The sequence below is a fragment of the Phocoena phocoena genome, chromosome X (assembly GCF_963924675.1).
Source record: "Phocoena phocoena chromosome X, mPhoPho1.1, whole genome shotgun sequence".
Classification (NCBI taxonomy): domain Eukaryota; kingdom Metazoa; phylum Chordata; class Mammalia; order Artiodactyla; family Phocoenidae; genus Phocoena; species Phocoena phocoena.
The window spans coordinates 41,256,113-41,400,291 of record NC_089240.1 but is presented as its reverse complement, the minus strand read 5'-3'; the positions used below and the strand labels follow the sequence as shown (position 1 = coordinate 41,400,291).

Genomic DNA, 144,179 nt, shown 5'->3' with positions numbered 1-144,179 from the left:
TGTGTATTCTTGGCACCCCTGTTGAAAATTTGTTGACTCTATATGCTTGGATTTATTTCTGGGCTCTCTATTCCATTTCATTTCTCTATGTGCCTGTTTTTATGACAGTACCATACTGTTTTGATTACTATAGATTTGTAATATAATTTGAAATCAGGAAATGTGATGTCTCCAACTTTGTTTTTCTTTTTCAAGATTGCTTTTGGCTGTTCAAATTTGGAATTTTTATAGGGATTGTATTGAATCTGTATATCACAATATTGATTCTTCCAATCCATGAACACAGGATATCCTTCCATTGATTTGTGTCTTCTTTAATTTATTTCATCAATGTTCTATAGTCTTCAGTGTACAAGTCTTTTACCTCCTTGGTTAAATTTATTTCTGAGTATTTTATTTTTTTTGTTGTTGCTATTGTAGATAGGATTGTTTTCCTGATATCATTTTCAGATAGATCATTGTTGGTGTAAAGAAACACTACTGGTTTTTGTATGTAGATTTTGTATACTGCAACTTTACTGAATTCTTTTATTAGTTTTAACAGTTTTTCAGGGAAGTCTTTAGGGCTTTCTACAAGTAGGATCATGTCATCTGCAAACAGAGATATAATTTTACTTCTCTTATTTGTATGCCTTTTCTTTTTCTTGTCTGACTATTCTTGCTAGTACTTCCAGTACTATGTTGAATAGAAGTGGTGAGAGTGGGCATCTTTGCATTGTACTGGATCTTAGAGGAAAAGCTTTCAGATTTTCCCCATTGATTATGATATTAGTTATGAGATTTTTATAAATGGGCTTTATTGTGTTGAGGTAAGTTCCTTCTATACCTATTATGTTGAGAGTTTTAAAAAATTATTATGAATGGATGTTGATCTCTGTCAAATGCTTTTTCTCCTTCTATTGAGATGATCATGTGATTTTTACCTTTCATTTTGTTCATGTGGTATATCACAGTGATTTATTTGCATATATTAAACCAAACTTGCATCCCAGGGATAAATTCCACATGGTCATGTTGTATAATATTCTTGATGTGTTGTTGAATTCAGTTTGATAGTATTTTATATAGGATTTTTGCATCTATGTTCATCAGAGATGACCTTTGGGTAGCAGTTGGGAAAGTCGGGACATTAGATAGCAGTCTATCACCTTTCAGGGAGAAACTAGGAACTGGGTGCTTTTGCCCATTTGCTCTGGGCTGAGCCAGGGGGAGCAGCCATCAGGAGTGCTTGTGCACCCATTTTATTTTATTTTTTTTGATTTTTAGAATTTTATTTTTTTATACAGCAGTTTCTTATTAGTTATCCATTTTATACATATTAGTGTATATATGTCAATCCCAATCTCCCAATTAATAACACAGCCACACACCCTCCCCCCCATGACTTTCCCCCTTGGTGTCCATATGTTTGTTCTCTATATCTGTGTTTCTATTTCTGACCTGCAAACCGGTTCATCTGTACCATTTTTCTAAGTTCCACATACATGCGTTAATATACGATATTTGTTTTTTTCTTCTGACTTACTTCACTCTGTATGACACTCTCTAGATCCATCCACATCTCTAAAAATGACCCAATTTCATTCCTTTTTATGGCTGAGTAATATTCCATTGTATATATGTACCATATCTTTATCCATTCATCTGTCGATGGACACTTAGGTTGATTCCATGTCCTGGCTATTGTAAATAGTGCTGCAATGAACATTAGGGTGCATGTGTCTTTCTGAATTATGCTTTTCTCTGGGTATATGCCCAGTAGTGGGATTGCAGGGTCATATGGTAATTTTATTTTTAGTTTTTTTTTTTTTTGCGGTACACGGGCCTCTCACTGCTGCGGCCTCTCCCGTTGCGGAGCACAGGCTCCGGACACGCAGGCTCAGTGGCCATGGCTCACGGGCCCAGCCGCTCTGCAGCATGTGGGATCCCCCTGGACCGGGGCACGAACCCGCGTCCCCTGCATTGGCAGGCAGACCCTCAACCACTGCGCCACCAGGGAAGCCCTTATTTTTAGTTTTTTAAGGAACCTCTATACTGTTCTCCATAGTGGCTGTATCAATTTACATTCCCACCAACAGTGCAAGAGGGTTCCTTTTCTCTGCACCCTCTCCAGCATTTGTTGTTTGTAGATTTTCTGATGATGCTCATTCTAACTGGTGTGAGGTGATACCTCATTGTAGTTCTGATTTGCATTTCTCTAATAATTACTGATGTTGAGCAGCTTTTAATGGGCTTCTTGGCCATCTGTAGGTCTTCTTTGGAGAAATGTCTATTTAGGTCTTCTGCCCATTTTTGGATTGGATTGTTTATTTTCTTAATATTGAGCTCCATGGGCTGTTTATATATTTTGGGGATTAATCCTTTGTCAGTTGATTCATTTGCAAATATTTCCTCCCATTCTGAGGGTTGTCTTTATGTCTTGTTTGTAGTTTCCTTTGCTTTGCAAAAGTTTTAAAGTTTCATAAGGTCCCACTTGTTTATTTTTGTTTTTATTTCCATTACACTGAGAGGTGGATCAAAAAAGGTCTTGCTGTGATTTATGTCAAAGAGGGTTCTTCCTATGTTTTCCTCTAAGAGTTTTATAGTGTTCGGTCTTACATTTAGGTCTCTAATCCATTTTGAGTTTATTTTTGTGTATGGTGTTAAGGAATGTTCTGATTTCATTCTTTTACATGTAGTTGTCCAGTTTTCCCAGCACCACTTATTGACCATAGCTGCATGGGTTTATCTCTGGGCTTTCTATCCTGTTCCACAGATCTATATTTCTGTTTTTGTGCCAGTACCATATTGTCTTGATCACTGTAGCTTTGTAGTATAGTCTGAGGTCAGGGAGTCTGGTTCCTTCAGCTCCATTTTTTTTCCCTCAAAACTGCTTTGGCTTTTCAGGGTCTTTTGTGTCTCCATACAAATTTTAAGATTTTTGTTCTTGTTCTGTAAAAAATGCCATTGGTAACTTGATAGGGATTGCATTGAATCTGTAGATTGCTTTGGGTAGTATAGTCATTTTCACAATATTGATTCTCCTAATCCAAGAACACGGTATATCTCTCCATCTGTTTTTATCATCTTTAATTTCTTTCATCAGTGTCTTATAGTTTTCTGCATATAGGTCTTTTGTCTCCCAAGGTAGGTTTATTCCTAGGTATTTTATTCTTTTTGTTGCAATGGTAAATGGGAGTGTTTCCTTAATTTCTCTTTCAGATTTTTCATCATTAGTGTATAGGAATGCCAGAGATTTCTGTGTATTACTTTTGTATCCTGCTACTTTACCAAATTCATTGATTTGCTCTAGTAGTTTTCTGGTAGAGTCTTTAGTGTTCTCTATGTATAGTATCATGTCATCTGCAAACAGTGACAGTTTTACTTCTTCTTTTCCAAATTGCATTCCTTTTATTTCTTTTTCTTCTCTGATTGCTGTGGCTAGGACTTCCAAAACTATGTTGAATAATAGTGGCGAGAGTGGACATCCTTGTCTTGTTCCTTATCTTAGAGGAAATGCTTTCAGTTTTTCACCATTGAGAACGATGTTTACTGTGGGTTTGTCATATATGGCTTTTATTATGTTGAGATAGGTTCCCTCTATGCCCACCTTCTGGAGAGTTTTTCTCATAAATGGGTGTTGAATTTTGTCAAAAGCTTTTTCGGCATCTACTGAGATGATCATATGGTTTTCATTCTTCAGTTTGTTAATATGGTTTATCACATTGATTGATTTGCATATACTGAAGAATGCTTGCATCCCTGGGATAAATCCCACTTGATCATGGTGTATGGTCCTTTTTTTTTTTTTTTAAACATCTTTATTGGGGTATAATTGCTTTACAATTGTGTGTTAGTTTCTGCTTTATAACAAAGTGAATCAGCTATACATATACATATGTTCCCATATGTCTTCCCTCTTGCGTCTCCCTCCCTCCCACTCTCCCCATCCCACCCCTCCAGGCCGTCACAAAGCACCGAGCTAATATCCCTGAGCCTTGCGGCTGCTTCCCCCCAGCTAGCTACCTTACTACGTTTGTTAGTGTGTATATGTCCATGACTCTCTCTCGCCCTGTCAAAACTCACCCTTCCCCCTCCCCATATCCTCAAGTCCGTTCTCCAGTAGGTCTGCGTCTTTATTCCTGTCTTACCCCTAGGTTCTTCATGACATTTTTTTCCCTTAAATTCCATATATATGTGTTAGCATACGGTATTTGTCTTTTTCTTTCTGACTTACTTCACTCTGTATGACAGACTCTAGGTCTATCCATCTCATTACAAATAGCTCAATTTCATTTCTTTTTAAGGCTGAGTAATATTCCATTGTGTATATGTGCCACATCTTCTTTATCCATTCATCCGATGATGGGCGCTTAGGTTGTTTCCATCTCCAGGCTATTGTAAATAGAGCTGCAATGAACATTTTGGTACATGACTCTTTTTGAATTTTGGTTTTCTCAGGGTATATGCCCAGTAGTGGGATTGCTGGGTCATATGGTAATTCTATTTGTAGTTTTTTAAGGAACCTCCATACTGTTCTCCATAGTGGCTGAACCAATTCACATTCCCACCAGCAGGGCAAGAGTGTCCCCTTTTCTCCACACCCTCTGCAGCATTTATTGTTTCTAGATTTTTTGATGATGGCCATTCTGACTGGTGTGAGATGATATCTCATTGTAGTTTTGATTTGCATTTCTCTAATGATTAATGATGTTGAGCATTCTTTCATGTGTTTGTTGGCATTCTGTATCTCTTCTTTGGAGAAATGTCTGTTTAGGTCTTCTGCCCATTTTTGGATGGGGTTGTTTGTTTTTTTGTTATTGAGCTGCATGAGCTGTTTGTAAATTTTGGAGATTAATCCTTTGTCAGCTGCTTCATTTGCAAATGTTTTCTCCCATTCTGAGGGTTGTCTTTTGGTCTTGATTATGGTTTCCTTTGCTGTGCAAAAGCTTTGAAGTTTCATTAGGTCCCATTTGTTTATTTTTGTTTTTATTTCCATTACTCTAGGAGGTGGGTCAGAAAGGATCTTGCTGTGATTTATGTCATAGAGTGTTCTTCCTATGTTTTCCTCTAAGAGTTTGATGGTTTCTGGCCTTACATTTAGGTCTTTAATCCATTTTGAGCTTATTTTTGTGTATGGTGTTAGGGAGTGATCTAATCTCATACTTTTACATGTACCTGTCCAGTTTTCCCAGCACCATTTATTGAAGAGGCTGTCCTTTCTCCACTGTATATTCCTGCCTCCTTTATCAAAGATAAGGTGTCCATATGTGCGTGGGTTTATCTCTGGGCTTTCTATCCTGTTCCACTGATCTATCTTTCTGTTTTTGTGCCAGTACCATACTGTCTTGATTACTGTTGCTTTGTAGTATAGTCTGAAGTCAGGGAGCCTGATCCCTCCAGCTCCTTTTTTCGTTCTCAAGATTGCTTTGGCTGTTCGGGGTCTTTTGTGTTTCCATACAAATTGCGAAATTTTTTGTTCTAGTTCTGTGAAAAATGCCAGTGGTAGTTTGATAGGGATTGCATTGAATCTGTAGATTGCTTTGGGTAGTAGAGTCATTTTCACAATGTTGATTCTTGCCATCCAAGAACATGGTATATCTCTCCATCTATTTGTATCATCTTTAATTTCTTTCATCAGTGTCTTATAATTTTCTGCATACAGGTCTTTCGTCTCCTTAGGTAGGTTTATTCCTAGATATTTTATTCTTTTTGTTGCAATGGTAAATGGGAGTGTTTTCTTGATTTCACTTTCAGATTTTTCATCATTAGTATATAGGAATGCCAGAGATTTCTGTGCATTAATTTTGTATCCTGCTACTTTACCAAATTCATTGATTAGCTCTAGTCGTTTTCTGGTAGCATCTTTAGAATTCTCTATGTGTAGTATCATGTCATCTGCAAACAGTAACGGCTTTACTTCTTCTTTTCTGATTTGGATTCCTTTTATTTCCTTTTCTTCTCTGATTGCTGTGGCTAAAACTTCCAAAACTATGTTGAATAAGAGTGGTGAGAGTGGGCAACCTTGTCTTGTTCCTGATCTTAGTGGAAATGCTTTCATGTTTTTCACCATTGAGGATGATGTTTGCTGTGGGCTTGTCATATATGGCCTTTATTATGTTGAGGAAAGTTCCCTCTATGCCTACTTTCTGGAGGGTTTTTATCATAAATGGGTGTTGAATTTTGTCGAAAGCTTTCTCTGCATCTATTGAGATGATCATATGGTTTTTCTCCTTCAGTTTGTTAATATGGTTTATCACATTGATAGATTTGCGTATATTGAAGAATCCTTGCATTCCTGGAATAAACCCCACTTGATCATGGTGCATGATCCTTTTAATGTGCTGTTGGATTCTGTTTGCTAGTATTTTGTTGAGGATTTTTGCATCTATGTTCATCAGTGATATTGGCCTGTAGTTTTCTTTCTTTGTGACATCCTTGTCTGGTTTTGGTATCAAGGTGATGGTGGCCTCTTAGAAGGAATTTGGGAGTGTTCCTCCCTCTGCTATATTTTGGAAGAGTTCGAGAAGGATAGGTGTTAGCTCTTCTCTAAACGTTTGATAGAATTCACCTGTGAAGCCATCTGCTCCTGGGCTTTTGTTTGTTGGAAGATTTTTAATCACAGTTTCAATTTCAGTGCTGGTGATTGGTCTGTTCATATTTTCTATTTCTTCCTGATTCAGTCTTGGCAGGTTGTGCATTTCTAAGAATTTGTCCATTTCTTCCAGGTTGTCCATTTTATTGGCATAGAGTTGCTTGTAGTAATCTCTCATGATTTTTTTTATTTCTGCAGTGTCAGTTGTTACTTCTCCTTTTTCATTTCTAATTCTATTGATTTGAGTCTTCTCCTTTTTTTTCTTGATGAGTCTGGCTAGTGGTTTATCTATTTTGTTTATCTTCTCAAAGAACCAGCTTTTAGTTTTATTGATCTTTGCTATCGTTTCCTTCATTTCTTTTTCATTTATTTCTGATCTGATTTTTATGATTTCTTTCCTTCTGCTAGCTTTGGGGTTTTTTTGTTCTTCTTTCTCTAATTGCTTGAGGTTCAAGGTTAGGTTGTTTATTCGAGATGTTTCCTGCTTCTTAAGGTGGGCTTGTATTGCTATAAACTTCCCCCTTAGAACTGCTTTTGCTGCATCCCATAGGTTTTGGGTCGTTGTGTCTCCATTGTCATTTGTTTCTAGGTATTTTTTTATGTCCTCTTTGATTTCTTCAGTGATCACTTCATTATTAAGTAGTGTATTATTTAGCCTCCATGTGTTTGTATTTTTTACAGATCTTTTCCTGTAATTGATATCTAGTCTCATGGCGTTGTGGTCAGAAAAGATACTTGATACAATTTCAGTTTTCTTAAATTTACCAAGGCTTGATTTGTGACCCAAGATATGATCTATCCTGGAGAATGTTCCATGAGCACTTGAGAAAAATGTGTATTCTGTTGTTTTTGGATGGAGTGTCCTATAAATATCAATTAAGTCCATCTTGTTTAATGTATCATTTAAAGCTTGTGTTTCCTTATTTATTTTCATGTTGGATGATCTGTCCATGGGTGAAAGTGGGGTGTTAAAGTCCCCTACTATGAATGTGTTACTGTCGATCTCCCCTTTTATGGCTGTTAGTATTTGCCTTATGTATTGAGGTGCTCCTATGTTGGGTGCATAAATATTTACAATTGTTATATCTTCTTCTTGGATCGATCCCTTGATCATTATGTAGTGTCCTTCTTTATCCCTTTTAATAGTCCTTATTTTAAAGTCTATTTTGTCTGATATGAGAATTGCTACTCCAGCTTTCTTTTGGTTTCCATTTGCATGGAATATCTTTTTCCATCCCCTTACTTTCAGTCTGTATGTGTCTCTAGGTCTGAAGTGGGTCTCTTGTAGACAGCATATATAAGGGTCTTGTTTTTGTATCCATTCAGCCAATCTGTGTCTTTTGGTGGGAGCATTTAGTCCATTTACATTTAAGGTAATTATCGATATGTATGTTCCTATTCCCATTTTCTATATTGTTTTGGGTTCGTTATCATAGGTCGTTTCCTTCTCTTGCGTTTCTTGTCTAGAGAAGTTCCTTTAGCATTTGTTGTAAAGCTGGTTTGGTGGTGCTGAACTCTCTCAGCTTTTGCTTGTCTGTAAAGGTTTTAATTTCTCCATCAAATGTGAATGAGATCCTTGCTGGGTAGAGTAGTCTTGGTTGCAGGCTTTTCTCCTTCATCACTTTCAGTATGTCCTGCCACTCCCTTCTGGCTTGTAGGGTTTCTGCTGAGAGATCAGCTGTTAACCTTATGGGGATTCCTTTGTGTGTTATTTGTTGTTTTTCCCTTGCTGCTTTTAGTATGCTTTCTTTGTATTTAATTTTTGATAGTTTGATTAATATGTGTCTTGGCGTATTTCTCCTTGTATTTATCTTGTGTGGGACTCTCTGTGCTTCCTGGACTTGATTAACTATTTCCTTTCCCATATTAGGGAAGTTTTCAACTATAATCTCTTCAAATATTTTCTCAGTCCCTTTCTTTTTTTCTTCTTCTTCTGGAACCCCTATAATTCGAATGTTGGTGCGTTTAATGTTGTCCCAGAGGTCTCTGAGACTGTCCTCAGTTCTTTTCATTCTTTTTTCTTTATTCTGCTCTGCAGTAGTTACTTCCACTACTTTATCTTCCAGGTCACTTATCCGTTCTTCTGCCTCAGTTATTCTGCTATTGATCCTATCTAGAGTACTTTTAATTTCATTTATTGCATTGTTCATCGTTGCTTGTTTCATCTTTATGTCTTCTAGGTCCTTGTTAACTGTTTCTTGCATTTTGTCCATTCTACTTCCAAGATTTCGGATCATCCTTACTATCATTATTCTGAATTCTTTTTCAGGTAGATTGCCTATTTCCTCTTCATTTGTTAGGTCTGGTGGGTTTTTATCTTGCTCCTTCATCTGCTGTGTGTTTTTCTGTCTTCTCATTTTGCTTATCTTACTGTGTTTGGGGTCTCCTTTTTGCAGGCTGCACTTTCGTAGTTCCCGTTGTTTTTGATGTCTGTCTCCAGTGGCTAAGGTTGTTTCAATGGGTTGTGTAGGCTTCCTGGTGGAGGGGACTAGTTCCTGTGTTGTGCTGGATGAGGCTGTATCTTGTCTCTCTAGTGGGCAGATTCACGTCTGGTGGTGTGTTTTGGGGTGTCTGTGGCCTTATTAGGATTTTAGGCAGCCTCTCTGCTAATGGGTGGGGTTGTGTTCCTGTTTTGCTAGTTGTTTGGCATAGGTTGTCCAGCACTGTGGCTTGCTGGTCGTTGAGTGAAGCTGGGTGCTGGTGTTAAGATGGAGGTCTCTGGGAGATTTCCACCGTTTAATATTATGTGGAGCTGGGAGGTCTCTTGTTGACCAGTGTCCTGAAGTTGGCTCTCCTACCTCAGAGGCAGAGCCCTGACTCCTGGGCTGGAGCACCAAGAGCCTTTCATCCACACGGCTCTTTTGGGAGCTCTGAGGTCTTCTGCCAGTCTTCAGTAGGTGTTCTGTAGGAGTTGTTCCACGTGTAGATGTATTTCTGTTGTATCCGTGAGGAGGAAGGCAATCTCCACGTCTTACTCTTCCGCCATCTTCCCGATCCCCTGGTCCCTATCTTTGATGGAAGCAGAACCAGAATCATACATTCTTCTCCAATATAACCTCTCAATGTGACTTAGAAGAAATCTAGACAAAACCAAGCAATTTACTTTCAAATAACTTAGAACCTTAAAAAAATCTTAATTGGGGACTTCCCTGGTGGCACAGTGGTTAAGAATCCACCTGCCAACGCAGGGGACATGGGTTCGATCCCTGGTCCGGGAAGATCCCACATAAGTACTTATATGAAAACAAGCTCAGAATTGCACATTCTTCTCCAAAGTAATTTCTCAATACACTAGAATAAATCTAGTGAAACTAAGCAGTTTGTGTGCAAATTATTTATTTAATAAATTTATTTATTTTTGGCTGCGTTGGGTCTTTTTTGCTGTGCGTGGGCTTTCTCTTTTTGCGGCAAGTGGGGGCTACTCTTCGTTTGGGTGTGTGGGCTTCTCATTTTGGTGGCTTTTCTTTGTTGCAGAGCACGGGCCCTCGGCGTGTGGGCTTTGGTAGATGTGGCACAAGGGCTCAGTAGTTGTTGTTCACGGGCTGTATAGTGCAGGCTCAGTAGTTGTGGTGCACGGGCTTAGTTGCTCTGCAGCATGTGGGATCTTCCCAGACCAGGGCTCGAACCCATGTCCCCTGCATTGGCAGGCGGATTCTTAACCACTGTGCCACCAGGAAATTCCCTGCAAATAATTCAGAATCACATATTTCCTGTAAATAAACTCTTTACAGTGAGTTAAAGCAAATCTAGGTGAAACTAAGAGCTTTACTTAATTAATTAATTCATTTATGGCCACACCACCTGGCTTGTGGGATCTAGTTCCCCAACCAGGGACTGAACCCAGGCCCTTGGCAGTGAAAGTGTAGAGTCCTAACCACTGGACCACCAGGGAATTCCCAAGAGCTTTATTTTAAAACATATTCAGAATCACAAATTTTTCACAAAAGTAATATGGATAGAGTACATGAAGATGAAACTAAGCTTTATATGTATAAATAAGCACAGAATCACACATAATTCTAAAAAATAACTCGTGGTGATTTAGTGCAACTTAAATGGATTTAAACAATATAAGTGAAAACAAGCTTAGAATCACACGTTCTTCTTAGAAGTAATTCCCCAAAGCAGGTTAGGGCAAACCTAGATGAAGAGAAGCAGTATGTTTTAAAACAAGCTCAGAACCTCACACTCTTTGCCAAGGAAACCAATTCCTGAAAGAGCAAATTTAGATTAATCTAAGCAGTATAAGTAAAAATGTGCCCAGAATCACACATTCTCCTCCAAAGTAGCTTCTTACTGTAAGTTAGGGTAAATTTAGATGAAACTCAGCAGTATTTGTGGGGACAAGCTCAGTGAAAACAACATCAAAATAACCCAGTTTTCTTAAAAGTAACTTCTTATGGCTAGAGAAAATCTTATTATTATAAACAGTGTATGTAAAAATAAGATTAGAATAACACATTTTCCTACAAAGTCAGCATAAGGTTAGGTTTAGGGTTAATGTTAGTGTCAGGGATATGGCTAGTTTTAGTATCAGGGTAAGGTGCAGGATCAGGGAAACAGTTAATTTCATGATTAGGGTCAGGGTTAGTTTCAGAATCACTATCAGGGTGAGTCAAGTTCATTGTCAGGGTCAGAATTAGGGTTATGTTTAGTATTAACATCAGGGTCAGGGTTAGAGTTAGATGTCGAGTTAGGTCAGGTTCTGTCTGGGTGAGGGTCAGTGTTCTGGTTAGGTTTAAGTCACGGTCGGGTTCATGGTTAGGGATAGGTTTAGTGTAAAGATCAAATTTAGGATTAGGTTAGGGGTTAGGCTTAGAGTCAGGGTCATGATCAGGTAATGTTTAGGATGTAGTTTATGGTTAGCTTTAGGGTTAGGGTTTATAATCAGGTTTAGAACCAGGTTTAGGATTATGATTAATGTAAGGGTTGAGCTCATGGTCAGAATCAGTGTTAGGGTTAAGTTTAGGGTGAGGTCAATGTTCAGTTGTTTGATTTCAGGGTCAGGGTTAGATATGGGTGAGAAAGAGGGCAAAGAAGTTCTTTACTTGAGATTGGTTAGATAGCTGGCTACAATTGGGATTGGGGCGGCACATCTTGGGGATCAGGATCACCCCAGTTCCACAGTAAGCCTCTTCTAAAAAGTCTCTGAGTCCTCTGTGTTGGCCTCCATGGACTTCCCAGAGACAACTCCCACAGTCTCTGCACCCCCTGACAGGTCCTAGAGGCCTCCTGGTGCTAGTCCTTCTCTTCCTTGACCTCCTCAGATTAAGAAGGGGGGTCAGAGGACAACCAGGTCTACGTTAGACAGCTAGCTGTTTACAGGTGAGGGAGCATAGTGTTGGGCTTCAGATGGCTCCTGGTCTGCTGAAATTCCACCTGAAAGTCTTCTTCCTTCACTGCAGGGACTCTGAGGGACTCAAGTCACTTCACATGCTATCTGATTTCTCCTAGCTGATAACCAAGGCCAGGATGTCACTGGCTTGCAGTAGCCTGGTTAACTTGCTGCAGTTGGAGAAGGAGTTTGGTCTGGAGGTAGGGACCAGCCCTGAATGTCAGGACATTCTTCAAAAAGGCCTCTTCTCCCCCTGAAGAGGCCACAGGGGCTCCTGGCACTGGTCCCACTGATTGCAGAGGTAGGAACCCAGGGCCCAGCAAGCCTATCCTCTGTTGAAGCCTTCAAAGGACCAGGGAGCCTGTCCTACTTCTTTCTGACCTCACCTGCTGAGAACTGGGGCTGGGAAGCAACAGGATAGAGGTGGAAGAGTTAACCTCCTGAGGTGTGAGGAGCTTGATCTTGGGCTTTTCCTAGAGCTAAGTGTCTGGAAGGGACCTCCTAAAAGGTCTCTGCACCTTGTGTGGAGGTCCATGGGGGCTGAGCAAGTCAATCTAGCTTCCAGAGTCAAGCTGAGCAAGTCAGTCAACCTTCCAGACCATGGCATCAGAGAGTGACAATGTCAGATCACAAGCTGGCTGAAAAGGGTGGAGCTTAGATGAGGTTTCAGATAGTCCCTGTTCCATAGGAGGTTCCCCTGAAAGATTTTTTTATGCTTCACATTGGTCCCTGGGGTCATTCCATGAGATTCCATTGTTCCCTCACATGATAAACTGGGCCACAGATCCCTGGTAGTTATTGGAAGACCAGCTGGATGCAGAGAGGGGCACTGCTTGGGGCCTCAGATCCATCCAGTTCCTGCATTGCCCCTCCTGAAAGGCCACTCACTGCACCCACCACGGAGAACCCCAGGGTTGACTTGTGCCATTTTCATGAATTCTTTTCTCCCCTGCATAAGAGATGAGGTCACTAAGTGCCCAGGTGCAGGCTGTGTGTCTAGCCAACTCTGTTGCAGGAGCATGTGCTGGTATTTGGTTTTACCTCTTTTTCCCAGTGAGTCCTTCCTAAAAGGCCTCTGTACCCTTGGTGTTGGCCCCTGAGGTTGTTCCCCTGCTCCCCAACCTCCTCTACCCAAGAAATGGGGCTTCTAGGCGCCTGGGTCATTATCGACAGACCAACCAGCCACAGAGGGTAGAAAGGGCCTGCTCAGGGTCTGTTACTGTTCCTGGTTTTCCTAGGATCAGTCCTGAATGGACCCTGTACCTTCTCTGTAAGACGCCAGGGTCTACCTTTGCTGGTCTCTCCCCATTCCTCTCTCCTCTGCATGAGAAATGGTATCATGAAATACTTGGTTGAGGTCAGGTGGCTAGACAGCTTTGGTGACCACTTGTGAAAGTTGGGACATCCTCTGCAGTGAAAATTGGAGACTTCATCTCATGACTAAGAATGAGGACTTAGATTCTGGAGCTGAAATTGGGACTTAGCATCTCAATGGGTACTGAAGGTTTGGTCTCTAGAGGGGAAATTGGGGAACCTAGTTGATCATGGCACAGGTTGGGAGGCAGAGGTCCTGACAATCTCTGGCAGGAGAGGTCAGGACTTGGTCTCTGGAGGGAGAGGTTGGAACCTAGTCTCTGAAGCAAAAGGTAAGAGGTAGGTTCTGGAGCTATTTGTTAGCCTCTGGAGGGGGAATTGGGGCACTAGTAATTGGCAGCAGAGGTTGGAGTTGGTGTCTGGCAGTGGGGAGACAGGACCTAGTGCCTGGTGTGAGGAGCCTGGTGTTACCACCTGGCCTGAGGACATTGGACTCAGTGTCTGATGGGTGCAGGTCAATGTCCAGAAATGTAAAGGGTCTGAGATTTTACCCTACTTGCAAGCTAACAATCTGTCCTGTTTTATGGATACAAGCAGAAGACATGAGACTCCTGGGTCAGAGATAAAGGATTTTACTATTCACAGCAAAAGCAGTAGCCAGAGTGCTAGTGTGTTGTTTGAACTGGTTCTCCAAGGGGGTAATACAGGTGGGCTTAGATGCATGCCTGTGCACATAGTGGGTGGTGTTATAGAAGAGGAACACTGAATGTGGGGGATTAATTGCTCCTATAATGAGCAGCAACAAACCTGCTTTTTGTCTGGAAGAAAATACTACCTCATTTCTCAAGGGAGCTTGCTACAAATACAACTCTGAAACTGTGTAAAGAGTGACTAGGGCCTTGCATTCTTGGCATGCCCAGCAAGAAAGGTGCAGGTACCCTCAGGGATGATGAAAGATTTCCTTTTGTTAAGTCAAGCTGACCACATGACCTGCTTTGGGGTTTGACAAGGTGTTCTGATTTGGGGGTTGATCTTACTTCTGTGTTCGTAAGTTAACCAGATGTCTTGATTCACTGCCAAGTAGACGTCGTTTTAGAAGTTTGGTTGATTAGATGGTCATCTGGACAATTAGCCAGAAGAGACTCAGTGCAAGGGGGTTAATGTTTGTCATGGGGGAGGCTTCCACCACCAGGGGAGGGGGCTAGAGCCTGGGTCCCACTAGGTTGAGTTCCTGGGGCTAGGGGTCCTGGAGAGAGCAGGAGAGCCACTCTGGGGGCTTGGGATCAACTGAAATTCCAGGAGATTTCCTCCTCACAGTCCTCAGAACACCCCACCTTGGTCCCTGGAGCTCCTCAGACATTTCACCTATCTACCTCTCTGACCTACCTCCTCAGCCATTCCACCTCTATCTCTGTTTGGAAGTGAATGGGTTAAGAGGCTAGCCAGTTGTATTGTGGGGAAGGGGAAGGTGCTCTATTTTGTGCTTCAGATCATCCCTGGTCTCTTGATGGCCTACAACAAAGCTTTCTACATCCTTGGAGTGCTGGGAGTCTCCTCGTGCCAGCTCTGTTGCTCTCTGAACTCTGTTGAGAAATGGGGCTGGGAAAGGACAAAGCAGAGATCAGACAGCTAGTGGACTGCAGTGAAGATGGGGGGAGAGGCTGGCTGAAGCTTCAGACCCACATGCTCCCTGGAGATCCTTGATGAAAAGGCCTTTGCAGATTGGGTTTGAGCCGAGGTATTCATAAACAATTTTATGGAGTTGCTTTTCCCAGCTCCTGACCTGCATGTGCATGGATTGGATCCTGATTAATATACCAAAGACTTTGAGAACTGAGCTAGTGCTAGATCCCTTCCCTGGTCCCAGACTGACCACTGGGGGGTACACACATGAGACAGACATGAATAACACTGAAAAGCCTGTGAAAACTGAACTGACACTGGAACCAGACTCACAGAAGACAGGATGGAACTTGTGGACTGAACCTAACCATGCAGATTGTCTGCTAAAACAAATGTATCAACATTCTTCATAGGATTTATTTATTTATTTATTTATTTATTTTTAACATCTTTATTGGAGTATAATTGCTTTACAATGGTGTGTTAGTTTCTGCTTTATAACAAAGTGAATCAGCTATACAAATACATATATCCTCATATCTCTTCCCTCTTGTGTCTCCATCCCTCCCACCCTCCCTATCCCATCCCTCTAGGTGGTCACAAAGCACCGAGCTGATCTCCCTGTGCTATGTGGCTGCTTCCCACTAGCAACCTATTTTACATTTGGTAGTGTATATATGTCCATGCCACTCTCTCACTTTGTCCCAGTTTACCCTTCCCCCTCCCCGTGTCCTCAAGTCCATTCTCTAGTAGGTCTGCGTCTTTATTCCCATCCTGCCCCTAGGTTCTTCATAACCTTTTTTTTTCTTTTTTTAGATTCCATATATATGTGTTAGCATACAGTATTTGTTTTTCTCTTTCTGACTTACTTCACTCTGTATGACAGACTCTAGGTCCATCCACCTCACTACAAATAACTCAATTTCGTTTCTTTTTATGGCTGAGTAATATTCCATTGTGTACATGTGCCACATCTTCTTTATCCATTCATCTGTCGATGGAAACTTAGGTTGCTTCCATCTCCTGGCTGTTGTAAATAGAGCTGCAATGAACACTGTGGTACATGACTCTTTCTGAATTATCTTCATAGGATTTAAATAAGACCTAGAGTTTCATAATGTAATATTCAAAGTGTCCAGGATACAATCCAAAATTACTCAGCATACAAAGAACAATGAAATATTCAATTCAAGTGGGGAATGACAATCAACAGGTGCCAAGAATGAGATAATGCTGATGTTGGAATTATCTGCCAAGCACTTTAAAGAGCTATTATAAAAATGATTGACTGAGCAATCATGAAAATTCTCAAAACAAATATGAAAACAGAAAGTATTGGAATAGAAAAAAGACATAAAGATTAACCAAATGGAAATTTTAGAGCTGAAAAATAAAATAACAACAACAACAAAATCACTCAATGGACTCAACAGCAGAATAGAGATAACAGAGAAAAAAGCCAGTGAACTTGAAGATAGAGCAATAACAATCATCCAACCTGAACAAGAGAGAAAAAATATTGAAAAAAATTACCAGGAACTGTTAATTTCAGGAACCTGTGGCACAACAACAAAAAGTCTAACATTCAAGTAATTGGAGTCCAAGAAAGAAGAATGTGAGGCAGAAAAAAGTATTTTAAGAAATAATGGACCTCCAAACTTCTCAAGTTAGGTAAAAGACATAAGCCTACAGATTCAAGAGGCTGAGCAAACCCCAAACAAGATAAACCCAAAGGAATCCATATCCAGACACATTATAATCAAATTGCTGAAAACTAAAGACAAAATGAATAATCTTGAAATCAGTGAGAGAAAAATGACTCATTACCTGTAGGGGAACAATGATTTCAGCAACTGCAGATTTCTCATCAGAAACCATGAAAACCAGAAGGAAATGGCACAACATTTTAAAACTGCTAAAAGGCTGAAAGAAAAGAACTACCAACCATGAAGTCCATATCCAGTGAAAATAGCCTTCAGGAGTGGAGGTAAAATAAAGACATGGAAAATTAAGAGAATTCATAGCCAGCGTACGTGCTCTAAATGAATTGCTAAAGGAAGTTCTTCACACAATAAAAAGGATGTAGGAAGGAAACTTGGAACATCAGAAATGAAGGAAGAACAACAGAAATGGTAAGTATCTTGGTAAATATAATAGACTATTCTCCTCTTGAGTTCTTTAAAACATGCTTGGGAGTTCCCTGGTAGTCTAGTGGTTAGGATTCCAGGCTTTCACTGCTGTGGCCTGGGTGCAATCCCTGATCACAGAACTGTGACTCCTCAAGCCATGCAGCATGGCCAAAAACAAACAAACAAACAAAAAGAATAAAACATGCTTGACAGTTGAAAGCAAAAAATTTAACATTGATGAATTTTCAGTGTATATAGATACAGTATACAATACACTTATACATGAAGGAGGAAGTGTAAAGGGACCTGTATGGTGGTAAGTTTTATACATACCAATTAAAGTGATTCTAAATAGACTATGAAGAATTAACTATGTGTTTTATAATCCCCAAAGTAGTCATAAAAATTAACGCAAATAGATATAGTCAAAATCACGATGGGTACAAGAATAAGTTCAAATAACCCAAAAGAAGGCAGGGAAGGGCAAACAGAAGAACAATAAACAGGAAAAAGAGAGAGAGCGAGAGCAAATAATAAAATGGCAGACTAAATGCAAACATACCAGAAATTATCCCAAGTGTAAATGGTTTAAACACATCAATTAAAATATGAGATTGTCAGAAGATTAAAAAAATGACCCAGCTTACACCTGAAACTAACACAATATTGTAAATCAACTATACCTCAATTTAAAAAATGACCCAACTATATATGCTATCTAGAAGAAACTCTTCAAATATAATGATATAGGTAGTACTTGAAAAGTAAAAGGTTGGAAAAAGATATACCATGCAAACATGAACTAAAAGAAACTGACAAAGTAGACTTTATTTATTTATTTATTTTTGGCCATGCCATGGGGCATGCAGGATCTTAATTCCCTGACCAGGGATCGAACCCATGCTCCCTGCATTGGGAGCACGGAGTCTTAACCACTGGACCGCCAGGGAAGTCCCTGACAAAGTAGACTTTAGAGCAAAGAAAATTACCAGAGATAAAGAAAGACCTTACATATTAAAGAAGAGTCAGTTTACCAAGAAGACAAACAGTTCTAAAGGTATATGTACCTAACAACAGAGTTCCAAAGTACACAAACCAAAAACTGTCAGAACTGAACAGAGAAATAAACAAATCCAAAATTATAGTTGGAGATTTCAACACTCCTTTCTCATTAATAGAACTAGAAAACAGAAGCTTAAGAAGGATATAAAACTGAATAACACCTGGGGGCTTCCCTGGTGGTCCAGTGGTTGGGAATCCGCCTTCCGATGTGGCTTCGATCCCTGGTCGGGGAACTAAGATCCCACATGCCGAGGGGCAATTAAAACCCACACACCGCAACTAGAGAGAAGCCTGTGTACCACAACTACTGAGCCCATGTGCTCTAGAGCCCACGCACCACAACTAGAGGAGCCCATGTGCCACAACTAGAGAGAAGTCCACAACGAAGAGCCTGCACGCTGCAACGAAGACCCAGCGCAGCCAAAAAAAATAATAAAAATAAAATAAAATAAAATAAAAAATTAAAAAAAATCGAACAACACCATCAACTGAATCTGACAACTGTAGAACACTCCACTCATAACAGCAGAATACACATTTTTCTCAAGTGCACATAGAACACTTAGCAAGATAGACTATAACCTGGGTCATAAATCAAACTTTAATAAATTTCAAAGACTTGAAATTATAGAAAATATGCTCTCTGACCATAATGGAATTAAACCTGAAGTCAATGCCAAAAAGATAACAGTAAACTCTCCAATCATTTGGAAATTAAACAACACACTCAAAAATTCTCCAAGGAAATTAGAAAATATTTTGAACTTAACAAAGATGGAAATACAACATATCAGTCTTTGTGGGCTGCAGAAAAAGAAGTGCTGAGAGGAAAACTTATGCATTAAATGCTTATTTTAGAAAAGAAGAAATGTCTCAAATTCATAATCTAAGATTCCAATTTAAGAAGCTAGAGAAAGAACAACATAAATCAAAATAAAGCAGAAGGAAGAAAATAATGAAGATAGGAGGATAAATCAGTGAAATAAAAAAATCAGTTCTTTTAAAAGATCAATACACTGATAAACCTCTGGCAAGACTGACAAAGAATAGAGAAGACACAAATAACCAGTACCAGGGAGAAAGGGGGATGTTACTACAAACCTCATAGACATTATTAAAAAAAATAAGGAAATACTATGAACAACTCTAAGCACATAAATTTGACAATTTACACGAAAATGAATAGTTCCTTGAAAGCCAGAAACTACCAAACCTCACCAAGATTAAATAGATAACGCGAGTAGTCCTATAATTATTAGGGAAAGTTTTAAAAACCTTCTGAAAAAGAAATCTCCAGGTCCAAATGGCTTCACTGGTGAATTTCGCTAAATGTTTAAAGAATAAATAACCATAAATAGACACTATCTTTTCCAGAGAATAAAAGAAGAGGGACTACTTTCTAACTCATTTTCTGAGGTCAGTCTTACCCTGATATCAACACCAGGCAAAGACACTAGAAATATAGAAAACTAGAGACCAATATCCGTGATGAACATAGATGTAAAAATCCTCAACAAAATTTTAGAAGGTTGAATCCAGTAATATATAAAAAGAATAATATGCCACCACCCAGGGCGGGGTTTATCCCAAGGATGCAAAAATCTATCATATTAATGTCTAAAGAAGAAAAACCATATGATCGCTATCAACAAATGCAGAAAAAAATTGATAAAATACATCCAGAATACTACTACTGGGCTTCCCTGGTGGCGCAGTGGTTAAGAATCCGCCTACCAATGCAGGGGACATGGGTTCGAGCCCTGGTCCAGGAAGATCCCACATGCCGCGGAGCAACTAAGCCCACGCGCCACAACTACTAAGCCTGCGCTCTAGATCACACGAGCCACAACTACTGAGCCCACGCACCACAACTACTGAAGCCCACACGCCTAGAGACTGTGCTCCACAAGAGAAGCCACCACAGTGAGAAGCCCGTGCACCACAATGAAGAGTAGCCCCTGCTCGCCGCAACTAGAGAAAGCCCGTGTGCAGCAAGGAAGACCCAGCGCAGCCAAAAGTAAATAAAAAATAAAATAAAATAAAATAAAAAACCAAAATACTACTACTAATAAAAACTCTCAGCAAACTAGACAAGAGGAGAACTTACTCAACCTAAGAAAGGGCATCTACAAAAAATTCTGCAGCTAACATCATATTTACTGAAGAAAGACTGCATGCTTTTCTCCTAAGATTGGGAACAAGGCAATGATATCCACTCTTACTATTCCTATTCAACGTAATGCCGGCAGTTTTAGTCAGTGCAATAAGGTAAGAAAAAGAAATTAAAATATACATATTGGAAAGGACAAAATAAAACTGTCTACTCACAGAAGACATGATTATATATCCAAAGAATCCCAGAGAAGTTATAGAGATACTCTTAGAACTAATAAGTGAGTTTAGCAAAGTCATTAGATACAAATTCAAGCTACAAACACCAATCATACTTCCATAAATGAGCAATGAACAACTGGAAACAAAAAATTTAAATAATAATAACACAATAGCTCGAGAAAATGAAATACTTGGATATAAACCTAACAAAACATGTACAAGATCTGTATGCTTGGGACTTCCCTGGCGGTCCAGTGGATAAGACTCCACTTTTCCACTGCAGGGAGCGGGGGTTTGATCCCTGGTCGGGGAACTAAGATCCCACATGCTGCATGGTGCGGCCAAAAACAAAAACAGAACAAAACAAAAATCTGTATGCTGAAAACTACAAAATGCTGATGAAAGAAATCAAAGAAGACTTAAATAATTGGAAAGACATGCCATGTTCATGGGTTGGAAGATTCAAAATCGTAAAGATGCCAATCCTCTCCAAATTGTTCTACAGATTTAAAGCGATTCCAATTAAAATTGCCCCTGGATTTTTTTGTAGATATAGTCAAGCTGATTCTAAAATTTATATGGAAGGCCAAAGGAACTAAAAGAGCTAAAACAATTTGGAAAAACAAAGTTGGAGAAATTACAGTACCCAATTTTAAGGCTAATTTATAGTGACAGAAATCAGATCAGTGGTTTCCTGGGGATGGGGGCAGGCATACAGAAGGACCAAAGGGAAGGATTACAAAGGGACACAGGGAAAATCTTGGGGTAGTGGATAGATTCATTATCTTACTTGAGGTGTTGGTTTCATTAATGTGTATATATATGTCAAACTTATCAAATTGTACACTTTAAATATGTGTAGGTCAATTATAACTCAATAAGGCTATTTTTAAAGTATTCTTTCCAAAGTGATACATTACATCTACTAGGTGGCAGTCGGAACCATAGATTTTGCCAAAATGTTTGATTCTTATCCTCCAGCAATATTTTAATTTGTAAAATAACATACAGGAAAAGTAATATGAAGGTAGGTTGGCACTGCAGCATATTTTATAAGATTATGATGAAAATAAAAAGGAACATAATCATAGCAAGTCATTACCAGACTACTATTTATTAATGTTTTAAAGCTTTAGGTATAGTAAGTATCGAATGCAGAGTAAAGAACAAATATGGTTCCTTCCCCCTTCCCCGATTCCACCAGCAATTTGCAAAGAATCAAGAGGCTGGTTGACGGTTGAACACCTCTATATTTCTATAGTACTTTTGCAGAAGGCCTTATAGTATGTTATCAAAACCACCTGTCACCCTTGTTAAAAATGCTCTATGTTTTAAAAATTGTAATTAAAAATTTAATCCTATTAATATCATTACTTCATTTTTTTTTGTAACTAGACTGAAATTTCAGCACCAGAATTTTCTAGTTGTCTTCTAAGTCTCTTCCACTATGAAGGAAGGCCTGTCACTCATCCTGCATAGGGATAGGGAGGAATTCCTTTGACCCCCAGGCCAGTTATCTGTTAAAAAAGAAAAGAGAGAAACTCTGATACAAGGTAATTCACAAGTATTCTCCAAAAACATTTTTATGATCCACAATAATATATTTAGCCACCTATTATCCTTGTTTTGTTTCCTATAATAAAAAGGAACTATTTGATTAGGTATTTATGGTCCAACCCAATTATTCACATAGATAATAATTCAACTAGCAACCATTTACAACTAGGATTGAAAACTGAATTTATTTCTATCTTCTTCCCATCTGTTAAGAAAGGGGTTTGCGCCAGATGATTTCTACATTTCTTTTCAGCTCAAGAGATCTATAACTCTTATCAGTGTTTATTTCACTGCCAAAAAAAGTTAAGAACCTGAAAATATTCTTGCAACATCAAAACAATCAACTAATCTTATAAATGTGTTTCAAACACTGGTTTTCCAAGCCTATTCTACTGATTTATAGAATTTCAAACACCACTGAAGCAAAAAAATATTTTAAAGCACTGTACAAAGTGGGCTAAACACATTGTCCTGGACTTCAGGTCTAGAAAATCTCAATAAAAAGTTTTTAAGTCTAGCATGATGAGCTTAAATGCCAAATACAGTTGTATTTGGGAAGTATGAAAAAGCACCAATCATTCAGTTACTTAACCGAAGATCTCCCACCTCACCCTCAAAATAAAAGATATAGCCAGATCACCTTGAAAATTCCACCAGCTTCAGGTTGCTGCAGTAGACCCTCGGGGTCCATCCCATCCCGGGCACTGGTCACATACATTTCAGAGTAATCCTTCCCTCCGAAGCAGCATGAGGTTATTTTAACAACAGGCAACTTCACAGTTTGGAGTCTTTTCCCTAGGTCACCAAATATTTCATTTAAGTCTAGCTCTAGCAAATTTCCACCCGCACAACTTTTCGGGACCCCTTGTGGAGCAATAGGAAAGTTCAAAGAAGATTTGGAGGTCAGACTTTGCCCAGGCATTTCACCTACCTTCCCTGACAATTTCTTCTGGGCAAAAAAGATTTACCTCTACAGGAAAAAGAGTTCTGACTATAACATTTTGGGCTATATCTTTGGCCTTTATTTCCAAAATCATCCAATTGAGACCTTTGAATATATCTCTATATAACTTTATTAGTAATGAAATTTCTCTGGCCCCTAGTGTCTGGTATTTTCTAGACATGGCGGGGTTTTTCCATTCTGCTGTGGGCCTACCTGTCTCAGGATCCAAACGGATCACTCTTCCTCCATTGTAACAGGCCACCCAGAGCTTCCCCTCAACATCAATACACATTCCATCAGGGATTTGTTCTTCTTTCTCCAGCTTGTAAACACTTCTGCGGTTGGCTATGGTTAAAAAAACAAACAAACAGACAAACCAACCACACACACACACCCCAAAACCACAGGCCACTCAATACTGAGCATCAAACAATGAGCAATCAAGTTGATTATAAATACTGATCGCTTCTGCTTATCCAGTGTCTGGCAAATGGGTACCACAGGCGGGATGATTCAGGAGGATTCCTAACTCTAAAAATGTCTAAAAACATGAGTGGGCACCCCTCAACAAAGGATTTGTACTGTAGGATTTGGGGTGGATTCACTCCCTTTGGTTTGGGTACAGACACAGCTACCTAAGCTTTCAGAGGAGGAGAGAAAAAAGAAAGCAGAATTCTTAATAAAATAACAAAAGATCTTTTTGAGGGACCTGAACTGAAGCCCTGCATGCCCACCTCAGACACACTTCAGTCTGTGGTTAGACCTTTGCTGTTTTACTTCCAAAAATGCCTACTTTGGGGAATTCCCTGGTGGTACAGTGGTTAGGACTCCACGCTCTCACAGCCAAGGGCCCAGGTTCGAGCTGCCAACAGTTCACGCACAAAAACTAACAAGGTGTATGAGTTCTGTTTCTGCCCAACTAAATGCTCCAAAATCACCTTATCTAAATATTAGAAGAGCTTGTTTCTGAAAAGAGGGGTATTCTGAAACCAGCTGGCCAGCCTTCAAGGGAATCATAATATACAAAAAACAAGCATCAAAATCCAGAGGAACATTACACTACAAAATCCAGGTCATTACAGTAATCAGATTGAGGTATAAGGGGAAAAATGTTAAAACCATGTGTAAGTAAAGTGGGTAAAAACAGTCATGAAAAAGAGCACTACATATTTCAAAGCAAAACATCTGTGCTGGAATATTTAGCCTCTGATTAAATCTACATGAGACTCATGATTTTTTTCAAGTCATTTTTATGATTGGTTTTGCTCTTGTGGTCTGGCACCTTTCATGAAAGTTTCAAGCACTCCTTTTTAAATTCTTTCCAATAATTCCTTCCCTCCCAGTTTCCAACTATGGCTCATTTAGATCCGTTGGTGGAGTTGAACAATCTGCAACTACTTTTTTTACTTTTCCATTTTGAAAGGTTGTTAATTTGTCTTTAAGTACTTGCCTATCGTTAGCTAAAGTACAAATAAGAAATATCAACCCCGAACTCTAATTTTCTGTTCTTTTGTCCCGTTCTGCTGTATACTATTTGCCTTTAAGCACCAGCTGGTAGAACAGGATCCGTTTTACAGTGAGCCTCTTTCTAGTGATGGTTGCAAGAAAAAGGATTAAGGATCTAGCCATATTATGCAAACTGTGGCCATATTTAGTTGTGCTGAGAGCCATGGCTTGACTGGCAGCAGAGTCAAGTCTGTGTAATCATTACAATATTGGAATCATAACATTAGGCAGTTCTTTGTTTGAAAAGTAAGGACCTTTTCAAATGGGTTAAGGGCGAGGCAGCCTGCTAGTCATATGCATATGAAAAAAATACCAGCAATATTAAGAAAAATAATGAAAAAATACATACAGATCTTCCCTGTTTGCAGGTCATAGTCAAAAGCATCCACCGAGTAGGACAGGCTATCAATGTAATAGAAGATTTTGTGGTCCAGAGACCAATCCAAACCATTGGAGATGTCCACCTGGTCAAAGTACTTTTCCACATGGTGGTCAGGAAAGAGGGAGTACAGGGACCCTTGGTACCGCTCCAGAACTGCTGGAGCTGTTTCCTCAGCCATGGTACCTACAAAACCCAAAGAGTATGGAGCTCAGCTGCACAGCATCCCGCCCATGCACTGCACCATCTTCTCTCACCAGGACTCCTTCCCTGTGATGAAATCAAGGAAATTATTATACAATCCCAATCTGGGTCCTATGGGTTTTTTTTTTTAAATGACAACTACCTTGCTTATAATGCAAATTAAAACTACCTTGAGAGGTTCTGGTTCCAGACATCTGCACCAACCTCATTTTCTCGCACTGAACACAATTCTAAGACCTGGACAAAATGCATGGCACAGCTATTTGACAACTCTGCAATGTGAATTATCAGGCGGCTCAGAGAAGAACACAGAATTTGAAGTATCACCTAATTGGTGGCGAGTTCTTGAGCTCTCCATTTTATCCTCTAGTATGTCCTGGCCTGAACTCAACCCAGCTTGAAACTTGGAAGTGAGCACCATGGTGCAGGCAGAAAGAGGTCGGAGAGAAACCTTTAGATCTGGTGCAAGGAGCAGAAAACTCTCCTACAGCTCAGAGAGAGTGGAAGAAACCCCCTGCTTATTTTCTACTCCTTTTTCTCCATTTTCTCATGCACCAGCCCCCAGGCAATTCTGCAGTGAGGGTAGCAAAGGCAGAGAGAGGTCAGCAACAGGAAACTACAGGAATCAAAACTCTGAGGGAAGGCGACATTCCTCTGCATTTAGTGAAGCTGCAGGAACAAAAGGGCAGATCAAACACTGTTGCTTTCATGTTCTCTCTCTCTCCCCTGATGCCACTTGGCCCTGGAGGCAGAACAGTCATAGAAGTGGGTGGTTTCTGACTGGAAGAATGAAAAGGAGCTACAGGAAGCTGGAAAGTACTAGAAGAGGGATGATGCTCAGGAATGCAACCCCATAAAGTTGTTTGTGATCTGCTGGGCTCATCTGTTTGTACATGCATGGATCTGATTCTAATTAGCATGCTAAAGATTTGGAGAATGGAGCTAATGGATAGAACACCTTCTAGGTCTCAGACTGACCACTGAGTGGCACACCTAATGGCACCTAATAGAAAGTAGGTTGGAACTTGTGATCTGAACCTAAACATACAGATTGCTTACTGAAACGAATATATCAACATTCTCCATAGGATTTAAACAAGACCCAGCATCTCATAAGGTAATAGTCAAAATGTCCAGGATACAATCCAAAGTTACTTGGCAACACAAAGAAGCATGAAAATCTCAAGTCGTATAGGAAAATGAATCAAGAGGCAGACAGTGAGATGGCACAGATGTTGGAATTACTTGACAAAGACTAAAGCAATTCTTATAAAAATGCTCAAATGAACGATCTGCAAAGTCTTAAAACAAAACTCAAAATAGCAGCAAAGGAGGAGAAATATAAAGAATCCCCAAGTGAAAATTTTAGAACTGAAAAATAAAATTAATGAAATAAAAAACCCACTGGATGGATTCAATAGCAGAATAGAGATGACAGAGGAAAGAGTCAGTGTATCTGATGCTAGATCAAGAAATTATCCAATCTGAACAACAGAGAGAAAAAAGACTGAAAAAAAATAGTGTTAGGGACCTGTGGGACAACAACAAAAGAGCTAACATATGTGTCACTAGATTCCTAGAGAAGAGGACAAAGAATACAGGGCCAAAAAATATTTGAAGAAGTAATGGCTCAAAACTCTCCAAGTTTGGTGAAAAGCATAAAACTATATATTTGAGAAGCTGAGAAAACCCCAAACAGGATAAGCCCAAAGAAACCTATACCCAGACACATCATAATCAAATTTCTAAAAACTTAAGTTAAATAGGGACTTCCCTGGCAGTCCAGTGGTTGGAACTCCATGCTTCCAATGCAGGGGGCATGGGTTTGATCCCTGGTCAAGGAACTAGGATGCCACATGCCATGTGGCATGGCAAAAAAGAAAGAACAAACAAAAACCCAAAAAAACAAACAACCAAACTTAAGTTAAATAGAAATCCTTAAGATTAATGAAAGAAAAATGACATACATACAACATATAGGAGAATAATGATTTCAATGACTGTTGATTTTTCATGAGAAACTGTGGAGGTCAGAAGAAAGTGATACATTTTTAATTTGTTGAAAGAAAAATAATGTGTCAACCTAGAATTTTATATCAAGTGAAAATATCCTTAAAGAATGAAGGTGAAATAAAGACATTCTCCTGTGAAGTAAAACTAAGAGAATTTATAGCCAGCAGACTTGTTCTAAAAGAATTGCTAAAGGAAATTCTTCAGACAGAAGGGAAATACCAAAAGGAACAACAGGAATGAAGAAAGAGCAATAGAAATAGCACGTATATGAGTAAATATAATAGACTATTCTTCCTTTTAGTTCCTTAAAATATTTCTGATGATCGAAAGCAAAAATTACATTTTCTGATGGGATTTTAAATCTATGTATATAAAGACAACTATGACATAAATGGGTGATTGTCAACTGAAGTGGTAAAATATTGGTTCTAGACAGACTGTGAAAAGTTAAGTATACATTTGTAATCCTTCAGGAACCCTTAAAAAACTATACAGAGATATATAGTGAAAAATCACAATAAGTAAATTAAAATTGAATTCTAAAAAATATTCAAATAACCTAAAAGAAGGCAGGAAAGGGGAAACAGAGTAACAAAAACTACAGAGGGAAAGAAGAGAAAACAAATAATAAAATGGTGGATCTAACTCAAAGCATATCAATAATTACATTAAATGTAAATAATCTAAACACATCAATTAAGATAATGTCAGAATAAACTTTTTGAAAATAGAACTATATGCTGTCTATAAGAAACTCACTTCAAATATAAGGATATAGGTAGCTTAAAAGTAAAAGGATGGGAAAAGACCTATCCTATGCAAATATTAATTTAAAAAAACTGTAGAGGCTATGTTAGTATCAGACAAGATATACTTAGAGCAAAGAAAACTACCAGGGATAAATAGGAGTGACTACATATTGTGAAAATAGTCACTTCACTAAGGAGACATAATAATCCTAAATGTGCATGTGCTTAACAACAGACCTTCAAAATACACAAGGCAAAAGTCAGAACTGAAAGGAGAAACACACAAATTCATAATTCCGGTTGGAGATGTCAGCATCCCTTTCTCCATAATAGACTCAAGTAGATAGAAAATCAGCAAAGAAATAGAAGAACTGAATACCATTAACCAAACTGGACTTGAGTGACAATTATAGAGAACACTCCATTCAACAACAGCAGAATACACATTCTTCTCATGTGCTCATGGAATATGCACTTAGACTTGAGTGTGATCTCAGAGGACAGAGCAGAATTTAACATAATGAAGAAATTGGAAAGCTCATTTACTATAACATGCTCTATCTGAAAGAAGAGTGAGTTAGAGGAAAATGGACTGAAACTGGGAAGCCTGAACAGCAAGCCAGACCTCCCTCCTTGTTTTTTTGCTATAGGGCAGTTGGGCTTGTTTCTATTATTTCTATTCCACCCCACCCACCCCCTTCCTCCACTATCTGCCTCACAGAAGGAGATGCCTGGAACATGAATGTGGATCCCCCACTGCTTAGAAAGGGCTCTTCCTTAGTGAGAAAGAAACTGGAGCCCTGGTTTATCATTATCTAGTAGTGAGCCCAGACAGGTGAGACCTTGGGTGTTGGGACACCTTCAGGGTACTACCCACCACTAAGAGACCCCCATCCAGACTATCAGATGACCCCACCCTTTTCTGGGCCAGGGACAGCTCTCCACACCTGCTGAAAGCTATAAACTCTCTCTAGAAAAAGTTTCTCAGGTGCTTCTGACAGATGCACATGACCAGTATGTATGCACACTGATGCCTACAATTTTAAGGGGTCTCCAGAGGGCAAAGGTTAAGAATTGGGGACTCCAGGCTAAGAACTCAGGCCTCTGAGGGCATTTTAATTTTGTCTCACCAAGTGCCACAGAGCTGTAAACTTCTAGCCATAAGGGAGAGAGAAAATCAACTTCAACAGGAGGTAGAGTATCCAATCATATTTCTTCATCCTGCAGAAATTACTGGCAGAAGGGCTTCCAATGGATTCTCATCTTTAATCTTTCAACCTGTCCTGGACTAGATCTGTGGTTGTGTAAAGTCCAGGAAGATGGGAAACAATCCACACCACCTGCTCAGATCTTACTTACCTTCCATGTTGAAAGTGAATGGAGGAACTTCCCTGGAGGTCCAGTGGCTAAGACTCCGTGCTCCCAATGCAGGGGCCCCGGTTTGATCCCTGCTCAGGGAACTAGATCCCACATGCATGCCACAACTAAGAGTTCACATGCTGCAACTAAAAGATCCCGCATGCCACAACTAAAGATCCTGCGTGCTGCAACAAAGACCCAGCACAGTGAAAGAAAGAAGGAGATAGAAAGAGAAAGGAAGAAAGAAAGAGAGAGAATGGAGCCAGGACAGCATGGCTGATGATGTGAGAGGCAGAGTGGGGAGGTGGAAACAGCAGGGATTTAGAATCAACTTTGGCTAACTATAGGGTTGTTAGGATGGGAGCTAAATGAGAACTAAATGTGAAATGCATTATTTAATTTCAAACTTAGAGTTAAAATTCATTTAAATCTGTATATAAGTCATTCTGCAGCCATCATAATAAAGATGGCTTCAAGTGAGAATCATCAAGGAATGTAAAAGCTAAGGAAGATATTTTGATGAGGACCAGGATATTTGCTTGGACTTAAAGTATCTCCCCATGTTGTAGCCAGCCTCTAAGTTGACCCATAATGATCCCTGCCTCCCAGTATTCACACCCTTGTCTAGTCCCCTCCATAATTTTGTGACCAATAGCACATGGCAGAAGTGATGCTATGTCACTTCTGAGATTGGTTATAATAGGACTGTAGCTTCCATCTTGGGCTTTCTCTCTTTCTCTCTCTCTCTGCCCCTCATCACTGGCTCTGGCGGAAGCCATGTCCCAGGCAGTCCTATGGAGAGGCCCACGCAGTAAGGAAATGAAGCCTCCTGCCAACTGCCTGCCATGTAAGTTAGATTTGAAGCAGATCCTCCAGGCCGCTTCAGAGACTCCAGCTCCCTCCAAGGCTGTAGCCCCAGCCAACAGCTTGACTGCAACTTCAGGACATAGCCTTGAACCATCCAGCCAAGCCAGACCCAGGTTCTTGACCTTCAGAAACTATGTGAGATAATATATGTTTGCTATTTTAAGCCACTTAATTTCAGGGTAATTTGTAACACAGCAATAGATCACTAACAGACCCCACAAACTGCTTATAAATTGCAATTTAAAAATAGTAACTACGTAGTAGAGAAATCTAAGACCTCAACTGGGTGATCAAAACTGACATCACCAATGAGGGACAGATGGTATCCAGATGGGATACCCTGAGAAGGACAGAACAGCACCTATGCAGTGATTCCAGCCATGAATATATAACATCAATCTAATCACAAGGAAACATTAGACGCAAAAACATGAGGAATGTTCTGTTAAAAAAGAGGGGAGTTGGGCGAGATTGTAGTCTTCAAAAATGGCAATGTTGAGACGCTGGCAGAGCTCACGCCAAGGAGTACTTCCCAGAACTTCTGCTGCCAGTGTCCTTGTCCCCACGGTGAGCCACAGCCACCCCCTGCCTCTGCAGGAGAACCTCCAACACTAGCAGATACACCAGAAATACATTTACACGTGGAACAACTCCTACAGAACACCTACTGAACGCTGGCAGAAGACCTCAGACCTCCCAAAAGGCAAGAAACTCCCCACGTACCTGGGTAGGGCAAAAGAAAAAAGATAAAAACACAGACAAAACGATAGGGATGGGACCTGCACCAGTGGGAGGGAGCTGTGAAGGAGGAAAGGTTTCCACACACTAGGAAGCCCCCTCACGGGCCGAGACTGCGGGTGGCGGAGGGGGGAGCTTCGGAGCCGGAGGAGAGCGAGCAACAGGGGTGCGGAGGGCAAAGAGGGGATATTCCCGCACAGAGGATCGGTGCCGACTGGCACTCACCAGCCCGAGAGGCTTGTCTGCTCACACGCCGGAGCAGACGGGGCTGGGAGCTGAGGCTCAGGCTTTGGTCAGAGCGCAGGGAGCGGACTGGGGTTGGCGGCGTGAACACAGCCTGCAGGGGGTTAGTGCACCACAGCTAGCCGGGAGGGAGTATGGGGAAAAATCTGGAGCTGCCGAAGAGCCAAGAGACTTTTTCTTCCCTCTTTGTTTCCTGGTGCGCGAGGAGAGGGGATTGAGAACGCTGCTTAAAGGAGCTCCAGAGACGGGCGTGAGCCACGGCTAAAAGCACAGACCCCAGAGACAGGCAGGAGATGCTAAGGCTGCTGCTGCCGCCACCAAGAAGCCTGTGTGTGAGCACAGGTCACTATCCACACCCCCCTTCTGGGGAGCCTGTGCAGCCCGCCATTGCCGGGGTCCTAGGATCCAGGAACAACTTCCCCAGGAGAACGCACGGCGCACCTCAGGCGGGTGCAACGTCATGCCGGCCTCTGCTGCCGCAGGCTCGCCCCGCACTCCGTACCCCTCCCTCCCCTCGGCCTGAGTGAGCCAGAGACCCCGAATCAGCGGCTCCTTTAACCCCGTCCTGTCTGAGCGAAGAACAGACTCCCTCTGGCGACCTACACGCAGAGGCGGGGCCAAATCCAAAGCTGGGCCCCTAGGAGCTGTGAGAACAAAGAAGAGAAAGGGAAATATCTCCCAGCAACTTCAGAAGCAGCGGATTAAAGCTCCACAATCAACTGGATGTACCCTGCATCTGTGGAATACATGAATAGACAACGAATCATCCGAAATTGAGGAGGTGGACTTTGAGAGCAAGACTTATAATTTTTTCCCCTTTTCCTCTTTTTGTGAGTGTGTATGTGTATACTTCTGTGTGACATTTTGTCTGTATAGCTTTGCTTGCACCATTTGTCCTAGGGTTCTATCTGTCCGTTTTTTTTTCTTAATTATTTTTTATTTTAATAACTTTATTATAATTTATCTTACTTTATTTTACTTTATCTTCTTTCCTTCCTTCCCTCCTTCCTTCCTTGCTCCCTCCCTCCTTTCTTTCTTTCTTTCTACTTCTACTAATTCTTTCTTTCTACTTTTTCCCCCTTTTATACTGAGCCGGGTGGATGAAAGGCTCTTGGTGCTCCAGCCAGGAGTCAGTGCTGTGCCTCTGAGGTGGGAGAGCCAACCTCAGGACACTGGTCCACAAGAGACCTCCCAGCTCCACATAATATTAAATGGCGAAAATCTCCCAGAGATCTCCATCCCAACACCAGCATCCGGCTTCACTCAACGACCAGCAAGCTACAGTGCTGGACACCCTATGCCAAACAAAGAGCAAGACAGGAACACTAACCCACCCATTAGCAGAGAGCCTGCCTAAAATCATAATAAGTCCACAGACACCCCAAAACACACCACCAGACGTGGACCTGCCCACCAGAAACACAAGATCCAGCCTCATTCACCAGAACACAGGCACTAGTCCCCTCCACCAGGAAGCCTACACAACGCACTGAACCAACCTTAGTCACTGGGGACAGATACCAAAAACAACGGGAACTACGAACCTGCAGCCTGCAAAAAGGAGACCCCAAACACAGTAAGATAAGCAAAATGAGAAGACAGAAAAACACACGGCAGATGGAGGAGCAAGATAAAAACCGACCAGACCTAACAAATGAAAAGGAAGTAGGCAGTCTACCTGAAAAAGAATTCAGAATAATGATAGTAAAGATGATCCAAAATCTTGGAAATAGAATAGACAAAATGCAAGAAACAGTTAACAAGGACATAGAAGAACTAAAGATGACACAAAAAACGATGAACAACACAATAAATGAAATGAAAAATACTCTAGATGGGATCAATAGCAGAATAACTGAGGCAGAAGAACGGATAAGTGACCTGGAAGATAAAAGAGTGTAAATAACTACTGCAGAGCAAAATAAAGAAAAAAGAATGAAAAGAACTGAGGACAGTCTCAGAGACCTCTGGGACAACATTAAACACACCAACATTCGAATTATAGGGGTTCCAGAAGAAGAAGAGAAAAAGAAAGGGACTGAGAAAATATTTGAAGAGATTATAGTTGAAAACTTCCAAAAAAATGGGAAAGGAAATAGTTAATCAAATCCAGGAAGCACAGAGAGTCCCATACAGGATAAAACCAAGGAGAAATACGCCAAGACACATATTAATCAAACTGTCAAAAATTAAATACAAAGAAAACATATTAAAAGCAGCAAGGGAAAAACAACAAATAACACACAAGGGAATCCCCATGAGGTTAACAGTTGATCTTTCAGCAGAAACTCTGCAAGCCAGAAGGGACTGGCAGGACATATTTAAAGTGATGAAGGACAAAAACCTGCAACCAAGATTACTCTACACAGCAAGGATGTCATTCAGATTTGATGGAGAAATTAAAACCTTTACAGACAAGCAAAAGCTGAGAGGGTACAGCACCACCAAACCAGCTTTACAACAAATGCTAAAGGAACTTCTCTAGGCAAGAAACACAAGAGAAGGAAAAGACCTACAATAATGAAGCCAAAACAATTTAGAAAATGTGAATAGGAACATACATATTGATAATTACGTTAAATGTAAATGGACTGAATACTCCCACCAAAAGACACAGATTGGCTTAATGGATACAAAAACAAGACCCATATATATGCTGTCTGCAAGAGACTCACTTCAGACCTAGAGACACATACAGACTGAAAGTAAGGGGATGGAAAAATATATTCCATGCAAATGGAAACCAAAAGAAAGCTGGAGTAGCAATTCTCATATCAGACAAAATAGACTTTAAAATAAAGACTATTAGAAGAGACAAAGAAGGACACTGCATAATGATCAAGGGATCGATCCAAGAATAAGATATAACAATTGTAAATATTTATGCACCCAACATAGGAGCACTTCAATACATAAGGCAAATACTAACAGCCATAAAAGGGGAAATTGACAGTAACATATTCATATTAGGGGACTTTAACATCCCACTTTCACCCATGGACAGATCATCCAACATGAAAATAAATAAGGAAACACAAGCTTTAAATGATACATTAAACAAGATGGACTTAATTGATATTTATAGTACACGCCATCCAAAAACAACAGAATACACATTTTTCTCAAGTGCTCATGGAACATTATCCAGGATAGAGCATATCTTGGGTCACAAATCAAGCCTTGGTAAGTTTAATAAAATTGAAATCGTATCAAGTATGTTTTCCGACAACAACGCTATGAGACTAGATATCAATTACAGGAAAAGATCTGTAAAAAATACAAAAACAAGGAGGCTAAACAATACACTACTTAATAACGAAGTGATCACTGAAGAAATCAAAGAGGAAATCAAAAAATACCTAGAAACAAATGACAATGGAGACACGATGGCCCAAAACCTATGGGATGCAGCAAAAGCAGTTTTAACAGGGAAGTTTATAGCAATACAATCCTGCCTTAAGAAACAGGAAACATCTCGAATAAACAACCTAACCTTGCACCTAAAGCAATTAGAGAAAGAAGAAAAAAAGAACCCCAAAGTTAGCAGAAGGAAAGAAATCATAAAAATCAGATCAGAAATAAATGAAAAAGAAATGAAGGAAACAATAGCCAAGATCAATAAAACTAAAATTTGGTTCTTTGAGAAGATAAACAAAATTGATAAACCACTAGCCAGACTCATCAAGAAAAAAAGAGAGAAGACTCAAATCAATAGAATTCGAAATGAAAAAGGAGAAGTAACAACTGACACAGCAGAAATAGAAAAGATCATGAGAGATTACTACAAGCAACTCTATGCCAATAAAATGGACAACCTGGAAGAAATGGACAAATTCTTAGAAATGCACAACCTGCCAAGACTGAATCAGGAAGAAATAGAAAATATGAACACACCAACCACAAGCACTGAAATTGAAACTGTGATTAAAAATCTTCCAGCAAACAAAAGCCCAGGACCAGATGGCTTCACAGGCGAATTCTGTCAAACATTTAGAGAAGGCCTAACACCTATCCTTCTTAAACTCTTCCAAAATACAGCAGAGGGAGGAACCCTCCCAAACTCATTCTACGAGGCCACCATCACCTTGATACGAAAACCAGACAAGGATGTCACAAAGAAAGAAAACTACAGGCCAATATCACTGATGAACATCAATGCAAAAATCCTTAACAAAATACTAGCAAACAGAATCCAACAGCACATTAAAAGGATCATACACTATGAACAAGTGGAGTTTATTCCAGGAATGCAAGGATTCTTCAGTATACGCAAATCAATCAATGTGATAAACCATATTAACAAATTGAAGGAGAAAACCATATGATCATCTCAATAGATGCAGAGAAAGCTTTTGACTAATTTCAACACCCATTTATGATAAAAACCCTGCAGAATGTAGGCATAGAGGGAACTTTTCTCAACATAATAAAGGCCATATATGACAAACCCACAGCCAACATTGTCCTCAATGGTGAAAACCTGAAAGTATTTCCACTAAGATCAGCAACAAGGCAAGGTTTTCCACTCTCACCACTCTTATTCAACATAGTTTTGGAAGTTTTAGCCACAGCAATCAGAGAAGAAAAGGAAATAAAACGAATCCAAATCAGAAGAGAAGAAGTAAAGCTGTCACTGTTTGCAGACGACATGATACTATACATACAGAATCCTAAAGATGCTACCAGAAAACTACTAGAGCTAATCAATGAATCTGGTAAAGTTGCAGGATACAAAATTAATGCACAGAAATCTCTGGCATTCCTATACACTAATGATGAAATATCTGAAAGTGAAATCAATGAAACACTCCCATTTACCATTGCAACAAAAAGAACAAAATATCTAGGAACAAACCTACCTAAGGAGACAAAAGACCTTTATGCAGAAAATTGTAAGACACTGTTGAAAGAAATAAAAGATGATACAAATATATGGAGAGATATACCGTGTTCTTGAATTGGAAATATCAACATTTTGAAAATGACTCTACTACCCAAAGAAATCTACAGATTCAATGCAATCCCTCTCAAACTACCACTGGCATTTTTCTCAGAACTAGAACAAAAAATTTCACAATTTGTATGGTAACACAAAAGACCCCGAATAGCCAAAGCAATCTTGAGAATGAAAAGTGGAGCTGAAGGAATCAGGCTCTCTAACTTCAGACTATACTACAAAGCTACAGTAATCAAGACAGTATGGTACGGGCACAAAAACAGAAAGACAGATCAATGGAACAGGATAGAAAGCCTAGAGATAAACCCAGGCACATATGGTCCCTTTATCTTTGATAAAGGAGGCAGGAATGTACAGTGGAGAAAGGACAGCCTCTTCAATAAGTGGTGCTGGGAAAACTGGACAGGTACATGTAGAAGTATGAGATTAGATGACTCCCTAACATCATACACAAAAATAAGCTCAGAATGGATTAAAGACCTAAATGTAAGGCCAGAAACTATCAAACTCTTAGAGGAAAACATAGGCAGAACGCTCTATGACATAAATCACAGCAAGATCCTTTCTGACCCACCTCCTAGAGAAGTGGAAATAAAAACAAAAATAAACAAATGGGACCTAGTGAAACTTCAAAGCTTTTGCACAGCAAAGGAAACCATAAACAAGGACAAAAGACAGCCCTCAGAATGGGAGAAAATATTTGCAAATGAAGCAACTGACAAAGGATTAATATCCAAAATATACAAGCAGCTCATGCAGCTTAACAACAAAAAAACAAACAACCCAATCCAAAAATGGGCAGAAGACCTAAATAGACATTTCTCCAAAGAATATATAGAGACTGCCAACAAACACATGAAAGAATGCTCACCATCATTAATCATTAGGGAAATGCAAATCAAAACTACAATGAGATATCGTCTCCCACCAGTTAGAATGGCCATCATCACAAAACCAAGAAACAATAAATGCTGGAGAGGGTGTGGAGAAAAGGGAACACTCCTGCACTGCTTGTGGGAATGTGAATTGGTACAGCCACTATGGAGAACAGTATGGAGGTTCCTTAAAAAACTACAAATAGAACTACCATATGACCCAGCAATCCCACTACTGGGCATATACTCTGAGAAAACCATAATTCAAAAACCAAAATGTTCATTGCAGCTCTATTTACAATAGCCTGGAGATGGAAACAACCTAAGTGCCCATCATCAGATGAATGGATAAAGAAGATGTGGCACATATATACAATGGAATATTACTCAGCCATAAAAAGAAATGAAATTGAGCTATTTTTGATGAGGTGGATAGACCTAGAGTCTGTCATACAGAGTGAAGTAAGTCAGAAAGAGAAAGACAAATACCGTATGCTAACACATATCTATGGAATTTAAGAAAAAAAAAGTCATGAAGAACCCAGAGGTAAGAGGAATAAAGAACCAGACCTACTTGGGGAACGGACTTGAGGATATGGGGAGGGGCAAGGGTGAGCTCTGACAAAGCGAGAGAGAGGCATGAACATATATACACTACCAAACGTAAGGTAGATAGCTAGTGGGAAGCAGCCGCATAGCACAGGGATATCAGCTCAGTGCTTTGTGACCGCCTGGAGGGGTGGGATAGGGAGGGTGGGAGGGAGGAAGATGCAAGAGGGAAGAGATATGGGAACACATGTATAACTGATTCACTTTGTTATAAAGCAGAAACTAACACACCATTGTAAAGCAATTATACCCCAATAAAGATGTTAAAAAAAAACTCTTTTAAACTACAAAAATACAATACAAATTTTAGTCTGCTAGAGACAACAAGTGAAAGGGATATCTATGAAGTTTTTCTCATGGGATTTTTTTTTTTTTTGGATACAAGTGACTTAAGTAATAATGAAAGAAGAACCCAAGACCCATTATGAACACTTATTTTACTACTGCAGCTGTGAGGCTTTTGTAAGTCACATTCTGGTCTTCCCCAAAGCTCAGTAAGTAGGTGCTAAAGGTAAACCATACCGGCAAAATATCTCCCAGCGGGATCCACCTTCCCGTCGTTGAATCGATTGTTTTTCTTGTCTTTATCTACTGTGGCCAAGACAACTGCTGACTGATCTTCCCAGTTCAAAGCACAGAACTTTGTTCCAACTGTGGCAACATAGCCTCCTGACTGGCGAAGGGCCACAGAGCTGACTGGGGCATCTGCAGAGGTAAAAGCAGCAGTCAGGGGGCAGCCAGTAGTCACACTGTGTCCATCACGCCACCCGGCATCTCTAAGAGGTTGCAGCTCTTTTGACAAGGGGAGTGCTCCCTCCTCTCTGTTGAACAGTGAAGGTTACATAACCCAGTATATTCGTTGACCATGAACTCCGTGTGCTGTTCCGGGCAGCATGGATGTAAAGATGAATGAAACCCAACTCCTCTGGAAGCTCCGAGTCTAGCGGGAGAAGCAGAGAAGTCAAATCACAGCAGCCACCATACACTGGGGCAGGTGTCACAGCAAGTTCAGAGGAGAGGTTCCTAAGGGGGTGGTGTGTAAACCAGGGCAGTTTTCACAGAGCAAGTGATGCTCAGTTTGCCTGATCTTCAGGAAATGCAGGGACACAAACTGTGTTTAGTTCCAGCAACTGGGTTTTGTGACATCTCTCTCTCCCTCAAGTACAGGGCTTGTCTTTTTTTTTTTTTTTTTTTAAATTAGGACTTGTCTTTTTAAAGGTACCCTGTTTTGTATGTATTTAATTGAAAATTGTTTCTTAAATCCTTTTTGGAAGTAAGCATGATTAAAAAATAATAGAGGGACTTCTCTGGTGGCACAGTGGATAAGACTCTGCGCTCCCAATGCAGGGGCCCGGGTTCGTTCCCTGGTCAGGGAAGTAGATCCCACATGCATACCGCAACTAAGGAGCCCACGTGCTGCGACTAAGGAGCCGGCAAGCCGCAACTAGGGAGCCCGCCTGCAGTAACTAAGACCCGACACAACCAAATAAATAAAAATAAATAGTAAAAAAAAAAAAAAGAAATGTAGATGCAGTGATTTAAAAAATCACGTCTTCCTTATACTACTATATTTTGTATATTTAAATTTTAGGTTTTCTGGGTTTAACATTTTTCCACATATAAGGAAACTTTTTTTTAAGTGGAGAGATTGATTACCATGGTGAGTACTCACAGGAAACAAATTGACAGATTTTATTGTGAAAACATTTCCTAAGCATCTATTCAGTGCAAGACGCTTGGTGCCCTGTGCAGAAGTTGATTGGAGCCGTGGAGGGTCCCAGGGAATGTGCAAGACACTAGTAGGAGCGTCATATCCTCATCAGGGATCCCAACCTGTGGCCTGAGGCTTCTGTTAGCTTTTAAGCTGCTGTGGACACCACAAGCCCTTCCCAGGGTTTGGTGGGGGGGTTTGTTTGTTTTGTTTTTGTTTTGAAGATTAGGGGTAGGAATATATCCCTAATGTGTGCATACTGGGAAAGAGAGACTAGGGAAGGTGATGGGTCCCTCCCCCAAGTCTGATCACAGTGGGTCACAGTCATTTTGCCTCGAGCCACAGTCATGCCCGTGAGTGAATTAAAAGCTGTTCCCTCTCATCTAAAAAAAAAAGGTTCCCAGTTCTGGGTTGAGAGTGTCCTGAGGTCACAGGAATTCCTGGTATCTCTTTCCCAGGAACACAATAATGAAAAGAAGAAACTTCTTTATCTCTAGTCAAGCCCATATCCTTGGGCCATAAAATGTGATAAACCCCTCCATGGAAATCACAGGGCCATTAACTGAATCATACTCCAATGCACTCGAAATTCCTTTGTGAATCCTGTTTTGAACAGTGAACAGAAAGCCCCAGTTAATGCTTTCTAAGTCCAAAAGCTCCTCTTTGCACAAAGAGGGGATATATCTGTTGTTATTATTATTATTTTGTTTTTCAAATTAAGGCCTTGGCCTGACCCAAGGTAGATAACCTTTGCTGTGCCACAAACCGGGTCTCCAACTTTCACGGCTGTTAACTGAAGGTATGAAGGAAAGATCCTACCGTGACTCACCATCCAAAACATAATGGGGAATGTTGCCCGGCACCCGCAGGGGAAGAGGAAAATATTGACCATCCAGATTTTACTCCTGGGTCAAAGTGGGGGACACAGAAAGGATGACAATCCAACAGTTTTCAAGCATATTCAGTACGCTTTAACAAGAAGGTTCCGGAGGAATGACACAATAGGTGACCGCACCTCCCCAGGGAAGAGATGGCTGTCTGGGCAGATCCAAGCCCATCCTTCATCCTTACCCACGGTCACTTGCTGCACTTGCTTGCTGAGCGAATCCCACCGGCAAACCTTTTTTGCAGGAATATCTACGAAGAGCAGAGAGTTGGATGCCTCCTCCCACACTGGAGACTCACCGCAGCGCCAGTTCTCCCGCAAAACACACTCAATCTTAGCGGAAGACATTGTCATGGGGGAGATTTACTGAAGACAACAGAGATAAAGTGAAATGTCATCGCATGGAGCAAATTCAGCAAAACACCTAAGACGCTGGTAAGATCCCAATACAGATTGAGTTTTTAAAATCAGAACTGGAAAGGCTGGACACACTTTCCCCAGATCAGAACAAAATATGCAATGTAGCAGGAGGAGACAGATAAAAAAGAAGAAAGAGCTGATAGGCCATAACACAAGACATCTTCAATCAACTTACCGGTGCTTTTTTTTTTTTTTCAAGGTTTCTCTTAAAAAGAGAGAGAGAAAAAGCAACACTCCAACATCCACACCTTGGCGCTAGTGACCTCCAGAGAGAGCTGGCTGCTTCTACAAGGCAAGGCTGCCTTTAAGCCAGCACCCAAGCCCCCAAGGCGGGTCAGGGGGTGGGAAACTACCTCATTGGTGGCCCTCTGGGCATCCTTCTCCTGCTGCCCTTCCCATCCGTGCACGGTGTTGATTTCCTTTTCTAATGGCCCAAAGGCCAATCTTCCTGCTCTGCACTTCTCTGAACTGCATTTTTCGAAATGCAGTTCATCAGTGATAATACATTAAAGTAGAAATAACGTCCATATTCTTTTTTTTAATTTAAGTCTAGTTGATTTACAATGTTGTGTTAATTACTGCTGTACAGCAAAGTGATTCAGTTTATATATATATATATATATATATATATATACATTCTTTTTTAATATATTCTTTTCCATTATGGTTTTTCATAAGATGTTGAATATAGTTCCCTGTGCTATACAGTAGGACCTTGTTGTTTATCCATCCTATATATAAAAGCTTACATCTGCTAATCCCAACCTCCCACTCCATCCCTCCCCCAGCCCCCTCTCCCTTGGCAACCACCAGTCTGTTCTCTATAACATCCATTTTCAAATTCAGACAATGGAAAGGGGGGAGAAAAGGACATTGTTGGGGCACCACTGTAAGAAATGACAGCCCCTCAGCTATTTCTTGCTGCCTAGGAAGGCACCATGCCAGTTTGGCAAGGAGTCTTGAACTCCATAGGCAGGAACATTCTATGCTGGGACTTTAGGCCAGAGGTTGTGACCAGCGAACAGGTAGAAGAAAAAGAAAAATAATCAGAAAAGAAAAAATCCTTACTTAAGAAACCCACGTGGGAGAGGAAAGACAGACAACTTTCAAGAGCATTCTCTCTTTCCCAGACTGTGTTCTGATGGTGATCAAAACTGCCTGCATCTTCACCCTTCTCCTTGACAATTATCTGATTTGAAGTCACTGGTCCCACACATGGATGGGCAAATTAATGGTAGGGGAAAATAATCTTTGGTTTAATATTACCTTTGATAAATCGCTTTTTTTTTTTTTTTAAGAAACACAGCTCAATTCGTCTTCAAATGCTGCCCGCCAGCGCTGTAGCATTTGCAGTCCTCACTGGCTGTTAAAAATTGGCAGAGGTTCTAAAGGCCTTCCTGCTGTCTATCTGAGATAAGGCCCAAGATCAGACGCGGGACTTTTGCAATCGCAACTTTTAACCCCACGCTCCGTGGTGCAAGCCGGGGGGAGGGGGTGTCTGGCAAATGTCCCTTTTCTGCTCGGGCCACCTGTGCGGGCGCGGGGCCGGGTACCGGCTGGCGGCGCAGCCGCGGCCTAGGGTGCCGCGGGGAAGCTGAAGGTTGCGCCCGCCTCCTCCCCAGCCCCGGCCGGCCGAGTGGGGCGCGGGTCCCCGGGTGGCAGAGGGGGTCGGTCTCCTTTCAGCCGCGCGGGTTTGGGGGTGGGGCTGGCTGTCGCCAGATGTCCCCTCTCCAGGGAGGGGGCGGGGAGGCCGGCCTAAGCAGGGCACTCACCAGCCTGATGACTTGCAGGTGGCTCAGAGGTCAGGTGGGGCCCGCGGTGGAGAGTCACCCGGCCGGGGCTGTGGGTGGGAACCGATTCCCTCCACGCCCTCCCTCCTCCTCGGCAGGAAGAATCCAGCAGAGCCCGCCGGGGCAGGGAGGTGGGATAGAGGCTTGGAGCCCAGTGAACCTAAGCTTTGGAGTTTGGACGGATAGCTAAACGTAATCTCTGACTTAACCAAAAAAAGTTATCCAAATGCCTCACTGAGAGATTGGGTCGAGGGTCCGGTTAAACACAAACAGGTTCAAAAGGAAAGTTCAAACAGTTAAACAAATCCTATTTTCCTAGTGGAGAAGAGTCAACTGGAGGCCAACTATTGCAAAACGTTTTTGGTGGGGCAAGAGGAGAGGCTTTATTTGATGCTTAGTGAAATAAGTCAGACAGAGAAAGAGAAATCCTGTGTAATATCACTTATAGATGGAATCTAAAAAATACAACAAACTAATGAATATAACACAAAGAAGCAGACTCACAGACACAGAGAACAAACTGGTGGTTACCAGTGGGGAGAGGGAAGTGGGGAGGGGCAAGGTAGAGGTAGGGGAGTAAGAGGCACAAACTACTATGTATAAAATAAATAAGATACAAGGAAATATTGTACAGCACAGGGAATATAGCCAATATTTTATAATAACTATAAGTGGAATATAAACTTTAAAAATTGTGAATCACTATGCTGTGCATCTGAAACTTATGTAATATTGTACATCAACTATACTTCAATAAAAAAAAATCCTGTGGAATAAATATTCCCAAACTGCACTCAGTTTCACACTCTCCATTGAGAGCCTAAATGCATTCCTGGCTCTGCCACCTGACCATCCATACTTTCTCTAAATAACCCACAAGTTTAAAACATTAAAAAATAAAATTAAGGGAGGGAGGCAAACAGAATGGTGGCTGCTCCTGAGGGATGCGAGTCAGGTATTAACTGTGAAGGGGAGTTGAGGGAATTTTCTGGGGTGATGGAGCTGTTCTGTAACCTGATGGAGGCGTGAGTTGCACAGGTGTATGTACTGTCAAAAACCATCCAGTGCCACGCTTGAGATTTATGCATTTTACTGTATGTGTTGAATCCAAGGTCAGTGTTACCTCATTATTTATATCTCTCAATCAAGTGTCCCATTCTTTGCCATCTGCACTATCAAATCGCACTCAAATCACAATCATTGTGGCATTCTAATTTCCTTTAATTCACTAAGGAGGAAGAACCAGAAATCAATACCTAAAGGCACAGGCAGGAGATGGCTGGAGCAATCTCAGTTCAGTTTACGGTCAGTACATAGAATAACTGGTGTTTATGGCCTCAATTATTTCGCCTTCACACCGGGAGGTACTTAAGACAACTACTCTCCCATGTCCCCATTTACGTGTGGGAAGGAAGTCTACAAAGTGAGGAGCCTCCGAAAGCCGCACATCCAGCTGGGAAAAATCTGGCAAAGAGCCCAAAACATCGGTAGAAAAGTAAGAACTTGAAGGACATTTTCTTGGGTGAGGCAAAGACTGGGACTGCGATCTCCAGATGTTGGGGTTCTCTTGTGCCTTCTTCTCATCTCGTGGCTTCCTCTAACTCCTCAATGCTGATGACTCCTCCAAATATATCTCAGCTCAGATCTTTCCCCTAAACTACAGTCCTGTAGCTCAAACCCTCTACTTAACAGCACCACTGAGCTGTCCAAACTCAATCCCATTACTCTCCACAAACTGCCTGAGCACTCTGTCTTGGTGACTGGGACCATGGTCCAGCCAATGGACTGTGTAAGAAGCCCAGACACCTCACTAGACTTCTCTTGTTCCCTACCTCAAGTGCAGTTAGTCACCAGATCATAAATATTGTCCCTTTAATGTCCTTCCAGCTACGTTGGCACTGCCCTAATTCATTCAGGCCTTCCCCATTTCTTGCCCAAATTGTTGTCATCTTCTTGGAGGTCTTGTCTCACACCTTTGGATCTGCTGCCAAGATGGCCCGCTAGACCATGAGTCCTGTAGAGCAGGGGATGCATCTTATTTACCCTCTCCTTCCCAGGTCCCACCACAGTACTGACACATAGAGCTTGTTCAACTACATGCATTTTTTTTTTTTGGTAGGGAAGGGGTAACTATATTTTGAAAAAATTTCAGTCTTACAGAAAAGTTGCAGGAATAATATAAAGAATTCATGACTACCCTTCATCTAGATTCCCCAAATGTTAACAGTTTACCACATTTGCTTTATCCTTCTCTCATTTACATATATACATATATATATTTATGAACAGTTTGAGAGTTAGTTACAGACATGGTGCTCCTTTACCTTTAAATACTGTGGTGTGCATTTCCTGAAGACAAGGACATTCTCTTATATAACCACAGTACAGTTATCAAGATCAGGGAATTTTTTTTTTTGGCCACACCACGTGGCTTGTGGCAATCTTAGTTCCCCGAACAGGGATTGAAGCCGGGCTCACAGCCGCAGTGAAAGCATAGAGTTCTAACCAGTGGACCACCAGGGAATTCCCAAGATCAGGCAATTAACATCCATACAGTATTATCTAGCTGAGTCTCATCAGTTGTCCCACTAATGTTCTTTCTAGCAAAAGAAAAAAAGTATTTCGTTCCCAATTCCAATCCAGGGTAAAGCATTGTGTTTAGCTCTGTTTAGTCTCCTTTAACCTGGAACAGCTCCTTAGCCTTTTTTTCCTTTATGACATTGATATTTTTGGATTAATTCAATTTATGCCTTTTTGGTGATACAATAAAAGTGATGCTGTATCCATCTTAACATCTGGAGGTAAATGATTTGTTAACTTTGATCACATTATGTGGTTATTGAATCTTTATAAAATACAATCTAATCCTACCACCCTTCAATGGACCTAAAAGCATATAAGGCCCTGAAGACTTGCTGGTAGTCCTTTCTTGACCTCAGTCATGGTCTAGCTATATATTCTCTCTGCTTCTTGCCTTTGAACTTTCTATTCTCTGCCTAGACACGTTTTTCCTCCCACTAAATCCAACCCCTACCTCTGTACTGGGCTAACTCCTACCTAAGATTCACCCTAGTGTCCCGTCTACCAGGAAGCCTTCACTGAAACCCCTGGCTCTGACATGTCACTTGTACAGCACCCTGTCTTTACGTTTTATTATAATACTCATCACACTGCCTGAGAACTGTTGGTTTGTCTGTCTCTCCTGCTACATTATGAGCTCTTAGAGGGTAAGTCCTGGATCTTTTATTATAAGTCCCTTCATTCATTAATCTCTTCATCCAGTCACACAAATCTGGGTTCATTGATTCCTTGCCATGAAGGAGAACATATACACCATGCGATGTCTCGGTAAGAAGGTGTTAGATTCTATTATGGGATGTGGCCTTGTGTTAGGCGATTTGAGGGGAGAGTCCAAGGATTGGAGGCTGTCAGAAAGTGGGGGTGATTCTATGATTGGGTATCTTAATCCTTATCTAGAAAGGTGAGGCGAAGGGAGTGATTGATAAAGAAGCAGCACCCATTCATATGAGCTAGGAGACGGTGATGTTTAGTCATTTGGGGAATTTGGACAATGCTTATTAGTCTAGTTTTTGTCTTGATCTATTACAGTCATAGAGTGGCCTTGTCTGATGTTTGGAATCTGTGAAATTGGTCATGTCCATCGGGAGAGCACCAAGGCCTTGCTGTGAGTGCCAGGCCAGCTCCTGGATGTCAGGGGCTGCATTTCTTTCTCATTCCCCCCCTTTCATCCAAGGTCAGATGAGGTCAGGCCACAGGACATGAATTTATATATTCTAATCATCACCATTGCTGAGATATTGCTGATCTGGAGGGGGCACCGAGAAAATTGTCTGCAGGAGGACTTGGGCAAGTTTCTCCTGCTCCTTTTGTTGCAGGATGAGGTATTGAATCTTCTGATGTGACAAGGGCTGCACAGTGGCATTTATGACTCTGGACAGGATCCATCGGCCAAAAGCACCACAGGCAGTTACCAGAAACAAGATGATGATTCAGCCTCGTAATAGACTCTGGGCACAGGGGCCTAGATGACCCAACCCAGGCCATGGAAATGTGTCCCATGTTTCAGCTGGTCTCTTGTAGAGAGCCAGGTGCCTTTTTCTTTTAGCCTCATCAGAAATTGTTCTACTTGACCTGTAGTATTTATATAAGTGCAGCAAGAGGTATTGCTAAAGCTAACTCGCTCCTCGGATTGCTCGTGACAGCCTGGCTAAAGAATTTAGACTTTTCTGGGGGTGGGGGAGCCTTCTAGGGTAGAAGTTGTGTCATTTATGGCATCTGTGGGAACCGCAGCTCACAGAGAATGCAGGAGGAGCCAGTTATCTCTCTGGGAGTTGTCCAGATTCTGCTGTGCTGCCCTCTTCTTCTTCTTCTTCTTCTTTTTTTTTTTTTTTGCGGTACGCGGGCCTCTCACTGTTGTGGCCTCTCCCGTTGCGGAGCACAGGCTCTGGACGTGCAGGCCCCGCGGCCATGGCTCACGGGTCCAGCCGCTCCGCGGCATGTGGGATCCTCCCAGACCGGGGCACGAACCCGTGTCCCCTGCATCGGCAGGCGGACTCTCAACCACTGCGCCACCAGGGAAGCCCCTGCCCTCTTCTTTTCATGAAAATTTGATCCTCTGGAAGAGAGGTAGTTTTAAATATCTGAAAGTCTCTAACAATTACCCCAAATATATTGGATAAGTTAGTGTGTGGCAGGTTGGTGTAAGTCTGAGGTCCACCTCAGAAATGGTATCCCAGTGGAGCACAGACTTTATTGGGAGTATAAGTATCATTTTGCATGAGCTAATTATATGTCCCTTGAAATGGGCGGATAACGCGAGTGGAGGTAAACAGTTCCCAAAAAGAATGTCTCTGAAGAGAACAAATGTTTGTAGGGAATTCCCCGCGGTCAAGTGGTGAGGACTCCAATCTTCCACTGCTGGGGTCCCGGGTTCAATCCCTGGTCGGGGAACTAAGATCCTGCAAGCTGTGTGGTGCGGTCAAATTAAAAAAAAATGTTTGTAGCTAATATTAGTTCTCATTCCTTACGGGCTACGTTTTGCTGATAGGGTTGTAGTAACCTCAGTAGAAGCATTTTGTTGATGTGAGGTCAATTTTTATGTGACTGAAGCTTGGGATTAATGATGTGGGGGAAACTTAAGAACCAGAAAGGGTCTATAAAAGGAAACGTACCTTCTCAGAGGTGTTTAAAAGAAAAAAGATTAAATTTTTGTCAGCAAACAGTTAAATTCAGAGCAGTAGCTATGGTCTGAGAAAAACCCATCAGAACATTTTATTTTTTCTGAAGTGGGAGAAGATCATAAAGGGTCAAAAGTCATAGGATGAAGATAAGGAAGAACATATTGAGCCTTAGAGTCAGTTCCTAGGGAGTGTAAAGTACAATAACAGGCAAGATGAGTGGTAAAAGGAAGGAAAAAGGCCACTGAAGAATTAGAAAATTAACCTTGGGCAGAAGCTGTCAACTTCTGCGGTCAGCAGTTTCTGGAGGGATCCTAAGAATCCTGAAGTGATGTATATCTTTTTTTAAATTTTCCACATCTTTATTGGAGTATAATTGCTTTACAATGGTGTGTTAGTTTCTGCTGTATAACAAAGTGAATCAGCTATATGTATACATATATCCCCATATTCCCTCCTTCTTGCATCTCCCTGCCTCCCACCCTCCCTATCCCACCCCTCTAGGTGGTCTGTATATCTTATAAGCTGGGAAACATGAACTTCAGTACCAGTACCTTGGAGTTTTAGTGTTGTGTCGGTTGCTAATAGTACCTGAAAAGGTCTTTTCCACTGAGGCTCAGGGGCGGTTTTTCTCTGATGCCTCTTCAGAAAACCAAGCTTTCAGGTTTGGGATCATGCAGAGGCTGCTTAGGTGGGTGTTTTGAAAAAGCAGCTGTACTTGTTGGTGATAAAGCTGGAGGTATTTTATGAGTCCCCTGCTGTAATTAATGATATCAGCATGTCATAGGGTAGAGTCTAGGATTGGGATTACTTTCCAAATCCATGGGGCAACTCGTTATTAACTCAGAAGGAGGTAACCTGTGGATCCTAGAGGGGACAGATCTTACTGCTATCAAGGATAATGGCAAGACTTTAGGCCATGGATGTTCAAGGGGTTTCTGAGAACTTTAAAAATTTTGGTTTTAGAATTCAGTTAGTTCTCTGCACTTCTCCTGAATTTATGGACGATAAGTACAATGCCATTCTAGGAGATAAGAATAAAGAGTTATGTTCAGTGGCCAGTGTTTTGTATCTGTTTCTTACTTAGAAGCTGTCCAGATATCCAAAGATTATTTATTAATTAACTTAACTATTTATCTAAGGCCTTAAAATTAGTCAGGATCTGGAAATTTCAAGTTTAGCTAATACGTTAAATCTTTGTGATTTGTAGCAGTTTAAGAATTTCATAAAATTTCATAACTCTTTAAAAAGTTATTATCATTTCATTTAATTGTTCATAAATATATTTTTTCAGGAAGTTATGGAAACAATGGTAACTTACTTAACTCATAAAACCAGTGTAGGAAATTTAGAAAGGTTAAATAATTTAACCCTGGTTTTGTACAAACCAAAATACTGTGCTGACATTATTTTTAAATGGTAAACTAATTTTTAAAAACTCTCAGTCATGGGACTTCCCTGATGGTCCAGTGGTTAAGACTCTGTGCTCTCAGTTCCGGGGGTCCAAGCTCCATCCCTGGTCAGGAAACTAGATCCCCCATGCCACAGCTAGGAGCCCACATGCTGTAACTAAGACCCGGCTCAGCCAAATAAATAAATAAAGACTAAGTTGTATCAAAAGCTCTTCTCCATCTTGGAATTAAGCTCTTCTTTTCTCATAACTAGAATAACAAAGGCTATTATGCAAGTACACTTTTCAGTGTCTACAAAAAGAAACAATTTAATAACATTTTCTTTTTTTTAGACATTTTTGACAGTTTATCTGAACTAGAAAAAAAAGTGTACACATAACAACTGAATGTTTTTTGATCAGTTAATCTTTAAAAGTTTCCTAAGGGGGTAAAACAGAGGGAGAGGGACAAAAATTGAGAGGGACCCAGCTTCAGACAAATATGAAATTACAATTTTTAAAGGGTAATTATGTTGCTTTTTGAAGAAGGAAGAGTGTATTGATACAGAAACCCCATTTTGACAAACACAAGAAATAGAAAGATAAATAGATATATAGATATTGAGATTACAGCTGGTTTAGACAATAACTCAGGCCACTGACAATTTTACCAATCTACATAATTTTAAAGCTACCATTCATTAATCCTTGAAGTATAGAAACAAAGCTAATATAGTCTCCTATGTTAAAAAAAATTCTCTTTTAGATAAAAGCAATCTCCTCATGACTCATGAGGGTTTCTTCCCTTTTTGTTCTAAGGTTCCCCCCCCCCTTTTTTTTTTCTGGCCGTGCAGCACAGCTTAGTTTCCGGACCAGGGATTGAACCCAGGCCACGGCAGTGAAAGCTCCGAGTCCTAACTACTGGACCACCAGGGAAATCCCCTGAGGTACTTCTTAAATGAACAATCTTGTTCAGGTCAGAAATTCCCCAGTGTGGCCATGGTAATTTCAAATTGACCCTAGATAAATTATGCCAGGTAGAGAACATGATAGTGGGAAAATATGAAGGAGGCAGGTGTTTAGCATAGAAGGGTTGCAGTTTTAGATTCAGAAGACGCCATGAGAACTTCCATGGGCCATAAGGATGGTGCTTGTGCAATCTTGTGTCTCTAGAGCGAGGCTGAAGCCGAACCATTACCCATCAGAAGCTGAATAAAACTTCCTGTTTGCAGGCTAATGAAACAGAGTTCCTAGGGACACAGAGACATAATTGAAGAAGTCTTTCTAAGGTTTTATTTTAATAGCTTTATTGATGTATAAGAGACATACAATAAACTGACATATACAAAGAGTATACTTTGGTTAGTTTTGACACATACACATATGCCTGAATCCATTACCATCATCAAGATAATGAATATATCCATCACTCTCAAAAGTTTCTTCTGGCCCCTTTATTATCTCTCAGTCCTGCCCCTCTGTGCTCCTAACTCCCAGGCAACCACTGATCCACTGTTACTCTAGATTAGTTTTCATTTTCTAGATTTTTATATACATGGAATTATACAGTACGTTTTCTGTTTTGTCTGGCCCCTTTCACTGAGCATAATTATTTTGAGAATCAAAATATCTATCCTGCTGTGTGTAGTTCATTCCATTTTTTTAAACATCTTTATTGGAGTATAATTGCTTTACAGTGGTGTGTTAGTTTCTGCTTTATAACAAAGTGAATCAGCTATACATATACATATATCCCCATAGATCTTCCCTCTTGCATCTCCCTCCCACCCTCCCTATCCCACCCCTCTAGGTGGACACAAAGCACAGAGCTGATCTCCCTGTGCTATGCGGCTGCTTATTACTAAGAGGTATTTCACTGTATGTAAATAGCAAAACTTGTTTATCCATTTAAGTGTTGTTGGACATTTGAGTTGTTTCTAGTTTCGGCAATCACAAACAAAGCTACTATGAACATTTGTGTACTAATCTTTATATGAACATTTGCTTTCATTTCTCTCCAGTAAATATTTAGGAGCAGAATGGCTGAATCTTATGGTAGGTGTATGTTTAACTTTGTAAGAAGCTTCCAAACTGTTTTTCAAAGCGGCTGTGCCATTTTACATTCCCACCACCCACTTATGAGAGTTCCAGTTCACGTGGTATGGTGAGTCTTTTAAATTTTAGCCATTCTAATAGGGGTGTAACAGTATCTCACTGTGGTTTTAATTTGCATTTCCCTAATGACTAATGGGGTTGAGCATCTTTTCATGTGAGCATTTGCCATTCATTGTCTTCACCAAAGTGCCTGTTGAGATGGTCTGCTCATTTTTTAATTAGGTTATTTTCTTGTTATTAAGTTGTGAGGATTCTTGACACATTCTGGATACCACTCCTTTATCAGATAAATGATTTTGCAAACCTTTTCTCCCAGTCTGACTTCTTTTTTCATCCTAGCAACAGTGTCTTTCAAAAAGAAATTTTAATTTTGATGAAGTCCAATATACCAGTATGTTCTTTTAAGGAAAGTGCTTTTGGTGTCATATCTAAGAAGTTTTTACCTAACCAAGATCCTAAAGGTTTTCTTCTTTGTTTTTGTCTAGAAGTTTTATAGTTTTAGATTTAGTTCTTTGATCCATTCTGAAATTAATTTTATATATGGTGTGAGGTATTGATAGGAGATGTTTTACTTTTTACATATGGGTATCCAATTTTTCCAGCATGCTTTTTGGGAAGAGGATTGTTGAAGACACTCCTCTTTTCACTAAATTGCTCTGTACCTTTGTTGAAAATCAGTTGCCCACATATATGAGTCTACTTCTGAATTCATTCTGTTCCACTGAGCTATATCTCTATCTTTACCCCAATACCACATTGTTTTGATTATTGTAGCTTTATAATAAGTCATGAAATCAGGTAGTGTCAGTCCTCTAACTTCATTCTTTTTGTTCTAAGCAGTTTTGCCCATCCTAGGTCCCTTGCACTTTCATATGAATTTTAAAATCAGTTTATTAATTCACCCCCCCAAAAAAAAACCCAGGTGTGATTTTGATTGGAATTGCATTGAATCTATAGACCAACTTGGGGATAATTGAAATCTTGAAAATATTGAGCCTGCTGATCCATGAACATGGTGTCTTTCTCCATTTATTTAGGTCTCCTATTTTTCTCAGTAATGTTTTATGGATGTCATTGTAAAGGTCTTTCACATCTTTTGTCAGATTTATACATAAGAATTTCACATTTTTGGTGCTGTCATAAATGGTATTATTTTTAAAATGTCAACTTCTGATTGTTCCTTACTAGTATATAAATATAATAGGTTTTTGTAAGTTGACCTTTTATCCTGCAGCCTTGCTAGACTTCCTTACTAATTCTGGTAGCTTTTTTTTGTCGATTCCATCTGATTTTCTACATAGATAATCATGTCATCTGAAAATAAACAAATATTTATTCTTTTCTAGTAAGGATGCCTTTCATTTATTTTTCTTGCTTTACTGCACTGACTAGAAATTCCAGTATAGTGTTGAAGAGAAGTAGTGAGTTCAGATACTCTTGTCTTATTCCTGATCTTAGGGGGAAAACATTGTCTTTCACTATTATGATGTTAGCTGTAGGTTTTTTTTTTTTTTTTTTTTTTTTTTTTTTTTTTTTTTTTATGCGTTATGCGGGCCTCTCACTGTTGTGGCCTCTCCCGTTGCGGAGGACAGGCTCCGGACGCGCAGGCTCAGCGGCCATGGCTCACGGGCCCAGCCGCTCCGCGGCATGTGGGATCTTCCCAGACCGGGGCACGAACCCGTGTCCCCTGCATCGGCAGGCGGACTCTCAACCACTGCGCCACCAGGGAAGCCCTAGCTGTAGGTTTTTCATAGATGTTCTTTATCAGGTTCAGAAAGTTCCCTTCTATTCTTCATTTGCTAAGCATTATTATCAGGAGTGAATATTGGAGTTTGTCAGATGCTTTTTATGTATCGTTGAGATATAGCAAATTACACTGATTATTTTTTGAATGTTCACTCAAACTTGCATTTCTGGAATAAACCTCACTTGGTTGTTATAGACTGAAATGTTTGTGTGCCCCCAAATTCATATGTTGAAGCCCTAGCCCACAATGATTTGGTATTTGGAGGTGGGGTCTTTGGGAGATAATTAGGTTTAGATTAGGCCAGGAGGGTGGGAACCTCATGATGGGATTAGTGCCCTTTTAAGAGGAAGATTTCTCTCTCTCTCCATGAGAGTAGGCACCAAGGAAAGGCCATGTGAGCACACAGTGAGAAGGCAGTTGTCTACAAGCCAGGAAGTGGGCCCTCACCAGACATGGATCTGACAGCAACTTGATCATAAACTTTCCAGCTTCCAGACTGTGAGAAATAAATTCCTGTTGTTTAAGCCACCCAGCCTATAGTTTTTTGTTATAGCAGCCCAAGTGGACCGAAATAGTCATGATGTATTATCCTTTTCATATATTGTTGGAGTTCAATTCGCTACAGTTTTAAGAACTTTCTTTTTTTTTTTTTATGGTACGCGGGCCTCTCACTGTTGTGGCCTCTCCCGTTGCGGAGCACAGGCTCCGGACATGCAGGCTCAGCGGCCACGGCTCACGGGCCTAGCCGCTCCGTGGCATGTGGGATCTTCCCTGACCAGGGCACAAACCCGTGTACCCTGCATCGGCAGGTGGACTCTCAACCACTGTGCCACCAGGGAAGCCCCTTAAGAACTTTTTTGCATTTACTTTATTTATTTTTATAAATTTATTTATTTATTTATTTTTGGCTGCGTTGGGTCTTCGTTGCTGTGTGCGGGCTTTCTCTAGTTGCGGCGAGCAAGAGCTACTCTTTGTTGTGGTGCACGGGCTTCTCATTGCAGTGGCTTCTCTTGTTGCGGAGCATGGGCTCTAGGTGCAGGGGCTTCAGTAGTTGTGGCTCACAGGCTCTAGAGTGCAGGCTCAGTAGTTGTGGCACACGGGCTTAGTTGCTCCGCAGCCTGTGGGATCTTCCAGGACCAGGGCTTGAACCCGTGTCTCCTGCATTGGCAGGCGGATTATTAACCACTGTGCCACCAGGGAAGCCTGCATTTGCTTTAAATAAAGGATATTGACCTGTATTTTTTTAGGAGGGGTGCCGTGCTGCCAACACTGCTTGCAGGATCTTAGATCCCTGACCAGGGATTGAACCCGGGGCCACGGCAGTGAGAGTGCCGAGTCCTAACTACTGGACCACCAGGGAACTCCCGATCTGTAGTTTTCTTATGTCTGTGTCTGGTTTTTATATTAGGTTAATGCTGACCTCATAGAATGAGTTGAGAACTATTCTCTCCCGTTCAATTTTTTGGGAAGAGTTGTGTAGGATTGATATTATTTGCTCCTTAAATGTTTGTTAGAATTTACCAGCAAGATCCTTTGGGCCTGGAGTTTTCCTCATAAGAAAGTTTTTAACTGCAAATTCAATTTACTTAGTAATAAAGGGCTTTTCAGGTTATCTATTTATTTTTGAATGTGCTTTAGTAGTTTGTGTCTTTGAGGGAATGTATCCATTTTGTCTTTGTTGTTGAGTTTACTGGCATAAGGTTGTTCATAATATTCCTTTATTAGTCTTTTAATATCTGTAGAATCTGTAGCAACGTCATTTCTTTCATTTCTAATGTTGATAATTTGCCTTTTTTTTTTTTCCTGATCAGTTTCACTAGAGGTTTATCACTTCTCAAAGATCCAGCTTTTGGTTTCAATGATTTTCTCTACTGATTTTCCTTCTTAGTTCACTGACTTCAGCTCTGATCTTTATTATTTCCTTTCTTCTACTTTGGATTTCATTTCCTTTTCTTTTTAGAATTTCTTAAGGTGGAAGGTGAGGCCACCGATTTGAGACCCTTCTTTTCTAATATAAGCATTTGGTGCTATAGAATTTCCCCAAGGCACCGCTTTAGCACCATCCCACAAATTGTATTTTTTCTTTTTCATTCAGTTCAAAATACTTTCTATTTCCTTTTTCAGTTCTTCTTGGACTCATGTGTTATTTAGAGGTGTGTTTAGTTTCCAGTAATCACATTTTCCAGAGATGTTTCTGTTATTGATTTCTAATTTTATTCCATTGTGGTCAGAGAATGTTCTTTGTTTTTGAATCCTTTTAAATTTATTAAGACTTGTTCAATGGCCCAGAATATGGTCTAACTTGGTTAATGTTCCATTTGCATTTGAAAAAGATGTATATTTTGCTGCTGTGGGGTGGAGTGGTAAATGTCAATTAAATCTAGGTGGTTGATAGTTTTGTTCAAATCTTCTATATCCTGATTTTCTATGTACTTGTGCTACTAATTAGACATAAACTGTAATTGCAGGTTTGTCTGTTTCTCCTTGAAGTTCTACTAGTTTTTCCTTAGTGTATTTTGAAGTTATGTTATTAGGTGCATAAACATTTAGGGTTTTTATGTCCTCTTGATGAATTTGCTCTCATGTGATACTAATATAGCCACTCCAGCTTCCTTTTGGTTAGTGTGAACACGGTATCTTTCTCCATCCTCTTACTTTTAACTTGTGTCTTTATACTTAAAAGTGTGTTTCTTATAGGCAGCATAGAGTTGCATTCTTTAATCCCCAAGCTCTGTTCAGGTCCCTGGGATCTTCAAGAACTCTCTAACTCTCCAAGCTACCCATTTCCTTGTAGGAGGCTCTGATAATTAGAGCATCATTCCTCATAATGAGCCCCACCTACCTTCTATCACCTCTCCCCCCGCTCCCCAGAGTTACACTCAGTGAATTATTTCCACTTCCCGAGGACAGTTTTTCAGACAACAGGGACATCCAAACCTATGGCAAGTCCTTAGGCAGTGCCAGATCCAGGCACACTGGATCAAGCAAGCCATGGAAGATTACCCAAGGCTACCTGAGACGTACCAAAGGCTACCTTGGAAAAAGTGGGTGGGAGGGAGGAAATAGAAAACTAATTTGTATAGGGAAGGATCTTATTGATTGAAAAAAACACGTATTTTTCCATTTCCAGAAAGTGTTTCAACTAAGATAGAAAGCACAGGACCAACCTAGAGTGGTCAGCTGCAGCCCAGGTGGGCCCTTTGAGGAGGAGGAATGTGCCCCTGAAAGGATAAGGAACACTTGCTCTATGCCTAGTGTATTGGCTTTCTATTTCTGCTATAACAAATTACCACAAATTTAGTGGCTTAAAACACCATAAATTTGTTCTCTTATAGTTCTGGAATTCAGAAGTCATGGTGTAGACAGGGCTGGGTTCCTTCTGGAGACTTCAGGGGAGAATTCATTTCCTTGCCTTTTTCAGTTTTTAGAGGTCACCTGCATTCCTTGGCTCACGGCCCTTCTTAGCATCACTCCAACCTGTTGCTTCCATTATCACAACTCCTACTGCTACTGACGCTGATCCCCCTGCCTCCCTCTTTAAAGTACCCTTGTGATTATACTGGTTGGGCTCACCTGGATAACCAAGGATAATTTCCGTATCTCAGGTCCTTAACCTTAGTCACATCTGCAAAGTCCTTTTTGTCATGCAATGTAACATATTCACAGGTTCCAGGGATTAGAATGTGGACATCTTTGGGGGGGCCATTATTTAGCCAACTACACTCAGTTACAGGTTAGACTAGCTATGGAGAAGGCAAGTTCACCAGGTCCTAGCTCCATCGCGAGGCCTGTCCAGTCTAGATTTATGTGAATTATCTTGCTCTTTGGATGTGAGCTTCTAAACTGTTTGCCTTTGTGTCAGATGACTAGTCCAATCTTCTGTTCAGGATGGCAAGAATGGAGCAGTACAGAACTCATGAGTAAACCCCCTCTCAGGTTGTTTTCTTCAGGGAGAAGCTGAGGAGAAACTTGCTGTAGTAAGTACAGCTTAATCAGCCCAATTCCATCTTTCTAGTTTGTTTATAACCTGACAATCGGTAAAAATAAAGGAAACTAAGAAGGTGGGGTGGGAGAAGTAGTCAGGGGAAGAGAAATTAATGCTTGGGGGTGTCCAGGCTGTGAGGTTGGAACGCTCACACCCAAACCCACTTTAACAAGATGAGAAATGATGGATGCTCTGAGAGTTTGTCAAGATGATTAATATATTTAGGGAGCATCAGGTCGAAGAACTCATCAGTGACCGGACAGGGCAGGAAGCACCAATCTGGGGCGTGACCACCCCCATCATCTCGGCTCATTTCAAAGACAACTATCCTCATGGTTTCAGGTCATGCAATCTGCTCCAATCCATGAAGTAAAATTAACTGAATTCACAGAAGCCTCCTTCAACAATGATGAACTGAGTATTACAGAGCTCCATATGTGTAGGAGAGACAGCCTCAGGGTAGGCCTTTATTTATTAAGTTATTTTTAAAAATCAATATGTAATTGCTGCTTTCCATAAAACTTGAAAACAGGTAAATTAAGGTTGTGAAAATCTAATAAACATGTGTTATAAATAAGATACATTTTTGAAAATCTCCCATGAAGGTTATTCAGTGGTGAATAAGGTTTTAATCCTATCATGTATTTTTCCTCCATTCTTAAGGGTCAGCAAGCATGCTGAGGATTGTAAAGTCCTGGAGGGAAAAAGCCCTGGGACTGTGCATCCTCTAGTTTATTCTATGAATTTAAAAGTTTCTTCAACATGAAAACAAAGGTTCACCTCTTATTAGAGATATAGACATTAGAATACATCCAAAGCTTCTGTTGGCTATAACAGAGTGGTATTTGTAGTTTTAGTACTCCACCATTTTACCTAGAAATTTACTGAATCAAAACAGTTATCTATGAAGGAGAGAGAGGAGGTGGTGGTGGAGGGAGAATGCAGGGGAAGAAGGGGAGAAGGAGGGGGGAGAGAAGATGGGGGAGAGAAACAACCTTATCTTTTAACTATCTTCACTAATGATTTACCCAATGACCTTCAGCAAATTTCTCAAACATAATGAAAATGTTTATAAATGCTTTCAAAAATCCCTCCATGACACTACATAACCCCTATAATCTTAATATTCTCACGTGACTCCAAAATAGAATGAATATTGTAAAGAATGTACATTTAAGTGAGGCCTGATCTAAGCCTTCTGAACTTTGTGACTTTAGACAGCCTCCATTCCCCTAGTGATTTATGTTGATCCTAAGGTTCCGTCTTATCGGCCTGATGAAATCATGATTTGCAGGTAGAGTCCAATTTCCGAGTTCTCTTTGTTCCCTGGTATTGACATGAATCACAGATTTGTGCTTCTAAACATTCAATTCCTCCTTCCTTTCCCCTTACCATCTGTTGTGCTTAATGAATAAGATTTTTTTTAAATATAGAAGAAACATATGTAAGCTTTTCTTTTTTTTTTTTTTTTTTTTTTTTTTTTTTTTTTTTTTTTGCGGTACGCGGGCCTCTCACTGTTGTGGCCTCTCCCGCTGCGGAGCACAGGCTCCGGACGCGCAGGCTCAGCGGCCGTGGCTCATGGGCCCAGCCGCTCCGCAGCATGTGGGATCTTCCCGGACCAGGGCACGAACCTGTGTCCCCTGCATCGGCAGGCGGACTCTCAACCGCTGCGCCACCAGGGAAGTCCTATGTAAGCTTTTCTAAAACCCATACGCCAAAATAAAAAATTACCACACCGACAGTAGTTAACAGTTTTCATAATTTAATGAAAAAGTATCAGTAAAAAGGTGACATTTGAAAAAAGACCGAGTTTATCTTTGAAAACTGGACTATATAAGACAAAACGAAAAAAAATTTAACAAAGAAGATTAAGAGGTAATACTTCAAACAACAGCAAAATGTAGCAAATACATTTGGGGGCAATTGAAATGTACACAACTGAAGGCTCCTTCATTTACCTAGGAAAATCCTGTAAAAATATTACAACTATATTTCCCTGACTGAAATTATTTTAGTCAATACTCTCCCAATGGCATTACATATGGAATTTGGCTGAAGCACTTTTTCAATGTTTGCTTTTCTTCCTCACTCAGAATTGAAAGGCATGAAAGGACATAGGCTACTGCACTGGCCTCTAACAGAAGGAGTTTATAACATAGATCCACTACAATTTTATTACCATGAAGGTATCAAATTAATATCGAACCCAGGAGAATGCAAAGAAAAAGCACAGAAACCTAGTGCATAAATAGGAGAACTACTGTTCCTCATTTGGATAATCCATAGCTTTTTCCATTCAAACAAAGCATAGGACACCTATTACACATGCTATGGCATGTTCACACATGTACACAGGCACAAAAGAAACATTTTGAAGGTGTAGCCAAAGGAGAGGCAAAATACAGAAGTTTTCAGAAAAGGAGGAAGAAATAAAAGCAAAGGAATTCATTAACAAAGCTACAGGCTACAGGAACAAAAGTGGGGGAGAGGAAAACTGCTGAGCTTCCCATATTGACGGAGAGAAGAGGGGCCCCTGCCTTTACTGCAGCTGGGCTGTTTCACCAGGAAGCAACTTAAAATATCTAAAATGGCCTCTTTTGTCTGAAAAGTCTCACTACATGTTCCCAAACTAGAAGAAAGAGAATATTAATTTAAGGCTAAGAAGAAAAGAGAGCAGAGAATTATAGTTGGCTTCACACTTTAAAAACTGTAACATTTTCCTCTTCTTTAAACACGAAGCAGGTATGTTTTATCTCCCACTAATGTAATTATTCTCTTCCTCCCAGAAATTAATAAAGGCTGATAGTTTGGGAACAGAGTATGAGTAACTTCTGAAAAACAGCTCCAGCCCTTTTGTTTGGGAAATTGCCTTGGATTCAAAGTTGGTACAAAGCTAAATTATATCCATGTGTTAAACACATGCTTTCAAATTCTGTTTGACAATAAAAATCTGTTTCAAAATTAAAGCAGGTAAGAATACTTAACCTCTCTGCATTTTACTATATCTTAATTATACCTCAATAAAAATTTTATAAACATTAAAGCAGGTATACAAAAACTGTCAGCCAAACTTATTTAAGTCAAACTTATTTGAAAACAATAACACAAAAACCCTGACCTGATACAAACCCTCCAGAAATGTTCTCACTTTGGGAAAGGCTCTGGGATCCTTCACAAATGCCTAAACTGAGAGGATCAGAGCATTTTCCTTGGAAGTAGTACTTTTGTAAACACTATCCACAAGTTAGCCTTTTACGCTTGTTAGCTGGGTGAAATAGTTACAAGTGCGTCCCCAACAAGCAAGTCTAGGAACAGGCACTGGACACTTATAAGCATTAGGTGTATTGACTTGGTAAGTTAAGATACTGTGAAAGGAACTCAACCTTGTTCAGAGCAAAGGAAGAGAGTAGTGAGTTTGACAGTATCTGAGATATTGGTCCCTGGTCTCTCCCTAAAGAGGGTTTCCAGGTACCAGTGGAAACTTCTTACAGACAGGAGCTCTGGAAGTCACATGCTGTAGCTTCAAAAGATAAGTAGTTTTAGTGTCTGATAATCATGGTCTCCTGCAAATCAAGGACAATGCAAGGACTCTTAATACATATGTGTTAATATAATTGGAAAGCTGCCCCAAAGTATTTACTGAGCAAATACTCTGGTCCCAGCTGTTCTCACTAGCCTCTGGCAACAAAACAAAACAAAACAAACGCCTAGACTTTTGGACAATATGTAATTTCTATGATGTGCTCGTGAAAATTGGACTTGAAACTGGTTCAAAAACTGCAAGCCAATTTACTGTGGAAAAATTTTATCCTTTTCACTACAATTCCTCCTAACATATACTAGAATCCTTTTGGTGTATGGGTTTTCCCCAATATATGAGGCAAAGGCAAAGATGGAGTTTTTCTTGGAATTTCTAATCACCTATGCATTGAACTGTGGGAAAGGGGATATGTCTTGCTTTTACCATGGCAATCCCGTCTGGAGTCATGGGGAGGATTTTCCCTGTCTAAGCTATCTCTCTTTACCCTAACTTTCTCTTTATTCCCATCACTTTCTGCTTCTGAATCACTCAGCTCCAAATCTGGGCAATACCCATCATTTTCCTGATATGGAGCTCTCCCTGCAGACCGCCTGACAAACTGCCTGCCCCAGAGCTGCTCCTTGGGGTTAGTATTCTTGGTTGGCTTCACATAGCACGGGAGGTCCTCTGTGGTCCTCACCCACCTGTTGGTGGCCTCCTTAAAGGACCTGCTGAAGTGTTCCATGGTAGATTTTCTAAAGCTGCCCTGACTGCCCAAGTGGGAGCTGAGCATGGGCTCCTGGTCACAGAACATCTCACTTGAGCTGTCTTTTTGGGTGGCATCCCCAGACCAGCTGCCCTCCAGGCCATTGGATTTGGCAAACTTGGAGTTAGGCTGACTTTTCCCATTCCCAATGGAAGACTGTCCATGCAGGGCAGCCTGAAGGACCAGAGGCTTTCCCAGAGACTGCCCATGATAGAACTCTGGAGATGGAGTTATCCAAGCAGGACTGGGATCCTTTGCTTCACTCCTAGCATGGCTGAGACTGGCCGGCAAACAGTTATTCTTGCTCTCTAGTGGATACCTTGGGTATGACTTCATTCTCATTTCTAGTGATTCCTGAGCCACCTGCATGCTCCTCATATTGCAAACAGGGGAGCTGCCGTCAGGAGAGATAGGTCCATGATCAGGCTCTGTGGAGCTGTTTCTGCAGTCTTCTGGGGCTGATTTGGGCATTTTTAACTTTAAGGTAATTCTTGGTGGTGGGTAAAACAATGAATTTTCTAGTGCATTTGTCAAAGGAAGTCCTAAGATGAAAAAGAAAGATTCATTTTAAATGACAGAGTACATTTTCATGCAAATGGACATAACAAGAAAGTGGGGGCAGCAATACTCATAATCAGACAAAGCATACTTTAAAACAAAGGCTATAACAAAGACAAAGAAGGGCGTTATATAATGATGAAGGGAGCAATACAAGAGGAGGGTATTACATTCATTAACACATATGTACCCAATACAGGAGCAACTAACTATATAAAGCAAATACTAAAAGATATAAAGAGACAAATTGACAATAATACAATAATAGTAGGAGACTTTAACCCTACTTACATTAATGGACAGATCACCCAGGTAGAAAGTCAATAGGCAACAGTGGTCTTAAATGACACAATAGACCAGTTGGACTTAATAGATATCTATAGGGTATTACATCCAAAACCAGCAGAATACACATTCTTTTCAAGTGCACATGGGATGTTCTCCAGGATAGATCACATGCTAAGCCACAAAACAAGTCTTAACAAATTTAAGAGGAGAGAAATTATATCAAACATTTTTTCCAACCACAATGGTATGAAATGAGAAATCAATTATAGAAAGAAAAAAGTGAAAATAAACACGCAGAGACTAAACAACATGCTACTAAAAAAACCAATGGGTCAATGATGAAATCAAAGAGATCGGAAAATACCTTGAGACAAATGAAAATGCAAACACAACTTTCCAAAATCTATGGGATGCAACAAAAGCAGCTCTAAGAGGGAAGTTTAGAGTGATACAGGCCTTCCTCAAGAAACAAGAAAAAGTCTCAAGTAAACAACCTAACCTACCACATGAAGGTATTAGAAAAAGAATAAACAAAGCCCAAAGTCAGCAGAAGGAAGGGAATAAAGATCAGAGAAGAAATAAATAAAATAGAGATTAAAAAAACCCAATAGAAAAGATCAGTGAAACCAAGAGATGTTTTTTTGAAAAGATAAAATTAATAAACCTTTAGCCAGGCTCACCAAGAATAAAAGAGAAAGGACCCAAATAAACAAAATAGGAAAGGAAAGAGAAGAAATAACAACAGATACTACAGAGATACAAAAAAATCATAAGAGAATACTATGAATGGTTACATGCCAACAAATTGGACAACCTAGAAGAAATGGACAAATTTCAAGAAACACACAACCTGCCAAGATTGAATTGAGAAGAAACAGACAATTTGAACAGACTGATCACTAGTAGTGAAATTGAATTTATAATTTAAACAAACTCCCAGCAAACAAAAGTCTTGGACCAGACGGCTTCACAGGGGAATTCTACCAAACATATAAAGAAGAACTGAGACCTATCTTTCTCAAACTAGTCCAAATAATCGAAGAGGATGGAACATTCCCAAATTCATTCTGCGAGGCCACCACTACCCTGATACCAAAACCAAAGACACTACAGAAAAAGAAAATTACATGTCAATACCTTTGATGAATACAGATGCAAAAATCCTCAACAAAATATTAGCAAACTGAATCCAACCACATATAAAAAGGATCATACACCATGATAAAGTTGGATTTATTCCAGGGACATAAGGATGGCTCAACATTTGCAAATCAATCAATATGATACATCATATTAACAAAAGGAAGGATAGAAAGCACATGATCATCTTAATATATGCAGAAAAAGCATTTGACAAAATTCAACATCCATTCATGATAAAAACTCTCATCAAAGTTGGTACAGAGGGAACATAGCTCAACATAATGAAGACCATTTATGCCAAACCCACAGCCAACATCATACTCAATGGTGAAAAGCTGAAAGCCTTTCCTCTAATTTCAGGAACAAGACAAGGATGCCCAATCTCACCACTTCTATTTATCATAGTACTGGAAGTCCTAGCCACAGCAATCAGACAAGAAAAAGAAATAAAAAGCATCCAAATTAGAATGGAAGAGATAAAACTGTCACTATTTGCAGATGACATAATTCTTTATATAGAAAACCCTAAAGTCTTCACCCAAAAACTATTAGAATTAAAAAATCCAGTAAAGCTGCAGGATACAAGATTAATATACACAAATCTGTTGCATTTCTATACACTAATAATGAACTATTATTTCTCAGAAAGTAAAAAAAAAAATCCCAATGGGCAGCATTTGTTCCCTAAGGGTCCATACTGAACACTCATAGCCCCCATCTCTACCAGGGCCTGCCACCTGTTGCTGCCACAAGCAGTTATGGGGCTGGGTCCCACTAATCAGAAGCCACATGGTCTAGGGGCCAATTTCCTTGGCACCATGGAGGCTCTTCCTGCTGTCCTTTGGTTCTTCTTGTCTTGTCCATCATGGTGCTCTTGTGGCTGAGCAGCCCTGCTGTCTCCTGCTACACCATTTTGCTGTGACCTGTGATACTCACAACTGACCACGAGCCTTTGATACCTACCTGACACCTTATTTCTGGGTGCCTCTCTTGCTCTATAGCTGGCCCTTGGCAGAAGCTGGCTTCTGCACACCCTGCCCAGTGACCCCTGGTTGCCCAGGCTCTGCCACTGACCTCTGTGTTAAATGAGGCACAGGGAGGTTACAAATCTCTGAATACGACTGTCATTATTCCAGCCAAGCTCCCATGCTTAGAGCACTGTAATTATGATCACTTGTTTCTCTCACCAAGTGGGCAGAATTCTCTGAAGGAATTCTGTCTTGCTGACTGCTCTGTCTTATAGCTCAGCTCTTAGTCCATAGGAGGTGCTCAAAAAATATCAGTGAATAAATGAAGAGACAAGAGCCCAGATCTCCTAACTTCTGGCTAAGGATCTGTCATAACAGACAGATTAAGTTAAGTAACCCTGGAATTAAATGTTTTCTGGAAACTAGGATTAGATCCTATCCTACTGACTTTTTCTTTTTTTTATCCTACTGACTTCTAAATGAATCCAATGAGTTTAGAATAATTTCACGGCTCCAACTAATAGCCTCAAATATCTGTCTGGGACCTAGGGTATCTGTCCTAGGCCTGCCACTCCATCAACCCCACCCCAGGATTTCTTGCCTCATGAGTCAACAGTGAAATGGGCCATGTTATATCAGGGCTGGACTAGAAGAAATGAATTTAAAAGATTTTTAAATTAAACAATTGATATAAAATTTATACAGGTTACCTGCAGCAATTTCCTGGTTAGCAAGCTGGACTTGCAAACTGAAGATCTGTTCCTGTATTTTGGTTTGTGACAGTTTCAGCTTCTCTCGCCTGGTTATCATGTAGCACAGGTTTCGGACCTGAAAGCCCAACCCCCAGCAAATAAGAGATTTTTGTCATGTTACACAAACCTGACATTTGAAATTGTTTAGCTAAAATTAAGACAACTAAAGTCAGGTGGGGTTGGGGGTGGTGGGCAGGTGAGGAGAGAAGACAGACCCTAAAAGCTGTATAACGAGAGCCACTCCACAGGAAGTCACATAGCATGGTCAGTCGTGGGATCATGGTTCCTGTATCAATCAGTAGCACAAGCAAAATGTTCCAAAGCCATCTTCTGAAGTCTACTCTCCCTGTGGTATCATGGGGTTGATATTTATCTGCATAGCCAGGCTGGGAAAACTGAATGATGACTTAACATTTTAGCTTTCCCTTTAGATCCCTGAGTAAATGGTGGCAATGCTGGATCCAGTAAAGTTTTCTAATGAGTGCTGGATCAGCAGGATAAAGGTCTGCTGGGAAGACTGGAAGTGGTGTTTTTGCTCACACTTTCAGCTCAGCCAAGTCTCCACAGCCACAAGGGTGAAATCCTCACCCTCTCATGCTCCTTCATCTGGACAAATTACTCAACCTTTCTGTTGCCCCAGTTTATTCATCTGTAAATAGGGATAATAATTGTACCTTCTTCATAGGCATGTTAGGATTATATGAGTTAATATTTATAAAATGCTTAGAACAGTGGTGCTACATAGTAAGTGCTATATATGTGTGAGTTAAATTTTAAAAAGTGAACCAAATCTATTAGTTCCCCTCCAAATTCTGGTAGCAGAGAAAAAAACAAGCCACCTCTATAATTATACTTGATTATAAGATTCTCTAGGGTAAACACAGGGCCTAACTTATCTTTGAACCCCTACAGTACCTAATTTAGTAGATACCTGATTTTATATATATATGTATATATATATAGCTAAATTGAATTATCTGGCACAGAGGCTCTCAACCAGGGGCAATTTTGAGCCCCAGAGGGCATTTGGTAATTTGGGAACATTTTTGGTTCTCACAACTGGGCATGTGGCGGTTTGCTACTAGCATCCAGTGAGTAGAGCCAGGGATGCTGCTAAACATCTTACAGTGTTCCCCTACAACAAAGAACTATCCAGCCCCAAATGTCAATAGTGCCGAGTTTAAGAAACTCTGATCTGGTGCTTTCCTAAATAAAATTCATTCTTTCTTCAGCCTGTAGTCTCATAAGTGTGTCAGTAAAATATAGCTGAGCCAATTTAGGTTCAACAGTGAATAAAAAGTAAACCAAATGAAAATTTATTTCAAATTTAAGGTTCATACAGCATCTAAGTGAGGACGCTTCCATTCTCTGATGTGTCTACCAGAATTTCAACTAAGCCCAGTGTTTGGGGCCACGATGAAATCAGAAGATAAGCAAGGACACAGAAGCTTACACTATAAATGTAAATGAGCTGTGTTCTTTTAAAAACTGGAAGTGGGGCCTCCATTTCTATGCAGACCAAGACCTACACACTAGTCACAGTTGGTCACCTTACCCTCTCTAGGTCTTGCCGTAGGTGCATAAACATTCTCATGCGAGTGTGAATACTCTCCTCTTTTGGCTGCACCAGACCATTTTCTTCATCCTCTTTGGGAGGAAATAATGGCTTATTGAAGTTACTTTTCCGCTTTAGTTTCCAGTAGTTATAGATAAAGTCCACAGCTAGCATGGGCAGCCCCAGCTCTGCGGCCACATCTTCCACACGGACCAGGGAATAGAACTCCTCCTCCAGCTCCCGGAGCTTCTGTGCCCGCACGCTGGTCTTCTCGCTTTTGGTCTGGCCCTGCTCTGAAGCCCTGTGTAGAGGGTACTCGGCCTCCCCGAGCTTCTGCCTGTTTTGGCTGTGCTTGAGGCAGTATGACTTGAACTTTACTTCATCCCCGTCATCTAGGATGGTCTTCATTTCTAGGCTGTGCTCAAAGGCACAGGTGACGTGGAAGGCAGTGATGCAGCTTTTTACTGAGCACTGTGGGAAGAAAAGATGTGTTAAGGCAGCAGGGCTGTGGGGGGAAAGGGGAAGCCCTATACGCCTGGGCCTAAACTGAGAGCTCATAGGAAGCAAAGAAAAGACAGGGAGAAAGTTGGTCTTAAACTGACTATGATGGACACTTTACAAGTAACCCAGGAAATCTGCTCTTATAGAAAACAGTAAAAACAGAGGCAAAAAAATGTTTTTTTCAAACTCTCCTTTAAATTTTAGCTCAAGCATTAAGTTTTTCCGGGAATTCTTCTTTGGCCCCTGTAAAGTCATGCTGTACTTTTTCTGTGACCCCAATATCACTTTATTATATGCTTCTACAATGGTCCTTTTCACACTGTACCTATAGCATAATAAATGTAAAATCCCTGGCCATGGCTCTTAATGACAGAAGCTGTGTCATTCATCTTTGCATTACCATCAACTATTGAACAAGGAAGTACTCAAGAAATGCTTCTGAACAATCGAAAGAAAAACAAAATCAATATTATTGCCAGAGCAGCTATTGGTTCTAAAAAAGGCCACAGGAACTCCAATATCTAAGTAACCTAACTTCTTGAAATTGGTCTTATAGAGATGTGCTGTCCAACATGGTAGCCAGAGTAGCCAACTGACCACAAGCAGCTATTAAAATTACATACAATTAAAAATTCAATTCCTCAGTCACACTGGCCACATTTCAACCATACTGGACAGCACAGATTTCCATCACATCATAGAAAGTTCTGTTGGACAGTATGGTTACAGACAATCTGGAATTAAGTTTATAATATTCTGCCATTCATAGATGCAACACATTTGTTAAGTATCACTATGTGGCATGCACTGAGGACTCACAGGGAGGCAGAGAGAACCTGGCCCATGATTGCTGGACTCTTGTGCTTCAGTTAGTCTCAATTACCATTTGTTATGGTTATGTTACAGTTTTCCTTCCAAAGATTTAAAATGCATGTGTGTGTTTATATTTTTATGCAAAGGAAGGAGGGAAAGCAATGGAGGATTTGTTTCAAAAGATATAGTGGGAATTCCCATGGTTAAAGCCAAGTCTCAAATCTTTTGGAAGCTTGCATCTGAAGGGCAGATTGCTCAATATGTTGGGTTTTTGATAACTAAACATAGAGGATGACCTTGTATATGAATAAAGACTAAAAAAATGCAAAACCTGATAGGTCTCTTTATAGACTGAGAAATTCAACACTTAAGAGAATGCTGGCAACCATCAAAGCTTTAATGGGGGCAGATTCCATTTAATCTAATTTCACAGGATAAAGAATTCCAGGGATGGAAAACAATTCAAAGATCATCTTATCCAACCTCACATGTATTATTGCTTGTACTTCCTGTAAAGTACCTGATATTCTACCTACACTGCTCCCTGCCCTCAACTCCTTCCACTTTTCAGTTAAGTGGTACTCTAGCCACTTACTGTATTCCTAAAACAGCCCACCCCAACTTAGAGCAACTGGAAGAGTCTGTTACATTACATCGAAGTTTGTATTCTTAAAAATTCTATGTATTTGAAAAGCCTCATGAAAATGAGGATGATGAGAGCCCCAAACTATACTTTTATCTGGGTACCTTTGGTTATCCCTTGAATAAGAAACTAGCTGGTCATTTAAAACACAAGTAGCAAAAGGCACTCTTTAGCAAAAGATTAAAAGTGTTGGGCATAGTGCTCTTCTGCTGTCTAATAACTGACAAAAATATGGGAAGAGAAAGCAAAAGGATTGTTTTCTATTCAAGGAGATGAGTGTGTGACATAAAACTACTACTAATGGGAAGCTAAAAACAGATCACCTCTCTCAGGTCAAATTTAGAGAACGTAGAGACATAAATATAAATTACTCAAAATAAAAAGACAATACACGAATAAGAATTGGATACTTAGATGAAAAATGGAATGTCCTTAGGAAACTCTGCCATAAAATCCATCTAGTTTCAAAAAAAGGTCATTCTATGATATTTATAGCTAGAAGTCCATATACCTTGGTGGTAAAGGAGAAATGCTAACCAAATAACTTTTAATTTTTTTTCCAAAAACATATATTTGGCACATTCTGTTAAACAAAATGCTTTTGTATATATCTCACTTCTACTGTAATCACTTAAGGTGATAGGGGAGGTTTTATTATGCCCATTTTAAAAGAACAGCTTTATTGAGATATAATTTACATACCACAAGACTCACCAATTTTAAGTATACATTTCAATGTTTTTAGCATATTAACAGAGTTGTGCAACCATCACTACTACATAATTCCAGTACATTTTTATCACCCCCCAAAAGAAATCTCATGCCTATTTGCCACTCCCTGTTCCCAATCCCAGCCCCAAGCAACCACTAATCTACTTTGTGTCTCTATAGAAATGCCTATTCTGGACATTTCACATAAGTGGAATCATATGTGACAGTTTATATCTGGCTTCGTTCACTTAGCACGTTTTCAAGGTTCATCCATGTTGTACCATGTATCAGAATTTCATTCTTTTTAAAATATGGCCAAATAATATTCCATTTCATTGGATACACCATATATGTTTATCCATTCTTCAGCTGATGGACATTTGGGCTATTTTTACTTTTTAGCTATTATGAAATAATGCTGCTATGAATATTTGTGTACAAGTTTTTGTGCAGACATGTTTTCATTTCTCTTTGGTAATGTGCAATAAAGGATTAACCTTGCCAAAGAAAGGCTTGGCCCTCTGCCTCTAGCTCCTAAGAGGTAACCTCTAAACGCTTGGAATGTCCTGCCTGATAAGAGTGTCTTTATTTACCTGGGGGCCTTGGGCCATGTCAGATAGTCTATGCTAACAATGTGATTTATGGTGGAAGCTCTGAGCCATGTGGTATCAGCCTGACCTCTGGAGGGACTGGAGACTAAGGCCAGCCATGCAGGTGGTCAGCCACGTCTACGTGACCAACTCCTAATAAAATCTCTACACCAAGACTTAGGTGGCTTTGCTGGTTGGCAGTACTCTGTGTATATTATCATACACCAATGCTGAAAGAAATAAGCACTGTCCACAAGATTCCACTTAGAGAGGAAACTGGAAGCTCCATGCCTGGTCTCTCCTGGACCCTGCCCTATGTGCCTCTTCCCTTTGCTGATTTTAATCTGTATTCTTTCACTGTAATAAACTATGACCATGAGTATAACGGTTTTTTGAGTTCTGTGAGTCCTTCTAGTGAATTATTGAACCCGAGAGTGGTCTTGGGGACCTCTAACTTGTAGATATATACTTAGAAGTGGAATTACTAAGACATACAGTAACTCTATGTCTAACTTTTGGAAGAATTGCCAAACTGTTTTCCACAGTGGCTGTGCATTTTACATTCCCACCAGCGATGCATAAGAGTTCTAATTTCTACACCTTCTTGCCAATAATTGTTATTGCCTGCTTTTTAAAATTATTACCACCTTAGTGGGTATGAAGTAGTATCTCACTATGGTTTATTTACTTTTAAAGGGGGAAAAAGAAATAATTTTCTACCTATTCTTCAGAAATTATAGAAGAGAAATGAGTTGTTGAAATACTTTCATTAGAGGGAAAATGCTATCCTTATATGTTCACATTTGTAAGGGGAGTTGGAGTTTCTGTGGGATGAGAACTGGATCAGATAGGATGGTTGGAATAAAAGCCTTTGAAAAAGAACACCAGAGACTGATTTAGGAATTAAATTGTTTCTTGCCTCTTTAAGGAAATATTTTGTCACCCCCCCCCCCGAAAACAAAATAGTGTGTCCTCCTCAAAAGCAGATGACACCTGCGTTGAACACCAAGGGCCTGGTGCATGTGTCCTCAGCAGTTCATATCCTGCTGCAGGACAGTGTCCATTTGGTTGCCCTTAATCCCCAATAATCTGTGAACAGACAAATGGGTGATATCAGAGCAATTTTCTCAAAACTTGGTCACTGAAACCATGTCATAAATGATTCAAAGTCAGCCCACAAAACCTATTTAGCCATTATGTACTTAAACTCTAGCACCAACAGTGGCCACCAGCCCTTCTGATCTCTCATTCCTAAGGGTCTGCAAGGTCTGAGGGGAGATGTCACTTCAGTGTTATTTAACTTTTCTCATGTTTATATCTGGTGTCCCTTAATAGACTATAAACACCTGAAGGCAAGGACCAGAAATATCTTAGAATAGGAACAATTTGTACTCACAAATAAAATTTGGAATATATGGAAAAAAATATTAAGGTGCTTTCCCTCTTAATTTTTTTTGATGCCCTTTAATCGTAACATTTAATTTCCATCTCTACTAGTACTACCTTTAATAGTCACTGAGTAGACGTACTTGCATTTCCCCACTTGGCAAAGATTTTCATCTGTTTTAAAAAAGTTCACTTCCCTCATAGTCAAGCTCATATTAGCCTAACAGTAAACTCATGGTGGCCCACCAATTTATTCTGACTTCACTAAACATGCATGTAACTCCAGACATGACCACATTCCTCTACTGTCGAAAGGGGCACCTACTCCAGCACCAAATGTTTAATGATTCTATTCAGTTTGGCTGGATGAATGCTAGGGCTTTCCATCAACAAAGTCAGACTGACTCCAGGGAATAATATGAACAATAACAACAAGTACAAATACTAGTACCACTAATATTTACTGAGTATTTAGTATCTGTTAGGCAGTGTTAAGCTCTTCACCACATTGTTAAGTAGGTACTATTTTATCATCTCCATTTATAGATGTGGAAACTGAGGAACAGATTTGGAAGGTAACTTTCTCAAGATTACATAACAAACAAGAGATGGAACCAGGATTTGGACCCCAGGAATCTGGCTCCAAAGGCTGTGTTTTTAACCACCGTTCTTCCTTTTTTCTCAGGGAAGGCCTAAAACATCTGGATCTAGGTTGAATGGGGCTTGAACATAAGATATATAAGGACCCTATAGGAATTCTGGAAAGGTGGCAGAGGGACTGTGTCAAGGGTTTAAGCAAAATTCAGAGCTGTCTGGGGCATCTGTTTTGAACCCAGTCTTTAGGATCTGTTCCACGATTATCAGAAATCTTCATCCTCAGGAGAAAGGTTCTAGCTCCCAGATATGGAGGCTGTAGATATTGGCTAGTCTAGACCCCAAAACCACCAGTGTTAGATTCTATCCTTGCCGAATGAATGTTCCCAAATCAAAGGAAGAGGAGAGATGTGGGTATTCCCCACTGCTGGGAGATAGGAAGAATGAACACAATTCACAGTTAAGAAAATTCCATGAAGAGTTTATAAAGCAAAATACCTGAGATGTGTTACTAATCACAAATACCCTTAAATAAACCTCTGACAAACAAAGATGCTAATAAAACTTGACCCCCACCTATGTTCTGCTTATACTAACAGAGTGGGCTTTGTTTTCCACGGTTCACACCTAGTTTTCCTGTGGAAAAAGAGACCAAAACCCTTTTTTCCTTTTAAACCACCACTAAGTTAATTTCAAACCAATTAGTAATTTAGAATCTTGTTCCCTATATGGGGATCAAAAACAGTAAATTAGTATAGGCAGAACATAGGTGGAGAAAAATACAGCCACACTTCACAAGGTCACCTGAAGTTCACTCCCCCTCACTTGGGGGGAAAATCTTTAATGCAGCCTGGCACTCACAGTGTACTTCCCGAAACCAAAAAACGATTTCACACCTCTTCTCTCCCCAAACCTTGAGACTTCACCCACATACTCACTCTCAGCTGATGATCCTGTTTCCTATCTCACTGAGGAAATTACAACAATCAAAAAGAGCACTCTGGGGACTTCCTGGTGGTCTAGTGGGTAAGACTCCTTGCTCTCAATGCAGGGGGCCCGGGTTTGATCTCTGGCAGGAGAACTAGATCTCGCATGCATGCCACAACTACGAGTTCACATGCCGCAACTAAGAAGTCCACATGCCACAACTAAGAGTTCACATGCCACAATTAAGAAGTCCGCATGCCACAACTAAGAAGTCCACATGCTGCAATGAAGATCCCACGTGCTGCAACTAAGACGTGGAGCAGCCTAAATAAATAAATAAGTAGGGCTTCCCTGGTGGCACAGTGGTTAAGAATCCACCTGCCAATGCAGAGTATGTGGGTTCGAGCCCTGGTCCAGGAAGATCTCACATGCCACGGAGCAACTAAGCCTGTGTGCCACAACTACTGAGCCTGCGCTCTAGAGCCCATGAGCCACAACTACTGAGCCCATGGGCCACAATTACTGGAGCCCACACGCCTAGAGCCTGTGCCCCGCAACAAGAGAAGCCACTGCAATGAGAAGCCTGTGCACCGCAACAAAGGGTAGCCCTCGCTCGCCACAACTAGAGAAAAGCCCACGCGCAGCAACAAAGACCCAATGCAGCCAAAAATTTAAAAAATAAAATAAATAAATAGAGCGAGGATTCTGGGAAAATGGCAGAGTAGGAGGCACCAGGAATCTGTTAAAAAAAAAAAAGAGCACTCTGCAGATTCCCAGCAGCACACCTATCTAACACTGTACCTACACACTCTGCCTTCAAGCCTGTTACCCGGGAAGAACAATCTGTGCTCTTACCTGAAGCCGCCCCTCTCTCACCCTCTTTACCCCACCCTCTCTCACCTACTGAAAAACCTCGCTCCAGCAGTTTTTCCTCTCCATGGGTCACTCTCTTTGCATGCATACTGTTATGTTCTATATGTTAACAAGTATACATACAATAGTCTCTCAGTATCCTCAGGGGATTGGCTCCAGACTTCCTGTGGATACCAAAATCCACAGATGCTCAAATCCCTTATATAAAATGGCATAGTATTTGCATATAACCTTCGTGCATCCTCCTGTACTTTAAATCATCTCTAGATTATTTATAAAACCTAATACAACGCAAATGCTATGTAATAGTTGCCTGTGCAAGGCAAATTCAAGTTTTGCTTTTGGGAACTTTCTGGAATTTTTTTCCAAATATTTTCAATCTGCAATTGGTTGAATCTTCAGATGCAGAACCTGCGGATACAGAGGGCTGACTGTACATACTTGTTATTTCTTCCATCTTAAAGAGCGGACTTCTTTCCCTCACTTTTCCGGACTGTTCCTACTCCATTTCTTTGCCCTTACCCTTGGCAATGTAGCTTTTGCCATCATCACTCCACCTAAACTGCTCATCCAGATTACCAATAATCACATTGCTAAATTCAGGGGTCAATTTGTAGTCCTCATCTTACTCAAGCAGTATTTTTACATCACTGATCTTTCCCCTCTCCTTGAAACGCTTTCTTTCCTTGATTTCTAGGCTACTATGCTCTCTTGGTTTTCCTCCTGTCTCCCTGGTGACTTCTCAGTCTCCTCTGCTATCTCTCCCTACTCTCCTGACTACTTAACACTGGAATGCTGCAAGGCCCAGTGCTTGGTACTGTTCTCCTCTCTATCTACACTCCCTCACTCAGTGATCTTACCCAGTCCAAGCTAAAGATACCTACATGACAATGACTCCCAAATTTATGTCTTCAGTCCAAAACTTCCTCCCAAACTCCAAACTCGCATAGACAACTGTCGGTTTAACATTTCCACTAGGATATCTGGTAGACATCTCAACTTAAATGTTTAAAACTGAACTCATGATGATCTTTCCGCCCATATCTCTTCTACTTGCAGATTTTTCCATTCAGTTTATGGCAACTTTACCCTTCTCCCTGTTCAGGCCAAAACCTGGAAGCCTCCCCAACCTATCTTTCTCTCACACCTCATACCCGATCCACAGTTCATCCTCTTGGCTCTACTTTCAATATTCATCCAGAACCCAACCACTTTTCACCACCTCCAGGGCTACCACTCCAGACAAAGCCACCACTGCCATCTCTCAAGGATTACCGTAATAGCCTCCTAATTGCTTTTCTCGTTCCTAACCTTCCCTCCTCACAGTCTGCTCCAAATAAGCAGCCAGAGTGCCTATTTTTGTTTTAACCTTCTAGTATGGAAAACCCTACATAATAGCATAGAGAATACTATATTAAACCCTATATACCCATTATATGGACTCAATAATCATTAATGTATGACCCATCTTGATTCATCTTTAACCCCCATAGTACCCTGCCCTCCAGATTATTTTGAAGCAAATCTTAGACATCATTCCATAGAGTGATCCCTTAAAAATATAAATCAAATCATTTTATTTATCTGCTCAAAACCTGCTAATGGCTCCCCCTTTAAACTCTGAGTAAAAACAGAAGATCTTTTTTTTTTTTTTTAAATCTTTTGGCCACGCCACGTGGCATCTGGGATCTTAGTTCTCTGACCAGGGATCGAACCAGTGCCCTCTGCATTGGAAGCATGGAGTTTTAACCACTGGACCGCCAGGGAAGTCCCAAAACAAAAGATCTTATAAGGGCCCTGGAAACCCTTCACCATGGGCTTGCAAACTATGGCCCATAGACCAAATGCAAGCCAGATACCTGTTTTTATGTGGCCCATGAGCTAAGAATGGGAGCTAAAAATGGTTTTTACATTTTTTAAATGGTGGAAAACAATCAAAAGAAAATTTTATGACATATAAAATAAATTTAGAGTCCATAAATAAGCAAATGAGCATGGCTATATTCCAGTAAAGCTTTAAGTATCGTCTATGGCCACCTTTGTGCTACAAAGGCAGAATTGAGTAGTCGTGACAGAGACCATATGGCCTGCAAAGCCTAAAATATTTACTATCTGGCCCTGTATAGAAAAAATTGCCAACCCCTGCCCTAACCAATCAGGTCACTGTGTAATCTCTCTGATATTCTCTTCTCAAACACTCCATTCCATTCTCATTGGCCTCTTTCCTATCTCTCGGACAAGCCAAACACACTCTTATCTCTGGGCCTTTGCACTGGCTGATCCCTCTGCCTGGAACATTTTTACCCCAAATATCTGCATTGTCTTCTCTCACCTTCGAGTCTTTGCTCAAATGCCACAGCTACGGTGAGTCCTACTCTTACCACTCTATTTAAACTTGCAATGTATGCTTCCTGCCCCACAATCCCCATCTTCTTACCATACTCCACATTTTTCCTTTCCAGAGCACTTACCATCTTCTAACACGATATTTAGTATCTATTGCTTATCATTGATTTCTCCCAAACCAAAATGTAAGTTCCATGGTACAAAGTTCTTTGTTGGTCCACTGATAAATCCAAAGTGCCTAGAACAGTGCCTGGCACACAATTAGGCACTCAAATATTTGTTGAATAAGTGAAATTCCTTATAATCAAAATTTTAAGAGACTTTTATGACCACCACAGCAGCATACATCTCCACTTCATTGATCCATGTATCAACACATGATAATTGAAGCATGGCAGGTACCTCACAGAAGAAATTCTCCATCTGATATGGACCACAGTGAGGTAACAAGAAAGTCAATACTATTTGCACCAAAGAGTTGCTGAAACCTGTTACCCAAGCCACTGCTGCCAATTGTTGGCATAGCCAAGAGTGCATGATAACTGTGTAATGGAGATGCTGGCAGATAGCTACATAACGATCAAAGGCCATTACTGAAAGAAGTACACATTCAGTGGATCCTAAACTAAGGAATATGAAAAGTTAAGCTATGCATCCTAGGTACCTGATATTTCTCCAGTGGCTTTGGATGTTGACCAGCATTTGGGGGACAGGGGAAGTAGTACAGCAAAGGTCCAAAAAAAGAGAGATTAGACAGAAAGAAATACATGGGGGTGTGGAGCCTGGCATCAAGGCATGACAAGATAATGATGGCTAAATTCCCAAGGAGGGTCATTATGTAGAAAACAGAGATGGCCAGAAAAAGAACCATTTCTAGTTTGGGCCATTCAGAGAAGCCCACCAGAACAAAGCCATCAGAGTGATGAAAAGTGTTACTGAATTTTCTCATTGCTTAACACTACTTGCTGGAAACACCACAGTCAGAATTTTGAAGCCTGATTATCCTTTGCTTAGAACTTAATGCTGGTTCATGAACCTACATGCAACAGAGGAACTGGATAGGGAATGTTGAAACAAGTAAAATCATTAATGTATTTCCTTTTATTACCTCAGCAAGAAAGCTAAGAATTAGCAATTATATACCTGTATTTTAACAACCATATTTTAAGCCACAACTTTCATTTAGTAAACTCATAGTTTACTAAGTAGAGGTATTACGAAAGTAAAGGTAGTATAGATGCATTACAAAATATTTGTTATAAAAAGGTGTTGGATCTGTTAAGATTGAGAGAAACAAAGACTTCACTGGAGCTTCATTAAATCTCTAATTTACTCAGTAAAAAAAATTTTTTTAAGAGTCTTAATTTGGAAAGACCTTTACAAAATGCAGAATCTAAACTCTAAGTAATAAAAACAAAACCACTGCCCTGAAATAAAAAAACCCACTCCAGAATGTTTCTTCCATCCATCTGTTCATCCACTATCCATCTATCAATCTAATATTTATTGTTCATTGGCCATGTCGGGGGTTTGCAGGATCTAAGGATGAAACAGTTTGAGCTTGCAGCCTACTAGGGAAGCTAAGACTCATAGATAAATAACTACAATAGGGGGCAGAATGTGGCAATATGGGGCATTTTTTCTCTCACCACAGTCATGCTGCCAATTACTAACTGTTGTAAAAAAAAAATCATCCTTTAAAACAGCAAAAATTGGGGAAAATGAAGGTACCACAATAAGGAAAATAAGTAAATTAACAGACATAAATTCAATGTGCTATTATAAAATGACTAAATGATAATTATGAAAAGATGGGAAATATTTTATTTTTTAGTGGGGAGAATGCATATTCCAAACTAATCTATGATACAATTAAATACGGATATATTTATTCAATAAACACTAATTGAGCACTGATAAGGGGCAAGAACTCTCTTTTGTGCTAGGGAGAGAATGATACATAACCTTGGCCCTCAAGGGGCTCACATGTGGGGCGGAATCAGGAGAGAACTTAGAAAAGCATAAACAGGCAATGTGTTAAGGCAGTAGACCCCATGGGAATAGTTTTCCTTAAAAATTTTCCTCCTTATAATTGCTAAAGTGCTATAGTTAAAATAAATAAAATCAGCAGGAAAATTTTTTTTTAAAAAAGCAAGACAAAGTATCCGATTCTGTCAAATGTAAAAACGAGTTTAAAAACTAAAAGTGTTTTTGGGGTCCAGATTGTGTTATTTAAATACCATTTCCCAGTAAAAGAACCAGGGTTACTTGGAGGAGTGGCTGATCCCAGGTCTAGAGCAAGAAATCTACAAGATGAGCCAGATAGCAAGGAACCTCATGAAACACCTAGAGCCACTGTCCCTAAGCTATGACATCATATGGCCCCCTTTCTGTGAAGGTGAACATGCAAACCTAACTCCAACCAGACTGTATCCTATGCAAGAGGTCTGGGAAGTGGAAGGCCAGCCCTTCCTCCCCTCTCACCAGGAAATCCACCTTATTACACTTGGAATAAAAGGTGAGATGACATTCTGGAAAACTAGATTATGAAGGGTCGACCTTCCTGCCTTTTCTGGGGGTGACTGGCCTCTCCCAGCCCCATCCTCCCCACCTCCAATGTTGCTTTTGGGTGCACCAGCTACGACTTCTACTTCAAGCAGCTGAATTTCTATGCCTCAGATGTCTCAGAAAACTCGACTTGCACTACCATATGCAACAAATATGCCTATGAGAATGACTTTCAAACCTATCAACCAGATAGGTTGCATCTTTCCCTATCAAATGAGTTGCACTTAGTCCAGCAACAGGGTCATCTGTCAAATCATCCTGGAGCCCAAGTCATCCATCTACAATGGGTGAGCCACACAAGAACATGGGCCTGGTTGTTTAGAAGTTATGGCTTGTTTCCACCCAGGATCATCTAGCTTCAGAACTCACCTAATTCATCAGATTTGACAGTGAAGGATGGAAATTAACCACCACTATGGCTATTGAAAAGAATAAGCTGAAGGGTCCAGAGGCAACATCCAAAAAAGGGGCTCCAGAAATGGTCTGTACAGTAGCAGAGCTCTAGGAGTGAGTGAGAAGCCTGCTGAGTAACCTTTCAATTAGCAGGATGCTCTCACTGGGAGGGTGAGTCTGGCCAATTTGGTGTTAGCCCACTCCACCACTTCTCATTGGGACTTACCTGAATACAAGCCCCTGTCTTCAACTTGCACAGGTTGCAGACTAAGGCCCACCGACTGGGCGGAATATGGGAGACCTTTGTGATTGGTTCCATCCTCTCAGGACAAGCAATGCTGACCTACAAATAAAACACCACCATAAGGCAGAAGGCACCAAGGCATTCCAGAAGTACCTTTCACAAACCATAAATAATATCACAAGAAGCTCAGAACATCAAAACAATGAGGTGAGCCATGTCTCCTAAGGTTACTATGGGACTTAGAATAAATAAAACCCGTCTCTAGCCACTGCTCAGGCCTTCAATCATTTCCAGTAATATAAATGATTCATATATAGGATGAGAGGGCAGGAGTAGAGACTAGGCATGGTTACCTTAATGAATCAAAGATATCTACACTTTACTTAGGAACCAATGAAAGCTACTAAGGAAAGGAATTAAGATTCACAAAATCTAGCACCTCTCACATGTTTGAGATGGTGCCACATGCCTTGTGTTTTTTTCATTTAATAATGAATGATGAAAAACAGCGGCAGTGACATAGTATCGTTGGAAAGTAGCAGCAATCTGTGTAATGAAGAGATTGCAGCACATAAGTAGAAAAGATGAGGATAACATTTTAAAACCAGTCTTTAAAATCATGCTAACTATCACCAGATTATTCTTTCAGCCAAAGTAGCTTTAAAGTTAAATTAGTCTTTGAGAGAGTGCTGAAAGAGATGCTTTTTAAAAACACGGAATTTTTCCGTGTGAAAATAAGGGGTCAAGCAACTTCTGGTAAAAAGTGTTTTCTTTAAAAATACGTACATGAGTTTCTAAGAGAGAAATGACTTTGAAAAGTGAAGGACTGTTGAGTAAGGACAGTTAAACTAGTACAAGTTCCACCCACATCGAGAAACCAATAGTAGAAAGATCAGAGACATCTAGAAAAGCCCCCAAAGTACTAGAAATCAGTATTAGAAACTATAAGAGAATGTCAACAGGTGAGAAAGCTTCTTTTAATTTTAAAGAACTCTTCCTGAGTCATGTTCCAGACTTTTAATATTCTGAAAGAGCCTGCTTTATTAGCGGGGGAATTTGCTGCTAGAAATTAGTGATTCTCAGGCCAAAAACCTCAGAGCTCATTTCACATGTCTATTAGCTGGATGTTCTTAGTCAGAAAAAGAAACCACTACTCAAATTAAAAAAACAAACTGACTTCTATATCCATAAGAATACCATAGTATGTACCTAGAACTTTCAGTTTAACTTTGTGAGCTCGACTGCTAGACAGATTAGACGTTAACAAGAATAAAGGCAGGCAAGTTTTAAAGGAAGAATGAATTTCTGATACAGTATCATCAGCTCCCAATAAACTGAATTCTGCAGTCTCTCTTGTTCTGCAGTTAAAATGCTAACAAATTTGCTGGCTTGGATGGGGTTTGGGGAGACAGAATGTGAATGAGCTGTCCAAACAGATTTTTTTTTTTTTAAAAAAGGGCAGCCATAGGGCTTCCCTGGTGGCACAGTGGTTAAGAATCCGCCTGCCAATGCAGGAGACTCGGGTTCGGGCTCTGGTCCGGGAAGATCCCACATGCCGTGGAGCAACTAAGCCCGCGGGCCACAACTATTGAGCCTGTGCTCTAGAGCCCGCGAGCCACAACTACTGAAGCCCACGTGCCTATAGCCCGTGCTCCACAACAAGAGAAGCCACCACAATGAGAAGCCTGTGCACTGCAACGAAGAGTAGCCCCCCGCTCTCTGCAACTAGAGAAAGCCCACGCGCAACAATAAAGACCCAACGCAGCCAAAAATAAATTAAAAATAAATAAATAAAAATAAAAAGGGCAGCCATAAAAAGTAAGAAGTAATGTCTGGAAGCCCTCAGGAAATATCAGCAACTGAAGGACCAGATTAAATAGTGAGGGGTGGCATTCTGAATAAAGACACTCTTAAAAAATGGAATACTACTCAGCAATGGAAAGGCGTGAACATTGACACACACTACAATATAGACTGCTAGCCAGACAGAAAAGAGTGCATACTGTATGATTCCATTTTTAGACAAAACGAAACTATAGTGATAGAAATCAAAATGGTAGTTACTCTTGGGTAATAGGGACCCTGATAAGGACTGGAAAGTGGGTGTGAGGGATCCTTCTGGGATGCTCTATGTCTACTTCTGGGATGTCCTATGTCTTGGTCTGGGTTGTGGTGACAGATACATACATGTGTAAAAACTTATGAAACTCTACACTTAAGATTTGGTATTTTTAAGGTAGGTTTTACCTTTAAAAAATGTGCTGCTCATACCCTCTCCTCTCATCCAAATTTATCCAATACCACTGCTAGTACCACCTATAAATTAATTAGCATGGGCTCACATGCCCACTTGCAAAAGAAGGATGTGAGGGAGGTCAAGTGGAACCATTGTCACCTCAGAAACTTGGGCAGGCATGAAGCATCTCCATGAAGCCTGAGTCAGTCTGAACGTTGTGGGAGAGAAAATGGCCTCACAGACCTGGATGAATTCTTACCTCTGGAATCCACAGGGCACAGCTGACGTGAGCCCATTTAGTCCCTGTCCTGGTGGTCTTCATGGCTCCACCTTTCTTTGGACATAACAGACATTGTGGATGAATGCCCAGGACACAGGAGCGACACAGCCAGCTGCCTTCTGGGACCTTGAGGATGCCGTAGCAGGCCTGGAGGCACGAGGAGGAGAGGGGGGTAATGGTTAGTGTCTTCTCACGGGGTCAATGTCTGCTCCGGTACACAGTCACAGAGTACCCTCCACTTTTAGGAGAAAGAGGCAAATAAGGCCAAACGAGCTCATATCCAGGATTTAGTAATTTTAAAACACTCAAAAAAAAAAAAAGCAACTTCTAGCATCTGTTTTAAGGTCAGCATGTCTGTCTATGAGAATTAACTTTAAGGACGATAGAGTAAGACTAGAAGGAAATACACGCAAAGGTTAGCCCAACTGTTATCTGAGTTTTGTGATTACATATTTTTTGCCTCCGTTTTCTAAAGCTTTCTCAATGATTATGTATTATAATTAGTCAGTCATATACTCACTGAACAACTTCTACATGTCATGCACTGCTGTGATCAAGAAAAAAGTGTTAAGAAATAAGCAGAATGAAACTTCTGAGGAGCAAATGAGCTGATGTTAAAGAGCCTTAACAGTGCCTGCTGCATAAAAAGCACTCTCAGGAAACTGTAGCAGTTACTTGCTTGAGTTGAAGAAAAAGGGACTTACGAATGGATCCTGAATTGAACAGAATATTAGACTAATCACAGTAGTCCATAATGAGTTCCTGAAGCTACTTCAAATTCCTTACAGAATGAAGTCGGACAAATAAATAAATGAATTACTACTGGAGGTGCGAGGAGGGAGATTAGTTTGGAAATATTTTAGATTTCCTTTTCACTATCTCTAATTTCGCCCATCCTTCCCCCCTTACTGCTCTACTCTCACCATTAGAGACTATAGCTGGGGGTCACCTGGCTCCCCATGTGGCCTAGCATACCTTCACTACTGACTGATTCACCACCGCAGCTTCAAAGTCTGTGCCTGCCCCAGAAAGTTCACCCACACCTCAGATTCCAGTTCCAATAGTCACCATCATGTTACCCCCGCAACTGGCCCCCTTTCCAAACTCTCTCTATCCATATCACCACCATGCTTCGCAGCTTCCAGATCCAAATTCCTTGACTCTTATTATCCACTTTCCTTCATCTACTGTCTCTTGGGCTTGCTACTAATCCCTACGGAGTGGTCACTAGACTCTGACCTTCCTCTCCATCCCCACCACAACTGCTCCAAACAAGTCCTCATTCACGTCATGCCTGGATTGATTTATTTCTAAATTCTCTTCCTCTCCCCTCATACCTTCAATCATTCTTCTATTTGGCTGCCATATTCTTCTTACTAAAACAAAGACTTCATACCATTGCACAGCAATAAACCCTCTAAAAACCCCTTCTGCTCCCACCCCCAACCCCATCTAAAACCAGGGGCCTACTTCTTGAGATGTGTTTTGTAAGGCCAACAAGCTAAGAATGGTTTCCATATTTTTAAAGGGATGTTAAAAGAAAGAAGAATATGTAACAGGGACTATATGTGGTCCTCAAAGTCTAAAATATTTACTATCTGGCCCTTCAAAGAAAAAGCCTGCTGTTCTTCACCTCAATTCTCAGATCACTGTAGCCCCTATGTCTGCTCCACTTCCTGACTCCCACCCTCCACTCAACGTCGTTTCCCTCACCAGGTACTTAGTCGACATCATGTATTCTTCTCTACTTTAACTGTTATGTTTCATCTCCTCAGTGATACTGTAAGGTCACTGGGGGTAGGTCCTTTACCATCAATTTATCTGGAAGGTTCTCTACGCTGAGCTTGAGTAGGTGGTTTGGTAGAACAAATAAATTTCACTCAACAACTGAAGCTGGATTCCAGCTAGGCTGCTGTCACAAAAGCAGGGCATCATTTTATAAGGTCCCTAACCTTCAAAGCTTTTTCTTTCTCTGAGATTCAGAAAGTCTGCAAGGAAATGAAAGCAAGCTTTCTCCCTAAAACAGAGCCTCTTTCAGACCAGCAGAAGAAAAACCAGAAGCTGGTTCTAGCAATACCCTTTATCACCTGGCCATTTTATTGGGTAGAAAATCATTTACTGAGCTCTTCTGTAGACTTATTCCTGGTCATAAGATCATAGAAACTTGTATTTCATTGTAGTGGCTCTCAACTTTTTCTAGACCACAAAATGACGAAGGCTGGACTGCATTTTTTTTAAAAAACTGCACACATGCACGAACATATGTTTTACATATAATTTCAAGGGGTTAATAAATTTAGTGCTAAACATTATATATATGACAGGTATAAAAACTATGAGCATGTACCTTCAGGCAAATTAATTTAGGCCTCAGTTTGAGTGTTCAATACGTGGGCTAAGAAGCAGAAAATGGAATACATTAAGGGCCTTGGAATGGTCCCAATTTTCACAGTTTTTCATGAAAAAATTTAATTGTTAAAATCTAACATCTATTGATGTAAAATAAACCCCTCTTCTAAAGTACTGACCGTAAGTGTATTATAGTCACAGAGGAACAAACAGTTGATATAATATGGTAGTTAAAGAAGAAAAATTATGTTTAATAAATATAATTGTCAACATGTCCCCAATTCTGTTGAGTAAACCAAATCTTCCAAATCATTTAGTCACTTTTCAGTCAACAGAGGGAGCTCTAACCTAAGTATCTCTTTAGAATTCAAGTGAACCTACTCACTTCGGAAGAATTCTCTTTTATATGAAACTTTATGTGGCATCAACATCCAGCTTTAACACATACCAGCTTATATTCTGCAAGGCCTGGTCAGGTGTTATTGTCATTTCTTTCTATGTGAGGAAAGGGCACCATTTATTGTCGTTACTGGATATGTTTTCAAAGCAAAATACCTTTAAGGAGAATTTTTATGCTACATTTCATTTTGTTAGTTAAAGAACCTGGAAGTAATTCGTTAATATTTTGTCCCAACTGTGAAGGACAAATACAGAAAATATATACAGATGACCTCGGTACTATTACCTTCAATTCTACTAAAGATCCACAATCATTTATCTGAAAACTCTAGGGTAAGAAACATCAGGAAATTCAGAATTGTTCGTATCTTAGGAAAGTGATACAGTATATACATGGCATATTACCTAACCCCCTAATGGGACCAGGGCAGTGCCATATAATCAAATACATTAATATTTCTCTAACAAAATATATGAGTATTTTGACAAAATGGAATAAAGACTACAAATAGCCTCATACAGGGTGAGTTCTGCTACTGCCCTCAAATCAGTTTTGGTGCCAAACTTAGGTAAAAACTTGTAGTTTTCAGAGCTTTAAAATTTTGGAAATGCATAGAAGGGACTGTGGACCTGTACTGCCAGATATTTAAGTTCATACTTAAGTAGTAAAGATTTTCTCTGTCACTAAAGGTGAGACATAAATGCCAGTAACTGGTAGAGTGAATATAAATTTTCAAACTTCACTCTAAAAGGATACAAGTAAAAGGAAGAAAGAGACCCAACTGATCACAGAATATTCTGAGTACCTTTTAATACAGAGGGTTAGGTTAGGTGGCCCACGGAACTAAAATAAAGTCTTAAGTCCTGGTTTCTCTCTATCTCCTGTATTATCTAATCATTTTAATATTTTTGTAGTCAGGATGATCCTTCTAAATTACAAATCATATCCTTCAGGGTTGACAGGACAAAACCGAAGTTCCTTAGTTTGTCAGAGAAGGCCCTTCACATGTGTCCCTTGTATCCCTCTCTACCCTCACTCTCCATGCATTCCCTACTCGACCCCACCACTCTGCACAGTTCTGAACAGCTCAGAGTTGCCTCTAACATACTTTGCCTACTCTCACTACCCCACCTGAACATGTTCTCCTCTCTGCCTGAACACACACTGTTTTTTTCTGGCATTTCCCTTTGGCCATTAAGATTCAGCTTGGATGCCACCTTCTGGATGGTATCCCCGACCCCCATCCCTCCCATGCACTTCCACAGCAGCATGGACTTCAATCTACAAAAACACTTGGCATACTATGCTAAATGGGCAGTTTCCTTGTAGACCCTACACCAGATTCTGATCTCCCTGGGGGCAAAGACCATGTCTGCCTCTTCATCACTGTATCTTCAGCATGCAGCACAGTCCTGGAACATGGATGGTGTTGCATACCTATTTGCTAGATAAATTAATGAAATGAATGAAACACACAACAGGTTCAGAAGAGTGAAAAATCACTTAGGGTAAGGGAGTTCAAGAAAGGATTCGAACTAGATCTTGAAAGATATGTAAAGTTTTGTTAGCTGGAGGTGGGAGAAGGCATTTTAAATTGGTGTGGCTGAAACATGGAGACAGGACAGCATCAGGAATATTCATCACTGCCCCACTGAGTAACCTTATTTTGCTAGAGCATAGGGCTTGTGGGGGAAGAAAGGGAAAGAGCTGAAAAGAATGTGGATATCACCATCATCATTACTATTAATTTAAAAAAGTAGTGTGGTAGAGAAAGAATGACAACTAGCTATAAGAGGTTGGGTAAAGTCACTTCACCTCTCCTGGTATTATCTGTAAAATTAAGGAGTGGGATGGTTTTTTACAATCCTAAAATTCTATGATGTTTAAAAATGGAGTAGACCTAGTTTCCTGGAAGTGGTATATTTGGGAGACAGAGGAGGGCTCTGGGTGCCAGGATGAGGAGTCCCGACTTCCAGCTGTAGGAAGTGTAAACTCCCCAAGGTTACTGACCATGGGTGTAACCTGATGATATAACAGGGACTCCAAGGCAGAGGAGAGACTCCCAGGCAGGTAGCAAGGAGACTCCCCAGGGGACCGTAAAAGTATCGAACAAGGCAATCTCAATGGCATGGGCATGAAGATACACAATAAAGACCTGGGTTTAGCCCCCTGGAGTAAAGCTAATAAGTCACCTTGGGGATCATAAGAAGTATTATTTCTAAAGGAATTACTGGAGAACAGCCAGGCCAAATCCTTATTTTCACCCTTAAATGCAAGCTGCTACCCAGATATGGGTGCTGGAGATGATCACTGAACTTCAGAAAGGCTGACCGTGGGGAGGTGGCGGTCTCCACTCTCACTAACCTGATGCACACAGATGTTACACTTATCACAGAACACCATATCATTCCCTTCTTCACTGTCTGGAGACCGGCACACATCACAGATCACATCTTCATCATACTCTATGCCTAGCCCTTCCTCTGTCTCAATAGCATGGTTCATATTTTCATGGCAATGGCGTTCCAGGACTTCTACTGTCTTTTCCATAAGATTCTCATCAACTGGCCCACAACCTGCACAGAAATACAAACAATCAATCAACCCATCAGTCAGCTGTCATTCCCAAATCACCTACTGTGAGCCCGGTGCAGGGGTGGGGAGATTCTAAAGGATAAAACCATCTCTTCCCTGATCTAAAACAACCAGATTTTAAAGAATCTTTTACTAGAGCTATTCTAAAATTTACCTATCATCACATATTAGTGTTTGACACATGAAAGGAGAAATACATTTCACCATATTCTTTGTAAGTTATATATACTGACCCTTTCAATTTTCTGTCCAAATCCTAGCCAGTCTCCTCCTAAATCTGTTTTTTTCTCTCTCTCTGTCTCTTTTTTTGTGGCTGCGCCATGAGGCCTGTAGGATCTCAGTTCCCTGACGAGGGATTGAACCTGGAAAGCCCAGAATCCTAACCACTAGGCAACCAGGGAACTCCCCCGAATCTGTTTTCTCTTATTCCCACTGAGGGAGGACTTTCATTGGACTTTGTAATCTTGAACACTTTAGAGTATAATAAAATAATTAGAATCATATAACTATTTGGATATAAATAACAATTCATTCTTAGCAAATTAGTTCCAATGAGCACATCTAATGGTTACACAAGGAAAATTTCATACAAAAAGGTATTAAGCCATAAAAGAAAATTCTAGGTACTGTATATGTGATTATACATATGAAATATTTATTTTTCAAACCTGACTTTTAGAAAATCCAATAATATTTTCTAATGACAAACTATAATATAAAATAAACTTATTAGCATTCATAAAGGTCTAACTGCAAATTCTGAAATTACCTTTTTTGCCTCTTGATTCCTTTTCCTTCTATACTTTTAATTTTTCTTAGCCTTCTATACATAATAACTCAACTAAAAGATTCATATGATGGCTATTGGTAACAACTAAACATTTTTCTTCTTAGGGGGACTGATGATTTTGTGAGAGCACACATATATTTATTCTAACAGCTTATAAACTCAGGAGTACTTCTCAAAGTGATCCAAAACAAATTTATCCAAATATACCACTTCATCTGCAATATAAGATCCTAAGGAACTTTGGAATTCCACATAAACTACCTTTTCAATGTTGTTGCTACTTATGAAACCAAAAACTATTCAGGTAGTATGTTTAATTTTTCCAGCCAAGACAAATCACACTTTTTTTTTCCTGGAGTGAAGGAGTATAGTGTCTGGTTATAAGAGCACTTGGATTCAAATTCCAACTTGACCTCACATTGGTTATATAAGCTTTGACAAGTTATTTACCCTCTTTAGGGCTTAGCTTCCTTATCTATAAAAATAAGGATAATAATACCAAACTCATTGATTTCTTGTGAGGCAGAGATGAGATCATGTTCATACATTGCTTAGTATAGTGACTGGTATGCAGTAAGCACTCAACTTTTAGAATTCCTTAATCTGAACAAAAAACATGCTTAAGATAATATTGTTTTTGAAAGTTTATTTTAAGCTCTTAGAACCTTACTACAATATCATTCACTCTAAAGGAATGCTGGAGATAAGGTAATCATCTTTTTAAAACTCATCCAAGCCTAAATGCAATGTGGTATCCTGGACGGGATCCTGGAACAGAAAAAGGTCATTAGTGGAAAAACTGGTGAAATTCCAATAAAGTCTGGAACTTAGCTAATAGTACTGTACCTGTGCTGGCTTCTTAGCTTTGACAGATGTATCATGGTAAAGTGAGATGTTAACATTAGGCGAAACAAACTGCGTGAGGCGTATATGGTAACTGTATTAAAACTGCAACTTTTCTTGAAAGCTAAAACTATTTCAAAAATTTTTTTGAAAGCTTATTTAAAAAAAACTCATCCAAAGGGAATTAACTGCAAAATACCAAAGGGACTTTGTTATACGGCAGTGTCATGTTGAAGGCAGCACTGTAATGACTATAGTGTATATGGATGCTGTATGGTTCATAAACACAACTGTACATTGAGCCATCGATCCACTTGATTATGCCCTCACACTCTCATTTTCCCTTTCTGTCAGTCTTTTATTCCCTTCTCTTTGTGGTTCCGACCCTAAATTTTTTTGACCCCTCTCCTTCCTCTTAGAAGGCAGAACAAGAGAAGACATAAAACAAAATGTTTTAAAAAGCAAGGAGTTAGTATTGGTTACTGGCAGAGTAACTATCACCACCATGCCAAACTGGATTTAGTATAATTTTAATTTTGTATTCACATGCATTCAGATACCAACCTCAAAAGAAAGAAAGAAAAAAAGGGGAAGAAAAGGAAAACCACTGATCCTTGTTGTACTAACAATGAACAAATGTGATTCAAACAAAAACAAAATCAAATGTATCCTTTACCATATCTCATACAGAGAGTTAAAAACCACCCAGTTTCACAGGACCACTTGGACCTAAACACTGTTTAGACTGAAAACAGGTCAAAAAGAACTCTGTGTAAGTATAAGGTGAGTTTCCTTTCAGCCTAGGATTTCTGAGCATTGCCGGTATGGTACTGTATGGCACACGTTTACTTTAAAATTACTACTATGTTTACTACGAGGTTTTTTATTTGCTTGCTTTTGCTTCATTCTATTCTATTTTTTGAGAGTAGCATGACAACTCTAGAACTCACTGTAGGTAGCTAAGAACTGCTTTGGGGATGTTTTACCCTAGGCCTGCCATTCTTCTTCCAGGCAGCAAAATACAAGTCCTACATTAAGGCATCCTGGTCACATCAACCTGTCAGTTGCAGTGGTACTGCCTAATGCTGAAGTTGCAGTTTCTCTCCATCAGGTGGAGATGTCAGAGGTGCCACTACCCTTGGCCCTGCTCACTGATCATGGTACTTTTCAGGGCCGAACGAGCAACCAGTCTCAGAATCCTTCTCAACCAGAAGTCCAATCAGCCATGACCAATCTCACACTCAGAACTGGGAAATGGCCTTGTGAAACCTACATGCCATCCCTGATCTGTGATATTCACCATGAACAAGGAAAGACAAGGTCAGATTTAAATGTTACTGCTCTACTTCAATATATTTATGCATTTCAGGAAATGCCTCATTAAGATTAAGATTAAAGAGAAAAATAAATGAAGAGCCCAGAAAAGAAAGGAAGCCACAAAATGGAAGCAAGTTAAAATGGTCCTGACACCTTTTTTAAAAAATCACAAATCAAGTCAAGGAACAAGTTACTTGTGAGGAAACAACTTACCCATTTCTGCGAGGTCTTCATTGAGTTCCTGGAGCCAGAAGATGTCCATGTCATCTAGGTCATAGCGGCACACAGATGCCGCCAGCTCCATGATGTTGATGTAGCCAGGCTCTGCAGTCTCTGGGCTGGAGCAGTGGATGTACTTCCGGGGTCGGATAAATAGGACCTCCTTTACCTTGTCGGCTACAATCCTAGAAAAGCAAAAGAAAGACACTGATAACAATCAACAAATGACAGATTCCAGGCACTGACTGGATGGGCCCAACAGCACTCAGGCCATACATTGGAGCTGAATGTTCTCCCTTCCCACCCTGGAGAAATCCCCTGCTCCGCCAAATGAGAGGCATGACAGATCCGTTTCTAGAAAGTAAATGGTTGTACAAATCCAGCGTTGTTATTTGCTGTGAATACTCTGACTGCTAATAAAATGTTTCATTTACGCTTTTGGTTCCTAGGCCCTTACCACCATTCCTTCTAATAAAATATTGCATTGTGCGTTCTTGGTGCAATGGCCACCACATTTATTTAGAAGGGGAACCAGAAGAAGGGGTGATACCTGTACAAAGGCACAGCCGGATTACATACCAAAGATATATTTTAGCTAAACTCATGATTTTCTACCATGGAGGCCATACTGGATGGTGGTAAAGAGTATAGGCTATAGACTCACACAAACCTGTCTTTTACTGCCACTCACTCGCATGGCGATCTTGGGCAATTACTTAATGTCTACAAAGTTCAGTTTTCTCAGCTAAAAAGGACGATAATCATAAATTATGATATAATAGTATCAAACTTATAGGGTTATTATGACGATTATATGAAATAAAATACGTAAAGTGCTTAGTAAAGTGTATAGTAAAAAACAGATGATCAATAATGCCAGTGTTGGGCTGCCCTAGTGGCACGGTGGTTGAGAGTCCGCCTGCTCGTGCAGGGGACACGGGTTCATGCCCCAGTCCGGGAAGATCCCACATGCCACGGAGCGGCTGGGCCCGTGAGCCATGGCCGCTGAGCCTGTGCGTCCAGAGCCTGTGCTCCACAATGGGAGAGGCCACAACAGTGAGAGGCCCGCGTACAGCAAAAAAAAAAAATAAATAAATAAATAAAAAAATAATAATGCCAGTGTTATTTTTATATCTCTTATTATTTTTACTATTTAGGTAGATGAGTTAAAGCCAAGAGGCCATGGATTTATACAAACTTAAGCCATTTCCCAACCATAAATGATAGTGACTATAAGTCTGAGTCAGGAAAACACAATGGGATGAAAGATTTCCGTTCTTCCACCAAATCATCTAGCAGGCCTAAGCAAACTCATTATTTTCCCAAACCCCTCCTGAAACTTAAGAGCCCAAGGCAAGGAAACCAAGCAAAGGAAGGAACAGAAATTTCTCATACCAATGACTCGTTCTACAATGAATGTTCTAGATAGTACATGAAGCATCAGAAAATGTAACCAAGACGAAATCTGAATTATTAGTCCCTAGAAATTTTAAAGAACAGGGTAGGCCATCTAAAAAAGAGAGAAAGGGGGTAATCCAAGAGGAAATCAAAAAATACCTAGAAACAAATGACAATGAAAACACGACAACCCAAAACCTATGGGATGCAGCAAAAGCAGTGCTAAGACAGAAGTTTACAGCAATACAATTCTACCTCAAGAAACAAGAAACATCTCAAATAAACAACCTAACCTTACACCTAAAGAAATGAGAGAAAGAAGAACAAAACTTCCCCAAAGTTAGCAGAAGGAAAGAAATCATAAAGATCAGATCAGAAACAAATGAAAAAGAAATGAAGGAAACAATACCTAAGATCAATAAAATTAAAAGCTGGTTCTTTGAGAAGATAAACAAAATTGATAAACCATTAGCCAGACTCATCAAGAAAAAAGGGAAAGGACTCAAATCAGTAGAATTAGAAATGAAAAGGGAGAAGTAACAACTGACACTGCAGAAATACAAAGGATCATGACAGATTACTACAAGCAACTCTATGCCAATAAAATGGACAACCTGGAAGAAATGCACACATTCTTAGAAAAGCACAACCTTCTGAGACTGAACCAGGAAGAAATAGAAAATATAAACAGACCGATCACAAGCACTGAAATTGAGACTGTGATTAAAAATCTTCCAACAAACAAAAGCCCCGGACCAGATGGCTTCACAGGTCAATTCTGGCAAACATTTAGAGAAGAGCTAACACCTATCCTTCTCAAACTCTTCCAAAATATAGCAGAGGGAGGAACACTCCCAAACTCATTCTACGAGGCTACCATCACTCTGATACCAAAACCAAAGACATCATAAAGAAAGAAAACTACAGGCCAATATCACTGATGAACAGAGATGCAAAAATCTTCAACAAAATACTAGAAAACAGAATCCAACAGCACATTAAAAGGATCATATACCATGATCAAGTGGGGTTTATCTCAGGAATGCAAGGATTCTTCAATATATGCAAATCAATCAATGTGATACACCATATTAAGAAATCGAAGGATAAAAACCATATGATCATCTCAACAGATGCAGAAAAAGCTTTTGACAAAATTCAACAACCATTTATGATAAAAATTCTGCAGAAAGTAGGCATAGAGGGAACTTACCTCAACATAATAAAGGCCATATATGACAAACCCACAGCCAACATCGTTCTCAATGGTGAAAAATTGAAACCATTTCCACTAAGATCAGGAACAAGACAAAGTACCCACTCTCACCACTATTATTCAACATAGTTTTGGAAGTTTTAGCCACAGCCATCAGAGAAGAAAAAGAAATAAAAGGAATCCAAATTGGAAAAGAAGAAGTAAAGCTGTCACTGTTGGCAGATGACATGATACTATACATAGAGAAGACTAAAGACTCTACCAGAAAACTACTAGAGCTAATCAATGAATGTGATAAAGTTGCAGGATACAAAATTAATGCACAGAAATCTCTCACATTCCTATACACTAATGTTGAAAAATCTGAAAAAAGAAATTAAGGAAACACTCCCATTTACCACTGCAACAAAAAGAATAAAATATCTAGGAATAAACCTACCTAAGGAGACAAAAGACCTGTATGCAGAAAACTATAAGACATGGATGAAAGAAATTAAAGATGATACAAACAGATGGAGAGATATATCATGTTCCTGGATTGGAAGAATCAACATTGTGAGAATGACTATACCACCCAAAGCAATCTACAGATTCAATGCAATCCCTATCAAACTACCACTGGCATTTTTCACAGAACTAGAACAAAAAATTTCACAATTGTGAATGGAAACACAAACGACCCCAAACAGCCAAAGCAATCTTGAGATAGAAAAATGGAGCTGGAGGAATCAGGCTGCCAGACTTCAGACAATACTACAAAGCTACAGTAATCAAGACAGTATGGTACTGGCACAAAAACAGAAATATAGATCAATGGAACAGTATAGAAAGCCCAGAGATACACCCACGCATCTATGGTCACCTTATCTTTGATAAAGGAGGCAAAAATATACAGCGGAGAAAAGACAGCCTCTTCAATAAGTGGTGCTGGGAAAACTGGACAGCTACAGGTAAAAGAATGAAATTAGAATACTCCCTAACACCATACACAAAAATAAACTCAAAATGGATTAGAGACCTAAATGTAAGGCCAGACACTATCAAACTCTTAGAGGAAATCATAGACAGAACACTCTATGACATAAATCACAGCAAGATCCTTTTTGACCCACCTCCTAGAGAAATGGAAATAAAAGCAAAAATAAACAAATGGGACCTAATGAAACTTCAAAGCTTTTGCACAGCAAAGGAAACCATAAACAGGACGAAAAGACAACCGTCAGAATGGGAGAAAATATTTGCAAATGAAGCAACTGACAAAGGATTAATCTCCAAAACATACAAGCAGCTCATGCAGCTCAATATCAAAAGAAAACAAACAAGCCAATCCAAAAATGGGCAGAAGACCTAACTAGACATTTCTCCAAAGAAGATATACAGATTGCCAACAAACACATGAAAGAATGCTCAACATCACTAATCATTAGAGAAATGCAAATCAAAACTACAATGAGATATCATCTCATACTGGTCAGAATGGCCATCATCAAAAAATCTACAAACAATAAATGCTGGAGAGAGTGTGAAGAAAAGGGAACACTCTTGCACTGCTGGTGGGAATGTGAATTGGTACAGCCACTATGGAGAACAGTATGGAAGTTCCTTAAAAAACTACAAATAGAACTACCATATGACCCAGCAATCCCACTACTGGGCATATACCCTGAGAAAACCATAATTCAAAAAGAATCATGTACCACAATGTTCACTGCAGCTTTATTTACAATAGCCAGGACATGGAAGCAACCTAAGTGTCCATCGACAGATGAATGGATAAAGAAGATGTGGCACATATATACAATAGACTATTACTCAGCCATAAAAAGAAACGAAATTGAGCTATTTGTAATGAGGTGGATAGACCTAGAGTCTGTCATACACAGTGAAGTAAGTCAGAAAGAGAAAGACAAATACCGTATGCTGACACATATATATGGAATCTAAAAAAAGAAAAAGAAAGAAAAAAGGTTCTGAAGGACCTAGGGGCAGGACAGGAATAAAGATGCAGACGTAGAAAATGGACGTGAGGACATGGGGAGGGGGAAGGGTAAGCTGGGATGAAGTGAGAGAGTGGCATAGACTTACGTATACTACCAAATGTAAAACAGATAGCTAGTAGGAAGTAGCCGTATAGCACAGGGAGATCAGCTCAGTGCTCTGTGACCCCCTAGAGGGGTGGGATAGGGAGGGTGGAAGGGAGATTCAAGAGGGAGGAGATATGGGGATATATGTATTTGTATAGCTGATTCACTTTGTTATAAAACAGAAACTAACACACCATTGTAAAGCAATTATACTCCAATAAAGATGTTAAAAAATTATTAATAAAAAAGAGAGAAAGGGACTTCCCTGGTGGCGCAGTGGTTAAGAATCCGCCTGCCAGGGCTTCCCTGGTGGCGCAGTGGTTGAGAATCTGCCTGCTAATGCAGGGGACACAGGTTCGAGCCCTGGTCTGGGATGATCCCACATGCCGCGGAGCGACTAGGCCCGTGAGCCACAACTACTGAGCCTGCGCATCTGGAGCCTGTGCTCCTCAACAAGAGAGGCCGCGATAATGAGAGGCCCGCGCACCGCGATGAAGAGTGGCCCCCGCTTGCCACAACTAGAGAAAGCCCTCGCACAGAAACGAAGACCCAACACAGCAAAAATAAATAAATTAATAAACTCCTACCCCCAACAAAAAAAAAAAAAAAAAAGCATGACACCCATTTTTAAAAAAAAAAAAAAAAAAAGAATCCGCCTGCCAATGCAGGGGACACGGGTTCGAGCCCTGGTCTGGGAAGATCCCACATGCCGTGGAGCAACTAAGCCCGTGTGCCACATCTACTGTGCCTGCCTCTAGAGCCTGCGAGCCACAACTACTGATTCCGTGTGCCACAGCTACTGAAGCCCGCGCACCTAGAGCCTGTGGTCCGCAACAAAGAGAAGCCACCACAATGAGAAGCCCGCGCACCACAATGAAGAGTCGCTCTAGCTCTCTGCAACTAGAGAAAGCCCACGTGCAGCAGTGAAGACCCAACGCAGCCAAAAATAAATAAATAAATAAATAAATAAAAAATAAAAAAGAGAGAAAGAAATAGATATATGTGTCATCATAAAATGATGAAAATTGTTTCTCTGGAAGGCTTCTGGAGCTTCTAGAGTTACTATGTATGTACAAGGATTCATAAACATAAATGTATTCATAAGAATACACATAAATATATACAGAGGCACAGTCCACCCTGTAATTTTAGATTGAATATTTCCTCCTAAGCATTCTTCCAAAAGCTTATGATTCCAAATAATGCATGTGGAATAAAGTTAATAACTACACACATTTGCATATTTTAATTTTTCTACCATATGGAGTTTTAAAAAGCCAACAACAACAAAGTATTTGAGGAAAAAAGTGGAACTCTAAATATTAATTGAAGCTAAAAATTTGGGAACTGCTATCAGAGGCCTGCTTCCAACTGAAATGAACCCAACCGAAAAGGACAAGACATGCATATGAATTCTCCAGAGACTATGAGATTAAATATGCTGCACTTTTTGGTGCATGGCTTATGAGGTAATTATAGAATATCTAAGTTTTTTCAAGATTTATCTTTTTCTAAAAGGAAGAATATTTTGCTTATTCATCTTAATTGCCTCAAATTCTATGTAGAACAAGGCAGACTATAAATGTTCTTGATTTAAACTAATATATTTATTAAGCTTCTGGAAGAAAACAAAGGGGAATATCTTTATAACCTCGGGATAGACAAAGATTTTTTAAATAAGACACAAAAGCCATTAACCTCCAAGACTGAAAAACGTGTTTATCAACAATGTATAATAAACTTTTACAAATCAATTAGAAAACAACAGAGAAGTCAATTAAAAACTGGGCAAAAAACCTGAATAGACACTTCACAAATAAGGCTATCCAGATGGCGGTTCTCAACCTCATGAGTTAACATGGAAATGCAAACTGAAATCATAATCACCATTACCTGCCAGAATGGCTAAACTTGAAAAGACTGATTAAAAATTGAATATACTAAGTGCTTGTAAAGAAATGGAGCAAATCGACCACTGCTGCTGGGAGTGTGAATTGGTACAATCATTTTGGCAAACTATTTGGCAGCAGATATTATGGCTGAACATGTGCATACCTATGACCTAGCAAAGCCACTCCTAGGAATATACTTAACAAAAAAGTACACATATGTATCCTAAAAGATGTATAAAAATGTCCGTATTAGGATTTTTCATAATAGCTGAAAACTGAAAGCAACCCAAATATCTATCAAAAGCAGAATGGATAAATAAAATGTGGTATATCACACAATGAAATATGACACAGAAGTGAAACTTAATGAAATGCTCCATGTAATAGCATGGATGAATCTCACAACCATAATGATGAACAAAACAATCCAGTCTCAGTATGAAGGTTAAAAACTGGCAAAGCTGTCACCTATGGTGAAGGAAGTCAGTGGGGAGGAGCAGAAGGAGGGCTTCTGGGGTGCTGGTAATGTTCTCTTTCTTGATCTGGGTGCCAGTTAAGCAAGTGTATTTAATTCATGACAACTGAGTTATACATTAGTTATCTTTCTGTGTGTATATTATATTTCAATGCAAAATTTATAACAATGATGATGTTATCTCACTCATCTTTCATATGTATCTTGAACTAAAGGTCTGAATCTAAGGACTGAGCCTACGACAATAAAAAAAATTATAGGCCGAAACAGTAATACCAAAGGCAAGGAAATGCATGGGTAAAGGGTGGTTAATACACACTCACAAGGAGAAATTCTTATAACGATAGAGGGAAGGTCTATGAGAATAAATGAAAAAATATTCCTTTGGGGTTTTGTAAAATGCAGCTTTAACATCTTCAAGTACACATAACACTGCTATAGCTGGACGAAATCCCAGGATCATCCCTCAGTGATTTTCTTCTCTGGCCACTATACACTTGGTAGAGGGACACTCTTTGAATTGTCACCAGACCACTGAACAAATCAGCAAAAGCTCACAAGCCTAGAGATAAGAGCAATTTTGTTAGAGTAACGAAGTAAGTGCAGTTTTCAATTTGGATGCTTGAGTGTAAACGAATGCTGTAGTAACTTTCTGGATGACTGATTTTGGTGAAAAGACCCACAACCACACCTGCTTAGCCTCATAGAAAGAAAGCCTATCCACCTGCTTCCCAGGGTAGGTCAGCTACCTCTAGCCCATGTGAACACTCCTGTTGACACTGAGGAGGCAAAAAAAAGAAGCTGCAACCACTCTAAGCCGACCTACAGCCTCTTCCAGTGTCTTATGCACAGTGAGTCCTCAGTGTGTCTTCAGTTGATCTAAATATTTAACAGGTAGAGACTATGCTTCATTTCCTAATGAGTGGATCAGAATCATCTGTGAATAGCACAGAAATTGCACAAATACCACAACATCATGGATTTTTTTAAAGGCTTGAAATAAGTGCCTTAAAAGCTAACTAAACAGGAGGCCCTTATAATAATATCTCAAGGAGTAGTTTCCCAAGATGCCCCTTGTTAATCTTGCCACTCTGCTTCTCTACAAGACTCCATGCCTCATTTATGAAACAAAAGACAATTACAACCTCTGTGACAGACGGTATTTTAAAAATTCCACACGCTCTTCTACAATGTGACTCTCCCACTGCCCCATCAAGTGGTGAAGTCTATTTCTCCTCCTTTTGAATCAGGAAGGGCATGTGACTGTTTCCACCAATAGGATACAGCAGAAGTGACGCTATGAGAATTGCAAGGCTGAGTCATAAAAGGGAAAACAGCTTCATCTTTTTGCTGGAACATGTGCATGTGGACCCCTGTGTCTGAGGCCTGTAGAGAGTCTGCCTATGCTGAGGTTGTCATGCTATGAGGAAGCCAAACCAAATGGAGAGGCCATGTGCAATCTTTATGTCATCCCAGCCCAGGTGGCAGACACGTTAGTGAAAGCCTTTAGATGATTCCAGCCCCCAGCCGCTGAGTCACCCCCAAACTTCCAAGTCTTCCCAGATGAGGCCCTAGACATAGTAGAACAGAGACTAGCCATCCCCACTGTGCCCTGTCTGAATTCCTGACCCACAGAACCTATAAGTATAAAAACATGGTTGCTTGGTGCTAAGTTTGGGGGCAACAGTAACTGGAAAAACAATTTATACAGCAATAGTAACTGGAAAAGCTACCAAAAGACTGCTTTAAACTTTAAATAAGATAAATGTGTGTATAAAAGTGCTCTTTATTGATTCTCATAATTGAAAGCAAAATGGTAGACTGCTGCTGCCTAAAATGGAATGGGAAAGGAGGTGTGTGAAGAGTGGGGCAAGGAGAGTTGGGGAGGTGAGAGAAGCATGATGATAAAATATAGCAGTGGGAGGCAGGCTTGTGCTCCCATTTATCACTAGGGGCCATTCTTCCTTTGACTTACTATATGAAATCTGATGTATTTTGAAAAGTAGAACCAAGGGGATCTCCTTTGATACTGAATATGGGGTATGAGGCAATGAAGAATCAAAGATGACTCTAGGAATTTTGGCCTGAAAGACTGAACAGGAAGAATGAATCTGCTATTAGTTAAACGTAGAAAATTACAGGTGGAACTAGTTTGGGAAGAACATCACTAGTTCAGTTTGGGACACTTTAAGTCTGAGATGTCTATTGGACATCCAAGTGGAAACATTGCATTGGTGGTTAAATATTTGAGTCGGGAGTTTAGTGAAGACAGTACTGCTCTCCATAACCCAGTTAGTCCAACATTTACATTCCAAGGAGAACTAGGCCTCTCTGGATACCTAATCATCCTCTCTTCCAGTATCACTAATGACTCAGAAGTATATGATAATATATTGTTAAGTGAGAAAAGCAAGTTACAGAATGTTCCCATTTATTTGTACATACATATGTACATGTTGTATAAGCATATACATTATACAGTTAATATTTGTATTCTGATTATTTTTGTTTTTACAGTAAGTCAATAATTCATCTACAATTTAAAAATCATATACACATACATGATAAATATAACATTAACCACTTATGTGTAATATAACTTATAATGCATGCTTCCTTTTAACCAAACATGAAGCATTGCCTTCCTTCCATTGGAACCTTACTGTGAAAGAAACGGATTTAAATATACAAATGAACACAAAACGAAACAAAACAAAAACTATCTGAAACTTGTTTATCATTGATGAGCATCAAAATCATCCACGGTCTACCTAAAAAACATGAAATGGGGCTAACATCATCTTTATTTGTTGAACTTACTTCAAAAAATTCCTTGTGGTAATGAAAAGGCTTATTTAAACAGCTGTAACTTACAGCGCAAGCTGGCTCCATTTCAGAATTCTCTGTACCCCTCCCCTCAATCACCACGTATATGCACTACACGACCCTAAACTAAGGGACAAAAGAATAGCAGAAAGGATAATGGAACAGAGAGGAAAACCTAACCTGAAAGCTGGAACAAAAACTCTAAAAGGATTTGCTGCACCTACTCTGTTGTATCTTTTTTCACCCCTTTTCAGTTTTAGCACCCAAGAATCAGGTCAATTAATTTATATACATCCAAAATTACTTCTGTAAGTTCATTAGGAAATAAAATTCTGAAGCATTTTGACAATCTTGTGAATTAGGTAATAAATAAAAAGCAAGTGCTTAGTTTTACTAGTATTTAAGTTTCTCTAGCTGAATGATTAATCCATCTGTAGGCAATAAGACAAGTAACTCAAATACAAACATTACAAATATTACTATTGTGATGGATTGAAGGTAGTCATAAATCCTTTGATAGTCCTTCTGTTGAGAGGTAGGGCCTATTTCCCTCCCCTTCAGTCTGGGAGCTCTCTGCAACTGCTCTAATAAAATATGGTGGAAGTAATACTGTGACATTTTCTGAGCACAGGCCTTAAGACTGGCACCTTCTTTTTTTTTTTTAACCAAAATTATAATTATTATAATTGCGGGATTATCACACATAAATTCATTTATATTTACTGTAGAAGAAACTGCACATTTTCAAGACTGCTTTGAATTCAGCTAAATTTGGTAACAAAATGTTGTTACCTAAAATGAGTGTCAATATTCCTTTGATCTCAACTACAGAGTCAAGTAATCCCCTAGGGAAAACAGACTGAAGTTCAATGCTTACACATAAAAAATTCAGGGGATTTGGGCTTTGAAGAGTATGAGGTTTTTGTTGTCTTGACTAGTGCTTCTAGATTTTTAGTAAGACTTTTCCATTCTCTACTTTCTCTTTATGTTTGATATACAATCTAATGCTTGTGAGTATTTTCAAAGCTTTGGTAGTTTTAAATTTCTTGTAAATCTGATAATCAAACTTCATTTACATTGATTTCTTAGAAAAAAAATTCTATCCAGGTTCAAGCACAACAGTAAAAATGAGCTAGTAACAGTCTTTTTTTTTTTTTTTTTTTTTTTTTTTTTTTTTTTTTTTTGCGATACGCGGGCCTCTCACTGCTGTGGCCTCTCCCGTTGCGGAGCAACAGGCTCCGGACGCGCAGGCTCAGCGGCCATGGCTCATGGGCACAGCCGCTCCGCGGCATGTGGGATCCTCCCGGGCCGGGGCACGAACCCGTGTCCCCTGCATCGGCAGGCGGACTCTCAACCACTGCACCACCAGGGAAGCCCCCAACAGTCTTTTTTGCCATAATATTTGACTTTGCATATTATTTAAAAATTATATAGCTTCCAAAAAGAATGGCACCCTTATTTCCTCCTTTGCTCCCAAAAGAAGTTAGCTAAACATCTAGATTTTCATAAATTGCAAAAAATGAGGCACAGAAGCTAATTATGCTTAAAAAACAGTATGTAAATAATTTATCTGGCTTATACCAACATTTTCATATTCTGGATCTGACAGTTTTGTGTAAGCAGTAAAGTTAGTGTTGTCTCTTCCTGATGAATGTAGAATTAAAAAAAATTTTTTTAAATGTCATTTATTTAAAAAAATGTCATCTATTAAGTAGACTAAAAATGAGAGGTAGGGTGGGAAGGAAAAGCAGGAGTTGACGACACAAGAGTCTAGGCTGACTCTCAGTTTCCTTTTTGATAATTTTTAAAAAACACGGAATTCCTTCTCTACTTTGTGTTGCCTGAGAACCACTATGGTTTGGTAAAGTCTATAACAGTAATTACATTTAATCACCACGAGTACATTTGTTTTAAGCCTATAAATACTATGTTAGTAACACTAAATTATCTCCATTGGCTTATTTGTAAAAAGAAAAATATATATTTATATTCTTACAAGGTTAACACTGAGGGCTGAGGAAAGGGAACGAGAAGCAGTGTTTAATCACAGTTTCTCTGGACTCAATAACCAGACTGGGGTCTTGCTCAAGCCACCTGGTCAAGCAGTGTCTGAGGAAGAGTCATAGGAGGCAGAGATGATGAAATGGCCACTGCTGGAGTGGCACCTTCCACTTCTCATCACTTAGAAAACTCACTCTTGGAGCCCAGAGCTGCCAGGTAAGAAGTCAGAGTATCCTGACCATGTGGATAGGTCCTAAGACTAAATGGGAATCTGGGTAGTACAGATCATAGCATCAACTACAGGGTTACAGTGGTGAGTAAAAGCAGTAAGGTTCTGGGACTTCCCTGGTGGCACAGCAGTTAAGACTCTGAGCTCCCAATGCAAGGGGCTTGGGTTCGATTCATGGTCAGGAAACTAGATCCCACATGCATGCCACAAGTAAGAGTTCACATGCCACAACTAAGGAGCCAGTGAGCTGCAACTAAAGGAGCCTGCAAGCCACAACTAAGGAGCCCACCTGTCAAACCTAAGGAGCCCACATGCCGCAACCAAGGAGCCCACCTGCCAGAACTAAGACCAGGCACAACCAAAATAAATTAATAAATCAATAATCAGTAAGGTTCCTCTGAGACTGAACCAGGAAGAAAGAGAAAATATAAACAGACCAATCACAAGCACTGAAATTGAGACTGTGATTAAAAATCTTCCAACAAACAAAAGCCCAGGGCCAGATGGATTCACAGGCGAATTCTGTCAAACATTTAGAGAAGACCTAACACCTATCCTTCTCAAACTCTTCCAAAATATAGCAGAGGGAGGAACTCCCAAACTCATTCTACGAGGCCACCATCACCCTGATACCAAAACCAGACAAAGATGTCACAAAGAAAGAAAACTACAGGCCAATATCACTGATGAACAGAGATGTAAAAATCCTCAACAAAATACTAGAAAAGAGAATCCAACAGCACATTAAAAGGATCATATATCATGGTCAAGTGGGGTTTATCCCAGGAATGCAAGGATTCTTCAATATACGCAAATCAATCAATGTGATACACCATATTAACAAATCAAAGGGTAAAAACCACATGATCACCTCAACAGATGCAGGAAAAGCTTTTGACAAAATTCAACACCCATTTATGATAAAAACCCTCCAGAAAGTAGGCATAGAGAGAACTTACCTCAACATAATAAAGGCCGTATATGACAAACCCACAGCCAACATCGTTCTCAATGGTGAAAAATCGAAACCATTTCCACTAAGATCCGGAACAAGACAAGGTACCCACTCTCACCACTATTATTCAACATAGTTTTGGAAGTTTTAGCCACAGCAATCAGAGAAGAAAAAGAAATAAAAGGAACCCAAATCAGAAAAGAAGAAGTAAAGCTGTCACCGTTTGCAGATGACATGATACTATACATAGAGAATCCTAAAGACTCTACCAGAAAACTACTAGAGTTAATCATTGAATGTGATAAAGTTGCAGGATACAAAATTAATGCACAGAAATCTCTCACATTCCTATACACTAATGATGAAAAATCTGAGAAAGAAATTAAGGAAACACTCCCATTTACCACTGCAACAAAAAGAATAAACTTACCTAAGGAGACAAAAGACCTGTATGCAGAAAACTATAAGACACGGATGAAAGAAATTAAAGATGATACAAACAGATGGAGAGATATGCCATGTTCTTAGACTGGAAGAATCAACACTGTGAAAATGACTATACCACCCAAAGCAATCTACGGATTCAATGCAATCCCTATCAAACTACCACTGGCATTTTTCACAGAACTAGAACAAAAAATTTCACAAATTTGTATGGAAACACAAAAGACCCCGAAGAGCCAAAGCAATCCTGAGAAAGAAAAACAGAACTAGAGGAATGAGGCGCCCAGACTTCAGACTACACTACAAAGCTACAGTAATCAAGACAGTACGGTACTGGCACAAAAACAGAAATATAGGTCAACAGAACAGGATAGAAAGCCCAGAGATAAACCCATGCACATATGGTCACCTTATCTTTGATAAAGGAGGCAAAAATATACAATGGAGAAAAGACAGCCTCTTTAATAAGTGGTGCTGGGAAAACTGGACAGCTACAGGTAAAAGAATGAAATTCGAACACTCCCTAACACCTTCACAAAAATAAACTCAAAATGGATTAAAGACCTAAATGTAAGGCCAGACACTATAAAACTCTTAAGAGGAAAACACAGGTAGAACACTCTATGACATAAATCACAGCAAGATCCTTTTTGACCCACCTCCCAGAGAAATGGAAACAAAAATAAAGTGGGACCTAATGAAACTTTAAAGCTTTTGCACAGCAAAGGAAACCATAAATAAGATGAGAAGACAACCGTCAGAATGGGAGAAAATATGCAAATGATGCAACTGACAAAGGATTAATCTCCAAAATATACAAACAGCTCATGCAGCTCAATAACAAAAAAACAAACAAACAAGCCAATCCAAAAATGGGCAGAACACCTAACTAGACATTTCTCCAAAGAAGATAGACAGATTGCCAACAAACACATGAAAGGATGCTCAACATCACTAATCATTAGAGAAATGAAATAAAAACTCCAGTGAGGTATCACCTCACACCGGTCAGAATGGCCATCATCAAAACATCTACAAACAATAAATGCTGGAGAGGGTGTGGAGAAAAGGGAACACTCTTGCACTGCTGGTGGGAATGTGAATTGGTACAGCCACTATGGAGAACAGTATGGAAGTTCCTTAAAAAACTACAAATAGAACTACCATATGACCCAGCAATCCCACTACTGGGCATATACCCTGAGAAAAACATAATTCATAAAGAGTCATGTACCACAATGTTCACTGCACCTCTACTTACAATAGCCAAGACATGGAAGCAACCTAAGTGTCCATCAACAGATGAATGGATAAAGAAGATGTGGCACATATATACAATGGCATATTACTCAGCCATAAAAAGAAATGAAATTGAGTTATTTGTAGTGAGGTGGATGGACCTAGAGTTTGTCATACAGAGTGAAGTAAGTCAGAAAGAGAAAAACAAATACTATATACTAACACATATATGGAATCTAAGAAAAAAAATATGGTTCTGAAGAATGTAGGGGCAGGACAGGAATAAAGACGCAGATGTAGAGAATGGACTTGAGCACACGGGAAGGGAGAAGGGTAAGCTGGGATGAAGTGAGAGAGTGGCATTGACATATATACACTACTAAATGTAAAACAGATAGCTAGTGGGAAGCAGCTGCATCGCACAGGGAAATCAGCTCGGTGCTTTGTGACCACCTAGAGGGGTGGGATAGGGAGGGTGGGAGGGAGACACAAGAGGGAGGGGGATATGGGGATATATGTATATGTATAGCTGATTCACTTTTTTATACAGCAGAGACTAACACACCAGTGTTAAAGCAATTATACTCCAATAAAAATGTTAAAAAAGAAATCAGTAAGGTTCTTGTGCTCATGTAGCTTTGAGTTCGTAATACCACTACCAAGGAGTAACACAGAAATGCTAATGTGTTCACCAAACCCTGTTTCTTTTTCTATCTAGGCACATAGCAAGACTGCATTCCCCAGTATCCTTTGCAGTTAGGTGGGCCATGTGAATGAGTTCTGGCTAATGGCGTATGTGTGGATAACCCACTTCAAAGTCTAGCCCCCCTCCAAATATGCCTGCATAACCCTCCATACTGCCTTTTCTTTTCCTGCAGACTGGATTTAGAAGTTTGGGGGTGGAAAAGGGAGTGGGAAAAGACCTGGCAGACAGAGGAGTCACTCAAAAAGAGCCTGAGTCCCTGAATGCCTATGTCAGGCAGAGATGACTCACATCCCAAACCCACACTGGATGGAGACATGTGCAAAAAATAAAACCTTCATTATGTTAAGATGCTGAGACTTTCGGAGATGTTCGTTATAGCAGTTGGCCTATCCTGACTAATACATACATAACGGTAAAAAATTATTTCCCAATATTTTCATGTATGTTTCCACTTAAGTAACTATTTTGTTGCATTAGATTCATTCTTAAATTTCTCTAACAGATTTATATCTTAGAATATTTTCTCCAGAGCTATCCATCAGTAGAAAATAACTAACCAATGAGGTTTTAATTTTACTAAAACTAACACGGAGGAGTCAACTCAAAATAATATATTAAAAGATTTTTGTTTTTACATTCTGATACTTTTCATATGCTATTGTGAACTGCTATAACACTCTTTATTAAAAATATTTAGCACAGGTTTCCCTGGTGGCACAGTGGTTAAGAAGCCACCTGCCAATGCAGGGGACATGGATTTGAGCCCTGGTCCAGGAATATCCCACATGCCATGGAGCAACTAAGCCCGTGCGCCACAACTACTGAGTCTGCGCTCTAGAGCCCACGAGCAACTACTACGCTCCTGCGCCACAACTACTGAAGCCCATACACCTAGAGCCCATGCTCCGCAACAAGAGAAGCCACTACAATGAGAAGCCTGCGCACCGCAATGAAGAGTAGCCCCTGATTGCCTCAACTAGAGAAAACCCGTGCGCAGCAACAAAGACCCAATGCAGCCAAAAATAAAATAAATTAAAAAAAATTTATCACAAAATCAAGGAATGTCATCATGCTTTTAATGCACACTGACAATTTTTTAAATTTGGAAGGCAGGAAGAATTTTTACAATTGAATAATTATTAGTGAACATTTATTTTTATATGAAGGTAATACACTATCGTTATTTTAAATCTAAAAGCAATCATTGCAAGGGTTTGCTATGAAACATTTACATTTGTTTAGATTTGGCAGTTATGTCAGAAGAAAATACTTTTATTTGTGGCTTTTGAGAATAAAGCTACATCTTTTAATTTCAAAAACTATCTAAGTATACTCTCAATAGTGTAAATAACCAAACTTTTACCAGGCACCTCCTTAACTTCTACAGAATTTGTAACCTATGAAAAAAACCCAACAAAGACATAAAAAAGAAACACTAACATAAAAAGTTGTAAAATTAACCAATAAAAAAGGAACATATATGGTATTTTCCCATATAGTGGGAAAAAGTAACGTATTTGGACAGAGTGAAGCATAAAGTAGAGAAATTAGCATCTCAGTTCAAAGTACGAAAAACTTGAAAAGTCACCTTGGTAGATTTGTGAAAAGGGACTTAAAAAGATGGAACTGGGATTTCTTGGTGATTCAAGAACTGTGTTTTCTTTCATAGCAGCCTGGTGGAACCAAGGTGGGTAAGGTTGGGATACAGTGTCCATTGCTTTCAAAACGGAAGCTGCTCAACAGTTGGAGCTGGGATACATGGATATCCACAAGCAAAAGAATGAAGTTAGACCCCTAACATCTCATGCTATACACAAAAATTAACTTAAATGGATCAAAGACCCAAATGTAAGAGTTTTATAAAACTACAGAATTCTTAGGAGAAAACATAGGTATAAAACTACATGATCTTGGTTTAGGCAATGATTTCTTAGATATGACACCAAAAGGACAAGCAACCAAAAGAAAAAAAATAGATAAACTGAACTTCATCAAAATTAAAAACTTTTGTGTCTCAAAGGACACCATCAATGAAGTGAAAAGACTACCCACAGAAAGGGAGAAATGATTTGCAAATCATATATCTGATAAAAAAAAACCTGTATCTAGGGATCTCCCTGGTGGTCCAGTGGTTAAGACTCCACACTCCCAATGCAGGGGGCCTGGGTTTGATCCATGGTCAGGGAACTAGATCCCACATGCTGCCACTAAGAGCCTGCACACTGCAACTAAATGATCCCACATGCCACAGCTAAAGATCCTGAACGCGGCAATGAAAATCCTGTGTGCCGCAACTAAGATCCGGTGCAGCCAAATAAATAAATATTTTTTAAAAACCCTAGACTATGTAAAGAACTTTTACAATTCAACAATAAAAAGACAAATAGCCCAATTTTTCTAATGGGCAAAAGATGTGAATAATTTCTCCAAAGAAGAGATATATATGGGAGGTATGCATCGAAGCACCAAGTAAAAATGGGATATTCTAGAACTGCTGGTCAGGGGACTTTGTCACCCTTTTCACTAAAGGGGTAGACTTTCAGCAGCCAAAGGCAGCCATTCCAAAGTGAATGTGATAGAACATAAAGAGGTGAACTGAGATGATTCACTTTGCAGTTTGAACAGTAGTGTTTCACAGGAAGGGAAAAAAGATCAACCTTGTATTTTTCTGACCACATAAAGGCTTCTTCTCTTTGTAATAAAGTAGAAAAGCTCTCTTCCAGAAAGAATATACAACTGGCTAATAAGCACATGAAGAAAAGATGCTCAACATCATTAGCTATCAAGCAAATGCAAATCAAAACCACAATGAGATATACTTCATACCTACTAGGATGGCCACAATAAAAAATACAGACAATAACAAGTGTTGGTTAGGATGTGGAGAAAATGGAATCCTCATACAATGCTGGTAAGAATGTACAGTTGATCTTTGAACAAGACAGGGGTAATGGGCACTGACACTTCATGCAGTCAAAAATTCACACATAATTTACAGTTGGCCCTCCACATCCGTGGTTCTGGATCTGTGGATTCAACCACCCACAGACTGTGTAGTACTGTAGTATTTACTACTGAAAAAAAACCACGTATAAGTGGACCCGCACAGTTCAAACTCATGTGGTTCAAGGGTCAACTATAATATCTTTTGGTTGTTTGCTAATTTTCTTTCCTAACACCCACCTGCTTTCCTCTTTCCTTCCTTCATCCTATTCTCCTTACAATAGTAAACGTATATTGAAAACCTACGATTTGACGGTAAGGGTTCTGCTCTTGGGTAGCTTATAGTCACATCTGTTGTCTTTCTTCCTTTTCTCTTCTAATCACATACTGTTGTGCCTTCATGTGCCCACTACCACATTTTATTACCATCTATACACTCCTTTATTTGTGATGATTGTTTATATATTTAAATATATATTTATAATTACATACATGGATGATACTTTTATTAACATTATTGAGGTATAAATTACATATTAAGCTGCATATATTTAAAATGTACAAATTAACAAGTTCCAACACACATATAAATTTGTGCAACCAGAACTACAACCAAGATAATAAATATATCCATCACCTCTAAAAGTTTCCTTGTATCCTCCTGCTCCACTGGCCACTTCCAAAAAAACCACTGATCTGCTGTCACTAAAGCAGGTAGTCCTCGCTTTGCACAGTGGTACTGTACTGTAAAAATGACTGTGCAAACTGAAACTGTGAAAAGCAATCTTAATAATCAATGGGGAAAACTGTGATTGTTCAGTGACCTTTAAAATTTTTGTCAAAGCATTTTACTCTCTTACTGTTGGCTATAACTATATAGGGAAATAAAAAATAGTAAAACCAATATGTATTTAATACACTATAATTTGAAACACTGAGAATTTAAACTCTTTTATCTCTTTGTAAAAACTTATCAAGAGTACAGTGCTTGACTCCTTCTTTTAATTACAAAATTTATGACACAGAGCAAGCACCTTTTCTATGTCTTGGCAAGTTGTCATACTCCTTTATGAACTTGGATCAGTTTCCAACATTTGTCCTTTGACTGTCGAAAAATTTTCTGAGAGTTCCATTAATGTGCAGTTTTTTTCTGGCATCATTTTCTCTGGGGCATCTTCATTCTTTTCATCACAATCACTTTCTTTATGTCCATAAGTTTGCCTTCATTAAGTTCCTCTAGCTGCATAGCTAGTTCCTCTCAAACTGCAACAGTGTATCCACATTCCCATGGTAAACTATTTATTCTATAACTACATTTAGTTTGATTCAAATTTCTCTTCCAGTATCATCACTTTTTATTTCTTTAAATGTTTGGAAGAATTTTCCAGTGAAAGCATCTGGGCCTGGAGGTATTTTTAGGGAGAATTTTTAATTACAAATTCAATTTCATTAATAGTTATGGGGCTCTTCAAATGATTATTTCACACCGGGTAAGTTGTGGTAATTTGTTCAGGTAACCCTCAGGAAGGCAGGGAAAAGAAACGAGAGAAATAAAAAACAGAGAACACACACATACACACATAATAAAATAAAATGGCAGACTTAAGCCCTAACATATCAATAATTACATTAAGTGTAAATGGTCTAAACCCATTAAAAGTCAGAGCTTGGCAGAATGGATTAAAAAACATGATCCAAATATATGCTGTCTACCAAAAACACACTTAAAATATAAGCATATAAGTAGGTCAAAAGTAAAATAATGGAGAAAGATATACAGTGTAAACGTTACTCAAAAGAAAGCAAGAGTGACAACATTAATATCAGATTAAGTAGCCTTCATAGCAAAGAAAATTACCAGAGATGGGGAGGAATATTACATAATGAAGAAACGATCAATCCACCAATAAAACATAGCAATAGTAAACGTATGTGCACCAAACAACAGGGCTGCAAAACATCTGAAACAAAAACTGATTGAACTGAAAGGAGAAAAACACAATTCCCCGATTATAGCTGGAGACTTCAACCTCTGTCAGTAAGTGATAGAACAGACAGAAAATCACCCAGGATATAGAAGAACTCAACACCATCAACTAACAGGATTGAACTGACATTTATAGAGTGTTCCACTCAGCAGCAGCAGCACAGGCATTGTTTTCAAGCACCCACAGAACATGTACCATGATAGACTGTATCATGGGTCATAAAATAAACCTCAACAAATTGAAACAAATTGGAATTATACAGAGTGTTCTCTAATACAATGGAATCAAAACTAGAAATCAGTAATAGAGAGATAAGAAAATATCCAAATAAAGTATAATAGAGAGATAAGAAAATATCCAAATAAAGTAAAAACCACACTTTTAAATAAAAGAAGTCCCAAGGGAAAAAAAGAAGGTGAAAGAAGTCTCAAAGGAAAAAATACACTAAAGTGAATGAAATGAAAATACAACACACCAAAATGTGTGGGACATAGCTAAAGCAGTGATGAGAGGGAAATTTTTAACACTAAATGCTCATATTGGAAAGAAGAAATGTCTCAAATCAATAAGCTAAGCTCCCAATTCAAGAAACTATAAGGGCAAAATAAATCCAAAGCAACTAAAATAATTGAAGTAATAGAGATAAGAGCAGAAATAAATTAAAAACAGAAAAGATAATGAAACAAAAAGATGGCTTTGTGAAATGGTCAGTAAAAATGACCAACCTATAGCAAGTAAAAAAGGAGATAAAAATTGCCAATATCAGGTATGAAAGGGGGGATACTATTGTTTCATTTGCTTTAAGTGTACTCATAATTGCTCACTGAAGCATTTTTATGATGGCTGCTTTTAAGTCTTTGTTAGATAATTCTAATATCTGTCACCTTGGTACTGGCATCTACTGATTATCTTTGTTCAAGTTGAGATCTTCCTAGTTTTTGATATGAGTGATTTTTTTCACCGGAGACTGGACATTTTGGGGATTATGCTATGAGACTCTGGATCTTCTTTAAAACTTTTGTTTTGACTGGCTTCCTCTGACACTGCTCTGGATGGAGATCAGGTTGGGGGTGGATATCACCTCATCACTGCCAGGTGATTGTATATGTCCTGGTTCACCATTTGGCCTGTATTGACATCCGGGGCAGGGACTCTTTGTTACTACTGGGTGATGCTGAGAGTTCTGGCTTCCCATTAGGCCTCCACTGATACCTCCTTTGCTGGGATTGATAAGAGCACCTTACTACTGCTCCCTATGTGGCCTCCACTGATACCACGGGGTGGGGGGAGCAGGTGTCCTCATTACCTCTAAGGAGGGGTGAAAGTCTCCTCTGATAGTATGATAGATGGGAGGGAGAGGGATGCATCATTAATGCTGGTTTAAGGTGGAAGTCTAGGCTCCCCAGTTACTGCAACAGTATATAAAAATACTGACAATAAGGACATGAAAATGCCTGACTCCTATGTTCATTCATGATGCTGTTGTGATTTCTAGGAGGATGGTGGCAATGATGATGAACTAGTAAGGGTCCATAAGTGTACTGGGCAAGACTGTGAAGTTTTCCTTAACAGAACATAGACAGTCTCTCTGTGGGTGGGAGAGCCTGGGCTTGGGTTTTTAAAAGTGATTTGACAAGCATTTCTGGAATATGACTAAGACCTAAGAACCTGCTGCTAGGGGCTGAGAATTCAAGAATGTGGTCTCTGACCTTTAAGAACCTAATATGTACTAGAAATAGATAGCTATACAATGAGATGTACCATTTCTCATAGTAACCAGCAGATCCTACCAGCCCCTTTATCTGATTCTATTCCTTCCTTCCCTCACTCACTCAAACTTATACCAAGCATTTTATTTCATGCTGGCCTTTGTGCAAAGCACTGGGAACACAAAGACCAGTAAGAAAACGTGGCTTCCAAAACCAGTCATTACTCTTGAGGAGCTAAACTTACTACTTCCTCTGTCAGAAAAGTCCTCTCCTACTAAAACTTTCTTCTCAGGTCTTTGCAAATGAAGGCTGTGTGCTTATGGTCAACCTAATTATTCCAGCTACCCCCTTTCATTTGGGTTTATGCATTTTACAAACTCTGTATGTTTTGGTGCTCTGTTTACAGATGCTATCACTATGAAGCCCCTATTAAAATGAAGCAACTTGTCATGGCATTATATATTAATAGGGTTATTATGGGGTTATGTAATTAATGTTCTGCTTCTCTTCAAAGGCTAATTAATAAATGCTACTGATTATTGTGTCAGACTGGGAAATCTTGGTCTCCAAAACCTTATAATTTCAGACTGGACTTCAAACAGTTTTATCCTGTGAATAGGTACATATATTATCCCTAAGTAAATGACCTTGACTTCAACTACTGACCTATCCTAGGCTGGTATAATCTGCCATTGGTCTGAGTGAATTGCTGAACATGGTATGTGACTTTGCATTATAAATGTTTAATTAGCCACTCAAAGTCTCTCCTCAAGCAGTACACAGATAACCATAAGAGAATTCATCCCCTAAATCAAAGATACAAGCATAAAAATACCTGAGGGAAGGCTGTGGAACAGCGTCTGGACTGGCTGGTACCTGGACTCCCTTTTCCCATTCTTCCTTCCATGTATCCGCAAAGAGGTAATAGCTGTCAGGATTAATATGGTGAGAGTCTGGAAGTTTCATCGCACTGATAAGGTCCTTCCGGAATACCTGGGAAGACATTGCATACACCTTGAGAAGATCATCACTATGGAACTAACACCATTTAATGTTCTCCTTTTAAAAAGACCATCCCCACCCACTCTGCACTGCAACAAGAGAGACATCTCTTAACTTCATAAATGGCCAGATCAACTTCTATTTGTAAAGAGTCTGAAGTATTGACAGGGAAGCCAGCTTGTTCTGGATTTAATAAAGAGTAAAGGGGTACTTCGTGAGTTATTTTTCTGGGCTCTTTGAATTTAAATCAACAATACAGGTTACTCTTAAAGAGTCTGCATAAAACAAACAATCCTTAACTCTCTCAAATTAAGCAACAAGTATCCTATGATAACTTATAATCCAGAGGAATGGATAAAGAAGATGTGGTACATATATACAATGGAATACTACTCAGCCATAAAAAGGAACGAAAGTGGGTCATTTGTAGAGATGTGGATGGACCTAGAGAGTGTTATACAGAGTGAAGTAAGTCAGAAAGAGAAAAGCAAATATCGTATAATAACGTACATATGTGGAATCTAGAAAAATGGTATAGATTATCTTATTGGGAGACTGGGATTAACACATATACATTATTGATACTATGTATATATAAAATGGACAACTGATGGGAAATGCTGTATAACACAGGGAACTCACCTAGTGCCCTGTGGTAACCTAAATGGGAGGTAAGTCCAAAAGGGAAGGGATAACTGTATGTGTATGGCTGATTCATTTTGTGGTGCAGTGGAGGCTAATGCAACATTGTAAAGCAACCATACTCCAATAAAAATTAATTTTAAAATAAATAAATAACTTATAATCGTTTATTTAGCTATCACCTAATTTTAAAATTTACTTAGACATAATTTTAGTCTTACAGAGAAGTTACAAAAATAGTACAGAGCTCACATATACCCTTCACATAGTTCCCTCTAATGTTAACATCTCACATAACCAGAGTACAATTACCTAAACCAGGAAATTAACATTACTATAATTAATCTACAAAACTTATTCAAATTTTACTAATTTTTCCCCTAATGTCCTTCTGTTCCAGAATTCAATCCAGGATCCCACACTGCAGCAGCTGTCATGTCTCCTTAGTATCCTCCAATTTGTGATAGTTTCTCAGTCTTTCCATACCTCGACACTTCTGAAGAGTACTGGTCATATATTTTATAGAATGTCCCTACAATCTGGGTTTGTCTGATGCTTTCTCACCGAGGTTATTCAGTTTTGAGCAAAAATGCCATAGAAAGGCTGCTGTGACCCTCTTATCCCATTATATCAGGAATGTATGATCTCAATGTCTTATTAGTGGTGATGTTAAACTTTATCAGTTGGTTAAGGTAGTGTGTCTCGCTGGTTTTCTCAGCTGTTAGGTTACTATATTTTCCTTTGTAATTAATAAATATCTTAGAGGAGATACTCTGAGATCATAAAAACATCCTGTTTCTCCTCAAACTGTCATGGACTAATTTTAGCATCCACGAATAGATACCTTGCCTGTAACAGTTATTACTGTGGTATTCTAATGGTGATTTTCTATTTCCCTCAGTTCTACATTTATTAATTGGAATTCCTCTGTAAAAGAGACCTGTCCCTTCTCCCTTATTTATTGTTTGTTTGTTCGTTTGTTCATTCATTCGTTCAATTATTTATTTATATCATTAGAGACTCATGGATCTATTTTATTCTTTGGGTTACAATTCAGTATTATTGCTATTTATTTTGATGCTTAAATTGTTCCACCTTTGGTCACTGGGAGCTCTTTCAGGTTGGCTTGCACCTGTGCTCTTTTGACACATCCCACCCTTTTTTGAGTATTTCCTTAACTTCCTGCATTACAACATGCCCCAGGCGTGTTAATATCCTCCACCTGATTATAAAAGCTATTGATTTTTATATGTTAACTTCATATCCTGCCACCTTACTAAATTCTTTTATGGCTTGAGTTAGTTTTATCATTGACTTTCCTAAGGTTTTCTAAATATACTATTGCATCATCTGCAAACAGAATTTTGCATCATCTTTACTTGGTCTTATGTCTCTAATTGGTTTCTTTTGTTTAATTGTACTGACTAATACCTCTACTGATATTTGGAATAGTAATGGGGATAATGGGCATATCTGTCTTCTTACTGAAATTAGTGGAAATGCCTCTAGTGTTTCCCCATGAAATAAGATACTAGGTTGAAGACTATGCCATATTTATGTTATAATGTTAAGAAAGTATCTTACAGTTCCTATTTTCTTGAATGTTTTATGATGCCTAAGTACTGAATTTTATTAAAGGCTTCTTTAGCATATATGGAAATAATTATATAGTTCTCTCCTTAGATATATTAATATGCTATATGATAATATTAGATTTCTTAATACTGAAACTTGCATTTCTAGAATGAATATCTATTTGGTCATGATATATTATTTTCTTAATATGGTATTATATTCATTTTCTAATATTATTTTTGTATCATTCTCATGAGTGATATTTATCTGCGGTTTTCTTTCTTTCCTTTTTTCTGGTATTGTCTTTGTCTTTTAGATTTAGGTATCAGCGTTTTGCATGCTTCATAAAGGGAATTAGGACATTTTCCTTGTGTTACAATGCTCTAGAATAATCTGAGAATTATTGGGACTATCTGGTCCCTATGAAACCATCTGGACTTGGTGCTTTTTAGTGGGGTAGTTCCTTATTAATTTTCTCTACCTTTTTGGAAATTGATCTCTTTAAGCTTTCTACCTCCAATGGGGTCAATTTTGGTAATCTGTATTTCCATGGTTAAGTTATCTATCTTATCCAGGTTTTCAAATTTATTTGTACAGAGGCTTGCAAAGTATACACAGTTACAGCAACCTAAGTGTCCATCGACAGATGAATGGATAAAGATGTGGCACATATATACAATGGAATATTACTCAGCCATAAAAAGAAACGAAATTGAGTTATCTGTAGTGAGGTGGATGGACCTAGAGTCTGTCATACAGAGTGAAGTAAGTCAGAAAGAGAAAAACAAATACCATATGCTAACACATATATATGGACTCTAAAAAAAAATGGTTCTGAAGAACCTAGGGGCAGGACGGGAATACAGGAATAAAGACGTAGATGTAGAGAATGGGCTTGAGGACATGGGGAGGGGGAAGGGTAAGCTGGGATGAAGTGAGAGAGTGGCATGGACTAATTTATACTATCAAATGTAAAATAGATAGCTAGTGGGAAGCAGCCACATAGCACAGGGAGATCAGCTTGGTGCTTTGTGACCACCTAGAGGGGTGGGATAGGGAGGGTGGGAGGCAGGTGCAAGAGGGAGGAGATATGGGGATATATGTATATGTATAGCTGATTTACTTTGTTATAAAGCAGAAACTAACACACCACTGTAAAGCAATTATACTCCAATAAAGATGTTAAAAAAACATAATGGAAAAGAATATGAAAAAGAATATATATATGTATAACTAAAGTCACTTTGCTGTACAGCAGAAATTAACATTGTAAATCAACTATACCTCAATAAAATTAAAAAAAATGCTTTTCCAGGAAGAAAAACAAAAACAGAAACAAAGTATAGACAGCTTCAATTTGCACAGCAGTGTGCACAGGGGTGAGGAGGACACGAATGATATGCTTACTGTGGCAGCCAAGAGGCTCCCAGTGCGAGCCTTAACCTTACCCCTCGCAAAGGATCCCTAGCTGTGTGGAAAGTTCAAAGGCCAGAGGTAGGGGATGATGATATGGGTACAGCTAAAACTTGGACTTACAGAGACAAAGAGATTCCCTATAGTCCATTTTCTGCACCTTAAGCACAGTTAGGTACTGACAATATGGGAATGAATACCCATCTAAAGTTTGATGTACTGTTATCCTCTGACTGAACAGGCTCCTGCGTGATTGACAGGCACAGAAATGTACTCACAAGCCTGGGAACATGACTTAAATTGCTGTGGCAACTTAGGCTTTGTGATTCTGCCTTTTCAAGAACAGGAAAGAATGCCATGAGTTCTTCAGCTAACCTGGTACTGATTTCACTGATGAAGGCCCAGTTAATGCCTAAACAATGAGGGAATAAACTTTCATATAAAAGCATACATACACTGATATATACCTCACCTACTAAGTGCTAATTCTGAAAAAAAATCAAACAACCACTTGCAGGTTTAAGGTAAATGTGTCTACATCTCTGGATTATCAAAGGAAGAGATGCCATCAAGCAAACATTTTAGCCTTTAATGCTAATCAAGGTTCTCTGAAGAGAAACACTGTCCAAGTTATGTGTAACATGAAAGTTGAAGCACAGCGCATGGTACAAGAAAGCAATTAATTCTCAGTTGGTGTAGCTCTGTTTAAACTGACATTTCACAGAGTACAGGACTGAACTATCACATAATTGAATGATGTCATTTAAATGCATAAGGACTCATTCCATTTGCTATTCTGCAGGGACAACTCTACAAATGCCTGTTGGTTTCATTTAGGGAAGATTTAGAATGAATAATATGACCTGAGCAGGAAACCAACGTTAAATATGCTGGTGTCGAGGTGGCAACAAAATGACTTTCCTACCAAGAATCCTAACCAATTAAAGTTAATTGGGTACTGTGCAGGGAGAAAGCTAAGTCTATAGGAAACAAAAAACTGCTGGTTTACTACATAATGCTTTGTATAAGGAGGTAAGAGAGGATCACAGACATATCCATTAACATGTTTTGCACAGAGCTCAGTGTTCTGGGTGGCTAGTTGGAGAAACTGAATCACCATTTTGCTGAACACTCTGATCCATTTCTATAAATTACCAGAGTGCCTTTAATGAGACAGTGGTTAAGACGCGGTGGCAATTTACAATTGTGCTCAACTACTGCCTGTGGGAAATCCTACCTTAGCTCTGCAAAGAATACTAGAGCCAAGTATTTTTCAACCTCATAAAATATTTCATTATTTTCCATACAATACACTTCTCAAAATAAATCAACTGATTGCAAAATCATGCTTTGGGATTAACAATAATCACACAGCATAAGCCATGTCTTCATACTTGATATAACTGCTTATGAAAGTCTGTTTTGTAGAGTTTCCTAAGTAGCCTGGAAACATATTGCAGTGGGCTGAATGGTGGCCCCCCAGAAGATATGTCCACATCCAAATTTCTGGAACCTGTGAATGTTACCTTATATGAAATGGGATCTCTGCAGATATAAATAACTTAAGGATTCTGAGATGAAAGGATCATCGTGGAATATCCAGGTGGGGCTTAAATCCAATAACAAGTGTCTTTACAACAGAAAGGCAGAGGGAGATTTGAGACAGAAGAGGAGAAGGGATTATGACCATGGAGGCAGAGACTGGAGTGATTCATTAATCCACAAGTCAATAAATGCTGATAGCTATCAGAACCTGGACGAGGCAAGGAATGGAATCTCCCCTAAAGTCTTTGGAGGGAATGCAGTCTGGCTGATTTTGGACTTCCGGCCTCTAGAACTGTGAGAAAATAAATTCCTGTTGTTTTAAGCCACCCAGTTTGTGGTAATTTGTTATAGCAGTCCTAGAAAACTAATACACACATTTACCAAACAGAAGAGTAACCTGAAGACTCTAGACAAAGAGGCCAATGAAATCTGGCCCTTGTCCATTGCTTCAGAAATAGTAAACTTCCAGGGAACAGGCACTCTGTGAAGTCTGGAAAACCTCGGACTGCAGAAATACCAATCAACTCATACCTATTTTTCTTAAGCAAATGAAGGCTAAATCCAATGACTACTGTAAATTTCCCTTCCACCTTTAGAAAAAAATAGACTTACATGGTAAGCCTGATTTCAATTTTACAAGCTAGCCAGATTAAACAGCATCAGATCCAAGGTTTCTAGAGAAGCATTTTTACTCAAGGCAGAGTGCAAGAGTCTGCCTTATCTTGCTGTAGAAGTCAAACATTTCAAGTATGAGGCAGAACATAAAATGCTGAAGAGGGGATAGGAATTTAAGTTCAGTACTCAGGAAGATATCTGCAAAGTGATATGAAATACATTTACCAGACTGGTCTCATGAATCTGCTTCTGGTAAGAAAAGTCATTTTTAAAGGTTTATAAAATAAACACAGGCAAACAAAATAGTTACAGTGTATCCTGGGTAGAAGTATGAGTTTTATATACATATAGTGGCACACACATACATGCATATTTGTATATATTTTCATAAACAATAAAAGGATAAACCAAGAACTAAAAAATAATAATAATAAACAGCACGGAGGAAAGGGGAGAAAATAGGGAGAAGAGAGACCAAAGCTGAATCTTTCTGAATGTATTTTGTTTCATAGTTTGATATTTGAACCAGGTAAATGTTTTATATGGTAAAAAGTGAAATTAAAAATGTTTAGGGGACTTCCCTGGTGGTGCAGTGGTTAAGAATCCACCTGCCAATGCAGGAGACGTGGGTTCAAGCCCTGGTCCGGGAAGATCCCACATTTCACGGAGCAACTAAGCCCGTGCGCTACAACTACTGAGCCTGCAAGCCACAACTACTGAGCCCCCACACCTAGAGTCCGTGCTCCACAACAAGAGAAGCCACCACAATGAGAAGCCTGTGCACCACAACGAAGAGTAGCCCCTGCTCACCACAACTACCCCGCTCGCCACAACTAGAGAAAGCCTGCGCACAGCAACAAAGACCCAACTCAGCAAAAAATAAAAAAAAAATAAATAAATTTATTTAAAAAAAACTTCTTTAGGACTTCCCTGGTGGTGCAGTAGTTAAGAATTCACGTGCCAATGCAAGGGACACGGATTCAAGCCCTGGTCCGGGAAGATCCCACATGCCGAGGAGCAACTCAGCCCGTACGCCACAACTACTGAGCCTGTGCTCTAGAGCCCACAAGCCACAACTACTGAAGCCTGCATGCCTAGAGCCCATGCTCGGCAACAAGAGAAGCCACCACAATGAGAAGCCCGCGCACTGCAATGAAGAGTAGCCCCCACTCTCAGCAACTAGAGAAAGCCCATGAAGCAACGGAGACCCAATGCAGCCAAAAATAAATAAATTTAAAAAAGAAAAGAAAAAGGAAAAGCGTTACAAAAAAAAAAAAATCTTTAAAGAGAGGAATATGGGTCCAGGGACAGACTGCCTGGATTGGTCTACTGGTTTCACCACTTACTAGTTTGGGAAGCTGTCAAATTCTCCATGTTTATTTACTTATTTGTAAAACAAGGATAAGAACACTTACGTCATAGGGGTAGTTGTAGGGATTAAATAGGTGAATTTATGTAAAGGTCTTAGCATGGTATTGGGCTCATTGTAACTGCTAAATAAACTCTAGTTGCAGTTATTTTATTATCATCATCATAGTCTCAGCTTTAGTGCTAAAGGCAGAAAGAAGTATATAGCTGAATTCTCCTCTCTAGTCCATAAAGTAATTGTTGATGGGTAAAAGGAGATGTGAGTTCAGGGCTCAACTAAAACGTGCATGGTTTGACTCCCAAAGACAGTGTTCCCAAGCAAGAGCTCCATCGAGAACTTTAACCAACATTCTCTAGGCCATGCGGTAATGCAGAAACTTCACAAAATGAAACATGGCTATTTGTTGCTAAATTAAAGATTGTGAATGAGGGATCTGGATGTTGACACTGACCTAGGTAATGAAGTTGAGAAGTTTTACAAGTTCTTAACTGTGTGCCTATTTTATATGCACTGGTAGTTTCCCCAAAAGTTCCTGAAACAAAAATGCTTTGTACTTACCAGATATCTGCTCATTTATGGTCAAAGAGGGGATTCACAGGCTAACATACAGCCCAGAAGCTATGCCAAGTCCAACAGTGCATGCACATCTTGGCCTCTCAGATGCTTGCAGAAACAAAGGAGGCCTCACTATGAATTCAATTAGAATATCAATGCTTAACCTGCCAGAGCCACAAAATGAAAATGCCCTTCATGGACAGCTCTGGCTTTTACTGTTCTCATTAACATCTCTCAGTGGGCAGTTTCTTATAAGCACAGCTAGTCTGAACATTTCTGTGACACTTTTTAGAGGAAAAGCCAAAACATGTGCTTCCTGTATGACACAAAGGGGAACACTGTCTGGTCCATGTATAATGAAGCAGAGAGATTGATCAGTTTTGATTCATAGTCACTAAATCTGAAATACATAACTGACGACAAACAGATGTCACCCCCAAAGCATTAAAAAACAGCTGCAAACACGGTAACTCTATTTAATCAAGAGGAATTAACCGTAAGTGATTTTCTTAGAATTATACAATCTTAAGGCAAGAAAAGATTTTTCAGGTTATCTAAAAGAATCAACCACTTAAAGCAGAGAAAACCTAGCAAAGAATACAAGCTTGTTTTTATATCAACAAAAGTAGCCAGTGTTGTCAAGATACTGTGTCCCACGCTGGTTTTTCCAATGAAGCCAAACTTATTCAATTTCTAAGTTTAAAACTTTAAAAATCATGGAAATACTTTTCAGGTAGTTTAAATAATTCTTAGGTTTCTTATAAAGAATAAATAGGACATTTCTGATGGCTAATGGGCTGACATCAACTGGAACATCGATTCCCGTAAAGCAATGTACTTTTGGGCTGCTTAGGTAGGTTTGATTATTCTCCTTACTGTATCAGAGGCATATACATCCTGTTAATGGAGGAGGAGGAACAATTGAGTCTGACTTGGAGATGTGAGCACTTTTCATACAAGAGATGACAACTGAGGTTTGCTTTGAAAGTTTTTCTCCCATTCCTCAATGTCCCTTTTTGTGCAGTAAGTGTGCATTTGCAAGCTTAGTACTTTTTATCTGCTGTGGGTCAGAAAACCAAATAATCAAGCTTGTTAGAAATACAGGTAAAGTGATATAAATAGGCTCTATTTGAGAGTATGCAGTGTTCTCTGCTGAGTTAAAATATATGAGCTTTCACTCTGTTGCTATGAAAGTCTTAGATATAATAAATGAGACTCTGGGCCTAGAGAAGATATGCAGTCAATCTTTTAAGATAGGTTGATATATTTTACAGACCAGTCAGACTAATATTAGGTGAAAATATGCAGGCTTTTGAGAAAGAATAAAAGACTTTTTAATATATTCAAATTGGTCATCTAGTACTATGAGCTTTTTCTAGGGCAATTAGCTTTTTAAAAACATCTTTTAGAATAGGAGCCCTTTTGAGAATCAGATGAAGGCTACTAGCTCAGAAAAAAAATACACATAAAATCATACCCTTAAAAGTCTGTATACAATTTTCAGAAGGTACCAAAGCCCCTGAACCGTATGTGGAATTCACATACCCCTAGGAAATACTCCTCTAGAGGATAACTCAGGGAGGCACACACAGGAATCTCACCAAAGCACTAAACATCAAAGAAAATATTTGTCTATCAATGCAGCCAATTAAGCCCCAGTGAAAAAGATCATTTATATTGCACTTCAATGACTAAAAAATAAGGTTTCATCTTGGATCTGTAGAGAGTCAGAAAAAAGAAATTCTCATCTTTACAAGAAGAAAAAGGCAGGAGAGGCAGCAAATTAACGAGTTTTTGTGAAGCCATTAGAGAAATGAGTCACAGGACAAATAGTCAAACTCAAAGAGAGGCAAGCAGGCCTGCAGGGAGACACAGGACAGGAGCATTTCCTTACTTGGGGCAGAAGCCCCAGCAGGAACATTAAACTAGAAATTCTGATGAATCTCTGGGGGCTAAGTGGGGCCTACTATGAGAATATGAAGTTTCTGGGGGCTGTAGTCATAGGGGGTTCCCACCTTCTTGTAAGCTTTTTCTCTAGAAACCCAGGAGGGCACTCACAGGGAAGATGGGGGAGAACCTGGAGAAAAAGCTCCCCCAGTGGTGCTGTCTGGGTCGCTGGTGCTCAGTGTCCTGGCTCCCTTATTGAACAAAAGGCTTCATCTACAGAGGAAGGATTTCAAGTGAGGGCACTGGACTAGTGCTGTGGGAAGGGAAAAGCACCCAGCCTCAGCTTCCCTGTGTTACTCAACAGAGAAAAAAGCCTTAATCTGCAGGAGAGAAAACCTCAAGGACATAGACTGAGAATACCAGAGGATACCTGCTGCAGGCATTCAGGAAAATAGTGGGCAGGGGCAAAAATGCTCTATCCCTGAAGGCTACCTCCCCAACCTCACCCCCAGACACAGGACCACTACACACTCCAAAGACTGAGACATAATCAGAAGAGTAGAGAACACCACCCCTCCCTCATACCCTACCACCACACTAAAGCCTCCAGTGATAACAGTGGCTTATAGCTAGGAGAGCTGTAGAAAACAAAATCTCTCTGAGGACAAGCACAAGGGGAAAAGTCAAGAGACGAGACAAAAACAAGATTATCTGAGGAATTCCAAGTCTCTGGTACCCATAGCAATAACAAATTTCAAACACTCTTGGACACTGCTGGTGGGAGTGTAAACTGATGAGACCCCTTTGGAAGATAGTCTGGCATTCCCTCAAATAGTTAAACAGAGTTACTATGAGACTCAGCAATTCTACACCTAGGTGTTTTGTCCACCTAAAAACGTGTCCACCTAAAATATGTCCCCCTAAAAACGTGTATATGAATGCTCACAGCAGCATTACTCATAATACTCCAGAAATGGAGACAACCCAAATGTCTATCAACTAATGAATGGATTTTAAAAATGTGATATATGCATACAATGGAGTATCATTTAGTCATAAAAAAGAAATGAAGTACTGATACATGCTACAGCATGAATGAACTTTGAAAATCTTATGTTAAATGAAAGAAGCCAGACACAAATAGCCATATATTGTATTATTCCACTCATATGGAATGTCCAGAATAGGCAAAACTGCAGAAACAGAAATTAGATTAGTGGTTGCCAGTGGCTGGGAGTAGGGGCCCAGGGAGTTAACTGCTAATGGATAGGGAGTTTCTTTCTGGGGTGATGAAAATGTTCTAAATTTAGACTGTGGTAATGGTTACCCACACAACTCTGTGAATATACTAAAACCCACTGAATTATACACTTTAAGTAGATGAACTGTATGCTGTAAGAATTATATTTCAAAAAAGATGTTAAAATGTCTTTTAAAAAAGAACAATTGTTGTGGCATCAGTGGACATCACCTGAGAGGCTTTGACATCCACTCCCACCCAGCAATAATAAGGCATTCCTCCTCCTCAATGTGATATCAGCAGAGACTGGGTAGAGAGCCTGGACTATCACCACTGCCCATCAGTAATGCAGTACCCCTTACCACACCACTGCCCCTGCTATCAGTGGAGGTAACAAAGTGGGGATTTCCACCCCTGCCAAGTAGTAATGAGCCAACCTTCCCCCTTCCCAGAGGGATAACAGAACTACCTTCCTAGAGAGATAACAGAACTAGGATGGGGAGCCTAGGAATTGTGTAACTGGTGGTAAAAAGTCAGTGTCTCTCTTCCCCACTGGTCTGGTTATTATGGAAGCCTGCCAAAGCAGATTTAAATAAGACTTAGTGTCTGATAACATAATACCAAAAAACAAAACAAAACAAAACAAAAACCCAGCCCAGGATGCAATAGGAAATCATTCATAATACTAAGAACCAGGAATAAGAGACCATCAACAGATACCAGCACTGAGATGACACAAATGTTGGAATTATCTGACAAGGATTTTAAAGCAGCCATCATAAAAATGCTTCAACAAGAAATTACAAACACTTTTGAAACAACAAAAAAAGAAGGTTTCAGCAAAGAAATAAGAAGATACAAAGAATAACCAAATGGAAAATTTGAAATGTAATAATATAATAACTGAAATAAACACATAGGATAGGCTCAATAGAATAATGGAATTAACAGAATAAAGAAACAGGGAAAAAGAGAAATTAATCTAACCAACAGAAAGAATATACACTGAAAAAACAGGAAGAGTCTGAAGGACTTGTGGGAAATAACAAAAGATCTAGCATTCATGCAGTTGAAGTCTCAAAAGAAGAAAAGAAAAAAAGGTGGAGCTGAAAAATAGCTGAAGAAATAATGGCTGAAAATTTCCCAAATTTGGCAAAAGATATAAACTTAGATTCAGGAAGCTGATCAAAGCCCAAACAGGATAAACCCAAAGAAATCCATGCCCAGGCATGGATTTCTAAAGTTTTCTTGGGAAAACTAAAGACAAAGAAAAATCTTGAAGGCAACTGGAAAAGAAATGACTGATTATCTATGGGAGAGCAACCATTTGAATGAGAGCAGATCTCTAATTAGAAACCATGGAGGCAGGAAGGAAGTAGCACATTTTTCAAGTGCCGAAAGAAAAGTTCTGTCAAACCAGAATTCTGTATCAAGTGAAAATAACCTTCAGGTAAAACCAAGACATTCTCAAATGAAGGAAAACTAAGAGAACTTATCACCAGCAGACTCCCCCTAAAAGGATAGCTAAAGGGAGTTCTTCATATAGAAAGGAAATAAACAAAAGGAAAGTTGGAACATCAGGAATAAAGGAAGAACAAGAGAATAAAAATACGGGTAAATATAAGAGACTACCCTTTTCCTCTTGAGTTTTATAATAATATTTTATTGTTGAAGCAAATATTCTAACATTGTCTAATGTAGTTCTCAATGTATGTAGAGAAAATATTTAAGACAACTATATGATAAAGGTGGGGGTGGGGTGGATAAACAAACCAAATGGTGGTAAGCTTCCTTTACTTCAAAGTGGTAAAATGTAGAGACCAGGAGACTGATGTCATGTTTGTTAAAGGCCCTCCCTTTTAAAGGTTGCTTCCCAAGAGCAACCACTAAAAATCTACACAAAGATATACCCTTAAAACCACCATAGAAAAATCAACATGGGGGAATTCGCTGGCAGTCCAGTGGTTAGGACTCTGCACTTTCACTGCTGAGGCCCCAGGTTCAATCCCTGGTTGGGGAACTAAGATCCTGTAAGCTGTGCAGTGCAGCCAAAAAAAAAAAAAAAAAAGAAAGAAGAAGGAAACTCAACATGGAACTTAAAAAAATGTTCAAGTAATCCACAAGAAGACAGAAAATAAAAGAGGAACAAAAAACCCAGAGAAAACAAACAGAAGAACAGTAAAATGGCAGACTTAAACCAAACAGTAGTAAAAGTTACATTAAATATAAATGTTTTAAATATGCCAATTAAAAGACAGAGATTGAAAGAGTGGATTAAAAAATGACCCAACTATATATCATCTGCAAGAAACTCATTTCAAATAAAAATTATATGTATAAATGAAAAGTGAAAGGATGGAAAAAATATACCACATACCATGTAAACAGGAATCAAAAGAAAGCCAGAAATGATATTAATATTAGATAGTATAGACTTCAGAGCAAACAAAATTACCAAAGACAAAGAGGGACATTACATGATGATAAATTCACCAAGAAGATATAGCAATCTTAAATATGTATGCACCTAACAACAGAGCTTCAAAATACACAAAGCAAATTTGATAGAACTGAGAGGAGAAATACCCAAATCCACAATTACAGTTGGAGACTGCTACAGCCCTAACTGAACAACTGATAAAACTACTAGGCAGAAAATAAGCTGGGATACAGAAGAACACCATCAACCAACAGGACCCAACAACAGTGGAATACACATTCTTTTCAAGTTCCCATGAAACATTCACCAAGATAAACCATATCTTGGGCCAGAAAACAAACCTTGACACATGTAAAAGAACTGAAACATACAGACTATGTTCTCTGACAAAAATGAACTCAAACTAGAAATCAATAACAGAAAGATAGCACTAAAAGTCTCCAAACGCTTGGAAACTAAACAACACACTTCTAAATAATCCATGGATCAATGAGGAAGTCTCAAGGAAAATAAAAATATTGAAATGGATGAAAATGAAAATAAACATACCCAAATTAATGTGGTGCAGCTAAAGTAGTATTTAAAGGGAAATTTATAGCACTAAAATTCTTATACTATAAAAAAGGAAAAATTTCAAATAGCCTAAGCATCTACCTCAAGAATCTAGAAAAAGTACAAAATAAAACTGAAGCAAGAAGGAAAAAATAATAAAAGTAAGAGCAGAAATCAATGGAAATTGAAAAGAGAAAAATAAGAGAGATGATTTCACTGATATATAGAATAATTTGAGCAATACAATATATTATGTAGTACTGGATTATAACCCAAAGTATAAAATAAATATATGTCAGTCCATACTGATATAAATAAGTTATTAAATAAAATTTTTAAATGAAGGAAGCATCCAAGGAGGTTCTTACAATTGCTTAATTTTGGGAAACAATCAGATTATCTAATAAAAAGCTCTTGGCACAGAAAATTACAATAAATGGTACCTATGAGAGGTAGGCGTTATAACGTCCATGTTATAATGACAAAACAAATGATTTCAGAGAGATGAAATAAACCAGCCAAGCAACACATGGAATCAATCTTTTCTAATGCCAAGGCTGGTTTTGTCCTACAATATCAGGTTCTCTCTTTTATAATAGAATGGGACATATAAATGAAAAAATTTGCTTCCAGTAGCCCAGGTCCCCTATCTCTTGCAACAAAACACTGATATTCTCACTGACTTGGAGGCAGCAGGCCTTAAGACTCAAAGCTCTTGAGTCACTTTATGTTCGAGGACTGGCTGTCCTAAATGGGAAAGTAGCAAGGTTTCTTTCTCACCATTCTGTAGTCAAAGCCTCCTCTGGATAGGTGGGAAATTTGTTCTGCTCCTGTTTATGTGCGTTTTATTCCCTAAGCTTTTCTGCATGACACAGACACATATAACTACACACTGATATTCTACTCTGCCCAGAAAGATCCCTGGCAAAAGGTGAAAATGAAAAGTGACCTCTGAGAAAGGGAGAAATGCTCTCTCTGGCTAACACCCTAAAGCAATGCCGCCCCCCCCACCACTTGCATGAGGGCAGGTGGAACCCGGCCTTGTTTCTAATCAACAGAATATGTCAGACATGATGGGATGTCACTCCCTCGATTAGGTTATGTTATGTGGCAAATGTAATGGGATGCTATTCTCATGATTATGTTATATAAGACTCAGTCTTGGGCTTCCCTGGTGGCGCAGTGGTTGAGAGTCTGCCTGCCGATGCAGGGGACACAGGTTCGTGCCCCGGTCCGGGAGGATCCCACATGCTGCGGAGCGGCTGGGCCCGTGAGCCATGGCCACCGAGCCTGAGCATCCAGAGCCTGTGCTCCGCAACGGGAGAGGCCGCAACAGTAAGAGGCCTGCGTACCGCAAAAAAAAAAAAAAAAAAAAAAGACTCAGTCTTAGCAGACTGGAGTAAAAGACTCTCCCCTAGCTGGCTTTGAAAAAGTAAGCTGCTGTGTTTTGAGAGGATCTATTGGAGAAGGCCACATGGCAAAGAACTACAAGCAGCCTCTAGGAGTGGAGGGTGGTACTCTACCAAAAGTCAATGAAAAAACAGGGACCTCAGTCCTCCAGCTGGAAGGAGATGAATTCTGCCAACAATCTGAATGAGCTCGGAAGCAAATTCTTCCCTAGTCAAACTTCTAGATGAGAACACAGCCCAGCCAGCACACTGATTGCAGCCTTGAAAGACCTTGAACAGAGAGAACCCAGTCATGCTGTGCCCAGACTCCTGACCCACAGAAACTGAGATAATAAATGTGTGCTGCTTTAAGCCAATAATTTTGTTATATTGTATAATGCAGCAACAGTTAACTAATACATTCCCTTTTCCTTTGCAGCCAAGGAAGACTACTCATAGTAGAAGTGAAGATAGACAAGGTCAGTTTCTCATCATTTAATTATCACAGAGGAAAGTCTGTAGGGTTCATAAAACAATTACCAAATCCAGGTGCAACCCTGGCACTTTGCTGCCCTTGAGGCAGAAGACGACTAGCCTCACAAGGACTGGCCCATTTTTCCTGGCCTGGTGGTAGTGCTCTGAAGGCTGTGAGGACATACCAGAGCCCAGATCTCCAATCCAGTCCTTTCCTTCTCTATCCACAACTTCCTCATCTATCCTTTCCTGCACTGCCTCCCACCTGCCAACTTAGCTCTTTCCTATCATAGGCCAGATCTTTGGCTCTTTTGGTCCTTCCCAATTCTCCAAGTCTGGCTCCCTTTGACTTCTTGGCTAGGAGAGGACTTATATTCTAAAGCCAGGCACTTAGGTGTCATCACCAAAATGAAAGCACAGTGAAGGTTACTGTTTTCCCCAAAGGAAAAAGGAAACGGAATCTTTCTTGAAAAGCAAAAAAGTTCATCAGAAAACAAGCCTATCCATTGGCATGTAGTTTACTCCTCACGTCTCCAAGATCTGGGTATTGTAGATATGTAGGCAGAAGGTAGCTATCTGTCTATTTTTTAAGTCTTAAGAATTTAATATCTGATCTCACCTCAGCAGGTTTCTTGTGTTCATTTGGAATTTTTGACTTGCTCCTATACATTGAGCCAGAAGTAAAGGAAGTGGAAGGACCTGCAAAAGATAATTAGAAAAACATACTGAGACTTATTACCTGCTATTGTAACTAAATGTCATCCAAAAGAATATGAAATATATGGTGGAGAAGAGCACAGTGACCTCATACCACTGAAGAAAACAGTTAAATTGCAACCAAAAAAGTTTCATAATGGAGTTTAATGACATTTATGGGTGACATCCCAGGGTGCAAAAGCTTCAACAGTGCTAACGCTGAGGAGATTCAATTTGGTGTAATCATATTTCATAATAACTTGGAATAACACAATTCATGTTCCATCTGGAGAAAAAGTATCTGCAAAAGTAACTGAAAAAACTAAAAATGTGGAGCAGGTAATCTGTGTAACCTTCAGCACTTCCCCAAATGCTACTGTTAATAAAGCTGTTGTCTTTTACAAATGATGACTTATCCAGTCAAACACTTAGTACCTGAGCTACAAATAGAACTGTAGGGCCTACAATTATGCTCTCATACTTTTCTTACTTTCTAGAAAAGGACTGTTAAATCATTGGTAGATGTGGCTTTGTTGCCTGGGTAAATAAAAAGTGAAAAACAAAATGCTATATGCCGCATAAAACCAATTTTCTCACCTAACTTATCTATGTCTAATGAAATTTAAATAAGAAAAATGGTACTCCAAGCTTTCCTTCCTAGAAACATTATTTTTTAACCATTAAAAGAAGCATGAAACAGCTTGTCCTCAAGTCAAAGAAATCCTCAAGGATTACAGATACAGAGGTTACCAGCTGTTGGCTGGTTCTACTCACTCTCGTCTGAACTGTCACTGCTGCTGAGAGTTCTATGACGTTTCATCCTGGAGCATCCTGGGAAAGAGAACAACACTGAATAAAATAGTCAACCCACACATACCCATCCCAGAGGGCAGTCAATACTGCTTAAGAAGCAGCAGCAGGCAAATCACACAAATCAAATAATTTCTGTTAAGAATATTCTCAAATGACCTAGAGTGATGGGAGAAGAGTACTACCAAATTCTCCAATACACAGTGTGTCAAAGACTGGTTGAGGCCACATATTAGCTTTAGGAGGAAATCCAAGCAGCAGAGAATGAATGGTATAGGATTGGCTGGAGCCTCAGATGTGGCCACATGACCACTGTCCACCCAAACAAAGGGGGGCAGCCACAGGGTCATCATCAGCCAGGGATCCCTAATAAGAGAGGAGCAAGAAAGGAAAAAGCCGTTGCAAAGGCAGAGCTGTCAAGGGCCAAGGTTAAAAAGGCATGAGACATGGCTGGCTGAAGAAAGAACAAGTGAGGCATGTCCCATCTTTAAAAGCACAAACCATTGCTCTTCTGCCTGCCCTTTCTCTCCCTTTCTCACTTTCTACCTGTTCCCATCCCACAAACAACTAGCCTAATTTAAAATTATATCTATCTATCGCAAGAAATGCTACAGAAAGCTCTTATATCGTGAAAAATAATGTTTTAAATTAAAACTTCCAATGGTTTAAGCATCCTTGTGTGTGTGTGTGTGTGTGTGTGTGTGTGAGAGAGAGAGAGAGAAAGAGAGAGAGAGACAGAGAGAGAGAGACAGAGAGAGAGAGACAGAGACAGAGAGAGAGAAGGAGGGAGGGAGGGAGGGAGGGAGGGAGGGAGGGAGGGAAAGGGAAAGAGAGACCAGTGACAGATAAAAAAGAGGCACCACCTTTCTGGGAACACATCAGCACTAGAGAGAAGAAAAAAAGGAAAACATGGTAAGACACTTTAAGTCACAAAAGAAGTGCTGAAAATATAAACTAGAAAAGACAGTGATACAGTCAATAACTAACATTCTTTTATGCGCCACAGTATGTAAAATGCTACTAGGGACAATCATGATCCAACAAGGAATAAAGGTCAGGGCTACTGCCTTCAAGAGACTCACAATCTACCAAGGAGATAGAAATCCAAGTACAAGGCCACTATGAGCAATGAGGAGTAACAGAAACAAAACTGTATGCTAAAAAGCTGGTAGAGCTCCATTTCTGGCATGACAATGTGAAGAGATTTGTGGATCCATTCCCCAGTGAAACTGGTGAAAATTACTTAAAAAATAAACAAAAAACACTCATTTAAAATCTCTGGAGGGCTTCCCTGGTGGCGCAGTGGTTAAGATCCGCCTGCCAACGCAGGGGACACGGGTTCGAGCCCTGGTCCAGGAAGATCCCACATGCCGCGGAGCAACTAAGCCCGTGCGCCACAACTGCTGAGCCTGTGCTCTAGAGCCTGCAAGCCACAACTACTGAAGCCTGTGTGCCTAGAGCCCGTGCTCCACAACAAGAGAAGCCATAGCAATGAGAAGCCCATGCACCGCAACAGAGTAGCCCCCACTTGCCTCAACTAAAGAAAGCCCGTGCAGCAACAAAGACCCAATGCAGCCAAAAATAAATAAATAAATAAGAAAAATAAAGTTCCCTTAAAAAAAATAGAATAAAATCTCTGGAAATGGTCCTAAGGGCATACAGAAAATGAAGAAGCACTCATTAAAGAAAATCTACAACTCAGTACATAAAGTAAGAGTCTATGGTATTTGGACCTAGACCCACTCCCTCCATTCCTGCTCCCAGCACAGATATCACACCAGACAAGTGCAGCCAAGAACACAGAGCTCCCTCTCCTCCAGCTCCCAGTTGTAAAGCTGGGAAGAGCAGGATGTGTGTTTCTCATCTGGTCCGCAGCGACTACTGGTTGATGAGGCTAGGTTCCAGACAACTATGGCTGAGAGATGGGGGTTCCCTTCTTCCAGGTGGCCCCCATTCCTGGTATGGAGGCTAAGTCCAGGGGTGTGATACCACCAAGAATACTGAGGCCCTAATTGCCCTGGGCCCAGCTCGTGGGTTCTACATTAGGAGAGGCAAACCTAGGAGACCTGGGGTCACCACTCAGAGGGAAACACATCATTGTCTCCACCCCCTGCAGTAGAGCTGTGGCTCAGAGATTTTGCCTATGGGGAGAAGTAGGCCATAGAATAGAGGGCTCTAAATCTTCCCCCAATGGAACTGACTTCATTTGCAACAGCATGTGGAGAAGTCCAAGCCTACGGTATAGCATGCCGGAGAGAACCAAGGAAAGAAATAGCTGGGAGGAACCATCCTGGGGTCAGAAGAAATCTCTAATACTGATCTCAGGAACTATCCCTTCAAAGGAGCCCTAATCTGACTGGATCAGTTTGGGGAGCAACATATGCCCCAGGGCACTATTAAAAACAACGGCAATCAGTGGAGTTTAACAGCTGGACGTGGTCAGGGTAAAGAGTCAGAAAGAGCCCTGCCAAAACCACAGTCAATCCCAGGGTGACTGTGGGCATACCAAAGGCTGCATGCCTAAGAAGCAACATCAAGACTTCACACTTCAGGGCAAAGGGCGAGAGTAAATAGGTTTCAATAAAATAATGCAGCCAGTCACTAAAAAAATTCACAAGCAAATAACAATAAAGAACCCTGAGGGGCGGTGGGGCACCAGTACTGAGTTGCTAATGCTATATTATCTAAAATGCCCAGTTTCTAACAAAAAGTTACGAGACATGTAAAGAAACAGGAAAGTGTGACCTATATACCAGCAAAAAAGCAGGCAACAGAAACTGCCTGTAAGTGCAACTAGATGTCAGATTTAACAGGCAAAGACTTCAAATTAGCCATGTAAATATGTTCCTAGAACTAAAGAAAACCATGAACCAGGAAGAAAGATGAAGAAAAATGTACAAAGCCTGAGAGAAATGTGGGGTACCATTAAATGCACCAACATATATGTAATGGGAGTGCCACAAGGAGAGAGAGAAAAAAAGCAAAAAAACCCTTTTTTTTAGTGGCTGCAAACTTCCCAATTTAACTGAAAAACATTAATTTGCACATCCAGGAAGCTCAAAAAACTCCAAGTAGTTTATACTACTACTACTTCTACTACTACACTACTGTCTGCAAACAGCTGCACAAATAGACGGCATATCATGGTCAAATTGCTTTAAGCCAGACAAGGAGAAAATCTTGAAAGCGGCAAGGGAAAAATGACTCCTCACTTATAAGGGAACCCCAATAAGATTAACAGCTGACTTCTCATGAAAAACAATGGAAATCAGAAGGCAATGAGATAAGATATTCAAAGTGCTCTGTACTGATGTTGGCACATATCAGTGAATATATTAAGAATCATTAAACTGTACACTTTAACTGGGTGAACTGTATGGTACATAAATTATAACTCAATAAATCTGTTATTTAAAAAAACGAATAGGATTAGCATAAGTATCAAAATTATTGGGCTTCCCTGGTGGCGCAGTGGTTGAGAGTCCACCTGCCGATGCAGGGGATGCGGGTTCGCGACCTGGTCCGGGAAGATCCCACATGCCGTGGAGCGGCTGGGCCCGTGAGCCATGGCCGCTGAGTCTGCGCGTCCAGAGCCTGTGCTCCGCAACGGGAGAGGCCACAACAGTGAGAGGCCCGCATACCGCAAAAAAAAAAAAGATTATTAATCAAATTCTATTTGTCCTACTATCAAAGTCAACTGAATATTTCTTTTCTTAAATTGTGATATAATTGACATATAACACTATGTTAGTTTCAGGTTTATAACATAATAATTCAGTATCTATATATTGCAAAATGAAGAATGTTTCTGTAAATAGGATGTTAACCTCCCGTCACATAAATTTTGGGGGCTGTGTTTGGTTCCCAGTGTAAAACTCAAGACATTCAAACACTCTTCTGAAATGCAAACAAAAACAAGTCACAAAACACTTCCCATCAAAAAGGAACATAATTTAAAGTCACAATGAATGTAGAAATTTAAAGATAAATGTAATATATTTTCTAATTATTCCCCATTGAATGCACAAATCTACCTAGAGTAGCACTTCATTTGTCTGATACCATTGGGATGTTCCATATATGTAAACTTTCCAGATAAATGGTGTGCCCAAACATTTAGAATCCTATTATCGATGGGAACTTTTCTGAAATATCCATTTATTAGTATTCTATTGTTGCAGCAATAAGTTACCACAAACTCAGTGGCTTAAAACTACACAAATTTATTATCTCTAATAGTAAGTTCAGTGGGTTAGAAGTCTAATACAGGTATTCCTAAGCTAAAATCAAGATGTTGGCAGGGCTGTGGTCCTTTCTGGAGGCTCTAGGAGAGAATCCATTTCCTTACCTTTTCCATCTTCTAGAGGCCATTCACATTCCTTGGATCCTGGCCAGCTTCCGCAGTCTTCAAAGCCAACAACACTGCATCTCTCTAACCCTGCTTCTATCCTTACACCTCATTCTCTGACCTTTCTCTTCTGCCTCCCTCTTCCACTTTTAATAACCCTTGTTATTACATCAGGCTCACCCAGATAATCCAGGATAATGTCCCTACTTTAAAGTCAGCTGATTAGCAACCCTAATTCTCCTTTGCCATGTAACCTACCATGTTCACAAGTTCCAGGGATTAGGTCATAGCCATCTTAGGGGGCCCATTATTCTGCCTACCACAACCTAATATATTTTGCAGTATTAAAATGAATATACTCCCACACGAATATGCCCAACAGATTTTTGACAGAGGTAGAAAAGTAATCAAATGGAGGAAGATGGTCTTTTTAACAAATGGTACTGGAACAATAGGAAAAAAAAAAAGAACTTCAACCTAAGTCTCATGCCTTATACAAAAGTTAACTTAAAATGGATCATGGACTTAAATGTAAAAGTAAAAAAACTTTAGAAACACAAAGGAGGAAATCTTCAGGACCTAGGGTTAAGCAAAGAGTTCTTCGATTTGACACCAAGAGCAAGATCTATCAAAGAAAAATTCACTTTCATCAAAATGAAAAACTTGCTCTGCAGAAGACTGTTAAGAAGATACAGAAACAAGCGACAGAATGGGACAAAATATTTACAAACCACATTTACAACAATGGACTTGTATCCAGAATATGTAAAGAACGCTCAAAACTCAACAGTAAGGAACAAATGATTCAATTTAAAACGCGCAAAAGATCTGAACAGACATTTCACCAAAAAGCATTACAAATGGAAAATAAGCACATGAAAAGAGGTTCAATATCATTAGCCATCAGGGAAATGAAAATTAAAATCACAATGGCTAAAATAAAAAACAGTGAAAATCCAAATGGTGATGATGTGAAGCAACTATATCATTCATACACTGCTGGTGGGAATGTAAATGGTACAGGTATTCTAGAAAACAATTTGGCTATTCCTTTAAAAATTAAACATGTAACTATCACAGGATCCAGCAATTGCACTCCTGGGCATTTACCCCAGAGAAATGGAAATACATGTTCACACAAAAACCTACACACAAATGTTTATAGCAGCTTTATTCATAATAGTCAAAAACTGGAGACAACCCAGATTTCTTTCAACAGGTGAATGGTTAAACAATCTGTGGTACATCTGGACCATGGAATACTACTCGGCAATAAAAAGGAACAAAGTACTGATACATGCTACAACGTGTAAAACAAATGTAAAACATGTAAAAAAAATCACTTAACAAAAACATTATGCTCAGTGAAAGAAGTCATAAACACCATATCACTTATCATATGATTCCATTTATATGAAATGTCCAGAGTAGGAGCAGGCCTATGTATAGAGACAGGAAGTAGATTAGTGGTTACCTAGGGTTGGGAGTAAGAACACATACTGACTGCAAATGGGCACAAAGCTTCTTTTTGGGGTGACAGAAATGTTCTAAAATTGGGTAGTAGTGATGGTTGCAAAACTCTGTAAATATATTAAAACCCGCTGAATTGTCTACTTAAAATGGATGAATTTTATAGTATGTAAATTATATCTCAATAAAGCTAAAAAAAACCTTTAAAAATATTGTGACATTTTACCAATGAGAAATTTTTAGGTAGAGTCAAGAATAACATCAATAGAAAAATTCTGTGTCTACTGAACATAACCTCCATATGGATAGCTTGTACTGGGATTGAAGGCAGCATATGCCACAGAAGAAATACTTTTATTCTCTAAAAACTGTCAGTGAAGAAAGCCAACTGAGTATGGTCCCTCTCTCTTCACTTTCTTGAAAGTTTCAGGAGACCTAAGACTTCTTGTAAGCTAGATACTCCTCTCATCTGAAGTTCTGGTCTTATGAACTCTGGCTAAAAGAGTGTCTCCATTTTCTATAATATTCTCTTATTTAGATGAGCTACCAAACCGTTCATGACTGAGGAAGGTGCCGATTTTTAAGAATCTGTAAAATCTGGTGCTTTTTTTTTTCCCCCACGCCACACGGGCTTGTGGGATCTTAGTTCCCCGACTGGGGATTGAACACGGGGCCCCAGCAGTGAAAGTACCGAGTCCTAACCACCGGACTGCCAGGGAATTCCCAAATCTGGTGGTTTTTAAACTATTACAGTAACAGTCATGTTTTACTATAGATGGAAACAAAAAATCTTTTATTATCAATAAAGAGCCTAGGAAACAGATTAACACCAATAACACCAGTCCTGGAAACTGGGTTGCTTATACTTTTTAGAAAAGAAAACAAAGCAAGCAAATTTTTGGGTCTGGGCTATTAAAGTCCACTGATTTATTTCTGTGACAGCACTGCTGTTTTAATTACTACAGGAAAATGACAAAGAACAGTAAATATCTGCAGAATAATTCCATGATGGCAAATCTTTAGATCTGTCTTTATTACTTCTAATCACAACAACAGTCTTATAAACATCATTATCACCATTTTACAGATGAAATTGGGGCTCAGAAGTGTTTAAATGACATGCTTGGAGCTACATGGCCACCAGAGGGCAGAGCTCAGGGCACTCCAAGTTGACCCTGAGACCTGAGGCAGGCTGGGGGGTTAACAGCAGGAATGGTGCCCCTTCTAAGCCCAAGACTCCTAAGCATAGCCTTGGAGGCCCACAGCGTTCCGGCTCCAATTTGTCAGGCCTCATCAGCTGCTTCCCCCCTGCCTCCTGCACATGCTATGCCTCATGTGATTCCATGAACATACCATTTTGTTTCATATTTGCCAGCCTTTGGACAGGGCTCTTCCCTCTGCCTACAGTCCCCTGATTGTTTACCCGGACCATCCCATTTTCCCCCAACCTGGTCCGATCCATTTGTTAGATCTCCTCAGTGAGGTTCCCCAGATACGCCTCTCTCACAATTATTTGCTCCTTTGCTTTCTATCCAAGTCTCTATACATGCTTCTGTCCATGTAAAATGCTCTTCATTTGCACTGTAAATATTCTTTACATGGTCAGCCCTGCCACAAGACCACAACCATCTTCAAAGCAGGAACTATGTTACATTCATCTCTTACTCCCAGGTCTCAGCACAGTGTCCTGCACAAAGTAAACATGCCCCACCCACATCCTCTTTACTAGCTAGCATACCCATCTCCCAGGTACTGCTTGTTGGCTGCTAATGGCTCACAGCTGTCCCTTTCCCCAAGGGCTGGAGTCCTGCCAGGGAGATTAGACTCTCCCTGTCTCCCTCCCAGGGGCAGCCAGTAGCTCTACACCACCCCAACCATGCCCCTAACCAAAACAGGCTAACGCTAGACTATATCCTTACTTTAGCTTCTTCCTCTTCCCTGCCTTCTTGTCCTTGCTCCCTTATAAGTTTCTCCTGAGAGCAGTCCCTCAACAAATCATGTACGTTCAAATACGGTCTCACGTTCTGCTTCCAGGCACCCCTAAAGACAACATGTGAAACTTCATTTGGTGGTACCCTTTAAAAAGTACTTTAGAATAAAATTTTTTGTTAAGCAAAACCAAAAATAAGTACAGTGCGATGTACCTCATTGCCTTACATTTGGATATATTATTCAGCTGTTTATTTTCTAGTCCTCTATTCAGTGTGCAGACTTTACAATGACATTATTTTCTTCCTTACCTCCCACAATGAGTATTCCTTTGTTTTGGCAGAAATGAAATGTGCACCAGCCCTTACCTTGCACCCTTGAGAACAGTAATTTGAAGGCGGTTTTCAGATCTTATTCCTACTATAATCTCAACCAAAATGATTAACAGCATTCTGATTAATCTTAACAGTGACTGTAAGCCAGGCAAAAGACAACTGTATAAAGTAAATGCCTTCCTCGGGTGAAACTCCCTCTTAAAGGAGCACTGTCTGGAAGTCAACCCAACTAGGATTATTTGGGACTGGAATCTAAGTCTGTGGTTTGGTGGCTACTTGACTCCCCATTAATGTTCCCACAGAAGAGCAGGCAGCAGGAAAAGTGATTAACTCAAACACAGCCCTTTCTTTCCTTCTATACACCCACCAGACATACTTCTGAAATGCATGGTCAGTTCAAGGAGCCACTATTCACTGCCATCTGTGGGGCCATGCAGCAACTTAAAAATAATCTAAGGCTCTACTTTATACATATACATACCCTTTGACCCAGGAATTCTACTTCCAACATTCATATTTGAAAAATAATCCAAAACACAGAAAATGATTTATGAACAAAATGTTCATTAAAACTCCCTAATAAAAAAACAATAGATGAAACCTAGCTATCAAACAAAAGAGGAATACTTAAAGTATATTAATATTATGGTATTTCACTCAATTATTTAAACATGGTACACAGGGAAACATTCATGTTAAAATGTTAAGTGGAGGGCTTCCCTGGTGGCGCAGTGGTTAAGAGTCTGCCTGCCAATGCAGGGGACACGGGTTCGAGCCCTGGTCTGGGAGGATCCCGCATGTTGCGGAGCAACTAGGCCCGTGAGCCACAATTACTGAGCCTGTGCTCTGCAACAAGAGAGGCCGCGATAGTGAGAGGCCCGCCACTGCGATGAAGAGTGCCCCCCGCTTGCCGCAACTAGAGAAAGCCCTAGCGCAGAAACGAAGACCCAACACAGCCATAAATAATAAAATAAATAAATAAAAATGTTAAGTGGAAAAACAGTACAAAAATTGGTCTTATAGCAAGATTGCACCTATGAAATAAAATATATAGAAAATAATGAAGGCCATAAACCAATTTACTAACATTAGTTGCATCAATAACACTGAAGTTTTCTGAGTGACAAAAACATTCTAATTTTTTCCATTCTCCACATTTTTACAGTACACACATAGGACATTTATAATTAGAAAAAAACTTCTAAGTTTTCAAGGTATTTGTTCCACACACCACTCACAAACGATGCAGCTGACCTGAAAAAACTGAAACTATGAAAAGTAGTTGTCACTGTCGTTCAAGATGGACATCAACCAGAGCTGGAAAAAACCCAGAAAAGCACAATACAATCAACTGGATAGAGGAGCCTCCATATTTATAAAGTTAGTCCCAAAAGCACAAAACCCTACAGTTTGGAAAAGACAAATATCTAAAGCAGTGGTTCCCAGCTGAAGGCAATTTTGTTCCCCAGGGACAATGTGGCAATATCTGGAGACATTTTTGGTTATCGCAACTGGGAAGGGGCAGCGTTACTGGCATCTTGGGGGTAGAGACCAGGGAGGCTGCTAAACATCCTGCAATGCATAGATTTATCTGGCCCAAAATGTCAATACTGCCAAGGTTGAGAAATCTTGCTCTAAAAGAATGAAGCAGAAATCGATAAGAATCAAGACGAGTGTGGAAATTGTTGACTTTATTCACCCAATCACAGAGTTAAAGTAACAAAGGGGCAATCCCTGTAACCTAAAGGCAATTTTATCAGAAAGAAAGCAGGACTTTGAGCAATGTTTAGGGAACTTAGAGAACTCATCAGCTCAAGAAGTGGAACAGAATGAAAATGTAAACAGGTTCAAGAAGGACTGAGATAAAATCAGGGAGGATAAATCCATGATGGTATTTGGAAGTAATCCTTAAGTAAAGAAGCATCTAAAAGTCCAGCTCCCTTAGACTTTCAGGAAAATACCCTTCAGGGCCATTAACAGAGACAGACGTTTGAGTTAGGCCACTGGTCAGACCAGAGCAGCACACTTCTTTTATTCTTAAGGATCAATTCCTGCTCATGTGGGCAAAGAAACTCCCAAACTATTCCTTAAACAGAAATCATAAATACTACAGATGTGTTTCTTGAGCTGATTACCTCTGCTCTGGGGTAAACAATACTAACCCTCTCCACACTGAGACCATTTGAGTCCACTGCCTATGCTTTAATTCAGAATTCACCCCTCTCTACAAAACAATTCAATCTATCACTGTTTCAGTGTTGTGGAAACAAAACTTCCCTTCAAGCCTGTTAACCTCAAATATCTTTTATCTTTACCACATTTCAGTACTCCAGTAACTAAAACCATAAATATTTAATTGAGTAAACAAAAAATAATCAGAAGGAAAAGAACATATCCTACATATTTTACTGCTTTTCCTTACCCCCCACAAATCTTTGTCTTTAAAAAAGAAGAGATACCAGAAATTGGAGTCGGTGAACTTTTCTGTACTTTTTAAAAGAAGACTGCCTTCATCTCAGTCATTTTAAAGCTTGTTTTTAAAACTTAAGACACATCGTGTGACTCATGAGTCCCCCATGACCAGATGAGAAGTCTGGAGGTCAACTCTTTCCCAAAGCCCTCAAAAAGCATTAAAGAAAAAAGAAGAAAATACCAATTTACCTAGGTAGGTTCCTGCCACTCAGTCAAGTATTTCTATGTCAACCACAGTTATCCCTGTTGCCAGGAAACAGGCTTACCCTCTTTAATGTTAACAAATTATTTAGGAATTTCAAACCTCCTGAGTAGAAATCATCTTGCATGGGAAGGCCACATTGGGAAGGGAGTTTAAAACAGGGTTCAGCAAACTTTTTCTGTAAAGGACCAGATAGCAAACATGTTTGGCTTTGTGGGCCATATGGTCTCTGTGGCAATTACTCAAATCTGTTATTGTAGCATGAAAGCAGCCACAGACAGTACATAAACAAATGATCATGGCTATGTCCCCATAAAACTTTATTATACTAAAATTCAAATTTCACATTTTCACATGTCATGAAATATTATTCTTCATTTTTCAACCACTTAAAAATGTTAAAAACCATTCTTAGCTCACAGGCCATACAAAAACAGGTGGTAGGCTAGATTTGGCTCACAGGCCATAGCTTGTCACCCTCTGGTCTAAACTACAAGACACCTTTCTTTTAATGAAAGAAAGAATACTGAAAATTGGAAGCATACAACTGAATTATCACTTTCCTAACACCGCTCCCTCCTTCCCAATCTCTCAGCCCACTGTTTGGCTAATAAAGACCTCACTGGAAGGTTTCAGCTTGGGTGGCCTATTCTGTGACATTATCTTGACAAATTTTAATGGTCCTAGACCCTTTCTAAATTAAAATTTGTTTTATGCCTTTTAAGCAAAAAGGCCCCAGTTCTAATAATTTTTTAAAAATTAGCAGTACGTTCCCTTTCTTTGTTTCTTTTTTGACTGAGCCGCGTGGCTTGTGGGATCTTAGTTCCCTGACCAGGGATTGAGCCTGGGCCATGGCAGTGAAATCGTCAAGTCCTAACCACTGGACCTCCAGGGAATTCCCTACATTTTCTTTTTGATTTATATACATATGTTCAATAATTTCAACTACCCAGATAAATAAGCAGGCTTGGCATCTTAAGAATAGAGATATATGTACAAAGCATAAATCCTCTTAAGATAAAATACCATTTGCAAATAAGACCTCTTAAGAATAAAGTAAATCAACAAGAATAGCTTTTACTATGAAATACATAATTTTTTCTCCAGATAGAAACTCAATTTTTTAAAAATAATGATTTCCATTATGTCTTATCTCTTGCTGTGAGTTGCTTCCACATTGAAATTTAGGCACATGTACCCCTAATACATTTACAATAACATCTACCTTATTTAAAGTGATCATCAGAATTTATTAGGAGAAAAATATCTTTATCCCAGGTTTTAGAAACAATAACAGGTCTCACATGTAAGGTCAAACAAACAACCCCAAACTTACTGAGCAAGTGCAAATCCACCGTACATCAACTGTTAATAGTGTGTTAATAAAGGGCAGGCACTGTACTGGCCACCAGAACGGAAAAACCAAGTCCTTCGGCTCCCTCAAAGCCAGGGTCACAAGACCAGGTGCACTAGACACACTGTTACTATGGCTTGGGTGATCACAGCCTAAAGCTGGTGACCAATGATGTGTGACAAACCAATCAGAGGGGGTTTTGGGGGTTAATCCCAAATCAATCAAGGTGGTGTGGGTGTGAAGTGGAGGGGGGTTGCAGTTGGGAACAGTTCACCTCTGGTCAGGGCTATACTGATGGCAAAAGGGCAGTCAGGCAGGGAAGTTAACGTACAAGGGAAAGGATCAGCACTGACTGTGAGGGCAACAAGAAGTGAGAGAAAATGAAATGACTACAAATTTTCCTCAGGAGAAATGAAAGGGGAGGGCCATAGATGCCAACACCGGTTAAACCCTGAGAAAATTATCTGGCCTCCACAGCAGAGGTTCTCCATTCCCATTAAACATTGGTATCACCTGGAGAGATTGTAAAATCCCAATGCCCAAACTGCACCCATTACTAATTAAGTCAGAATCTCTCTTTTCAAAGAACCATCTTTTTTGGATTCATTGTTTTTCTCTACTGTTTTTGTTTTCAATTACATTAACTTCTCTCTTCTTTATTATTTCCTTCCTCCAGCTTGCTCTGTGTTTATTTTGCTCTTCTTTTTTCTATTTTCTCAAGGTGGAAGCTTAGATTATTCATTTGCGACCTTTCATCTATTCCTCATATAAGCATTTAGTGCTATAAATTTCCACTCAGCACTGATTTAGCTACAACCTACAAGTTTTGATATGCTGTATTTTCATTTTCATTAAGGTCAGTGTATTTTTTTATTTCCCTGAGACTTCCTCCTTGACCCATGGATTAATGAGAAGTGTGTTGTTTAATTTCCAAGTGTTTGAAGACTTTCCTGTAGTCTGTTTTTCATTTCTAGTTTGATTCCATTATGGTCAGAGAATATAGTCTGTATGATTTTAATTCTTTTATATTTGTTGGGGTTTGTTTTATGACCTGGGATATAGTCTACCTTGGTGAATGTTACATGTGCACTTGAAAAGTAAGTATATAATGCTATTGAAGTTCCCACTGATAACTGTGGATTTATGTCTATTTCTCAATTATGTTCAGTTTTGCCTCATGTACTCTGAAGCTCTGTTGTTTGGTGCATACACATTTAAGATTGCCCTGTCTTCTGGGTGGATTGACCCTTTGAATCATTATGTAGTGCTCCTCTTTGTCCTTTGTAATTTTCTTTGCTCTGATGTCTAATTTATCTGATATTAGTATAGCCACCCCAGCTTTCTTTTGATTGGCATTTGCATGGTATGTCTTTTTCCATCTATTTACATTTAAACTACCTATACTGTTGCATTTAACTGGAATATGGTGAAATGTGTCTACTCCATCTTGTTTGGAACAGGAAATTTGCTCTCTATATTATTTTTGCAACTCCTCTCTAAATTTAGACACACTATCTCAAAATCTTTTATTTCAAAATAAAAACTTTAACTGTTAAAAAGTAAGTATATGATTAAAAGGGCATTGTTATTCATGTTCTTAACATGTTCGGAAAGTATTAAATTGTGAAAGGAAAAGAATCAACTTGTGGACTTGTGAGATCTTCACTTACTGCACTCTCCCAGAGCAAGGAAACAAACAGGCTAAGAAACAGGTAAAACTTACAGGCCTGGGACTAACTGGGAGGCTGCTCCCCTATCCACCGGCCATAAGAAGGAAAGTCAGTTGGTAACAAGGATGCAACTATTTTTCCTTAAAAGATAAATATTCACCACACCTGGTGCTTATTCTTGGGGGCGGGGGAGCTGTTTTTTCCAGTACTTGCATTTTTTAGTTTCCCTGTATGGATTTGTTTTACTACTTATTAGCATTTTCAAAAGGTTAACAGAGAGAATTTAAAATGTATAACTTGAAAGGGAATAC

At 39.7% G+C, this 144,179-nt stretch overlaps 3 protein-coding genes and 1 non-coding gene across 5 annotated transcripts; all 4 read right to left on the bottom strand.

Annotated features, from left to right (window-relative positions):
• Positions 1-21,467: 21,467 nt before the first annotated feature.
• RGN (regucalcin) lies at positions 21,468-40,650 on the bottom strand. Of its 2 annotated transcripts, XM_065900967.1 has the most exons (7): positions 40,563-40,650; positions 40,153-40,333; positions 37,893-38,075; positions 24,727-24,942; positions 23,085-23,216; positions 22,569-22,723; positions 21,468-21,888 (listed from the first exon to the last, which is right to left on the bottom strand). In XM_065900967.1, the coding sequence occupies exons 2-7, from the start codon at positions 40,319-40,321 to the stop codon at positions 21,838-21,840; spliced, it is 906 nt and encodes a 301-aa protein (XP_065757039.1). In that variant the 5' UTR covers positions 40,322-40,333; positions 40,563-40,650; the 3' UTR covers positions 21,468-21,837. The 2 variants fall into 2 exon arrangements, with proteins under 2 accessions (XP_065757039.1, XP_065757040.1); XM_065900968.1 differs by lacking the exons at positions 24,727-24,942; positions 40,563-40,650 and having other exon boundaries at positions 21,838-21,888; positions 40,153-40,315.
• Positions 40,651-53,914: 13,264 nt separating this feature from the next.
• On the bottom strand, positions 53,915-53,987 carry TRNAE-CUC (transfer RNA glutamic acid (anticodon CUC)). The gene has a single exon. It is a non-coding gene; the product is annotated as a tRNA-Glu (tRNA).
• A 4,370-nt stretch (positions 53,988-58,357) lies between these two features.
• On the bottom strand, positions 58,358-130,103 carry JADE3 (jade family PHD finger 3). The gene is made up of 10 exons (XM_065900949.1): positions 130,053-130,103; positions 129,202-129,281; positions 112,721-112,878; positions 89,775-89,965; positions 86,381-86,592; positions 81,247-81,414; positions 78,734-78,850; positions 66,163-66,633; positions 64,566-64,683; positions 58,358-61,440 (listed from the first exon to the last, which is right to left on the bottom strand). The coding sequence occupies exons 1-10, from the start codon at positions 130,096-130,098 to the stop codon at positions 60,530-60,532; spliced, it is 2,472 nt and encodes an 823-aa protein (XP_065757021.1). The 5' UTR covers positions 130,099-130,103; the 3' UTR covers positions 58,358-60,529.
• On the bottom strand, positions 75,859-76,495 carry LOC136142706 (olfactory receptor 2J3-like). Its single transcript, XM_065900992.1, is given in 2 exon segments — positions 75,859-76,287; positions 76,289-76,495. Coding segments are annotated over 2 exon segments (636 nt in total).
• Positions 130,104-144,179: the final 14,076 nt, after the last annotated feature.

Bases quoted from the DNA above. Each gene is read 5' to 3' on its own strand.
- RGN (XM_065900967.1), bottom strand. From the start codon at position 40,321: ATGACAATGTCTTCCGCTAAGATTGAGTGTGTTTTGCGGGAGAACTGG. The intron at 23,217-24,726 runs GTATGTATTTTT...TTTTAACCATAG, and splicing joins CCTGCAAACAGGGAAGATCT to CCAACCGCAGAAGTGTTTAC. The intron at 21,889-22,568 runs GTGATCTGGCTA...CTTTTTTAACAG, and splicing joins AAGCTGGTGGAATTTTCAAG to ATAACTGGCCTGGGGGTCAA.
- JADE3 (XM_065900949.1), bottom strand. From the start codon at position 130,098: ATGAAACGTCATAGAACTCTCAGCAGCAGTGACAGTTCAGACGAGA. The intron at 78,851-81,246 runs GTAAGAATTCAT...TTTTATTTGTAG, and splicing joins GTGCCCTGTGGATTCCAGAG to GTCAGCATTGCTTGTCCTGA. The intron at 61,441-64,565 runs GTAACCTGTATA...TTTTCATCTTAG, and splicing joins TAACCAGGAAATTGCTGCAG to GACTTCCTTTGACAAATGCA.